This window comes from Myxocyprinus asiaticus, chromosome 3 (genome assembly GCF_019703515.2).
Source record: "Myxocyprinus asiaticus isolate MX2 ecotype Aquarium Trade chromosome 3, UBuf_Myxa_2, whole genome shotgun sequence".
NCBI classification, from domain to species: domain Eukaryota; kingdom Metazoa; phylum Chordata; class Actinopteri; order Cypriniformes; family Catostomidae; genus Myxocyprinus; species Myxocyprinus asiaticus.
The window spans coordinates 30,288,091-30,432,269 of NC_059346.1; the positions used below are offsets into that span (position 1 = coordinate 30,288,091).

General features: G+C 38.3%; 2 protein-coding genes across 5 annotated transcripts in view; one reads left to right on the forward strand and one right to left on the reverse strand.

The window, feature by feature from the left end:
• Nucleotides 1-21,162: 21,162 nt before the first annotated feature.
• LOC127417290 (rho guanine nucleotide exchange factor 28-like) lies at nucleotides 21,163-119,647 on the reverse strand. 3 transcript variants are annotated; one of them, XM_051657205.1, is made up of 36 exons: nucleotides 119,427-119,647; nucleotides 110,119-110,165; nucleotides 92,720-92,870; nucleotides 89,491-89,970; nucleotides 81,585-81,768; nucleotides 81,231-81,420; nucleotides 80,012-80,072; nucleotides 70,547-70,593; nucleotides 70,234-70,300; nucleotides 58,903-59,003; nucleotides 57,864-58,174; nucleotides 57,263-57,452; nucleotides 56,937-57,048; nucleotides 54,576-54,662; nucleotides 53,778-53,820; nucleotides 53,145-53,246; nucleotides 52,286-52,418; nucleotides 51,480-51,615; nucleotides 51,169-51,224; nucleotides 50,512-50,572; nucleotides 50,213-50,345; nucleotides 49,634-49,743; nucleotides 46,516-46,656; nucleotides 46,117-46,367; nucleotides 44,312-44,437; nucleotides 43,890-44,007; nucleotides 43,505-43,756; nucleotides 43,219-43,295; nucleotides 42,479-42,657; nucleotides 41,828-41,919; nucleotides 40,188-40,370; nucleotides 39,649-39,875; nucleotides 37,751-37,798; nucleotides 36,531-37,046; nucleotides 28,126-28,456; nucleotides 21,163-22,720 (listed from the first exon to the last, which is right to left on the reverse strand). In XM_051657205.1, the coding sequence occupies exons 2-36, from the start codon at nucleotides 110,149-110,151 to the stop codon at nucleotides 22,566-22,568; spliced, it is 5,484 nt and encodes a 1,827-aa protein (XP_051513165.1). In that variant the 5' UTR covers nucleotides 110,152-110,165; nucleotides 119,427-119,647; the 3' UTR covers nucleotides 21,163-22,565. The 3 variants fall into 3 exon arrangements, with proteins under 3 accessions (XP_051513165.1, XP_051513176.1, XP_051513182.1); XM_051657216.1 differs by having other exon boundaries at nucleotides 21,164-22,720; nucleotides 52,295-52,418; XM_051657222.1 differs by lacking the exon at nucleotides 53,145-53,246 and having other exon boundaries at nucleotides 21,164-22,720; nucleotides 46,516-46,686; nucleotides 52,295-52,418.
• A 20,180-nt stretch (nucleotides 119,648-139,827) lies between these two features.
• Nucleotides 139,828-144,179, forward strand: part of LOC127417361 (ankyrin repeat family A protein 2-like) — a 7,352-nt gene continuing 3,000 nt past the window's right edge. Inside the window, exons 1-5 of one of the 2 annotated variants that reach the window (XM_051657350.1) lie at nucleotides 139,828-140,056; nucleotides 141,918-142,275; nucleotides 142,384-142,542; nucleotides 142,760-142,825; nucleotides 142,981-143,078. In XM_051657350.1, coding sequence (XP_051513310.1) covers nucleotides 142,023-142,275; nucleotides 142,384-142,542; nucleotides 142,760-142,825; nucleotides 142,981-143,078 — 576 coding nt within the window. In that variant the 5' untranslated portion in view covers nucleotides 139,828-140,056; nucleotides 141,918-142,022. Of the gene's footprint in view, nucleotides 140,057-141,517; nucleotides 141,643-141,917; nucleotides 142,276-142,383; nucleotides 142,543-142,759; nucleotides 142,826-142,980; nucleotides 143,079-144,179 lie in introns of those variants that run through there. The other variant, XM_051657359.1, reaches the window with a different exon arrangement.

Consider the following 144,179-nt stretch of genomic DNA (forward strand, 5'->3'; position numbering starts at 1 on the left):
CTCAGCCAGGAGCCCTTCCTGGATTTGTTTGAGCGGACCGCCGAGATCTGGGGCTGGCCACTCGGCCAATGGGCGGCCCGACTGATCCCACTATTGTCCGGGGAAGCCCAGCTCGCGGCTCAACAACTGCCAGCAACGAGCCTCCTGGCCTACAGAGATTTGAAGAGAGCCATCTTGCAACGGGTTGGTCGCACTCCGGAGGAAAGTCGTCAACTCTTCCGGAGTTGGAAAGCTCCGACCGCCCGTTTGCCTTCGCCCAGCAGCTCCGTGACACCTGCCGAAGATGGCTGCTAGCGGGGGACCGCGACGTCGATGGAGTTATCGACCAGATGGTACTGGAGCAATTCACACATCAACTGCCAAAAGGGACGGCGGAGTGGGTCCAGTGCCACCGCCCGGCATCGTTGGAGGAAGCTGTCCGGCTTGCGGAGGACCACATGGTGGCGATCCCGAGGGCGGAAGAGCCCTGCTACATTTTTTCTCCTCCCTCTGTTTCTTCCCCCTCCCCTCTCTCCTCTCGTTCTGCTCTCTCTCCAGGTCCCGTTCCTGCCCCACGCAGACGAGGAGGACTTCAGCCCCTGAGACCAGTTCCCCGGGTGTGGGAGGCAACACCTACCCCTATCCCTATGCCCCGCCGCTCTCCCCCTAAGGGGGGGGCGCCCGCCGATGCAGGTGTGGGCGTAGCGCCTGGGCCGGCCTGCTGGAGGTGCGGAGACCCGAACCACTTCCGAGATCAATGCCCTCTGATGGAGCTGGGGATGGTGGTGTGGGTCTCTGACCTCCCACAGGCTGCCCCCGACCGGGCCAGAGCATACCGGATACCGGTAAGTGTCAAGGGGGGTACTCACCAAGCGTTGGTGGACACAGGGTGTAATCAAACCACTATCCACCAACGCCTTGTTCAACCCGAGGCATTGGTCACTACTAAAACGGTGAAGGTGAAATGTGTACACGGGGATATTCACAAGTATCCGGTTGTGACCCTGACAATTAAATTTCAGGGGAAAAAGCATAGAGTGGAGGCCGCGGTTAGTTCCCGCCTCACCCATCCGCTGATTTTGGGGACTGATTGGCCTGATTTTAGAGTTTTATTAAAGGGAATTTGCGCGGATGGGTCCTGTATGAAAATAGGGAGATGTGTGATGTGCGATGCTCTGGCAGGGGAGGCGGAGCCGGGGCCATCCTCGACAGCTCCACGTCATGATGACGAGAGAGGGGGAGAGGCTGCAGCCCCTCCCCTTTTCAGGGAATTCCCTGACGGGGATTTCCCTTTGGAGCAGTCGCGAGACGAAACCCTCAAACGCCTTTGACCAAGTGAGAGTCATCGATGGTCAATGACTCCAACCTGACATCGCCCTTTCATACCCCTATTTTTCAATTATAAATGAGCAGTTGTATCGAGTGACACAGGACACTCGGACCAAAGAGGATACAACCCAACTTTTGATTCCAAGGAGCCGTCGGGAAATGGTATTCCAGGTGGCTCATTATAATCCCATGGCAGGTCACCTAGGAGAAAGGAAAACACTGAACCGTCTAATAGCCCATTTCTATTGGCCGGGCATTGGCGGCGATGTCCGCAGGTGGTGTGCGGCATACCGCGAATGCCAGTTGGTTAACCCACCGGCCACTCCAAAAGCGCCATTGCGCCCGCTCCCTCTGATCGAGGTTCCCTTTGCAAGAATTGGAATGGACCTCGTCGGGCCATTAGAACGGTCAGCACGCGGACATCGCTTTATATTGGTCCTAGTGGACTATGCAACGCGATATCCGGAAGCAGTGCTTCTTCGCAACATCTCAGCACGCAGTGTTGCGGAGGCACTCTTCAAAATAATCTCCCAGGTGGGGATTCCGAAAGAAATCCTCACCGATCAGGGCACAACATTTATGTCAAGGACACTACGCGAACTGTACGAGTTGTTAAATATTAAATCGATTCGCACCAGTGTATACCATCCTCAAACGGATGGCCTGGTGGAACGATTTAATAAAACCCTCAAAAACATGATTCGTAAGTTCGTGCACGATGATTCTAGAAATTGGGATAAATGGCTCGACCCCCTGTTATTTGCAGTACGAGAGGTCCCGCAAGCATCCACTGGCTTCTCCCCATTCGAGCTGCTGTATGGGCGATGCCCATGTGGCGTGCTTGATGTATTACGAGAGGCTGGGAGGTGGGACCTTCAAACAGTAAAAATGAAATTCAGTACGTTCTTGATCTTCGGGCAAAACTCCACACTTTGGGGCAACTAACACAGGAGAATTTGCTCCAAGCTCAAGAATGACAGCGCCGACTGTATGACAGGGGAACTCAGCTAAGGGAATTTGCACCGGGAGATAAAGTACTTGTATTGCTTCCCACATCGAGCTCTAAATTACTCGCCAAGTGGATGCAAGCCGCATGCAGCTTACGCCGCTGCCTATTTAGATGACATCATCATTTATAGCAATGATTGGCAGCGGCATATGCAACATCTGAGGGCAGTTCTGAGATCGCTGCGCCGAGCGGGACTCACAGCGAATCCGAAGAAGTGCGCGATTGGGCGGGTGGAGGTACGGTATCTGGGGTTCCACTTGGGCCACCGGCAGGTGCGTCCCCAAATTGACAAGACAGCGGCGATTGCGACCTGCCCGAGACCTAAGACCAAAAAGGGGGTGAGACAGTTCCTGGGGCTGGCTGGCTATTATAGAAGGTTTGTACCTAATTATTCGGACGTCACCAGCCCGCTGACTGATCTCACTAAAAAGGGAGCTCCAGATCCGGTCCAGTGGACGGAGCAGTGTCAACGGGCGTTCACGCAGGTTAAAGCTGCACTTTGCGGGGGGCCGCTTTTACATTCACCTGACTTCTCTCTCCCTTTTATTTTACAGACAGATGCTTCAGACAGGGGGCTGGGGGCCATACTCTCACAGGTGGTGGAGGGGGAGGAGCGCCCGGTGCTGTACATTAGCTGTAAGCTCTCATTAAGGGAAACTAAGTACAGCACCGTGGAAAAGGAGTGTCTCGCCATCAAGTGGGCGGTCCTCACTCTCTGATACTACCTGCTGGGGCGGGCCTTCACCCTCTGCTCGGATCATGCCCCACTCCAGTGGCTCCACCGCATGAAAGATACTAACGCCCGGATCACCCGTTGGTATCTAGCTCTTCAGCCGTTTAAGTTCAAGGTGGTCCACAGGCCGGGGGCGCAGATGGCTGTCGCCGACTTCCTTTCCAGGAATGGGGGGGGAGTGGTAGGCAGGCCGGATGCCGCCCCGGCCTGAGTCGGGCGGTGGGGATATGTGGCAGCGGGGGCATGGTCAAGCATCTCTCCGGAGAGAGAGAAAGAGGTAAGGGTGCTTACACCTGAGCTAAATTATGTTTTACACCTGTCTCTAATTTCAGTGAGCATGGGGAGAGCGGCATAAATAGAGCCATACAGCGCTCAGTCAGAGAGAGAGCCTGGGCACAACAGACCCGAATAAGAAGCAAAGAGTTTTTATTACAAATGATGAGAGTTTATTTTGTGGAACGGTGTGTGATTGTGGGTTAACTTAGTGCATGACACCAAGACTGTGAGACTGTAATTTGTGCTACAGAGAGAGAAAATAAATACCTGAACCAGGAAAGCTGCTTCTCGCCTCCTCTTTACAGTTACTTCCTAAAAACCTACAGAAAAAGAACAAATGGCTTTACATATATATATATATATATATATATATATATATATATATATATATATATATATATATATAGTTGTGCTCAAAAGATTACATAAACTGGCAGAAATTGTGAAATTTTGGCATTGATTTTGAAAATATGACTGATCATGCAAAAAAAAACCTGTCTTTTATTTAAGGATAGTGATCATATGAAGCCATTTATTATCACATAGTTGTTTGGCTCCTTTTTAAATCATAATGATAACAGAAATCATCCAAATTACCCTGATCTTTTATTTAAGGATAGTGATCATACACTGTAAACACTAATAGTAATCTCAAATTATAAAAAATAGTTTACTCAGCTTAATCTTAAGTTTTTACTATTCTTACTAGTTTAAATTAAGTTACAGTTACTCTCTAAATCCTAAAGTTGTCATTAATAAAAACATTTAAGTGGTCCTAATTAAACATAACTTGAAATGTCACATTAGAATCATAATTCAAATACATAAGTTCTTTAAAATTTGGCTTCGAGTACTACTAACTTAAAATTACCAAGTAAAAAATTGCGGCAAAATACCCATAAACCCTTGTGCTTGAATAAATTATGTTTGTTTTGTCAAAACAAGGGAACTTATGTAGTAAAATAATAGTTTTTCATTTAAAAATGTATTTAGTTTTAATTCTTATGACTATAGTTGTTGTTTTGTTGTAGCTGGTTGATAATTGAGATTTTTGTGAAGTCACCATTAGGGTGATTAGTTTTACCTCTGGTGAAATTGGAGCCTGTTTAGTTTAAGTCATTCTTCTTTACTCAATTGTACTTTACAAAGGGCAGATTTATGTGCATTATGAACTGCTGAGTAGAATCCAGTGTGCCACATGGTTAACTTAGAGTCTAGTCATAATTTCCCTTATTCCTCAAATCTTTCCGTATAAGACATGTTATAACACAATTTAAATAATTAAATCAAAGCAACGATACTTTAATCATAGATGAGTTAAGCTTACTTGTAACTAGCTAACATTACTTAAATTTTTTTTTTTAAAGTTTACTTGAGCCAAATAAGTATGTTTACTTAGAAAAAGCATGCAAACCGATTGCCTTGAAAAATCTAAGTAAGGTCAACTAATTAGATTTTACAGTGTATGAAGCCATTTATCATCACATAGTTGTTTGGCTCCTTTTTAAATCATAATGATAACAGAAATCACCCAAATGGCCCTGATCAAAAGTTTACATACCCTTAAATGTTTGGCTTTGTTACAGACACACAAGGTGACACACACAGGTTTAAATGGCAATTAAAGGTTAATTTCCCACACCTGTGGCTTTTTAAATTGCAATTAGTGCCTGTGTATAAATAGTCAATGAGTTTGTTAGCTCTCACATGGATGCACTGAGCAGGCTAGATACTGAGCCATGGGGAGCAGAAAAGAACTGTCAAAAGACCTGCGTAACAAGGTAATGGAACTTTATAAAGATGGAAAAGGATATAAAAAGATATCCAAAGCCTTGAAAATCCCAGTCAGTACTGTTCAATCACTTATTAAGAAGTGGAAAATTTGGGGTTCTCTTGATACCAAGCCAAGGTCAGGTAGACCAAGAAAGATTTCAGCCACAACTGCCAGAAGAATTGTTCGGAATACAAAGAAAAACCCACAGGTAACCTCAGGAGAAATACAGGCTGCTCTGGAAAAAGATGGTGTGGTTGTTTCAAGGAGCACAATATGACGATACTTTAACAAAAATTAGCTGCATGGTCAAGTTGCCAGAAAGAAGCCTATAATATGCCCGACAACACCTTGACACGCCTCACAGCATCTAGCACACTGTAATTTGGAGTGAGAAGACCAAAATAGAGCTTTATGGTCACAACCATAAGCGCTATGTTTGGAGAGGGGTCAACAAGGCCAATAGTGAAAAGAATACCATCCCCACTGTGAAGCATGTAGGTGGTTCACTAATGTTTTGGGGGTGCGTGAGCTCTAAATGCATGGGGAATCTTGTGAAAATTGATGGCAAGATGAATGCAGCATGTTATCAGAAAATACTGGCAGACAATTTGCATTCTTCTGCACGAAAGCTGCGCATGGGACGCTCTTGGACTTTCCAGCATGACAAAGACCCTAAGCACAAGGCCAAGTTGACCCTCCAGTGGTTACAGCAGTTAAAGGTGAAGGTTCTGGAGTGGCCATCTGGAGAGCCACTCTGAGAAGATCTCAAACGTGCGGTTCATGCAAGACGACCAAAGATTTTGCATGACCTGGAGGCATTTTGTCAAGACGAACGGGCAGCTATACCACCTGCAAGAATTTGGGGCCTCATAGACAACTATTACAAAAGACCGCATGCTGTCATTGATGCTAAAGGGGGCAATACACAGTATTAAGAACTAAGGGTATGCAGACTTTTGAACAGGGGTCATTTAATTTTTTTCTTTGTTGCCATGTTTTGTTTTATGATTGTGCCAATCTGTTATAACCTACAGTTGGCCCTGGCCACCCCTAGAACTTGATAGGCCACCCCCGGCCAGGTGGCACCCCAAATTCTAAACTATGATTGGTTATTTCCTAAGTCAGAGACAGACTCAGGGGAAACATGTTGTACAGTCATCTGAAATTAAATATGGCTTGAACGAGCACAGTAGATTGCGCTGCATGTCACATCCGAGAGACTGCGACACTGAAGCGCACCCGTGAAGCGGGCTAGATTAAATTAGGTGTGAGACCATTTTACTATAAACAACAATTTCATTTACTGTAAACACCATACAACATGACAACAAGCACTATGATCATCCGTCCCGTCACTAGTGCTTGAAGTGAACAGGCCAATACTCTCTTCTATCCTAACTAGACAAAAACTGTAATGCTGTAATCTTCTGCATATTTTGTCATCTTCTTCTGGCGAAGAACCTTTCATTCAGATGTGAAAGGTATGACTAACATGTTAAACTGATTACACTTCAATTTCTTATGTGATGTTTTGTGTGTATAACATCGGTGTGCATCATAGTTTGTAGTTTGTCAAACACGCAGGGATATCTCGTTTACTCAAAACTATCTGCCTTAAAACGCAACTGTTGAAATTCCTGAAAATGTACATATCTTATTATTGAGTGTGTCCACGAGAGAGGCAATGAAAGCATATCATAGTTCAGATGCTAACAACTATTTCCGGAAAGGTCAGGAATATTTGATCGCTCCCAATATTATCATTGAAGCTCTTAACCCTGCAAGCGCATGACTTGTGGAGCTTCATTCATTTTAATGGGAGATTTGTAAGGTGAGTTTAGAGCTCATAAATACATACATAAGTTTGTCGGCAAAAATTGTGTTCTCTTACCAGAGATAAAATGTGTTCTACAGATCCTACAGATGTAAGTATCCAGCTATCTCGCTTCTCTGCATGCGTCCATTTGTGTTTTGTTTTTTTGGAAACCTAAATACTTTAATTTTCATTAGTTCCAGGCATCCAGGGAGCATCCAGATACCAAACAACATGATCCATATTTTAATGCTGACATTTTATGTCAAAGAAGTTAAAGTTACTGCTACAAGTCTCTATGAATGAAGCACTTCTAGCTGTTGTTTCAAATCTATTTGATAACTAACCAAAAATGTTCTAGGAATGTACTTCTCAAAGCAGTGAATATTCTTTAAAATGAGGTAAAGGAATATTTGGTTCAGTACAAGATAAGCTTAATTGACAGCATTTGTGCTATAATGTTGATTACTACAAAAAAAAAAAAGCAAAAGTCTAGGTTACAGTGAGACATTAACAATGATACAGCCAATCCGTTAATGTTAAAAACTCACTGTTTCAAAAGTAAAGCCACATGATGTAAACAATATGCATGAAACATGATTTTAGTTTGATTAAATTATTTAAATCGCAATAACCTGTTCCACTTTTACAGTTTAACTTTTTGACAATGTAACGCCGAAACCCTATAATACCAGTAAACAATTATATAAACAACTTTACAGCTCAAATAATACACGTTTTAACATAATTAATTTAAGTGCTTTTATAAAATTATTAAAAGCTTGACATTGCTGCCTCTAAAAACCCTCTCATTAACAATGCGTTTCCGTCCATAGAGCTACCGCTCAATGGATGTCTGTTGTTCATAAAAATCCCAGGAGATCAGCAGTTACAGAAACACTTAAACTAGCCCGTCTGGCATCAGCAATCATGCCATGGTCAAAATCACTGAGATCAAATTTTTTCCCCATTCTGATGGTTGTTGTGAACATTAACTGAAGCTCCTGACTCATATCTGCTTGATATGATGCATTGCACTGCTGCTGCACGATTGACTGATTAATCAAATAAATAAGTACAGTAGGTGTACAGGTGTTCATAATAAAGTGCTAAGTGTTAGTATAGTGATCTGAGTGATGAATGTGAAGTGAACATTGGATATTGTAAACATTTTCTCGCTCAGACTACTAGTGAACTTTGTAGAGATTTCCTATGACACAGTCCAAGCAGCATTTCATGCACTGCTTAATATAATCAACAGTGTTGAACATTCTATTATTTTAAGATGCATCTATGTTTTAATCATTTGATCAGTTAATATTAGTATATAAGATCTATATAAAATATATGTATTTGTTCAACACAATCATCAGTTTATCCTTTATAATTCTCATTTTATAGAATTGATTAGCAGCCATTCAATTTCTTTGATTGCATTCTTGTGATGTGTGTGTGTTTGTGTGGTTTATGAGGAAATTTTGTTTTAGGTTACAAACTGGTAATTACAAGGGTATTATGCTATAAATGTGGTTTATGAGGACATTTCTTGTGTCCCCATAATTCAAATAGCTTAAAAAACATACTAAACTATGTTTTTTGAACATGTAAAAATGCAGAAAGGTTTTTGTGAGGGTTAGGTTTAGGGGTAGGGGTAGCGTTAGGGGATAGAATCTATAGTTCGTACAGTATAAAAATTATTATGTCTATGGAGAGTCCTCATAAGGATAGCCACACTAACATGTGGGGGGGGGGGGGGGGGGTGTTGGTAAAGTATGGGTGTAATGTTTCATTACAGCAGTCTCTGTGGATGACTGGGTTCCTGAGATTTTAAGCATTTGCTTGGTGGTCACACAGAGGGATGTGACACTCAGTTTCAAAGCTGCCAGTCCCTCTTGCAGTGCAAGACAATAGTGATAGAAAGTGTCTATCCCCATAGACATGTTCTAAACTGAATGCTGGTTTAGCTAAATTATACATAATCACATATTTTTCTTTTCTTTCTCCAGCAGGCAGGAGTCTGTGGGTGTCTTTGATCATGTTATCCAGCAGTGGTCCATCTCTGATCAGTCATGAGAAGCTAATATTTCCAAGCTGCTGGGATGCTTTGGAGGTCTAAAGTACAGACTCTACCTCATTACAAATTTACAAGTTATGTTAACCTATAATGCTTTTAGGAGACTGTATCAGTGAGTGTGTGTGTATATATATATTATGTATATATGTATATACACTCACAGATACAGTACGCACACATTTTCAGTACAGTTGAATCCAAACTGAAGACCTAAATGAAAATATTGCAACATATATTCTATAGAGCAGCATGGGTCGCATGGGTTGCAGATCATTGTCTGCTGGGTCGCGAGATCTTTTCTGTCATGAGTACAAATTACCAATTAGAAGGATAGAACTGTACATTTGCAATGTCTGTGGCAACAGTGACCTCTATTGTCAAATCGTCTTAATATCTCCAGGTTTGCGTAAATGACTGTAAGTCAGAGGTTGCATTTCTCTGATGACAATTTGTAGCCGTCCAATCGCAGTAATCCATAAATGCTACGAATCGTTCTTTTTGGACAAGGTCTCTTTATATAGCATTGCATGCGTTAGCAGCACTACTCAACACACAGAACGCGGGCTGCATGTGGCCCTTGAGCCATCTTTTGTGGCCCGCGTTATGATTTCATCTTAAAAAATATATATTTATCAATAGCCTATCAAATCTGCATGAATTCAGTTGAGGTATTCCTATATCAGAGGGTTTACGGTAGCTCTCTGAATGGCTGAAGCACAGCACAGTTAGAGAGGGAAATAAACTGCAAAAGAATGTAACAAATTAAACAAACAACAAAGAATATCTGAGCACAGCTGATGTTAAATGAGAGCGGCGGTCCATCAGCATGCGCGTTCATAGAAACAGTATGTGCACACATGCATTGTCTGTCAATCAAGAATGCGTGCTCTCAGTCTCACCTGAGAGCAGTGTTGGGTGTAATGCATTACTAAGTAATTAATTACTGTTTTTAAATTACTTTTTCATTTAAAAAAGTAAAGTAAGGGATTACTCTTAATTTTTCAATAATTTAATTACAGTTACTTCTGATGTAATTGTGTTAAATACTGCATAGACTATAGAACAATTCTATATAAAACAATAGTGAATTTAAGCAAATTGTAACATCTAATGTTAAAATATATGTTTTCTAATTTAACGCTGCCCCCTTAAATTATTTGGCCAGTTCATGAATAATTTATTTGATTTTATATGATTTATCTGAAAAAATTAAAAGAACAGTTTCATGTCTATCCTTGTATTTTTCACCTTGTCGAGGTTGATAAGGTTTTTAGAAAGAATTTAGTAATCAGTAATGCAATTACTTCTCAGACAGAGTAATTAGTACAGTAATCTAATTGAGCTGTAGAAGATGTAATTAGTAGTTAGTAATTAATTACTTTTTTAGAGTAACTTACCCAACACTGCCTGAGAGTCACTCATCAGCGCAAATCTGTCTAGCCTGTTTGAATAGCTTAACAGAGATATTTGCTTGTCATGAAAACAGTCACAACAGGAAAAAATAATGGTTTATCCTGCAATAACAGAGTTGCGGTGCCTTCACGCAAATGCTAATTAGTGATATGCGTTACTTCACTGCAAAACACTAAAGAGGGTGAACAAATCTTATGACTTCTCTTGGAGTAGTTTTGGAATTAATAGTGGATATATCTCTCTTGTTTTGAAACCTAGGTCAGGTGAGTGTGATGTTGAACACTCATGGAGTTATAAGTTGACAGTGTCTTTGACAGTGACAACGGAACTGATCTTATCTTTTTTCTTTATTGCAATGGGAGAAAGTGGCTCTTTGAAAAATTAAAGCCAAACCATTAAAAAACTGAACTGTTACATCCCTAATTTAGGCTTTTAATATAGGCTTGTATGATATTATATTATATTATATTATAAAATTAAAAATTCTTAATATAAAACATTTTCACTTTAAAAATTGTATATACAGTATATATATATATACACACACACACACACACACACACACACACACACACACACTGTATATATTCTTCATTGTGTGTTTAATGTTTGAAAATGTATTAAATTACTTGGGCTAAAGATATCGAGCTATAGATTTTAGGCCGCTATATTTTAAGGTGGGTCATAGATGACTGGCATTCAAAAAAAGTGGGTCGCAGTGGGCAAAAAGGTTGAGAAACCCTGCTATAGAGCACAACAGTGCCTGCCCACTTTTTCAGCCATCTTGGTTCTGGAAGAATTTTCCATAAGGATTTCAGAAAATCCTTCATAAAAGAGTTCTAAGCCATGAACCAAACCAACCAGCTCTGAAGTGAAAAACCACTGTGTATTGTTCAAAATGGTCGTTTGGTGTGTGTATCCTGGATGCTTCAACCTTCAGAAACCCCAAAGCAAATGCACGCTGGGAAAAATATAAACTTTTCATCGATTGCCTATACATGATCATGAGCGATAGAAGCTCTGGTTTATTGTGCTGAACCTGGATATCAGCACACCCCTACATTCTCTCAAATATTGGAGGGTGTGCAGTGAACATTTTACCCCTGAGGATTTCAGACCATCAAAAGAAACAAAGGGTCGATATCTGAATTCATTGGCTGTGCCCATGGTGTTTTTCCAGCGAACTCAGGTATGTGTGAAAACTTTGTCATTGTCACGCCTCCCTCGGGCTCTGCACCTCCCACAGCGCTCCGCTCCTCATCACCTAATTTCTAATTCACCGCACCTACACTCAATTCACTCACTTATCACTGCCTGCAAAAATAACTCACCTTCACGCCACTTCACTGTCAAGTCTCACACAATGGACACACCTGTCTGTATTTGCTCTTGATCTTCATCGATATCTGTTTAGTGCTTACTCTGCTGTTTTGCCTGCTACCTTGTCTTCAGTTTGTGAAGCTTCTCTTCTGTGATATCACCTGTACCATTAATCTCACTGTGTAAACCCTGTGAATCTCAGTAAACGCTCTCGCACTTGGTTTCACTAACTACAACTTGTGTGGCTTGAATTCCTGACAGTCATATAGCCTATATATTTCTGCTAAAGAAAAAGCACAAGTAGATAACGCAAAGGCATTGCTCTGAAATAAAGGATATTTATTTACTGCAGTAATGTTTTTTTTTTTTTTTAAATGAATTTTATTTTATATTGTTCTGAAATTGTTTTGGACTGTTTTGGTTTGTGAACAGCGTTTGGTCTGTGGTCTGTGCAAGTTTCTCTTGTAAACAATGACGCACTTCCTGCCTCCTCCTCCACGTGACGCGTGACCTTACCAACAAGCTTACGCCATCCCTCTCATAAGCGCGTCACAGAGATGTACGGAAGTGAACATTTGTAGTTAAAAAGTATATAAGTATTGTTTTGTTTCTAAAAATAATCAATCACTTGCATTAAGAAGAACTTAATTTGTTGACTGGAGTCGTGTGGATTATTTTGATGCACCCTAAATGCATTTTGGACCATCAAAAAATGGAGTACATTCGCTTGAATTGTTTAAAGGAGGAGGCCTGAAATGAAATCCTAAAAATCTTAAATTCTGTTTTGATGAAGAAAGAAACTCAGATACATCTTGGATGGCCTGAGTGTGAGTAAATTATCAGCAAATTTTCATTTTTGGGTGAACTATTCCTTTAAGTAAATTTTTGCTAGAAATTCTTCTCCCTTCCCAGTAGGGGGCGTATGCAAGAATGTGAATCACCAAAAACACAAGAAGAGTCTGAAAGTGAAAGTTAAAGTGGAGATTGACTGAGCAGGGATGAGAATTTATAGTTAAGACTTAAATATTCATCTGTTTCTCACCCACACCTATCATATAGATTCTGTAGACATTGATTTAACCACTGGAGTCATTTTATGCTGACTTATGTCATTTTTGGAGCTTCAAAATTTTGGCACTTATTCACTTGCATTGTATGGACCAAAAAAGCTGAGATTTTCTTCTAAATATCTTCATTTGCATTCTGCTGAAGAAAGAAAGTCATACACATCTGGGAACGCGTGAGTAAATGATAAGAGAATTTTCCTTTTTGGGTGAACTATTCCTTAAAAATGCAAGTGGATGGTGATCCCACCTTTGAAGCTCCAAAAATTAGAAACAGTCAGCATAAACATCATCCATATGACTCCACTGGTTAAATAAATGTCTTTTTAAGCTAAACGATCGCTTTGGTGCGAAAATGATCAGTATTTAAGTACGTTTTAATTGTAAATCGTCACTTCCGGTCAGCAGCAGTACGCACATTCACGAGAAGGCAGAGTTCACGTGGTCTCTCACGTGACGTATTCGCGTTGGCTTGTTATGGACGTAATCTCACGTTTTTCTCTCAGTTAAGACATCCAGAATGAGCACACAAATGCACCATTGTGAGTAAACAAACAGATACAAATACAGATCCAAGAAGCTTCTGTACAGCGTTGCTCCTACTCAGTTGTAAACAGCACTGCTCTTCTGGGTGTGTCGCACGGGCGTCTGTTCTCACGCACCAAAAGCAATCGTTTTGCTTTTGAAGACATTAATGTAACCAGCGGAGTCGTATGGATGACGTTTATGCTGACTGTCTGTTGTCTTTGGAGCTTCAAAGGTTGGATCACCATCCACTTGCATTTTAAGGACCTCCTGAGCTAATATATTTTTTCTATTTTTCTTCAAATGTGTTCTGGGGAAGAAAGAAAGTCATACACATCTGGGATGGCATGAGGGTGAGCAATGATGAGAAAATTTCCATTTTTGGGTGAATTATCCCTTTAATGAGAGCATGAACTACAATACCTTTAGGCATTGCGAATTACTTGAAAATATCAAATATTGATTTTAAGATGCTGATTATAAGTATAGAAACAATACATTTTAATTTTATTCCAAAATATTTTGATATAGACTGAACAAATACTGGCTCAATTCCGTCATTCACAGTACATCATGCGAGTGGGGGGTCGCTGCATCATTTGTTTGGCATGCTTTGTTGCGATTCTCTGATTGGTGGAGATTAACAACCTCGGAGCTCATGGTAGGTCTGTTTTTAAAGGTTTATAAGTTATCATTAAAAAAGCCATGCTTTTATACAACAGTCCTATAAACAAGAAGTAAATATCGAGTAACTTATGTTTTAGACACAAAATGGCCAGTTAATTTGTTTATTTTTTCTTCTTGCCAACAAATGTAGTTCCAAGAGAAACCAAAGACAGCCTGTCTTGAATGCTGCGTGTACAGACGCTGCTTGTCTAATCAAATTAGAAGACCAGAACTAACTGTTGTAAAATGAAAAACAAACTTCTGCATGTATACAGAATGACCTGTCAGCATTATTATGTTGAGAAAAGTATTTGCAACAATATGAAAAACCATTAGTCGTATTGGAGAAGATTCAAACATACTTGGAAATACAAAAAGTTTCACTTGGTTATCTCAGCTTAGTTACTTTCTACATAGTTCCTGAAAGATGAGGCACAAGAACACAAAATGTATACATTGCACTGCAAGGACAGGGTGGTAAACTATGAAATGTGGTATCAGTAACCCTCAGGATGTATGAGGATATCTTTATGAGGGTTGCTGGTGTTAATGAAGATGTTGGTGTGTGATGTCTAATAAGCTGGGATGGGTCCTGATGACAGGCCAATCAGAACAGCCATTATCTGCTGCCCTTGTGACTGCCTGAATAAAAAAAGAGCTTGTCAGTATGTGAGCGTGAGACACACAAAAATGAACTCACACACACAAATCCTTACTGAGACGCTTGTTCACAATAGGCATGGTGCAGGATGGATGTCAACATACAACACTCACACAGTGGGGTAATTTTAGGGAACAACGGCACCTCCACAAGCTCACTGCTGAGAGAGCAGGTGGGTTGACTTGGATGGTAATTACTGTAGTCAGCTGAACTTACAAAATTCTTATAAGCCACCCCACACACTTTAGCCTCCAACTACACGCACACATATTATTAAAACATCCCTTCAACATGGCTCTCTCTTACACACACACACACTCTCTCTCTCTCTCTCTCTCTCTCTCTCTACACACACACACACACACACACACACACACACACACACACACACACAGACACACACATATAAACACAGACCATTTGCCCCTGAAACAGACTCCCTTTTTGAAGGACCCCCCAGCCTCCCCCACACACAAACAGCTCTGCATGTTCTTACTGAGGTCACACTGCTCCTGTAGACACACACACACACATACACACACACACACCATCATACAAAGCCAATAATACTCCTCTGTCTTTATATCTCCCTTTCGCTCTCTTTCATGAACAGCTGAGTCTGGCTGCAGTGAGCCACTGAAAAAGCGCCATTAGTGACACACACAAAGTGATGACAGGTGTGCTATTGTGTGTGTTTGTTATTGTCCACAGTAATGACATGTTGAAAGGTTGAGTATGTGTGAGTGTATTCACCCACACAAGCCTTTTCCTTTAGTGAGAGCAAATAAAATCTATCTGCCTGCCTGCCTGCCTGCCTGCCCGCCCGCCCTAATCTTTTGTACTGACACATTTAATCAAATAAACCCTCTTCAGTTAGAATCTCTGAAGGTGTTTTTAAAGATTTCTTGTTTCAGTGGCATACTCAAAATTAAAGGCTTATAACTCGATAAAAAACAAAACAAGCAAAATAAATAAATAAATAAATAAATAAATAAATAAACGAACAAGGAGGGTCCATTGTTTAGTATCATTGTAAAGAAAACTTTTCAAATGTTTTAATGATATAGATTATGATACAGTTGTGCTCAAAAGTTTGCATACCCTGGCAGAAATTGTGAAATTTTGGCATTGATTTTGAAAATATGACTGTTCATGCTAAAAAACTGTCTTTTATTTAAGGACAGTGATCATATGAAGCCATTTATTATCACATAGTTGTTTGGCTCCTTTTTAAATCATAATGATGGCCCTGATCAAATGTTTACATACCCTTGAATGTTTGGCCTTGTTACAGACACACAAGGTGACACACACAGGTTTAAATGGCAATTAAAGGTTAATTACCCACACCTGTGGCTTTTTAAATTGCAATTAGTGTCTGTGTATAAATAGTCAATGAGTTTGTTAGCTCTCATGTGGATGCACTGAGCAGGCTAGATACTGAGCCATGGGGAGCAGAAAAGAACTGTCAAAAGACCTGCGTAACAAGGTAATGGAACTTTATAAAGATGGAAAAGGATATAAAAAGATATCCAAAGCCTTGAAAATGCCAGTCACTACTGTTCAATCACTTATTAAGAAGTGGAAAATTTGGGGTTCTCTTGATACCAAGCCAAGGTCAGGTAGACCAAGAAAGATTTCAGCCACAACTGCCAGAAGAATTGTTCGGAATACAAAGAAAAACCCACAGGTAACCTCAGGAGAAATACAGGCTGCTCTGGAATAAGATGGTGTGGTTGTTTCAAGGAGCATAATACGACGATACTTTAACAAAAATTAGCTGCATGGTCAAGTTGCCAGAAAGAAGCCTATAATATGCCCGACAACACCTTGACACGCCTCACAGCATCTAGCACACTGTAATTTGGAGTGAGAAGACCAAAATAGAGCTTTATGGTCACAACCATAAGCGCTATGTTTGGAGAGGGGTCAACAAGGCCAATAGTGAAAAGAATACCATCCCCACTGTGAAGCATGTAGGTGGTTCACTAATGTTTTGGGGGTGTGAGAGCTCTAAAGGCATGGGGAATCTTGTGAAAATTGACGGCAAGATGAATGCAGCATGTTATCAGAAAATACTGGCAGACAATTTGCATTCTTCTGCACGAAAGCTGCGCATGGGACGCTCTTGAACTTTCCAGCACGACAATGACCCTAAGCACAATCCAAGTTGACCCTCCAGTGGTTAGAGCAGAAAAAGGTGAAGGTTCTGAAGTGGCCATCACAGTCTCCTGACCTTAATATCATCGAGCCACTCTGGGGAGATCTCAAACGTGCGGTTCATGTAAGACAACCAAAGACTTTGCATGACCTGGAGGCATTTTGCCAAGACGAATGGGCAGCTATACCACCTGCAAGAATTTGGGGCCTCATAGACAACTATTACAAAAGACTGCTCACTGTCATTGATGCTAAAGGGGGCAATACACAGTATTAAGAACTAAAGGTATGCAGACATTTGAACAGGGGTCATTCTGTTATAACGTACAGTTGAATATGAATCCCATAAGAAATAAAAGAAATGTGTTTTGCCTGCTCACTCATGTTTTCTTGAAAAATGTTACATATATTACCAATTCTCCAAGGGTATGCAAACTTTTGCACACAACTGTATATTCTGAGACTCTCAGCCTAAGAAACTGCTGGAAGACCACAAAACAAATTGAGCCAAAAATGTACATTTTTTTTTCTTTTTCTTATTTTTCTTATTTGAAATTATATATCTCTGGGTGTAAATAAGGTGGCTCAGAAAAACTGCTTTTGTTTTGTTCCCAATCCTGTCTTCTGTATCTGAGAAAATGTATTTGTTGATACAATAAAGCAATCAAAAGTTATAGCATTACAAAAATAATTTATCATAGTGTCCAAAAACATCTCCGCATGTCCAAAAGCCTCTCCAAACAAATAAAACATAATAATTGTTTATAAGAACTAATTGCACATGCAAACACAACAATGACTAAGGGTTTGCATAGCATGCAGACATGATTTTAGTAATGAGATTTCACAGAATGAGTGCCATTTGACTCAGTGAGTCTGCATCATTGAATCTGTGTCATTTACTTGGCACCATCTCCTGGTGACCATATGTAACATTGTGCTTCATGTGGATTATCTAATGATCTGTTGCTGAGTTCAGAATTGCATACTTCCCAAACTACTTGTACTACTTCTGCCATTTCTGTCTATGGCAGAAATAGTAAGAGTAGGATGGTAGGATGCAATTCTGAACTCAGCCCATGCATCTGACTATTTTGTGTGTGGGCTCGTTTGAAATATAATCACCTCCTTTAAGTAATGGTATGTGATATTTTATGTTCCGTTTATTTTTTGTGAAGTTATAAGCAAAAACGCAGCATATAAGCAACAACAGCATACAGTAATTGTCAAAGACATATACCTGTACTTAGCTATTACTCGCTTTATTTTTGTCTGTGAGTAAGACTGGTTGTATTTTACTCTTTGAGGACTTTCCAACAACATATGACACATGGCTATTTGATGAGTTTGATGTTTTTACTGATAGCAAAAATATGTACAGTAGTTTTTTTTTTTTTTTTTTTTTTAATTATCAAAACGGAACACTTCTGATTTGCAAATTTCAAAGCACTTGTTCAGTTTTGGTCATAATGCGTGCATGCATTGGAAAGTAGAGCTTCTAAGCTTTCAAAGATACCTATTTTGTGTTGGTCAAGACTGTGGTTTTTAATATTTTGACAATTTTATTTTTCTCGTGGGCCCATTTGAGCGTAAAAGCACAAATTGAAGTTATAATGAGGCACTTACAATGGAAGTTAATGGGGCCAATTTTTGGAGGGGTTAAAGGCAGAAATGTGAACCATATCATTTTATAAAATCTCTTACATTACATGTATTATTTGAGCAGTAAAGTTGTTTAAATCATAATTTTTACAGTAATTTTAGAGTTTTAGGGTTTGTTGACATTACATTGTCATGGCAACAAAGTTGTAAAATTTTATATACTGTACTTTACACAGAAAATGTTAGAAACTGATTTTTTTATCACACTAAAATCATGTTAACACATATATTGTGTACGTCTTTTGAAGTGAGTATTTTAATGTTTACGGACTGGCCGCATTCACTTCCATTGTAAGTGCCTTACTGTAAGATTTGTGCTTTTTTTAAAGAAAAGGTGCAGTCGAAATTAATTTTGGTGGTAATCATCAATATTATGCCACAAATGCTTTCGACTGAGACTAACTTGTATTGGATCCAGAATATTCCTTTAAATTAAGTTTTAATTTTTTTTTAATTATTATATATTTATTTCTGTTTCTTCTTTTTGTGATCATTTTTTTGTTGATCTATTAAGGTAAAAATTAGGGAGGATCCCTATTCTAAACTGGCAGAGAAAGACAGTAATCCAGAGACACTTCAAGTTAATCAAGGTATGCTGCACACACCCTTCAATGCTAAAGACTCATTTAAAAGCTTTTATCTGACAGATACACAGCCCCATTTCTCTCTCTTTCTACTCTCTTACTGACATGATAGTTCCTTGGCTGGCATTCCCTCAGAATTATTTAAATACATGGAATGTATTTTGATGAAAAGAATATGCTCAATGTGTGTGTATTTGTGCTGACAGCTCAAGAATAGAGGCTTCATTCTGACTGAAAGGTGTGTGTTTTTGCGGATTGTCACTGTAGCACTTTTGACGGATTCAGGCCTTTAGATTGATACAGTGAATGAGTGTCTTGTTGACTCAGGGGCTTTAGGGATTGGAGAATGTTACTCAAGTGACACTCTTTAAGATACCTACTTCAGCATGCCCTCCAGATAAAAATCTGTGTACAGTATGTGCGTGCATAAGTGCTTCGCAGACCCATGTTAAAACACACTCCTTAAGCTCTTTCCACAGTTTCACTCACATCACAGGTTTTGACCCTGGCAGCAGAATTATTGAGACTTTTCGTGGTTCACATGGGACAAAAGACTTAAGCTGGAGCTATCGCTATCAGTCACATACAAAGTTATTGCCGCTTAGTCAAACCTAAATCCTCTAATTACCATCGCAGGTGATGTAACCCATGACATATCGGCTTGTTTTTGTGTGTGTTTGGGAGGGCTTATATGAGGACAAATTGGGATGTACTTTTTTATTCTGTCAGGTAATGAAAGAGAGTGATGTCCCTCTCAGAGGAAGACAGAACTGAGGAATGGAGGGATTAGTAAGAAATTGAAGAGTGCAAGAGCACTAAACAGTCGATGGTACGTGATCGCTGCAGGGCTCTACCCTTCATCAAAGCTCAGTAATGTGCGTTTGTAATTACTATGTGTTTAGTAAACAGGGATGTGCCTATCCTTTGTAGCAGAAGACAGGGGTGTGTGCATGTGCGTATGTGATGAGACCGAAAAGGAGCTATGTATAATGACTCAGTGTCTTTTAATCATAGTTGTCTACACAGGTTATCAAGCATGGTGATAGGAGCTATTCAGTTGTTGGATGACAAGAAAGACAATAATTAATATCTTTCCAAACCAATCTTTCTGAATCAAAAGGGTTAGGGTAAGATCCATCAAGAATATGTAGAGTGAATCAGTGTCTCTTATTCACAGTTGCCTGTGAATAAGGCAAGTATGGTGAGAGGAGCTTCCATTGATGGTAAAAGAGAATGAACTGTTTATAGCTTCACTGTTTGCTGATTTTATATACACTAATGTTATTATATTTGTTGTAACTAAGTTATTTGTCATTTGGTGGTTATTCAGAGCTCATCTTATTCTTAATATGTTTTTTCTTTTTGGTTATCACCATCATTGTGTTTTGTATGTTAAATTATGAGGTCCATGCACGTTGATTGCAACTAATGTGTGAACAATGGAATACTTAAAGCTACAAGGATTTTCAAACTTGGAGTCGCCAATTTCTCTCAGTATTATAATGAAACAATCATTGACTATGCACGGGTCTCCACAGGCTCGCCCTTGCTGCCTGTAGGACGGGACGGCCCTGGAGATACTAGAGTTTCTCTTAATTTCGCATAAATATTTTGCATCTTATTTAAGATTTGCTTGGAGGAGAATCTTTGGGAGTCTGCACATCTTTATTAGCCCATAGAGCGCTCTTGTTGTGGATGCTAAAACGTTCTATATATGTTAACAAACATATGCCATTTAACAAGCAAACGATTTATGCAAAATGAAGAGTAACTTTTGTCATCCAAGATGGATAATGTAGGAACCAGACACTGGCTATGAATTCAAAGGGGCACCCCTCAACAAGTTTTTATTCCTTCACATTTTCCTCAGCCATTGTGTTTTTGAGCATTTTAGTGAAATGCATGGATTCCATTCCATCCTTAACATACGATCAGCTTCAGTGACATCCCCTCACATTGGTATTACGGTGATTTGGTGACGCAAGGAATTTCCATAATTTTTTTTTTTTTTTTACACCCACGCAATGGTCCATACTTAAAAAGCCCAGTTTAGCCTTGTTGAACCCCCCCATCCCCCATAATCAAAACAAGCAAGTATTATAACAGTACGTTCAAAATAAAAATTCTCTCTTAAAAGTCTTACATAAAACATTTATTATCCTTTCTAAACTAAATCGGTTGTCTGTACTCTAAGAATCATCACAAGTCTTTATCTCAATTTAATGTCAGATTTCATGGTGTTAACATGTAGATGAAAATTTACAACAAACAGGAAAACACAAAAGTCGATGTATGAACAGGTTCCAACATGTTTACTACATTTAACTTCTCGATACACCAGTCAAACTGTCTACATACAACAATTGTACAAAAACAATCTCTATGTAGATAAAAATTGTTCCTCAAAACATACAAACAATAAATTAGGTCTATGCATTGGGGAAAAAAATAAAAAATAAAATAAAACAAGATAGCAAGTGTTCTCATGCACAGTGAAAAAGCTGTTGTTGTTTTTTTTTCTCAGTACAATGAATCATTTAAAAGGAAAAGCAAACAAGAAATATACATTGAATTCTTGTCAGTTTTTTTTTTTTTAAGTATTGTTTTCTATTATGATAGTCACAGCTACAGTTTTTTGTGTGCTTGAAATTACAATAGGCCAGGATTTATGCTATTTTCTCAAATATGTGTTCACACCAAAAGTAATGACTTTATACACATAAAACAAAACAATGAAACAGCTATATTGGAATATGTGAATGTGTATTATGGACAATTTACAGTGTGCATTAAAAACGCTTTAGGCCAATATGACAACATTTTCAAAGATCAATTTAGATGTCATGTAAGAATCAAGAGATAAATTTGGCAATGATGAATGCCAGTGTGAAATCTCAATTCTTATGAGACTTTTCAGATATTCACTGCACAAGTGACAAGATAGGCAAAGGCTGTATGATGAGCAGCATATGATCTTATATTTTAGAGGTGTTAGGCAGGACACATATTACACATTCTCCTTCATATGGACATGTGAAACCAATTTGCAAATGTGAGAAATTGAATTATGAAAGTAGTGACTGTGATTCTTTACCCTTACATGTGTGCAGAAAGGTGCTGCAGGCGGTGAATGCTTTTATAAATCAAGGCATCTTTCATCTTCTGCAAGAAAAGGGTCAGCATTTTAGTATCCTGATGCAAACAGACATGGACATTTTGAGAAAACATTTTTTTGCAGCAATGTGGGTGGTAGTTGGGTTTGTGTGTGTGTGTGACTAAAAGTGTGCTGAAACTGTCTAACCTGATTCTGTCATTGCACACTCAAGGCAACAAAGCAAAATACAGCCACTCAGACAAGCCCTATCTCACAAACAGACTCAAAGAGAAGAGAATGTCACAGAAGGCCTAAGATTAAAAAAAACAAAAAACTAAAGAGTGGAATCAGATCCTGGTCCAAATCTCCAAATGCAGATCCAAGTTCAAATATCTTTTATAAAAATCAACTAAAGCTTGTTTGGTCATTTCAGAGATACACAATATTCTCTTCTCCATCAGCATCTCTGTTCTCTGTCTCCATGGTAACAAAGGGCTGGTGGACGAGCAGGACATCGGCTTGATAAAGCCCTGCCCCTGTTACTCCTGCTGACCAAGATTCTCGGACATGGAGCTGACCCACATCTGTGAAGACAAAAACAGAATGCTATTATTCATTTACTATTTCACCAATACAGTGAATGGTTAATGTATTTTTTCAAAAAAATAAATAAATAAATCATAATAATAATAATAATAATAATAAACTAAAAAAAAAAAACTAAAATCAAATAAATATTTTAACCCACACAATGGTAAGCATTTAAGTGTTGACTTGCCACTTTATCATGTATGTTTGAGAGAGGTGTGAACTATCAAGTGTTCTTTACATTCATGATATGTTGTGAATTAAATTCATGAATCACTCTCACATTACCTGCTTCTCAATGGGGACTACAACCATGACCCAGTTTCATTGTTTTCAATTCAAAGCATGTGAGCTAATGTTGTTAGCTTAGCCCTGTTTGAACAGTATAGGTCAAACAATGAATACTGTAAGTTTGCAGTCTTGATATCTGAATAAATAATTAAACCAGTGCTGTGTACTGTTCATTTAACAGCACTTCAATCAAAGCATTCATAATCTGGACAGATAATCTGAAAGACAGCTAATTTTAAAATGTATGTGCATTAGGATTCAAGTGGACTGTAAGGAGATCTTTTACAGATTCCAGCGACTAGAGCCAACAGTCAACAACAGCACAATCAGCTTGTTTTATGAATTGTGGACCATTGTGGACACATGTGTTTATTTAATTATTGCCTTCACCTGTGTTAGGCTCTATTTAAGTTCCACTCCTTTGTTTGTTCATTGCTTGAGCCTTGAGTTTGTACCTCTAAGGTTAAGCCTCTGTTTTTTCAAGAAAGGTATTCAGGTCAAGCTTCTGTTTTTTAAAGACTCTTAGTAATGCATCTAAATTAACGGTTTATTGAAGTAAAAATATTATTTAATGACTAAATCAACCTGAATGCATTAGGTTACACCAACAAAATTATTATTTAAGGGTCAGAACAAGTAGAAATAGCACCTTAATGTTATAACTTGATGTAACCACTTTTTACAGTAAAATCATCATGACCTCACTATGTAATTGAGCTGCTGGTATTTTAAATAATACTGGGTCTGGCAGCTCAAAATCCTCTTCATAAGTGTTAACTCTCTCTTAAATTAACTGCTTTGGAAGTCCTATAAAGATTCACTAAATCAGACTACAGTTCCATCTCCTCCATTTCAGAGCTTCAGTTGATTCTTTGTTAATGTTGGTTGCTACACAACCCCCAAATGAACCGGTCTAGAAACAGTTTAGTACACAGCAGAGTTCAAGCAGGGCATTTCTGGTAAACATCACAACAAATGTGCTAATTATGTATTGTGGATGTTTGTCATGCTAACCCTATAAATCCTGAAAATGAATTAAGAGTTTTTATATATACATATAAAATGGAGCTGTTTACACACAAAATAAAAAAAATGATTTTTTAAAATCATATTTGATATATAAGGCTTTAAAGATCATTATTCTCCTGATACCCAGCAATTTATTTTTGTAAAGGACTTATATTATTTAAGTTTCTTGTAGCCCATACATGCCTCTTCTCTTAACCCGTACAAGTAAATCTTGGGGTATGGTAAGAGGACTCCATGGGCGGGCTTTTCAGAGATACCAATATGTTTGGGAGTTTGGAGATGACAACTTCCTCTCCTTGGTCTATAGAACTGTACAAAATTACAATTTAGCACATCAAATACAATGTGAATAAAAAAAATAAACAATTATATATATATATATATATATATATATATATATATATATATATATATATATACTGATGTTTCTGTTTATATATATATATATATATATAAATCTCTAGATCTCAGGAGATTATTAGTTTATTAGTTTGTAATGTAAAACAATGAGATGTTTATAATTACAGAACAGACTGCATATATATATATATATATATATATATATATATATATATATATATATATATATATATATATCAGGTGCATCTCAATAAATTAGAATGTCGTGGAAAAGTTCATTTATTTCAGTAATTCAACTCAAATTGTGAAACTCGTGTATTAAATAAATTCAATGCACACAGACTGAAGTAGTTTAAGTCTTTGGTTCTTTTAATTGTGATGATTTTGGCTCACATTTAACAAAAACTCACCAATTCACTATCTCAAAAAATTAGAATATGGTGACATGCCAATCAGCTAATCAACTCAAAACACCTGCAAAGGTTTCCTGAGCCTTCAAAATGGTCTCTCAGTTTGGTTCACTAGGCTACACAATCATCTGACAGTTGTCCAGAAGACAATCATTGACACCCTTCACAAAGAGGGTAAGCCACAAACATTCATTGCCAAAGAAGCTGGCTGTTCACAGAGTGCTGTATCCAAGCATTTGAACAGAAAGTTGAGTGGAAGGAAAAAGTGTGGAGGAAAAAGATGCACAACCAACCAAGAGAACCGCAGCCTTATGATTGTCAAGCAAAATCGATTCAAGAATTTGCGTGAACTTCACAAGGAATGGACTGAGGCTGGGGTCAAGGCATCAAGAGCCACCACACACAGCCATGTCAAGGAATTTGGCTACAGTTGTCGTATTCCTCTTGTTAAGCCACTCCTGAACCACAGACAACGTCAGAGGCGTTTTACCTGGGCTAAGGAGAAGAAGAACTGGACTGTTGCCCAGTGGTCCAAAGTCCTCTTTTCAGATGAGAGCAAGTTTTGTATTTCATTTGGAAACCAAGGTCCTAGAGTCTGGAGGAAGGGTGGAGAAGCTCATAGCCCAAGTTGCTTGAAGTCCAGTGTTAAGTTTCCACAGTCTGTGATGATTTGGGGTGCAATGTCATCTGCTGGTGTTGGTCCATTGTGTTTTTTGAAAACCAAAGTCACTGCACCCGTTTACCAAGAAATTTTGGAGCACTTCATGCTTCCTTCTGCTGACCAGCTTTTTAAAGATGCTGATTTCATTTTCCAGCAGGATTTGGCACCTGCCCACACTGCCAAAAGCACCAAAAGTTGGTCAAATGACCATGGTGTTGGTGTGCTTGACTGGCCAGCAAACTCACCAGACCTGAACCCCATAGAGAATCTATGGGGTATTGTCAAGAGGAAAATGAGAAACAAGAGACCAAAAAATGCAGATGAGCTGAAGGCCACTGTCAAAGAAACCTGGGCTTCCATACCACCTCAGCAGTGCGACAAACTGATCACATCCATGCCACGCCGAATTGAGGCAGTAATTAAAGCAAAAGGAGCCCCTACCAAGTATTGAGTACATATACAGTAAATGAACATACTTTCCAGAAGGCCAACAATTCACTAAAAATGTTTTTTTTATTGGTCTTATGATGTATTCTAATTTTTTGAGATAGTGAATTGGTGGGTTTTTGTTAAATGTGAGCCAAAATCATCACAATTAAAAGAACAAAAGACTTAAACTACTTCAGTCTGTGTGCATTGAATTTATTAAATTTATTTAACTTTTCCATGACATTCTAATTTATTGAGATGCACCTGTGTGTGTGTGTATATATATATATATATATAGAAACATCAGTTACCACTTAAATATATTTTATAAAAATTATATGACAGTATTTTCAAAGCTCTGTGTTTTTTTGCTCTGATGGGCATGAATGGAATATAATGATAATTCAGAGATGTACCTCAAAAGCCTGTTGTATCATTTTTGATACATGCATTTCAACATGATTTTTCTATAAAACAATTATCGAAATTTTAAGCAAGGACACGTTGCTTCAATTCTGCAAATACTCATATTGAAAAATCAGTATCAATATAAACGTTATTGTCACTTTATCAAAATCAGCAAAGATTTCGGAGCAAAAATAATTTGCCTCCCCCTTCACATCTGGCACAACAGTTTTAATTCATGTTTCACCTTTGCAGTTCAAATTAACCATAATTGTTACAAATTTCTAAACTGCATCTTGAATTATTATGATTTATTATGACTATATTAATTAGTCAAGTTACAACCACATAACAAAAGGCACTCCAATGTAATGCAGCTATACAAAGACGGCGCTCTGAAGTGATGCTCGAATAAGCAAGGACATTTAATTTAACAAATACATCTTTCTTTGATTCCTCTGTCTTTGTTTTCTTTTCCTCACATCCTTTTCTTGTTTTTTTAAGAGGGTGGAGCTAGGACGCAAGGAATGGAAGTATAAGGAAAGGAAACGAGGATGCACAATTTCAGAAATGAGATCTTAATGAGGTCTTCCATTCTAGAAGAGCACAGAAACTTTCACCAGGAAGCAGCAGACATATAGTAAATTGCAAACAACAGGTTTTTCATAAAATAATTCATGCTGATGATGTAAAGGCTTTAGTAAATCATGAATCAAATATGATTCAGCACAGCTTTATAGGGTTCAATAAGATACTATAGGCAATAAGGCTAGGAAGTGGGGCCCTAATCTAGCCATAAACCCATCTGCACTAAGAATTTATGGCCTGTCAATAACGAGAGAGGGTTAATAAGGTGATCAATACACAGAGAGGATACAACCTTTAGCAGCGACAGCTAAATCAAGTAAATAAGACGTATTTCCTTTTTTTTTTTTTTTTTTTTTTTTTTTTTTTTTAAGTGTGCATTTCACCTCTGCATTCAGCAAGTATTCACCTTTATCCATTACAGAGATTAAGTGTTTTTATGTGGGTGTTTGTACAGTATATGTGACAGAAAGAGACAATTTATAATGTTAAACAGACAACTTTGATAGCTCATGTGGAAAAATCTGATTAATAAGTTTCTCTCCCTCGCTCTCTCTCTTGTAAGATGACAGGTCACTCTGTAATGAGTTTGGAAAAGATTTTTTAAATCAATATTTCAATCAGTCTCCCATAGCTGGCGGCTCTTGATTCACACGCCACTGTCATGCCGGCAGTCAATAAACAGAGGTGCAATTGATTGCTGAGACAGAAGTGTGTCTGTGTGTGTTTGTACCTGTGTGTGATAGAGTAGGGATAGGTTTTTGTTTTTAAACACAGATTAACAACACAAAGAGAACAAATCGAACTTCACTGCTGCACCACATGTGGAGATATTGTGGATAAGACTACAAGTGGATGAAATCAATCACTTGTTTTACTCCAGAACTATTGAATACTGTAGTTTATTTAGGGCAAATGAGGAAAACAAAACAAAGGAACAAAAGAAAACTATTTTTTTCATACATTTTAATTTGCATTTGTGGCATGCCCAGCTGAAAACACCATATTAGACCAGCATGAATGTCCATGCTGGTCCAGGCTGTTTTTTTTTTTTTATCTGACTAGTGCTGGTCTAGCTGGTGGACCAGTATAGACAAGCTTTTCAAGGTAGTTAAGAGGCCTATTGGGGGACACCGGCAAGCCAGCATCCCAAGCCTACAAAACACAACTAATGCTGGTCTTTTCAGCAGGGTATTGTCAACACAAAAAGTGACTTGGATGAAAATGTTACCATTGTTTGGGCTCCCTGTTCCTTGATTTCTCTGAGGGGCTGAGAACATTGTGCCCCCAGACCAGCTCTCATGCCTTGTAGGAGCATCTGACACTCCAGCTGAGCTCTGTCTGTGGTTAGATCGTGCCAGTAGTGAATTGAGACTGTTCTGAGCATTTGGAGAGTCCGAGTATCCTAGAGATCCTGAGTGCAAGTGGGCAATCTGTTGATGATGGTGTGGATGATGAAGGTGGACATGTCTGTTGTTTAGAGAGGGAGACCAAAACGCTGCCTCATTAACAAAAATTGATCCATGCTCATCCTGGCCTCCCAAATGACCGTGACTGGCATCCTGCAAGACAGGGATGTAGAGGTGCATCACTCACATACGAAACACTACAATATCTAAACAACACAACTTATGTTTAAGCTACACAATCACTGTACCTAATTCTCATTAAAACACCCAAGTAATGACAACCTCACCACACCATTTTAATCCATCATAATGACTAGAAAAGTAAAGTATTAGAAATTAGACAAAAACATTAAGGCATGATTTCCTATAAATATGTTCACTGGGGGCTTTTAGACATTTAAAACATTAAATATGATTTTTTGTAAAGCTGCTTTGAAACAATGTGTTTTGTGACAAGCACTATACAAATAATAATGACCTCACAACACAAAGCCTCCTTCCTAGTCCAACCAATCTGTTGTAACACAACCTGCAAAAACAGGTTGTTAAGAAATCTTAATGGATATGATGTCACAACCACAACCCAAAAATGAACATTTTCTCATCATTTACTCATCCTCATGCCATCACAGATATGTACGACTTTCTTTCTTCTGCAAAACACAAACATTTATTGAAGAATATCTCAGCTCTGTAGGTCAATACAATGCAAGTGAATTGTCAAGCTCTAGGAAGTGTAATAGAGCTTGAAATCATGATCCTGCCTTGACTGCAATGGCAAAATGTACAATGAAAAAGGAGTTACACTGGTGACCAAAAGTTTGGAATAATGTACAGATTTAGCTGTTTCGGAAGGAAACTGGTACTTTAATTCACAAAGGGTCATTCAACTGATCACAAAGTATAGTCAGGACATTACTGATGTAATAAACAGCACCAACACTATTTGAAAAAAGTATTTTTTATCAAATCTAGACAGGCCCCCATTTGAATTATAAGGACAAAATTATTTATATATTAATAGTTGTTTTATCTCTATTTAGTGGTTCTAATAATGTTTTGCTGTAAAAGGTGTGTTTTGGTAGAAGTCACCATTAGGGTGCTTAGTGTTGGTATTGATATAGTTTCTTCACTTTTAAAATTTATTCAACATTCTAAGTGTAGAGTGGTGAATATTTTTACCACTTATTAAATTAGAGAAACTAATGGACTAACTTGATCTGACAGAAAATCTATAGTTGAAGTGAAGCTATGCATACTAAATATGTAGATCCAATAAGTTTACACAAAGAATAATGAAATTTATGGTCAGAATAATACTGTATGTCCAATATATTTAATTTGTGATCACAATAATAAATGTTTTAATTTGGGAAATTGATAACAGAGCGTATGATAATGTTTTGTTTTGCCAACAGACCTCAACTCTTCTCTACTCTTCTCCTAACCATTCCCTTGTTCATTCAGTTTTTTACGTATATGTGTTAAAGGCCAGGCTGAATCATCATCATTGAACCTCTTTAAAAAAAACTCAAAACTTCCATTCTGTGTTAATCAGCCCCCGCACACAATAACACAAATAAACAGACTTTTGCCTGAAGCAGATCCAATGTGTATGGTTCATGTGTGTGGGAGAGTCTTAAAGGCAGACATAGACATGTATTCCTCCAAAGGTCAAAGCTTAGATGGAGGATACAGACTGAGAGTAGCTACAATATTTTAGTCATTACTTCATGAATGCCATTCTGAGGGGAATCCACGTAACAGCAATAACAGAAAAAGGTTTTGAAAAAGGATTTCATCAAATAAAGCAATCAAATTCAAATAAAGCACTATGGCTCTATTTAAAGAGGCACTGGACATGGATTTCACCTTTCAAAATTAAATAAAACACTGTGGCTGTATTCACAACATTTCCAAGAGCAGGAGTGTTGATTTACAGCCACTCTCCAAAAAGCACTGTGATCTGGTAATATGAAGTTTTAAAAGAACATTTCACCCAAAAATGAAAATTCTGTCATCATTTACTCACCCTCATGTCATTTTTTTTTACATGGAACACAAAAATAAATATTAATGAATATCGCAGTCTGTCTTTTCAATGCAATGGCAGCGAGAAGTGCCTCACTTTAAAGTTTTAAAAAGGACCCACAAGAAAATGTTGCATGTTCATGAGAAGTGCATGAGAGAAGTTTGTTCAGTGGCATACGTTAACACAGGGACTTGCATTGTTTTTAAAGATAAACAGCACAAGTTCTCGTGTGAAAACACAACCCACTGTGAATGAGCTTCTCTCATAGTGCTCATGAATGAAAATAAATGAAAAATAAATAAAATACTGATATATGCAAATACTTGTGATTAATTTGAGTAATCAGCATATCATGTAATTAATTTGATTGCAATTTTTAATCGACTGACAGCCCTAGTTTTAATACAAAACAAATCATCCTGATGCAATTGATCTTTGACAAGTGATGTCATATAACAAAATACAGCATTCCTAGAAACCCATTAAAAAAACACTGGTTTAAACGTCTGTTTTTTAGATACCTCATAAATGCTAGTCTTTGTCTAACAAGAACTTTAAAGGTTTACTAATGTCTGTACAGCAAGCGTTTAAGCAGTTTGCTCCATGAACAGAGAGTTTAACAGAAAGTTTCTGTATGCAGTGAAGACGCAACAGAGCAGTTAATCATCAGATGAACACTATTGCCCTACATCTCGCCCTTGCACTTCCATTTTTAAACCATCCTTTCATACGACACATCCTAATGAAACATCAATTTCCTGACCTGCAAAATGGAGTACACAGAGTTGTTTTTAATTATTTTGCTTTGGAAGGGGCTTTTCAATGATCATTAATCATTAGGTTGTTTATTAGCACACAGTCAAAAGGCAGAGGCTATGACCACCTCACAAGGCAGAAGACTGATGAGCCATGAATTTCTCTCATTATACAAGGTAATGAATCAGAGGCTTGACTGTTTATGAGTGTTTGAGAAACAGACGTTTGACCGCAATTGAATCCTCTGTACAAGAGGCAGGCAAAGGAAATGTTTTCCTCCTTGCTGGCTTACCACACCTGATTTTTCTGGGCTTAAAAAGGCAACATTGGCTTTGGACCTGATAAAAATCACTGTGTTTGGGTTTCTGCCATTTTTTTAATTATTTGTTGAGGCGTGTTGTGAGGACTGTTCACTGGGTTTAATCCAATCAGCCCAAAAACTTAACTTCAAGGACATGGAGAGAGGGAGGGAGAGAGAGAGAGAGAGAGAGAGAGAGAGAGAAAGAGAGGGAGGTTGGGGAGTGAGAGAGAGAAAGCACACATAGAAACAAAGGCTTTAAAAGACAGGCAGCAAAGATTTTTTTGGCATTTCCAACTAACATCTGTTTAGTTGTTGGTAGTCTGAACAGCAAAAAACCACACAGAATACGATGTTTACAAACACGATCCAAACCACATCCAAATGTTGTTTTAAAGGGTCATGAAAATTTTTTTGAGATGTTAACAGATATTGCACAGGTTGCACACTACTGAAAACAATGATAGCACTGATCATGTTTATTGTTAAGGGAAAAGTGTTTTTTTTTTTGTTTTGTTTTATTGAGCCATTTAGTTTTTTCCAGTTTAAAAACTAAAGTTGAAGCAACGTCACAAAAATGAGGTATATGCATAAACTCCGAGTTAAGATTGGTAAGACAGTGCACATGTATGTCACTAGATTCTGAGCGTTTCTCCACATTATTCAAGAGGAGTAACGCTTCCACCCAATCCCAGCCCTGCCTCATGGATGAGCTCATTACAGTGGAGAATTAAAATTCAAGGACATAACCTCTGTTGCGGGCAGGCGTGAGACTTTAACAGCAATAAGCACTCGGGGAAAAGACATTAGAGCAGATTTTTACACTAAACACCATGGTTAGATCGAAATCATTCCACAAAATGGACCAAAGTCCATAACTGGACCAGCGTGAGAGTTTCTTGGCTGCAGTTCTGCTACTCGTGCTCCAAACATGATGTTTATAAGGGAGAGCTGTTAGACGGAGTGCTGATTCCATCAATTATTCTCTGTATATGATAATGGAATGGATAAATAGAAATCACTTATCAGAATGAACCACAGTCAATAACTGCACCGAAGTGAGCATGTTTGTTGGCCAGCTACTGTCGTGCTTTAAACATGAAGCAGCTGTGTATTCCAAGTGTATTTGGAAGTAGTTCTTGACCCCCTCCCGTCCTCCCTCTTCCAGTCCACAATACATTTTTACATATTTGCCCACCCATTTTGAGTCTTTTTTCAGTCTGAGGTGTGAACGATTGGCACTGAACAAGGGGGGTTTCATGACACTTTAAATCAGATTTAAATCAGATTTTTTTGGAATGTGTCAACCTGAATGGTCAGTTCATATTATTATTATTTATTTATTTATTTTCATCATTTAGGACACAACATGTATGTAAGATCATACGAAGTGCACAATATTGCCTGGAGCTGTGCATTGCTGAATTACACTCATTTTTGCTCACTCTTTCACCATACAGCGACTTAAGTGAACAAGTCAGCAGTTTGGACACACTGCATTAATGTGGAATATGCCTCTCTTATATTCTCTCATGTGTCTTGTGAGTTCAACACCACAGCAAGATATCATGATAGACATACAGTGCATCCGGAAAGTATTCACAGCACTTCACTTTTTCCACATTTTGTTATGTTACAGCCTTATTCCAAAATTTATTAAATTCATTATTTTCCTCAAAATTCTACAAACAATACCCCATAATGACAATGTGAAAGAAATTTGTTTGAAATCTTTGCAAATTTATTTAAAAAAAAAGAAAAAAAAAAAAAAATCACATGTACATAAGTATTCACAGCCTTTGCTCAATACTTTGTTGAAGCACCTTTGGCACCAATTACAGCCTCAAGTCTTTTTGAGTATGATGCTACAAGCTTGGCACACCTATTTTTGGGCAGTTTCTCCCATTCTTCTTTGCAGGACCTCTGAAGCTCCATCAGGTTGGATGGGGAGCGTCGGTGCACATCCATTTTCAGATCTCTCCAGAGATGTTCAATCGGGTTCAAGTCTGGGCTCTGGCTGGGCCACTCAAGGACATTCACAGAGTTGTCCCATAGCCACTCCTTTGTTATCTTGGCTGTGTGCTTAGGGTCGTTGTCCTGTTGGAAGATGAACCTTCGCCCCAGTCTGAGGTCCAGAGCAGGTTTTCATCAAGGATGTCTCTGTACATTGCTGCATTCATCTTTCCCTCGCTCCTGACTAGTCTCCCAGTTCCTGCCACTGAAACACATCCCCACAGCATGATGCTGCCACCACCATGCTTCACTGTAGGGATGGCATTGGCCAGGTGATGAGCGGTGCCTGGTTTCCTCCAGACATGACGCTTGCCATTCAGGCCAAAGAGTTCAATCTTTGTTTCTCATGGTCTGAGAGTCCTTCAGGTGCCTTTTGGCAAACTCCAGGCAGGCTGTCATGTGCCGTTTACTGAGGAGTGGCTTCCGTCTGGCCACTCTACCATACAGGCCTGATTGGTGGAGTGCTGCAGAGATGGTTGTTCTTCTGGAAGGTTCTCCTCTCTCCACAGAGAAACACTGGAGCTCTGTCAGAGTGACCATCGGGTTCTTGGTCACCTCCCTGACTAAGGCCCTTCTCCCTCGATCGCTCAGTTTTGCCTGGGTGGCCAGCTCTAGGAAGAGTCCTGGTGGTTCCAAACTTCTTCCATTTACAGATGATGGAGGCCACTGTGCTCATTGGGACCTTCAATGCTGCAGAAATGTTTCTGTACCCTTCCCCAGATCTGTGCCTCGATACAATCCTGTCTCGGAGGTCTACAGACAATTCCTTGGACTTCATGGCTTGGTTTGTGCTCTGACATGCACTGTTAACTGTGGGACCCTATATAGACAGGCGTGTGCCTTTCCAAATCATGTATCACAAGTTGTAGAAACATCTCAAGGATGATCAGTGGAAACAGGATGCCCCTGAGCTCAATTTTGAGTGTCATGGCAAAGGCTGTGAATACTTATGTACATGTGATTTTTTTCATTTTTTATTTTTAATAAATTTGCAAAGATTTCAAACAAACTTCTTTCACGTTGTCATTATGGGGTATTGTTTGAAGAATTTTGAGGAAAATAATGAATTTAATCCATATTGGAATAAGGCTGTAACATAACAAAATGTGGAAAAAGTGAAGCACTGTGAATACTTTCCGGATGCACTGTAAGAAGTGGCTCATCATTGAAACTGACAGCAACTCTCATTTGTTGTATGAAAGTCTCTTTGCATTGTTGACGCTTACATCAATAATATTGCAACATGTTGACAACATGGTCTAAATAAACGGATCAGATTTCATCACTTTTAAAATGACACAGCAGACACTCAGTCCTAAAGACTGAATTTGAAAACCAAATCAGATTTGTGTACAGCATGAACAAAGCCAAAGAGAACGACCTACAAGAGGGATACAGAGAGAACGTGAAGAGAGCTGAGAATGTTGAACAGTAAGTAACAGAAAAAGAGTGACAGAAGAGAATTAAAAGACCAACAAAGAAAGTAAACAGGGTCTTGAGAAAAAGAGAAAAATATAGCTTCTCTGCCCTGAATTCATAACTGACAGTTTTGTTACATCTTCAAAGAAAGATTTGGGAGAGCTTTCCTCTGACATCACTACCTCTGTGTTTTGGCAACAGAGTAAAGGAGGGATGAGAAGCAAAGAGATATTTCAACGTTCAGAAGACAGCGGCGTCTCCAGTCTCACGCTGTGCACAAACGCTTTAATGAATTGCCTGCAGCTCATAGCTACATGTTAAGGGAATATTTCAAACATCCACAAAGAGATCCGTGAACATGCATCCTGTACACATGCATATGCACAAATGGTCACCAAAGACCCCACAAGTTATGCACAGACTCAGAACACATTCACTCATAGTGCAGTGGCACCAGTGATGATCCAACATAGGAGGCAAGAGAGGTTCAGCTTAAAAAATGTATTCTAAATAAACATAACAACTTAAGCATTGTTTTAATCAGTCTCTTACTAATGTACATAACTCTGATGCATATAATCCAATAAAGGAATAGTTCAACCAAAAACATCATCTCTCATCATTTACTCACCCTCATACCATCCAAAAATGTTATAACTTTCTTTCTTCTGTAGAACACAAACAAAGTTATTTTGAAGAATGTATAAGGTGTTTTTGTCCATACAATGTAAGTCAATGAGGTCTAAAACTTTCAAGCTCCAAAAATTACATAGAGGCAGCAAAAATGTCTTTAGAAGTAATACGATTGCCTTGGGCTATGAACCAGACCAAAATTTAAGTCCTCATTCACTATAAATCTTGATATTCTCAGTATCCTTGGCTCGTTCATGAGAGAAGCTTGTTCACAGTTCCTCATGCTTAATGCATGTGCAGAGCACTTTGCCAGGTTTGTGGTTTTCACACGCAGTTCGGCTATTTCAAAAATGCAGATGAGAGTTAAAATCACCGTTTTTTTTGGGATACATTTAAAATGTATCGCATTGGCCATCATGTTGATGGTAAACAGTAGAAAATGAAAATGCAACATCTCATTGATGTACAATGATTCTAAGATTGAAGACCTGGCAACTGTGTCAAAGAGCAGGATGTGAAGATTTATAGTGAATAAAGAATTTAATTATTTTTGGACCATATTGACTTATATTGTATGGACAAAAAAAAAAAACATCATACATCCTTCAAAATATAATTTTTTTGTGTTCTGAAAAAGAAAGTAATCTGAGTTTGGAACGGCACTAGGATGAGTAAATGATGAGAGAATTTTCATTTTTGGGTGAACTATCCCTTTAAGTTAACAGGCCAATGACAGTGTCTGCCACTGATTAGAGGGAAGGATACTATTAATGTAATGAACTTCACAAATTTTAACGACTGGTAAGGGGAGGATATAGAAATAACCTAAGATAGTTTACAACTGCAGCCACTCTTTTCAGCAAATGTGATGAGATCTTTTAACCAAGGTGGCAAACAGCTAAATTAACTGAAGATTTTTAAGGGGGCTATCATGAAAAACAGGGCGTAGTTAAGCTAAATAGGGTCTAGCAATGCCTATGATTAATAATAATCTTTATAAAAGCCTCTTTGGAAAATTCCTTTGCAGACCACAACTGAGTAGCCCACATTCCCACCGACACACAGAATTTCTTCACCTGTGTCTGCTGTCCATCCAGTGGTATGACCATGGCGGGCAGATTCTGCTGGCATCTCTGCTTGAAACTCTCAAGCAGCCTACGCTGAGTGTCCAGTCTCTCCTTCTCCTTCTCCACATTCATCTGCCCTTCTCTCAGCCTCTCCAGGCTTTGCTGGTACTCCTGCAGCTGGTCTTGGAGCTCCTGTCGCTCGCTCTGCAGCCTCCGTTCCTCTAGGTGGCACAACAATTCCCTCTCCTCCAGCGAAGTCTCCATCTTCCAATGCTGGAGTTCCCGCGCCTGGCTTTCCCGCTCCCACTGCTGCCGTTCCCGCGCCAGGGCACCCCGCAGACGGGCCACATCCGCCGACTCCTCCCGACGTCGCTCCACCTCTCGCTGGCGCTCCTGCTCCTGCAGGGCTTGGTTGCTGCGAACCATGGGTAGTGGGCGGGAGTGTGGGTGAGGGGAGGGGCTTGATAACAGAAGAAGGAGGAGCCTCTGGACCTCATAGCAACTGTCTTGTATGGTTACTGCAGCCTATTCAAAGTAAGTAAGGACAATAGCAAGTCGGATCAAAGGTGAGATATCTTTCATGTTAGCAAACAATGGATTTTATTCTCTGTAATTAGCTAACAATCTGTTGTGTGGTTAACATTCCTGGCTTAATCGTTGCTAGGTGACTGCTCTATCACAATTCATCTGCCCTGTATCATCAAAAGATGCCATTCTTTTTGCCAAAAATGCATGCCTCAACATACACAAGCTCTCTACACAAACTGCGAAAGAGATTTGTGGTTTTGAATTCTTATCTCAGATTATCTTTAGTGAAATAAATTAGTTTGTTGTCTCTAAAAACAAAACAAACAAAATTGTCCATTGTCCTTCTAACAATGTTCTGTAAAGTCGCTTGCAAATAGCACAACATTTTAAAAGTGTTCCTAAAGGAAGGCCGAACTCTGCAAAGAGCATTTTGAGGGTTCAATTTACTGCATGTCTACGCCCCACAATACTTGCATTACAATACCTTTTATTATACATCAAAACCACAGTACGTTACCCAAGATATAAGACCACACAGTCAGTAGGACATGCTAAAGGCGATGTGAAATTTAAGGTTTGGACAGAACTACTACAAGTGAGTCACATCGCATGTTTATATGTGTCTGACGTAAACAGACAGGGGCCTGTCCACTATTATTATTCTTTCAGTTGGTATGTGATTGTGTGATGGGTGCGCTCACCTGTAGACTGTACAACAGCTGAGTTAAGCTCTGCACACTCTGACTAACCTGCATTGGGTCAACAAACAAACAAACAAACAATGAGCAACAAAAACTAAACAAAAGCTTCAAAGCCTTGTTTTTGTTCATGTAAAATGAAATATGGCACCAACTTGGACCTATTCCTCCTGGGAAGATAATGGTAAAGCTGTATGCAGCAAAGCAGTATGTTCCTTATCTATAGCGAGGAACAGCACAATATATATATATAAAAAGGTATGTTTTTGGCAGACATTTGCTTCCTGTAGCACTTCCTTTACTGTAAAAGTGCATACACTATGTTTACTGCAGCAGACTCCAAAGGATAAATCAAAATGTTTAGCATCTGTTGACTGTTGACCATGTGTTTTTTCATCTACAAAGTCAACAGACAGCACAGGAAACAGATGACGGTGACATAAATTAACCCCAGTCAAGTGGGTTTATAAATGAGTAAGGTAAACGATTCTCCCAGGGATGTAAAAAATAATGTGTGTGATTGTGTTTGCATGCTTTTGTGGCAACCATTATGCCAGCTATAACGGTTGCAATGCTCCTGCACTAAACTTATCTGAAGTTGGGCAGATTCCTCAGCTCATTAAAGGGATTATTTCACCCAAAAATGAAAATTCTCTCATCATTTACTCACCCTCATGCCATCCCAGATGTGTATGACTTTTTTTCTTCTGCTGAACACAAACAAAGTTTACTTTTATGTGGCCTTTATGTGATTTTTGGAGCTTCAAAGTTCTGGTCACCATTCACTTGCATTGTAAGGACCAACAGAGCTGAGATATTCTTTAAAAAATCTGTTTATGTTCTGCAGAAGAAAGTAAGTCATACACATCTGGGATGGCATGAGGGTGAGTATATGAGAGAATTTAAATTTTTTGGGTGAACAATTCATTTAAGTGTTGATTTGGACCGAAAAGTATTCTTAATAGAGGATCAATATTAGTGGTACAGTTTAACATCTGAATGTTGGTCTGTAATGTTGAAGAGCTAATGGGAAGACAGTTGTGATAAGTGCATTCTTTTGTGTCAAAATCAGTACAAAGCAAGTCTGCCCTCTTAAGGCAAGATTTATGTCCCCTCTGTTTCAATATCAAGTATATAGCACCACCAAGTGGACGCACAACTATATTTAGTTTGTTGTTGTTCTAAGGAATTGGTTATGTGCAACAGGTCAATTTCCCATAATTTACATGATGAAACTGAACCGAACACAAGATGTAACTAAATATAAATGGTAATAAGCTTAAAACTAAAATGAAATGTCCAAAATTCTTTTGAAAGGTATGTAGCTATTAGGTTTTAAGCAATAAAATGTGTGTGGGGGGGGGGGGGGGGGGGGGGATAAGGGATTGTTCCTTTTAAATATTGACAATACCCTTCCATGAACTTGTGCCCATGTCAGCAGCACAAAAAACCCTTATCAGCATGACAAATCATGCAGTGCACCACAAGACACCAACGACAGCAGAAAAGAGATCCAAGGAAATGTTCTTGGCCTAGTTCTTGGCTTTTATTTTTAATGAAACAGGACCCTTGAGGCAGTGAAGTGGACTCCTCTTATTTCAAGCTCATTACTACTTAGCAACATAAAGAATGAGATGTGATAGTGGTGGAAGAATCTGAATTATTCATGTAGGGAGTGGAGACTATAGCTCTAGTGCTGAACACAGACTATTTGGTAAGGCTCCAATTTAAATCACTAATACAAAAAAAGCATGAAATATTTCTTACCCATATTAGTATATTTCTATTAATAATCATGTTGTAAAATTATATTACCAAAATCCCCTGAGGTATTACATTATGTTAAGCCAAGATGTAAATGCTGCATGGCCATTTAAACTCAGGATTCAAGACACATTTACCTTCAGGTGTATGTTGTCATTATCAGTGTCTGTGCTGTGATTGAGGGCCTGTGTTTCCAAGCCTTCCTCTCCTCTCCCCTCCTTCTCCTCGCTCTGGGTGGTGTCAGCTGGTGGGCTCTGGCCCTCAGAAGGTAGAGGGGAGGGGGGAGTGCAGGGTTCAAGCTGGGTCTCCTCTTGAACAACAGGGGATGCACAGTGAAACGAGAGAGCTGCTTTCAGAGATTCGGCTAATAGAGAGAGAGAGAGAGAGAGAGAGAGAGATTAATAAGAGGCATTAATGATTGCAAAGATTACTATACATACAGTTGTGTGCATTATTGTGCAACAACAGGATTAAACTAAAAAAAAAAAACACATGGCAGTGTTATACAAAAGTTGACACAAGGTCAAATTTAAGCCATTAATACCTCATGAAGTAAAGTTTATATTGTGCATATAAAGTTTAGGATGTGCATATATTGGTGTGCATGTACAGTACATATTTGTGCAGGTGTGTATATTTGCTTATGCAGTATAAGTGTCATATCTCTGATTCTCACTCTCTTTAAGAGCAGCACTGAGCAGCACAGCGGCCTGGGGAATGTCTTCAGTGCTGGGCCGTACCAGCAGCCTGGGCTCTGGTCCTGCCTCACGTTGTCCTGTCATGACTGACAACTTGGCATAGATATGAAGTTTCTCCTCCAGATTGGCACAGATCAGATTATCATGGCCACACAGAGACTCTGCGAAAGAAGGTGGTTGGTTGTCATGTTCGAAGAGAAGACACATTTAAAGGAAGAGTTCACCCAAAAATTAAAATTCTCTCCTCATTACTTACCCTCATAACATCCCAGATGTGCATGACTTTCTTTTTCTGCTGAACACAAACCAACATTTTTAGAAGAATATCTCAGCTTTGTAAGTCCATACGATGCAAGTGAATGGTGACCACACCTTTGAAACTCCAAAAATCACATAACTGCAGCATGAAAGTAATCCATTCGACTCCAGTGGTTTAATATGTCTTTTGAAGCGATGCAATCACTTTGGGCGAGAAACCGATCAATATTTCAATCCTTTTATACCATGAGTCTCCACTTTCACTTTCAGAATGTGAAAGAATGTGAAAATGGAGATTTAAAAAAGGACTTAAATATTGATCTATTTCTCACCCACACCTATTATATCGCTTCTGAAGACATGGAGTCATATGGATTACTTTTATGCTGCCTTTATGTGATTTCACCATTCACTTGCATTGTTTGCACCTACAGAGCCGATGATGGCATGAGGGTGAGTAAATGAAGAGAGAATTTTCATTTTTGGGTGAACTATTCCTTTAAAATCTTGCTGTAGGACACAGTAATAAAATAGGATAGATTCTGACTTTCATTTCATCAGCAATGCGACATCTCAGTATGCCTGGTTTTTCTCACCAGGCTTCTTTTTTTTTTTTTTTTTTTTCTTTTCAATTTGGAATGCCCAATTCCCAATGCACTCTAAGTCCTCGTGGTGGTGTAGTGACTCGCCTCAATCCAGGTGGCGGAGAATTAATCTCAGTTCTGAGACCACGTCTAAGACTGCCAATCCGCGCATCTCATTACGTGGCTTGTTGAGCGCGTTACCGTGGAGACATAGTGCATGTGGAGGCTTCACGCCATCCACCACGGCATCCACGCGCAACTCACTACGTGCCCCGCTGAGAGCAAACCACACATTATAGCGAACACTAGGAGGTTACCCCATGTGACTCTACCCTCCCTAGCAACTGGGCCAATTTGGCTGCTTAGGAGACCTGGCTGGAGTCACTCAGCACACCCTGGGATTCGAACTCACGAACTCCAGGGGTGATAGTCAGCGTCTTTACTCACTGAGCTACCCAGACTCCCTCTCACCAGGCTTCTTAACCAGCTTAACCAACAAAACTTCCTTGGTCAACCAACTTTACTAGCTACATTTTGCTGGTGAACAGCATGGCTATGCTGGTCCACTTGCTAGACCTGCACCAAACTAGCACTAAGCAGCATAAACCAGTATTTTTCAGGTCTCATCTGGTTTTTTTTGGCAGCTCTCCTAAAGACACTTTGGTTTGGTGGACTTTATCAGTGCCTACTAGACTACTGTCACCTTGAGATATGTTCTGATCTGATACATTAAACAGTTTTGTATGTTTTTCAGCACGGCTGGTTGGCTGTATCACCTTGTAGCCTGTGGATCTTTTGGACCTTTGCTTCAGCCACTCTCCTTTCTTCTTCTGACTCACTCGAAGTTTCATCTTCTTCTTCAGGGCAACTTAACAAAACAAACACAAGCCAGAGTTAGATCAATCACACAATAAATCAAATGTTGCATACAGAACAGAAAGTTTGCTAATTTTAATAACTTAGCTGTCCTTGTAGAGAAATAAAATCAATATTTATAAACACAAGCATCCTTACAATGTGGTTTACATACAGTGGATCAACATCTTCGGTTGTTCTGTAGAACAACATTCCTATGAACTAACCATAGCCCTAACCCCAACCTTACCCCTAAATTCAGGGGACAGTGTTTGGTTGATAAAAGTGTTGCTTCAGGAACATTGCAAAAAAAAAAAAAAAAAAAAAATTTATTCAAAAGGAAAACAAGTTTATTTTTCTTACCCCATTGGCAAATAGTTTTTTCTTGTTTCAAGCATAGACTTGAAAACAAAACTCATTTTGCTTCTTAAGTACATTTATTATGTTTAAAGGGTGTTTAGATATTATTACTGGAAAACAAGACAAACATTTTTAGACAAAATGTCTTATTTATGCAAATAATTTTAAGCACAAGCATTCTACCCAGCACACATACACCCAGACCAACACACCTTTCCACAGCCTCCCTGATGAGTCTCATCCAGGCATTGCGTTCATCTTTAGAAGCAGCGTGCACCTCATACATCTCAGGCCCAGCTGAAGAGGCGCTGATCAGAAACATACCTCTCTCCTCGTTGGCTACCTCTCGCACAATCAACTTCTGCAAAGAGATCACTGGTGGCTTCTGGTCCTGACAGAAATGATTTTGGGTATGTGATGGTCAGTTTCAGAATACTACATGATTAATTAAAATATTCTTTAGGCTAAAATATAATTTATCACACACAAACACACACACACACACGTTGGTGCAGCTATCATTATGAGGACTCTCCATAGACATAATGATTTTTATACTGTACGAACTATAGATTCTATCCCCTAACCCTAACCCTACCCCTAAACCTAACCCTCACAAAAAACGTTCTGCATTTTTACATTTTCAATAAAACATTGTTTAGTATGTTTTTTAAGTGATTTGAATTATGGGGACACTAGAAATGTCCTCATAAACCACATTTATAGCATAATACCCTTGTAATTACCAGTTTATAACCTAAAAAAAAGTCCTCGTAAACCACTTAAACCTGCCCACACACACACACACACACACACACACACAACAAAATTTGTCCTACAATTAGTATGAAATTAAAATAAAAAAACTACATTTAGACTAAATCAAATTTGTTCCCCTCAAAGAAATACATTTGCTTATGAAGTTGGAATCATGTAATAATTAGACACTAACCACAGCAGCAAAGATGTACTTCTGATCTTTTTCCTGAAGAAATACCAATGAATCTGACAGCAAAAGTGCCAGCACATCTGTGGATAATAAATATTGTCATCAGATCCTTGAATAGCCCATATAGCAACTGTCCCTATCTTCAGAAGGGCCAGATAAGGATTAAGTACAAATGACTGTTAATATGTCTTTCATGTTGACAAATTGTGTAATCCTCTGAGACTGTTTCTATTGCACCCTTCAAATGCTGAAATAGAAACATGCAGTGTCAATGTGCTCATATACTCACCTTTGAGTCTGCCAGTGGCCGTCTTCCAGAGCAGTGGGCCCTGGTGCAGCAGAAATCTGCCACTGATGATGTCCTGCTTGCGGAAGGTGTGCCCACTCTTCAGCTTGGTTGAGCACTTGTTCTCCATACGTCCCAGGACCTCGCTCAGCCTCTGGTTCTGCTCGTACTGACTAACACTCTGGTCCACAGCAGAAACCAGCTCTCGGATCAGAACTAGTGCTCGAGACAGGTCTGAATGCTCCTCTATGCCCTCTGATAGAGAGAAAGAGAGAGAGAATGACTTGCTTGAGTTACTGTATGTATATAGTATGTGCCACTGTATGTTTGTTAGATTGTGTTGTTTTGTGTGTGTGGGGGGGGGTGGTTGTTGTGAAAGTAAAAATACCCTCTGTGTACTGCAGTATTCTTTCCAGGAGCACAGGGTACTTTGTGATGCGTTGCGTCACTAACAAAATGCATTCTGGGATCTCTCGCCTCTTTACCAATGAGTTGCTACTCTGTTGCTATGGAACCAAAAAATAAAACTGGTTAACTACTGAAATCCAGCGTTTCAAAAACCTTGAGGAAATGCATCAGTATACAACTGACATCTACCCTGTTGAAAAGACCTGCATTAAGGGTCAGCAGCATATGTTGTGTTTTGCCTTGCCGGTGAAATCCATGGCTTTGCTAGTCCACCAGCAAGACCAGCACCAAACCAGCATAAACCAGCTTGGATGAACATCAAATTCATAAAATTCTTACTGTTTTTTATTTTTGTTGTTGTTTTTTTTCAGCAGGGTAGTCACTGTGTGATTTGATTCTCACTTTGATGAAGAGCTGAAATCTTTTGTTCTGTTGCTGAAGTTCTTTGAAGATGCTGACCGCTTCCGTGTGGTGACTGCAAAACTCGCCATACACCTGCTTCATCTTTTCTGCATTCTCCTGGGAGAACTATGGTGGACACACAATCACTCACCATGTTTATTTTGTTTTACTGTTGAAATTTATTGCAAGTATAACTGATTAAGTTGACCAGGTACTTCGAATTTGCATTCTGGACTCTCACTCAGATCAGAAAATCTTTAGACAACTACAGTTCAGTCATGACCATTTCGGAGAAATGGTTTAGCATGTCAATTGACATATTGATAGGATTTAGTCATGGTGGACTAGATCTCCTATACTACTGCTGCTGCGGAGCAAGTACAAAGACTTGCTACTGCTAAAACATACACAGACATACTGTGTTGTTAGCATGTGGACATGCTGCTACTGCTCAATTAGACAAACAAGCAATCCCCACATGTATCAAGTAGAGCTGGTGAAGAGGAGGGTTTCAGAAAAACAAAAAAACTCTTGTAGCGCGCTGCACTGAAACTGTCTTATCTGCAAAACTGAGCAATTTAAATGTTAGACAAAAGCCATATTCGGACAGGATTAGCTTTCCGGACATAATACCTATTCGGAAGGGATTCATTTTCCTGGCATTTTTCTGTAAAGTAATTATTACTGTGGACGTCTGTAATATTTACAGTTGAATCATACGGGATAGGCGATGTCGCAGACATGGATGCGTCTACAGCATTTTCACACTGCCGCCACATAACTGACCTATCAGAAAATGTATAGCTGTGCTGATTAATTATGCAAGAAATATTAAATTATGCAGCAAATTAATCATATACTGTATCCAGGATTATTAGAAGAAATAGATTGGAACATCTGGCAAAATACAACAGAATGGGTGACATTAGCAAACTTGTAATCCTATATTACACTCTTGAATTAAAAATATGGCCAATCCATTCACATTATGCAAAAAAAATGTCCCCCTCTGGAAAACGTTCTGAAACAGGAGGTGCAGTGTCCGAACAACATACTAAACCTCAACACAATTTCTCCCCTTCACTCTGCTCAAATCACAAAATTACATGCTTGGGTACTTTTCTCATTTACTCACTTACTTATGCTTGTTTCTTTCTCTTTTACATGGGTAAATAAACACTTGACAGAATAAAATGCTTGAGAAAAACATGCATCAGACCATACGCAACAGCCAGCGTTATATGAATTTAAAAGTGCACCTTACATTTTCTGGTGTATTCTTATTGGCCAATATCCACTTCAGACACTTGGATAACTTGAGAAACAGTGATAATTAAAAGGCTTACGAGCTGGAAAGTGCAGATTCACTGGCTTTTTACCAGCATGTCAACTCGCAAAGGAATAGTATAACCAGGGGTTAACATTATCAGGTGTTTTAAAGAAGGAAAAAGATGCTGTAATTTCTTTCTGGCACAGGAACACAAAGTCCTTAAAAAGTCTGGAAAAATGACTGACATGACTGATTCGCAAGGGATAAAATCACAGAGAAGCTCAGGTAATTATTACATTACCCAGCGTCTCCATGTAAAACTAATCTCGTCCAAATAAGGCTAAAGAAAATGTCTGCAAGTTGATTGGCTAACTGATTCCATGTCATAGGACCTATCAGCTTACACCATGCAAGCCAACTGGCTTAACACATCACATGTGAGTGAGTCTCTTGGCTAACAGATAACAAGTTCAAAGAACCTATCAGCTTGCGCAGTGTAGAGTTTCATGACTGAACTTCAAGTCATTTTACATACCTGCTGCATGAAAATGTCACCCACACGATGGATGAGGTAGTTCTTGTTGCTGTTGTGCTGAATGCAGCTTTGCCGCCGCTCCATCATCACTGACAGGAAGTCTCGGTGGAGGACGAGTAGTTCATCTAAACAAGGGAAAATTCGACCAATAGTTTCCAGATCCAGCCCGACTTCCTCCCGCATGCCCCGCCTGAAGACCTCCGCCATTATCATGAGTGTTTGTACATGATGGAGCTCTGTCTGCATGAACTCTGAAGAACAAGAGAACAAAAACACTTTTATATGATCAAGACCAGCTATAAACAGGAAAAGGGTACTGGCACAACATTTCTTCATTATTCATTATTCTTTTGGCAAAAATACAAATACAAAATATAGAGTATAATTTAAACTGCTGACCATAAATGACATCCTGTCTTTTGATGATGTGTTTTTCTTGCATCTTGCAGAACTGGGGCTCCACCGCCAAGCTCCATGACTCTGCCTCCAAATCTATGGCATTCATCACCAATTCATTCTGCAGAGGGGCATCTATGGAGTCTATTGTGAAATAGGACACACAGGAAAATACTATAGACTTCAATGTTCTTAATGTCCACTCCTCTCTTTTTTATGAAGGTAAATCGGTTGCAAAACTCAGGAGCTTCTAGATTTGAATTTGAGAACTTGTACAATAAATATTTGTATTCGTAAGTTGAAATTTACATTCACAGCAACGATGTGAATACTTGTAAATTAAAAATCTGAAGTTGAATGTTGCAGTCTGCTCTCACAGACAATAATCAAAAACTTGTGTTTTGAATTCAAAGTTGTAGACAAACAGTCACAAATGTGTAAAATGACGTTCACATAAATTCAACGTATTACCTATTTACTTTTGTACTTTATTCACTTTCGCAATACAACCACAAATCGGCAGTTACAACCTCTCAAATCTGGCACTGCAACTTCAAATTTTCCCCCCATGACCTTTGCAACTACTTTAGCGATAAACCTGTAGCAAAATTCACTTGTGCACTAAATCAAGATGTGAGAGAACAGACTACCGGTGTTCGGCGGGGGCAGAGACAATGAAGTTGTGACCAATCACAAGAGCTGGAACGACTGATGCCAGACCAATCAAAACGGATCATCTTAAAACGCGATGACATCACACATCTGCGCAAGCACCGTTTTTTTGTAGCAAAACAAGTCCAATGGCTGGTTGATGCAGTGGCAGGATAACTTAAGTACTGTAGCTTGACTATTAAATGATTTAGAGTGAGTTTATCATGTAACAAATCAAATGAGACGATTTTATCAAGTTGATCAATGCAGAATTCGGCACTGACTGACCACACGTTATGTCTGTGGATGGCAATGAGAAATTCTCTGAAGAAATGTTTCTGCAGGATGTTTGTAATCGTTAAAACAACATGGGATGCGACAACCCAGTCAGCTGCATATGGCATGAGTTCCATATTTCCATGAAAATATTAAATAGAGGTTAGTCACCAATAGGTATACAAGTGAAGAAAGAATCTCAATTATCACCAGAGAACTGTTCCTAGTTTTTTTTTATCTTTTCCAGATAAAATTTGATGAATTACTGATGACAACAGAGACAGCTTACAAATCCTTAAATTGTCAAATTGCAGCATTCTGCTATATTTCAGTCATTTTCTGACATTTATTTATCTGCTGTATTATTTAATTTGTTTATTAAGATGTTTAAACTGAACAAAGTCTGGTATCATGTTGTTGCTTAAGTGCTTGGATGGAAACATTTTTGATTGTTTTGAAGTGTAAAACACACAACAACATGAGTGTTATTCTTTCCAAAAAAATCTAATAATTTTCACGTGAATGGATAACTATATTAATCATGCTTGCTGACTATCTATAGAAGAAAAATCATGCCTTTATTATATCATTATTATTATTTCAGTTAGTTGTTTCTCTTATACATATATTTCTACTTCAATGCTGTAATACTGCATTGTTGCAAATTAGCAAGCAAAGGTTAAATCTAAATAAGCCATACTGTACTTGCTTAGATGAACTGTAATGGTACTGTAATTACTGTAAGAAACCCACTTGTGAAATAAAAATAATATTGTACACAGTGTGCATTCTGTTTGAAATGAGACTCTGTTCGAATATGTATCCATTCAGAATAAAACTAAGGTAATTTTTTTCTGTTTTGTCTTTTCTCCCCAATTTGGAATGCCCAATTCCCAATTCACTCTAAGTCCTCGTGATGGCGTAGTGACTCGCCTCAATCTGGGTGGTGGAGGACGAATCTCAGTTGCCTCCGCATCTGAGACCGTCAATCCGCGCATCTTATCATGTGGCTTGTTGAGCACGTTACCGCAGAGACATAGCGTGTATGGAGGCTTCATTCTATTCTCTGCAGCATCCACGCACAACTCACCACGTGCCCCACTGAGAGCGAGAACCACATTATAACGACCACGAGGTTACCCCATGTGACTCTACCCTCCCTAGCAACCGGGCCAATTTGGTTGCTTAGGAGACCTGGCTGGAGTCATTCAGCATGCCCTGGATTCAAAATTCACGACCCCAGGGGTGGTAGTCAGCATCTTTACTCGCTGAGCTACCCAAGCCCCCAACTAAGGTAATTTTTAAATGTCTTTTACATGACAGTAATTCATTTCTTAGTTCTAGTTAAAAGTCTGTTTAAACTGTTTTATCAGCCCGTCCATGCTAATCCTTAAAATCAAGCAGTAAGAAAGTACACCTTGATGTCTTAAGAATAAGATAATCTATGATGTACTATGATCTGTTTTGATTGGTCCGGCATCAGCTGTTCCAGCTCTTGTTATTGGTCACAACTTCATTGGCCCCACCCCCGCCCAACACTGGTAGCTTTCTCTCTCACATCTTGATTTACAAGTGCACAAGTGAATTTTGCTACAGGTTTATCACAAAAGTAGTTGCAAAATTCAAGGCGGGAAGATTTGAAGTTGCAGTGCCAGATCTGAGAGGTTGTAATTGGCGATTTGTGGTCATACTGCAAAAGTGAATTAAAGAACAAAAGTAAATAGGTAATACAAGTTTGTGTCTGTCATTGTATTTATGTGAACATTATTTTACACATTTGTGACTATTTGTCAACAACTTTTAATTCAAAACAGGTTTTTGATTATTGTCTGTGAGTGCAGATTGCAACACTCAACGTCAGATTTTAATTTTACAAGTATTCACATCGTTGCTGTGTGTAAATTTCAATTCACAAATACAAATATTTATTGTACAAGTTCTCAAATTCAAATCTACAAGCTCTCGAGCCTTCATATATTTTTAACTGTTTAAGTGAATGCAAAATTGTAGAAGCTCTATACCTATAAAGCTCTGACATCTTTAGAACATTTGAATATGAGCTCAATGATAGAACAAAAACTGAACAAAATCGAAGGGGCTTTCTAAGAGTACCATGTGCCCATTCAGTATGCTGAGCCTGGGGTAGGAACACAAACTGTTTCAGCTCTTATTTCCTCCAATGGGCAGCTGTTACCTTCAATGAGAGAGGAGTCAGTGGATGTTGAAGATTCCATGGTTTGGAGGAGCTCCTCTGATTGGATGTGGTTCCTCCAGTCATTATCTGCTTCCGGACTCTCACTAAGCCTTATGGTAAAATGTGATAAATGTTTATTAAAACACTAAGGAAACTTGCACTCTCTCACTCATTGCAACAAATGCAAACTCTAAAAAGCTCCTGCTTTCTTGGGTTGGTGAAACCAAACATTGAAAAATGTAAAAGGTGAAAACAAGAGTTTTTTTAAGAGTCAAAAAGTAGCAGTTATACTGTATGTCATTTACAGGGGAAACAAAAAGATAAAAAGAGAGCTAGTCGACTTTTCTGTTCTTTAGAGCTTGTGTTTAGATTTCTGAAATTCACAAAAGATAGCAGTCATTTTTGGAAGTTTAAATACACGGGCTAAGAACGTCAATGTTAGCAGTTAAAATAAATAATGTAATTAATTAATTAATTTTTGTGGTATATTTAAAAAGATGAAGTTTTACAGCACATCACAGTATATGGTCCATTTACATTTAATGTGTTAAATATTATCACCCAGAAAGAGTGTCAGACCTTTCAGTGACTGCAGGCACACTTCTGGACAGAGGGCAAGGCAGAGGAGTAGAGTCTCGTGATGTCATAACGGGAAGAGAGGTAGAGGTGGCCATCTGAGAGGACGAGGAGGAACTTTCACGTACTGTAAAATCTACATGTGAAGTGGAGGCAGAAAAAAGTGAGACCAATACTATAATATATGTGCCTGCAAAACTAATAGAAGGTAATGACTCATGTAAATGAGATGCTTGCAAGTGTGGTATCGTTTCGCTTTGGGGATTTTCTTTCACGTGTTTGATAAAATGGGTCAAACTTACTTTGAGGGAGTGAGGCTGTCCTGCTCTTCACTGACGTCACAGAATATTTGTCATGAGGTTTCTGTAAAAGGGATCATTATTATTAATATAATGTTTTAAAATTAACATTACTTCATGCTAATTGCCTACCAGTGTTGGGAAGTAACAACTTAAAATAGTGATGTTGGGGAGTAACAACTTAAAGTAGTGATGTTAATAAATTAATAAAACTACATTTTTCAGTGGTGTGACAGTAGGTCCGCTGTTTTCAAAATATTGTATTTTGCACACAGCCTTACAATGTAATGCTGTCCCCCATAATTCAAATTACCCACTTGAGCTTATTCTTTTAAAAAACCCTCATTGTTCTGGTGCCAAAAAAGTACAGCTTTGATTAAATAAATAAAAAACTATATAATTATAGTTATATATTTAAAAAATATAGTACCCACTTAAATAGCTTCTATTTGCTTTTTGATATTAGATTATAGTGCAGCTAGCTAATTTTTTTAGTTTTTTTCAAAAGAGGAGCTAGACAGTAGTTTGTCAGTGTCTGACCAAACATGGGCAAAGTGCCTGTGAGTTTAACTATTAATAGGTCAAATTGGTCAGACTTAGATTTAGTTCAAGAGAGAGAAAAAATAAAAAAAAACTTGTGCAAACACAAGCGTAGTCCACCTTCAGGCATGGCGTAGTTGTGTCTTTACAGCCCTTATGGACACTCACTGCACAGTCTAGGATGACAATAAGGAAAAACAACAAGAAAACAAATAAAAAACAAAAATAAACAATATGGATATAAAACACATAAAAAAATAACCGAATCAACAGGCAGATTCCCAAAATATTTTTAAAGTCAAAACATAGACTCATCACAAATCACAAGTTGACAGAAACATGTATTTTCTACAATGAAAATAGATAATTTCAGTATTTTTATACTATATTTGTTATAGTAGAATACTTGTTCTTAATTAAAATGAACTCACATGTGCAGTGGAGGACCTCCTTCCCAGAGGCTGGCTTGCTGCAGATCTCACAACGTGTCGACCCCAGGACAGCTCCTGCTGAGAACTGGTGTCCATTGACTTGCCAGTCTTTGGTCTCTCTCTCCTTCCCTTTCCCCTTACAGAACCAAGGGAAAGCCATTTGATCACTGACTAAGGTTCCCATTGTCATGACTGTACATGAAACTCAACATTTTCACCTCAGAAAGTTTTCTGCTTGTGAAGTTAGCTTAAGTCTGACATGCTTGTGTGGCAAAAAAAGGCCACTGGAGAGTTTAGGGCTGGTAAAAGAGTTACAGGCAAAAGGAGGTTTAATGATTAAAAGGAAGACCTCTGGTTGTTTTTGGGCCTAATTTTCAGTCTTTACCCCCTTCTCTTTGTTCTCCTTCCTCGTTTGATGGCTATTAAAGGGACACAGTGAGCAAGAACTTGTACAGAACTGTTAACTTTACCAGTTATTTCGTGATTACTGGATTTTTAAGATATTTTATAGAGATTTCATTTAAAGAAATCAAATAAATTGTGGCCGATTAAATATTTTAGAGCTGAGAATAAGGTTTTAAATTTATTATTAAAAAATTTAAGATTTTAATCATTTTCATGGGTTTTTCAGGTCTGGAAATCACAATTTGTAAAATTCCCTGGTAAGTTTACATTTTCTATGACCATGGGAACCCTGAGTATTGTTTTTATGTATGATTGTATAGCTAAACTGAATCTGTACTGGCGTAAAAATCTTTAAATCTTTAAACTGGCAGTTCAGGATGTGTGCTAAGCATTAAACTCACTGTGTTTACCTTGTTCTTGTTGCGAGTGCTATACATTCGGCTCTTGATGAAACTGAACGTGCGACTGACTTTGTATTTTTCAGACTCCGTCTTGGAAGGGATGATATATTTATCCCATTCCTCTTCCTCGATCCTGCAACACACGAGCCCACTTTAATTAATCACATGGTTCACATCATAATCACAAACACATGCCCTGTACCGTACCAGCAGACCATGATACAGAGGGTGGGTAGTTTCATTATTGTAACTGATTCAGGTTAAGTCATGCAGTCTTTTCCTAGCTACAGGAAAATTAATAATTAGTCATCATCAACCTCCGTTCCATAACTAGGGCATACCACCTGAGCAGTGGGAACATTCTCTGCATTTCATACATACCTGATTACAAATTTTGCTTGGTGGGAGGTGTTTTTAAACAAGGACCGAAAAACACAGTTAGGGCACAAACACACAGGCTTTCCTGCTGAAAAGACCAGTATTACTTTCCATGGTGGTGTAGGCTTATTTATGCTAGGTAGTTCTGGTTTGGTGGTGGTCTAATTGGTGGACCAGCATAGCCAAGCTGTCCACCATCAAACCGTGGTTAAACCTTGGTGCTCTGTGACCAGCATCCAAAACACAGAATAAACAATTGACCAGCTATGCTGATCTTTACAGCAGGGTTTAAGAGTTATAACATATTGTAGTGTCGACACAGTGAAGCAACAGCACCATTTGGATTTAATTGACAAAAGTTAAAAAGCATTAGACGCGACTTCATGCCAGTGGAGGAACTATGTAAAGGTTAGGTTATTAAAAGGGACATGCCAAGGGTGTGGTTGTTGTTTAAGGGCTAGGGGATGCTGTATTGACATACTCTTTGAGGAATTCGGAGAGCGTGAGGTGTTGCAGGGAGTCGGCCAACTCTTCACTTGTCTCATCATCAGCCGACTGAGCACGCCTACGGAACCTTAACTCCCTAAAGAGGTACAGTACAGCACTCTGAGAGTTCATAGGGTGCGCGCACACACATACACACACACACACACACACACACACACACACACAGCAGTCAATCTGCATTTCTGCTCTATTTTGTCTACAGACAGTCCCTAGATGGCGGTATTGTGCTGTGAGAGAATGGGGGAGCTCTTCAAACACCATCTTAAAATAAGTTGACAGATATGGCTAATATGATGATAAAGAAAGTCTATAACAACAGACAAGGTGCTCTGATCACAGAATTTGAACCTGCACACAAACATACACACTCGTCCATTCACATTCATGTTTTTTTTTTCCTCCATCAAAAAAGTTCTCCCACTGCAGACATTTACATGAAAAGGTTAACACCTTAAAAAAGGCACCATGTCCTTCAAATCAACAGGAAACACTCTGTCGCCTGGTAACCTCGTCGTCAGAGACACTGTTCAGAATTGGTTTATTCTCTGGTTAATAACTAATGAACGAATCAGGGGACATGACCCTTGTTTTTGGAGGTCTGCATTACCTTTTCTCTTGAGGCTGCTCAGACATGCTGCAGGCACGGTGTTCTGTGGAGGAGAGAATACTGATGTTGATAAAAAGATTTTACACTAATATGTCTTTGTGGATTGATAATTTAAATCCCATCTGTTAAAGGTATAGTTCATATAAAAATTAAAATGCTGTCATCATTTACTCACCCTCATGCTGTTCAAACCTGCATGACTTTCTTTTTTTCCATGGAACACAAAAGATGAAAGGCATAATGTGTCTCATAACAAGTCATACAGGTTTGATCCACAGTCATGAGGGTGAGTAAATGATCACAGAATTATAATTTTGGGGAGAACTATCCCTTTTAAGGCCACTTATTTGTGGCTTTTTCAAGAATCATAAAGAGACATTTTTACATTGAGGGAACAATTCCTCTTGTTGAGTCTATAAAAACATTTAGTCCACCAATTGATGACATCACCCTTACTTTACAACAACATCTTATCATGTAATGATGAAACCCCTTGAGGATAAAGGCAGATGTGCTGCAATTAGGCTTCCACAACCAGTGAGCAGAGCAAAGCCATGGGGAATAGCAACCACAAGCAAACACAGTGTTCACACATACTGTACACACGTACACAGACACTTAGACAGTACACCACAGAGTTACTATATTATACAAACACACTTATCCCTTTTTCAATTATACACTTTCTCTCGCATAAACAGTATTAGGAGCAGTGATGTGCTTTGCTGTTAGTAGCATGCGGTGTAACTGGTGAGCAGGCAAGCGAGCGAGCAGGCAAGCTGCCATGGCTGTACTTACTAACAGGGTTGAGCAGAGATAGAGATTTAGACAGAGACAGTGCCTGTAGGAGAGACCTGCTGCCACTGCTACTGGAGAGGGCACCATCTACAGGACACAGCGGACATTACACTCACTACAGCCCGGCACTACTCTACATACAAATACTTGCATAGAGAGGGGAGTTTGTGCTGGATTTAGTTGGAAAGCTTTGAATAAAATATCAAATGAGATATGAATGAGCCAATATGCTGATGATTTTATACTCTATTCATAAAGTTGTTTCATCCCAAGAATAAACAAGCAGCACACATGGGTTATATCTCAAAACCAAATTTCCAAACATGTCCAAATTGATGCACAAAAATGCTGACTAGATTGGGCAGTTCACTTGGTTTTGAGACACAGTCGTCCTCTCTCCAGATATCGGTTAGTAGTGTGTGCATCTTCACTACAGGTTTGTTAGTGACTACCAAACATGCTTTTAATAACCTATGATCACGTGTAACGGCTGTTACCTATGCTGGTTTCCATAAACTATTTAACGACCATAAAGAAATATCAGATATTTCTCAAAAACCTTAATAATCAATAAATGTGGTGTTGGATGGACAGGTGCACAAGAAATCGAATAATTGAGTAATCGTTCTTCACCAGATAGTCGGCTACTAAAAACACTACTCGAATGTCACAAATTGATTTTCCTTTGTGCATTTGCCTGCTGTGGGCAATGCGGAATTATGCTGTACTTTCCCTTTGGATCTCTCACCGAATTTTGCCAGTGCCCCTCAGTCCACTGTGTCGGTGTGTGTTGTCAAGGTATTGGATAAGTGAAGGAGACATGATGGTGTCTTTGTGTGCTTTCAAGCAAAGCCAAGTGTGGCAATATTAGTAATATGTTGATTCTCAATTAATTTTACTCTATTGGTATTCGGTTCTTGTTGGAATCATACATAGCAGGAAATAAGGATCTGTTTTTATGGTGGAAAGGAAATGTGAAGCAGTACGAGAACCTCAGAAGCTTATCAGACCGCTATGTGTGTTAAATATCTGAAGAAGGGGAAGAGCGCATTTTATAAAAAGCCAACTTTCACCACTTATTTTAATGAAGAATAACATGTGGAATGATAAAAACGTGATAGCCTAGATTACCCTATACTGCCGTCAGCACTGGTTTCTATGTAAGCTCCAGGTGAGTGCAAATGTTTTTTACATTTACATTTATTCATTTGGCAGATGCTTTTATCCAAAGCGACATACAAAAGAGGAAAACATAAGCGAATCATCTTAAGGAGGCAGTGGTACGAAAAGTGCCGTATTACAAAGTTTCACTAGCATCAGAACAGTAGTATTCAGTGTAGATTAAAGTGCAACAATAATTATTTTTTTTTGTTTGTTTTGTTTTTTTACTGTTATTTTTCAATCTTTTTATTTTATTAATGCATATTGTTCATTACATTTTTCTTCCCCAGAAGAAATGCATATTTAGTTGAAGTTAGCTTATTTTGAAACCGGTCTTAGTAACATTTGTGAATAAAACAAGATATATGTTTCATGTATGTGTCATGTTATTTTTAACGACATTTTAATTTACAAGTAATCGATTACTAATTTTTTTGTGGGTTAGAGTACTCAACTACAAAATTACTTGAAAATGCCCATCCCTAAAATTAACAGAACAGAACAGAACAAGATTAATGATACATTCTTATGTCATTTAGAGGCAGAATCTGTTAGATACTCAATGAATGACTCAAGAGATGGCGGATGTAAAGAGCATTCCATATATATAGTAAGTAATTTTTTGTAAGTAATATTCACCCTTTAAAAAACATAACACAAAAGATCTCACAAAAGATCCAAAGAGATCACATGGTAAAGGTGAATTTGCTTAATTACCATGTGCCACAAAAATAAATTATATAAATAAATGCTCAGATACTGCTGTAATAATTAAACTGAGAAATTCATGATATTTTAATTGGGTTACAAATCAATCCTTCCTATAATCTCCCCAAATCTTATCAGTGCTTAATACAGACTAGACAGTAAATAAAAGAGGTGTTATATCTTACTATATTAACCTCACTTGTTTACATCTGTGATTATGTTAAAATCATAATCTGTTGGTTAAAGATGACCAAAATGCAGTCACTAAACATTTAGTAAAAACTGAGATATACACAAAATCTGGTCTGAATCATTTAGCTACACAATAAATAAAAAAAACTGAAGCCATTTTTCTCATTTTCAGTATTGGTGTAGTTACTGTGTTTTGGCTTTGCATGGTAGTACAGTACTTTGCTGTTCTTGGTTGTCATTCAGGTCCTAATCTACACAGGTAAGGTGAGAGGTGAAAGGAGAAAGTTTAGAGGATCTGACCCTGATTGAGGTCGGTGGGTGAAGGGTGGGCGTCCCTACAGAATCGCGGAGGCAGCAGGCTGATTTTGGGTGAGGTGTACGAATATGAACGCAGGCGGATGCCCTGCTCATCCTGAAAAGAAAGATAATAAACAATTTCACTCATGAACTCTGGTATCCTCACAATGCTAACAAATTTAGTAATGATGATGAAAGCAACATTGTTCATGGAAGGTCATCAGTTACTCTGTATATTCTGTTTCACTGTAAGGATGTGTATTGTTAAAGAAAGGTGAAATGCCTGTACAACTACAGGTTCTGTGGTTATGTTAAAGTGGGTGTGGTACCTTTGCAGGGGTGGGGTTACAGGCAGAGGAGGCGGAGTGTGAGCGGGTGCAGGTAAGGTCAGGGGCGGGGTTAAACTTAACATCTCTGCTGTTTTTGACCTCAGGATGTGGCTGGGGTAGGGGTTTCTTCATTAAAATGACGTCATCATCATCCTCTTCACTGTCCATTTCCAAGGCCACCAGACTCGGGCTTAGAGAGAAGATTTGACTTCTAAAAATTCTTAACAACCACTGAGAGTAAGATGAGCACCACTTAAACTTTCTAAATATAACATTTTGTGTGGCATGCATGCTCCACCATGCTCCACAAAAACCCACGTTTTTGTACAAAATTGATTTTCAAATCATGCAAGCTTTTTCAAATTGACATTTATTTATATGATCCCTGTCTGGGCTTACACATTACTACTGGGAAGCAGAGAATAGCTAAATGTCCTGCTTTATAGGGCATCTGTATACGGCAAATCAGGCCAGGTAACTTGTCTTTTTGCCCTGGGTTGGTTTTTTGTTTAATTGTCTTTTTTACAGGCCTTGCACAGAATGTTCAAGGCCTGGACACAACACATCAGGATTAAAGACACATCAACTTCATCAGTCTTACCTTAGGTCACATGACTCTGTAGGTGAGCTTGAACTGTTATAGGCCAATTCAGCAGGTCGGGAGACACGCATGAGTCTATCCAGCACCAGACCCGCTGCAGATGTGGGAGGGAATGGCGTAAGTGGTGGAGAGAAAGAACGAGAGGCAGGATGCCTTCCCCTCCAACCTTCTTCATCTTTAATTGATGTGGGCATATCTATTGCCCCTGTTGGCAAGACCCCCGAATCTGACATTTGCCACACCCCACTATCTGTCCCAGAACTGTCCTCTGTGACACCAGAAACAGAGTACTTCATATTGAGGTCATCGTCCTACATCAGAAGAGAACACAAACATAAATTTTCATGTCCTAGCAAACTGGCAGTATATAATGGATGATGTACAGTCAGCCGGTCATTACTGCAAAATAAACCCAGTCTGATTGTACATTATCCCACTATTTCCATTTCTACTTAACAAATAATAAATAAATTGACATGAAGTATTGATTTTAGTTGAAATAATTTTATTATGTGAGAAGAAACAGACAGTGCTCCTAGAGACATGAAGCTAGCACAGATTGGTTGCATACAGTTTAGCAGTCATACAAAAGTATTTGACTGCAAAATGCTATGATTGACCAATCAGAACCATGCATTCTAAAGAGCTGTGTAATAAAGTGATTTAATATAATCAAACTCGCTAAAGCCAATGTTCTTTTGTTACTGGGTCTGAGAACTTAAATGCAAAGCCTGATGTTTCATAAATTCTACTGGGTACAATCATTGTAGCACGTCTTTAATAATGTCAAACCACAGAGTTTTGTTTTGACAAAAACGTGGCAGTAAAAGAGTTGTGACTGAGGAGCCTGGCTACAGTGTACAAATGCCCAGACCAAATAAAGACTTTCCCTAAGACTTTCACAGAGATCAATCAAAAGATAAGGGTGCTCAATGAAAGGATGTTAAAGAGAGGAGGTGGGATTTAGATGAAAAATGTAATAGCTGAGTGTCTCTAGATCTGGCATACTGAGCAGGCAGCGATATGTGTTGTGTCTGACCTTAGTGGAGCCTCTGAGCGTAGCTGTGAGCCTGACGGCAGCTGCCTCTGAGGAATTAAGTTGAAATGGGGTGCAGGAGCCAGGAGAGGTACACAACTTTTCTGTCAAAATAAAACACACTCAAATCAGTGTGTATGTGTGTGTGTGTTAATAAAACTGGTGGAATTTTGATATTTACAACAAAACGTGTGTAATTAGAAATAGAGTGTCATCAATGATATTTCAAAGAAAGCTACAATAAAAACAATGAGCTGATGTAAAGAACAGCTGTCACCTCATATGCTGTTGCTTACTTTGTTCTGTTCTCTGGAAAAAATATGTGTCTGTGTGTGCGCATGTTATGACAATCAATGCCAGAATGGCAGAAGAAGCCAGTAAAATAGAAAATAGCACTACTGCATGGTCTCTTTATGACCATTACATTTCTGTTTTATTATTTTTTTTTAATTATTTATTTATTTATTTATTTATTTTTGCTGTTTTAATGCTTTTGCGTTAACTCTGTATTTCCCTATTTATAATTTAGTGATATCCAAAAATTCACTCATTATAGTCCTACATTGTTGCCTAGACAGTGTAATTTGACATTTGCTGACATACAGTAGATGCAACTTGAGCTTTATAAAATTTGCTGGTGTGTGAAATATTTTGTGAAATATTTGAATCTTTTCACAAAACAACACAACATCCCATGCCATAAGTGTATTTATTATGTGTGGAAAATGTACTAGACATCTAAATAGTTTGTAGGTGGTTTTTGACATTTAAAACAGTGTCCGATTTCAAAACACACATGCTCTTTCACTCACTCTCAGTCTGAAGCCTGGCTGGCAATTGTATCAGAAATCCTGTCTATCAAAAGGGTGTATATATATATATATATATATATATATATATATATATATATATATATATATATATATAGATAGATAGATAGATAGATAGATAGATAGTGTCACAGACTGTATCCCTCATTTCTTCAAGGACTCTTATTTTGAAGTTTCCCTCCGGACTACATCTCCCATGTTTCACTGCCCTCATCACTTCCATCTGTTTCTTATTGTCCTCACCTGTATTCCATTCCCTCATTAGTTCCTTTTGTATAAATATCCTCTTGTTTTGCCCATTCATTGGTCAGTCCTTGAAGTGTTACATTGTGTTAAGTTTTGATGTTAAGATTTACAGTTTGTTCCACTCCTGCGTTTACTATTAAAAGATTGAAAGGTATCAACTCCTGCGGCTCCTCTCTTCCTCTCCAAGAACCCAACGTTACAGAAGGACAGACCTACAAAGAATATGGATTTACTTACCTGTTCCTCCCAACATCCTAATCACAAGACTCTCTGCGATTCCTCTAATCCTCCTCTCCTACAAGCCCAGACTGACAAAAGTCATGGAGCTGACCGGTCCTTTAATGGAATTATTCCAACAAGACCTTCCTCTCCTGGATTACACCGTCAAATTCTGTCAACTCGTCTCTTTCTCCACTGTCTCGGACCCCTACCTCTGTGCCATTTATGGAATGGGCCTAAACTAAGCAAGTGGAAAATCTTCCTTTTTAGAATTTGTCCGAGCCACGCTGTCCCTACATCTCTTCTCAGCACTAAGACCCTCCTTCCAAGCTGTCCACGACTCCTCCCAAGCCATCCACGACTCCTCCTTCCACGCCTGCAACAGTCAACGAGCCAGAGCCAGTGCCTGTAGCCTCGACCGTCCCAGAGCCAGTGCCTGTAGCCTCGACCGTCCCAGAGCCAGTGCCTGTTGCCTCGACCGTCCCAGAGCCAGTGCCTGTAGCCTCGACCGTCCCAGAGCCAGTGCCTGTAGCCTCGACCGTCCCAGAGCCAGTGCCTGTAGCCTCGACCGTCCCAGAGCCAGTGCCTGTTGCCTCGACCGTCCCAGAGCCAGTGCCTGTAGCCTCGACCGTCCCAGAGCCAGTGCCTGTAGCCTCGACCGTCCCAGAGCCAGTGCCTGTAGCCTCGACCGTCCCAGAGCCAGTGCCTGTTGCCTCGACCGTCCCAGAGCCAGTGCCTGTTGCCTCGACCGTCCCAGAGCCAGTGCCTGTTGCCTCGACCGTCCCAGAGCCAGTGCCTGTTGCCTCGACCGTCCCAGAGCCAGTGCCTGTTGCCTCGACCGTCCCAGAGCCAGTGCCTGTTGCCTCGACCGTCCCAGAGCCAGTGCCTGTAGCCTCGACCATCCCAGTGACGATGCCTGTTGCCTCGACCGCCCCTGAGCCAGCTCTCACCAAGCTAATAGACCTGGATTGCTCCCTGCCCTAGTTCCCACCCTAACTACCCTTCATCCACGGCTGGTTCCAGCCAGCTTAATGGACACTCTGGTTCCGTCCAGTACCCTGACCCTTCCTCCTCCACTGGCTCCACTCAGGACACTTCCTACTCCTCCTGGTCAGCCGGCTACTCCCACGTCACCGGCTCGACCTTCGCTCCCTAAGAAACCACAAGCAAGGGGATCTGTCGACCCTCTGACTCCGCCTTGGCCCTCTGAGCCCTGGACTCCACCTTGGCCCTCCGATCCCTCATCAACACCTCGGTTCTACGTCCCCTCATCTCCACCATGGGCCGTCAGCCTATCGGGGTCCCTCATCCCTCCAGCTCCGCCTTGGTCCGTCGGTCACCTGGCTCCGCCTTTGGCTCCACCAGGGATCTTCTCCCCTCCAGCTCCACCTCGGTCCTCCAATCCCCCGCTCCACCATGGTCCTTCGGCTACGCTCCAGGCATCAAGTTCCCTGGCTCCGCCCCTCGGGTCTCTCACGGCTCCGCCTTCCATAGCTCCACCCCTCGAGCCACTCACAGCTCTGCCTTCCATGGCTCCGCCTGCCTTCGTCGAGCCTCTCCTGGCTCCGCTCCTTGAGCCTCCCGTGGCTCTGCCTTCCACGGCTCCACCTGCTTTCGTCGAGCCTCTCCTAGCTCTGCCCTCAGACTCTTCCACAGCTCTGCCCTCTTCCCCAGAGTCTCCTCCTCCTGCGGTTCTGCCTCCTGACCCAGTCCCAGCCCTGAAGCCGCCCCCAGGCCCCCGGATCGTCCTCCCTGGATTCTTCTTCACCTTCTGCATCACCCTACCCTCCTCATCCGTCTTTGGGCACCAGGAGTCACCCTTTGGGGGGGGGGGGGGGTAGTAATGTCACAGTCTGTCTCCCTCATTTCTTCAAGGACTCTTATTTTTTTTCTTCTGGACTACATCTCCCATGTTTCACTGCCCTCATCACTTCCATCTGTTTCTTATTATCCTCACCTGTATTCCATTCCCTCATTAGTTCGTTTATGTATAAATATCCTCTTGTTTTGCCCATTCATTGGTCAGTCCTTGAAGTGTTACGTTGTGTCTCCTAAACCTAAACCTCACAGAAAACTTTAATTTGAATTATGGGGACACTAGAAATGTCCTCAAACCACATTTATAGCATAATACCCTTGTAATTACCAGTTTTTAACCTAAACAAATGTCCTCAAACCACCCAAACCCACCCACACACACATAAATTAGATCCTTTAAATATCTAATTTGCTTCACCTAGATAGTAATGAGATTAAATTGAAAGAAAATGTAGATTTTTGCTTAATTTTCTTGCTTCTTAGATATTTCTCAGAAAAAAGACCCTAGTAATCTTGCATGTGTCTGTTTCATTTGTGATCTCAACAATGTCACAAACTGTGCTCAAATTTGCCAAGATACCAAAGTCAGAGATTTTAATATGAACTCATATGAACTTCAATTCTTCCAAGACCAAATTACGCCATGCTATTTACATAAATTTGTTTGTGCCATACTAATCATTTGTTCAGGTTCATTTGTGTCTATCTATATTTCTCAAAAGTTGATACTTAAAGCATACCTGAGAACTTCACTAAGTCTCCTGAAGTATGAAAGAGCAACCTCTGGGCACACACACACACACACTAAACATTTTGGTCCCAAATCAGCCAATGTGGTGCAGTGTGTAGAAAAAAACTGAAGAAAAAGATATTAATTGTTTCTCACACACTTTCCAAATTATATTTATGTGCATTAATTTGAACACAAAAACCTGTCCATTCACCTGAATAAAACTTCTTTATATTCAGTCATGCCAACATAAACATGCTAAGATTAAACTTCAAGGAAAAAATCTGTATATGTTGGCACATGATGAGCAGTGTGTGCCTTGGCAAGTGATGAGTATGTATATTTAAGTAAAACAGAGATTCCGATAACTTGGAGGGGGCACCCCATACACTGACATGAAGGACACATGTGAAGGCCTTCCAACAACAATGGAAAAATCTGATCCTGACATCAATTTCATTTCTCTCCACACATACGCACACAGACTTGACTCACTTAGATAATTTGGTGAATCACAAATCTGCGCGAAACACAAACACAGCTCATGTGTACATAAAACACCTCTGAATTAGATTTACTGCTACTGCATTTTTAATTCTAATGACCACAAAAACTTTGATTCAGTCAGTTTTTCAAAAGCTGGATGATGCAGTTTTGCTTGACAATGACACATGCTGGGATTTGAAATTTCTCCCACCTGTGACAGGCAATGATCACTCATCACAAGTGTTAATTTAATATATTCAAAAAACACTGAACCCTCAAGGAAAAATGTCCTTCTTCTGCCCTCATGAGATGCCTCTGACAATGATCCCAAATCACATAACACCATTTTTGGTTATGATGACAATATACACATTTTTGAGGTGATAAATGTTCAGACTAGCACCATTAGAATGATCATAATAATGTCCTATTACCATATCAAAAAAACATCTCACTACAAACCTGGATGGAAACTCACATTTTAAATGAGTACCAGCTTCTTGAGCACTGACTCATTGCTGAATTAAGCCTGTGATGCTCTACTGCCCTGCACAACAAACTCAAACAGTATTTTAGGCAAGCATTTGGAACAAAAACAACTGAAACAATTGAGTCACTGAGACAAAAACATATAAACTGAAATCATTTGAGACAACCAAAGACTTTTAGGTTGTATAGAGTGCAAAAAATAAAACATTTCTTATTCAGTATTTTCATTTGGTTTTCCAGTAAAATATCTAAAGATTCCTAAAACAATGACACATCTTGTTTCTGGAGAAATCTAACCAAATCTAACCAAATTAGTAATGTTTATATTTAAACAAGAAAAACCAATTGCAAATGCTATAAGAAAAATACACTTAATTCAAGGGAAAGTTATTTCATTTTTCTTAACCCATTGACAAATGTATCTTGTTTTAAGGATCTTTAAAAAAAATTACAGGAAAACGAGACAAGTTGAGTAAGAAAATGACTTTGCAGTGTATGTAATGCTTCATTTGTACAAACAGTGGTTAAAACTGTCTGTCTCTCTGTCTCTCTATCTCTCACTGACTCTCGTTACCTGCTTTTGATGTCCGTCTCCGGATTCTCATCTTTGGAAAGGATGGCCATGAGTAGTTAAATGGAGAGTCTGAGTCGGAGTCCATGTTTTTAATCGTCCTCAACTGATCCGTTTCGAGAGCACATAATAAGATATCAAAGGCGTTAAATGAATGAGCTTGAGAATACCTTTCCAAAAACCGAGATTCCACAGATAAGCATTCAGGAGATAGTATTGACGAGTCTACTTGTGTTCGTGTGTGTGCAAGAGAAGGTGGGCTCAGTCTCAACACTCTATACTCCCACTTTTTTGTTGCAGGCAGAGTCAGGACTGGACCTGGGAGAACACGACAGAGGGATTTTCAAACTAAGGTGTCTGTAAGAATCTAGAAGGTCAGCCAAGGTTTAGGAATCATTAACTATACACGCTAATAAAAACCCCATGAGGTCCTGGGATGCAAAAAGAGGGGCAGAATGACACACACACCTCCCTTCACTCTTTATAAACAAATAATAGAGCAAACTGCTAAATTCAAATCTTTAATACATTCATGATGCATATTCTAAATTCATCTTTTTCAGACAATTCACAAACTTCTCACTGGCAGGAATTAGTCACGTACCACCTCAGTTTAAATAAACTGTTCAAGTGTGGCTCGAAAAGACATGCAACATCCATTCATTCACATTTTAACAACAATCCCTAATCAATTACCAAGTGTTTCACCACAACATAATCCAGAACATGCTCTCAAATATAATAACAACTGTACAAGTCAAAGTCTAATTCAGTACTGTGTGTTTGTCAGAATTTTCCGTTTGACATTTAGACTGGGAACTGAAATCTGTACTGTAAGCCAGCCAAAAAGTCTCAGAACATTATTATTGCCTGAGAAGCCTTCAATTTGACAAACAGAAGCAACATCTAATATTGATCTGATGCAATTGTGATAACACAGTGTGTAACATGAAAATTAGATTGAGAGCATGTGTGCATGTCCACGCAATACAAAAAAAAAACTGAACCCATTACAAACACAACTCTACACCAAATCGACCCACACAGGCTCAGCCCTATACAGAATCAACCCCACAAATTCAACCCTAGACTCATCACTACACAATCCAATAAAAAACAGACTAAACGCCACAGAGACTGAAACCTAAACAGACTCAACCCCATACAGACTAAACCCTTCTCAGACTCAACCCTAAAAAACCCAACCCAACACAGACTGAACCCCACAGAGACTCAACCCAACAAAACCCAACCCAACACAGACTGAACCCCACAGAGACTCAACCCAACAAAACCCAACCCAACACAGACTAAACCCAACAGAGACAAAACCCTACAAATCCCAACCCAACACAGATTAAACCCAACAAAGACTCAAACCTAAAAAGACTGAACCCCATACAGACTAAACCCTTCTCAGACTCAACTTTACACAGACTAAACCCCACAGAGACTCAACCCTACAAAACCCAACACAGACTACATCCAACAGAGACTCAACTCTACAAAACACAACCCAACACAGACTAAACCCCACAGAGACTCAGCCCTACAAAACCCAGCCCAACACAGGCTAAACCCAACAAAGACTCAAACCTAAACAGACTCAACCCCATACAGACTAAACCCCACACTGTATCAACCCCACACTGAATCAACCCTACACAGACTGAACCCCAAACAAACTCAACCCCACATTGAATTAACTCCCCACACACTTAAACTCACAAATTCAACCCTAAACTGACAAGGAATGCACTGGTACCACTTTTCCTCTCCTGATCACATTCCGATTCGATACCATTTTTTACTTTATCATTTTAGAATTTCTATACCACATTGTGTAGAATTGTTTGGGGGTACTATTTTATATGAAAAGAAACACAAACCTCTAACTACACCTTATTTCAATATAAATGTGTAGCCTATTAAGAAAAACTTATTTTTTCATGTTAACTAGTCTACTGGATACTGCAGCAGCAAAACTGACATTGATTTCAGTGAAAGTTTTCAGTAGAAAAGATCTTTGCACATTTTGTTTTCCAACTTGTACAGTATATGAACTAAAGGATTCACATCCCTTTTTTGTTTACTTTTGATGTAATCAGATTTAAGTCCACTTTTCATTCAACCAATATTTTTTGTAACCCAGTCAACATAAATATTTATTAAATAATAATAATAATAATAATAATTATTATTATTATATGTATTAACTTTTAGAACTTTATTATACAATTGTAATATACTGTATATTCAGTCATGCCTTCTTAATTTTAAAACCCTTTGGCTTTTGGCGGAACACTCCAAGAAGTCCTTTGAGTGTGTATATGTAGCCACACAAACTCAACCCCACAAACTCAACCCTACACAGACTCAGTTCTACACAGACTTAGCCCCACAAACTTAACCTTATACAGACTCAACCCCACAAACTCAACCCTACACAGACTAAACCCCACAAACTCAACCCAACACAGATTCAGCCCTACAGAGACTCAGGCCCACAAACTCAACCCTACAAACTCAACTCTACAACAACTAAACCCTACACAGACTCAGTCAAACCCAGACTCAACCCTACACCCAATCAACCCTAAACAGACTCACCTCCACATAGACTCATCCCTACGCAGACTCAGCCCCACAAACTTAACTCTACACACTCAGCCCCACAAACTTAACTCTAAAAACTCAGCCCCACAAACTCAACTATACACCAAATCAATCCCACACAGACTTAACACTATACAGACTCAACCATACACAAGTGCAAATCTACACCCAATCAACCCCACTCAAACTCAACCTTATACAGACTTAACCCAAAAAACTCAACTCGACATCAAATCAACCCCACACAGAATCAACAAAACACTCAAGCCCCTTTAATAAATCCAAGTCATCTAGCTAATATCCCAAAAAGATAATGCGTGTGTGTCCTCCAGCAGTAACATGTGCTCCAGTAATCCAAACAGCAGACTCGCTCAGTGCACCAAAAGTCTCAAAAGGCAGCAAGGAATTTCATCTGAGAAAACACAGGACAGAACTTCTGTAAATGAAACGATGAGAGTGCTGCAACCAAGTGAATGTTTGTACTTATGGGTGTCTGTGTCTAGCCCTCTATAGAAAACTTTTTGTGAAAACAGAATTCCTGATAGGTGAGTGAAGGCAAGCAAACTTTTTCTTTTTCTTATATCCTCGTTATCAATTCCATTTAAAGAGAGTCCTTTAAAAGGGTTTGCTTCTAGTTGGCCTGATCTTTTCTTTGGAGTGTGACTGTTTTAGTCTCTCACGAAATCTGGGCTCCATCCCCAACTCTCTCCACCCTCAGCTGTCTCCAGATTTTTTAGTGGCTAACTGTCAGTGTGTGAGAGTGTGTAAGTTTAAATGAGAAATGGGGGAGTGATGGTTCAGTAAAGAAAAAATATAATGAAATGGATTGCACATGAGAGTGGGTGAATGGTTTGAATGATGAATGATGAACAGATTAATAAATCTTTTGTATTAAAGGGGCCATATTATATAATCTTAATGAGTAAGCAGCAAGTAATTATTTAGCAGACACTTTTGTCCAAAGCGGCTTACAGTACACATATTGCAGGTTTTCCTTGCCAGTTTGTTTGTGCTACTGAACCTTTAAGATTGATATATGCAAATTACCTCTATTGTGACTATGGCTATCCTCTTCGTAAGTGAAATAAGTAGCTGTTTGGCTGTTTTAATAAATGTTCAGGGTGGACTGAGGAGGAAGTGTTTTGCATTGTGAACATTAGGGTGCATAATCAGTACGTTCTTATTATAGAAAAGTAGAACCTAGTCCATGTGTGGGAGAACTCAGCTCAGATATTGCCGAAATCTGCTACATGAACAAGGTAACTGGAAGAAATCAGTGGGGGTATTTGATTTAGAATGTGGAACACGTTCTTTGGGATGGGCTGAATTTTAAAGCATCATCTTAAATGTCAGCTTTTGTGCAAGTTCAAAAATCTAAGCTTGTTAACATTCCTGCCTCCACTTTACAGTTGAAATTGTGAATATGTGTGTGTGTGTATGTGTGTGTGTGGTTGGGTTGAAGGGGCCAGTTGCATTTAAAAAGAAAAAAGCCCCATCGTCTTTTCTCTTGCTGAACCATAAATCTCTCTCTCCTCCTCTAAAAGGAAAAAACGAAATTGCTGCATTGCTATTGCTATGTTGACAAAGCCCTCATTTTCTATTTAAAAGAGCAATAACAGTGTCTGAAAATCAAAAGGCATTAACTACTCCATCACATTTTTCCCCTTGAGTACCAAAATGATAATGAATGATTTTGTCAACACTGAACAGAAATTCTGCACTTTTTCATTCAGATGGACAGTGAGTTCAGTTGCCAGTGCCTGCTCCTATTGAGTTTGCACTTGTAATGTAATGTACTGGTTGGACTGAGAGTTTTATTAAAAACAGAAGAGGTCTGTTTTGAATGAATATGGTTTTGCACTAACCTTAAATGAAACATAAACCCATCCATACTTTGTGCTTCTTTGGCCAAATTGATGCAACTGCATTAAAATGTAAAATATTATTATTTTAATTTTTATCATTTAAATTAGGCTAATGTCAGTCCAAAAAGAAACCACAATAAGAACGTTCATGACGTCTATACAATGCGCCTCAAGCGGAGACACAACATCAACAATGTTTACTTATGAGGAGCTGCATAGCTCATTAAAGACTCTTATTGAAGGACAGCAAACAACAGCAGCTTGAAAGCACAGCAAAGCACTTTCACCAGGATATGAAATTAGCAACCTCCACCCGCCAAATACGGGTAGGAATAGGTAATTTTGCCTACTCATCTACTGTAAGATGTCTTGGAATGACATACGACATGAAACGACAAAAGAAATGTCGTCAATGCACCACTCTGATTGTGTATTCAGAGGGTCACTGGCGCTTTGGTGAGCTTGACTATTTATTTTTATTTTTTTGTTAGTTAGTAGCCACAGGACTAAATTGTCTCCATTTATAGACAATTTGTCTAACTGTTGACTGATGAATATCTAAGCTCTTCAAGATAACTTTGTAACCCTTTCCAGGTTTATGCAAAGCAACAATTCTTGATCGTGAGTCTTCTGGGATATCTCTTTTGCGATGCATGGTCCACATCAGCAGATGCTTCTTGTGAATAGCAAACTCAAAATGTTTGAGTGATTTTTTATAAGTCAAAGTAGCTTTATTAACTGGATGCTAGGTTTGCCAACTCCTGACTCTAATTAGCTTTTCTTGTCATTAGTCTAGGGGTTTTCATACTTTTTCCAACCTACACTGTGAATATTTGAATGATGTATTCAAAACAGTATGTACAAGAACAATACAATTATTTGTGTGTTATTAGTTAAAACAGGTTGTGTTTGTTCATTGCTGTAACTTAGATGAGGATCAAACCAGGTTTTTTGAAAAATGTATACATAAATGCAGGTAATTCCAAAGTGTTCACATACTTTTTCTTGCCACTATATATATATATATATATATATATATATAGTAACAAAGTGGCTGGTAAAATTGGGAATTCACCCGCCACTGTGGCTGGTGGAAAAAAAAAGTTTATTTCATACCATGACTGTCAAACATTTCATATTCAAAGAGGGCATTTACATTTTAGACACAACAGCAAAAAACAACCGGTTTAATACTAAGGGTCAGAGAGAAGCTGGAAAATGGTCATGAAAATTTAATTCTGATTGTTTTTGCTCCAAGAGAACTTAAATAACATTATAAGTGAACCTTTGAGAGAGGAAAAAAAGATGCATATGATCTGATCCCTTCAAAAGATCCCCCACCATATTTCATCAATCTTGTATTTACATAAACTATTATGGCAAAAAACAAAAAACAAAAAAAAAAACCCTCACACGATAGCTGGATGAATAAACACGTGAGTAAATGGACGGATATATGTGTACCTGAGTTAAATGTGTTTAAATCCTCTTCCTCTTCATCCAGACTAAGAACAAGCTGTTCTTCAAAGACCTGAACAACAAGATGAGAAAAACACACTCACACACCACAATTCAACCATTTTCAAGAACAAAAACAGACCAATATAAGAACCCAGGCATGAACATCTGACCATTAGCAAGCTGAAAAAACACAAGCATGAGACATCACTTATGGCAGTTCTGAAAAAGACCATTGCTGATGTTCTGATTTCAAGAACTGATTCATACACACACACATCCACACAAAAGCACAAGCAAATAAAATAACTCCACTTACATTATCCACCAGGATATGGTCCTCAATTCTCAGCAGGCCGTTCAGATCTGAGGAGCAGAAATACAATATGAAAATTAACTTCCACTTGTAAACAAAGGCCAAACTTGTGTAAATCACAAATGGACACATGTTCTCAACAGATTAAAGAAAAAAACACTGGGTCTCATTCACTAATAATTGCATGGATTTTGCGTACTTATACACACAGGAAAAGTTCTCATGAAAAATTTCCAGCAGATTCACAGCAGATGCATATGCATGTAAGTTTGTTCTTACTCTCCTTCTAATGTAAATTAATTTGGATTATTAAAAATGAAGGAGTGCATGCCTGAAGTTAGTAATTTGAGTAAAACACGCCCAAACTATATCCATATAAGGGCTTTCAGCACTACCGCACCTGTACAGTTGCAAATATTTAGGGAAAGTTCAAAAGGTGGGCCTACAGGACAGACAAGGCAGGCAATTGCCTGGGGCCCCAAGTTGGGAAAGGGGCCCCACGGGCAGCAATTACAGTAGGCTAGTTCACAGCAACGACACTTGAAACCAATGATTGGCAATGCTTAGTAGACTAGAATGACATTTTTGAAAACCCCCCTAGAGGGCTCCCATCCCTTTAGCTATGATCGAATTCAAGTAAGAGTGGGATGCAGGCATCATGAAGAGGACATCTGACGTACTAATCTGGGAATCAGAAGAGGGAAAAAGAAAGCGGAGAAGCAGCAGCATGACAGTGCTGACTGGTACAGATTCTGTAATGATTACTGAATTATCCCTTCTCACGAAAAGATTGCCAACGGCCGCGCGAGTTGCGATGGGTATTGTTTACATTCACTGCATGTTATTCTCCATACAATTCTTATTTAATCTCAACAAAATTTAGCTACATCATTAGAAAGGCGAAATCTCCAGCTTTGATATTTCACCACAGTTTTATGATAGAAATGTTACAGTGAGAGTAATTCCTTAATGTACATCAGAAGTACACATCTGACATGCAAAATCAAAACAAGAGTTATGGACATAAACATGTAATAAAGACACACATGTCCATTAATGCGAGTAAGCTCTCATCTTTTTGTCATTGCGAGGCTTCAATAAACAATGTCCACTAGCAGCGAGTACTGACGCTGACTACCACCCCTGGAGTCCTGAGTTTGAATCCAGGGCATGCTGAGTGACTCCAGCCAGGTCTCCTAAGCAACCAAATTGTCCCGGTTGCTAGGGAGGGTAGAGTCATATGGGGTAATCTCCTCGTGGTCGCGATTAGTGGTTCTCGATCTCAGTGGGGCGCGTGGTAAGTTGTGCGTGGATTGCGGAGAGTAGCTTGAGCCTGCACATGCTGGGAGTCTCCATGGTGTCATGCACAACGAGCCACGTGATAAGATGTCTCAGAAGCAGAGGCAAGTAACCGCGCCACCACGAGGATCTACTAAGTAATTGGGCATTCCAAAATTGGGAGAAAAGGGGATAAAAAAATAAATAAAAATAATTAAAAAAATAAATAAATAAATAAAATAAAAAAACAACATCCATTAGAAGTTGTAGTCCAAATATGTGTGCATTTAGAGACAATTTTATGGATTCTCATGTTTACTTCAAATTTCTTTAGAAAAGATTGGATTGTCATTCAGGGGCAGATTCACTAAGAATGAATTGCGGCCAGTAAAAGCGCTGTTTTTTTACACACGCTCTCTGCGCTTGTTTAGCACCCAATTTACAAAACAAATTATGCTGATCAGGCAATGGTGCAAACGCGCCCACAAAATCGCTCCTGAACGCAATTTGCGTGCGCAAATCTGGTCTTGCGGGCCGATTCTGAGTGCTATATAGCGGAGGATGCCTCTAACCCACTCTGCCAGGACTGTACATCATCACTGTGATCCAGACAGCTAAATGCAGAAGGGCCCACTTTTTTTTGCCTAGGACCCCCAGAGTCCCTAGAATCGCCTCACCTTATCGGTGTCTCATCGTCCACAGATTCCTGTGTTCCATAAGCCAGTGCTCGAGGTGTAAATAAATTATTTGCATGCCTGCTGCCTTCCTTGGATGTGGATTTTGTTTATCTGGCTCCCTCTCCGGAATCGAACACTGATTCCCCGTAACCCGTGGTCACCAAGACAGGCGCCTAAAGAACCATTGAAAATTAAAGTACCTACACCTGGATGGGTTTTAGGTCTGATAAATGCATGCATCCCACTAGTACCACTGGGAGTCACAGTGTTAAATCTGCACGACAGGTGCTTAATCCGTTCACGCGCTCCATCACTGAGTGCACACGGACAGAAAATGTCCCTGCTCGAGCTATAATGCACATCATTTTTGTTTCTTTATAATAAGACTAAATATAATAAGACTGTTTTATACGGGAGAGTCATGTGACGCCATACGGGGATCGGATGTGTGAACGGTGAGCTCTGCGCACTTTGCTAGTTTTAATACCTTTTATGACATAAACCAGTGAGATTTGATACAATCTGCTCCATAATTGTTCTAGGAGGACAATATGTCAAAGAATTCAAAATCCGGGGCCTGGGTAGCTCAGCGAGTAAAGATGCTGACTACCACCCCTGGAGTCGCAAGTTCGAATCCAACCAAATAAGCAACCAAATTGGCCCGGTTGCTAGGGAGGGTAGAGTCACATGGGTTAGCCTCCTCCTAGCCGCTATAATGTGGTTCTTGCTCTCGGTGGGGCATGTGGTGAGTTGTGTGAGGATGCCGCGGAGAATAGCGTGAAGCCTCTACATGCGCTATGTCTCCACAGTAACACGCTCAACAAGCCACGTGATAAGATGCGCGGATTGACAGTCTCAGATGCAGAGGCAACTGAGATTGGTCCTCTGCCACCCGGATTGAGGCGAGTCACAACACCACCATGAGGTCTTAGAGCGCATTGGGAATTGGGCATTCCAAATTGGAGAGAAACATTTTTAATGCTCTGGAGACATTAAAAGACATTTACGTGCTCAAGCTGACACCCCTGGGCAGGCCGTGGACCAGGGAGTCGATTTGGTCGGAGAGATGCGGGAAATGTGGCAAGAGATGTTGAACATGTCAGCAATGTGACGAAGGTCATTGCTGACTTGGAGGATCTTGCTGTGATACATCGAACGATCACTGCCATGGAGGCTAAATTTACTGATATGGTCACAAGAGTGGGGGATGTCGAGAAACGGATTGATTATCTGGAGTCATCGGAGAGGGAATTAACTGCTAATCCACTAGCGACCAAGGTGGATTTGGAGCATGTCTGGGAGAAGTTGGAGGACATGGAAAACCGTAGCCGGCGGAAAAACATCCATATCATAGGAATCCCTGAGGAAGCAGAGGGACAAAATATGGTGGAATTCCTGGACGGGCTCTTTCCGAGTCTGCTCGACATAACAGGCCATAAACTGGAAATCCAGCGAGCTCACAGGGTTCCGGCTCGGCAATCCTCTTAGGGAGACATTTCTGAGATCATACGATAAAGATATTGTGTTACGTGAGGCGAGGAGTAAAGGAAGGCTTTCTTGGAAGAACCACAGCATTTTCTTGTTCCCAGACTTTGCGAACTCGACAAGAGAGAAACGTGATCGATTCAAGGAATTCAAGAAACGTTTACATCAACGGAAGGTCGCTTTTGCACTGATATTCCCGGCCAAATTGAGAATAGATGCTAAGGATGGCCTTAAAACATGCACATGCCCCCAGCAGGCGATGTCCTTCATAAAGTCATTGGAGTAAGTCATTTGCTTACACTCAGTGTTGAAGCCGAGAGGGCTGGCTCACTGAACATCCGCTTGACAGTTTGAGGAACCTGCACATTTTTTTTTTGTGCTAGTGCTGCCTATCGGCTGGAGTTTAATTTGTGGAGTATTTCTTGCAAAGTCATTGAAGTAAGTAATTTGCTTGTACTCATATTGCAGCCGACTGGATCAGCTCACTGAACATTCATTTGACTATTTGAAGAATCTGCACATTCTTTTTGTGCTGTTTCCGCCTAGCGGCTGGAGTATATTTTGTAGAATAACACACCTCCAGGACAGTTTTATGGATGAATCTACATGCTCTTTGTGTTTATTCTGCCTATTGGCTGGAGTTTGTTTTATAGATTATCTTTTGCTGTGTAATTCTGTCTCACAAAATGTGTATAGAAATACCGGATTTGAGCACTCCCACGGCAACATTGTTGCGGGGGCTGTCGTAGGCATACATGGACTGTTTGAGTTTGGAGGGAAGGACTTTAATCATTTGATGGACTCAGTCATTGATCATAGTGAAGCAAAAGTGTGCAAGCCCCCTAGAGCAACATTGACGCTTCAGAGGATGTGTAAAAATCTGGTAGGGACTATACATTTTTTCAACAGTCCATAAGATTTACACTAGAATTGATTTTTTTTTTATATCTAAGTCCCTCATTTCATCTGTTGATTGCTCAATTGGAAACATTTTAGTCTCAGATCATGCCCTGGTGTGTTTAGAGGTGTTGCCACATATGAAGAAAAGGAAATCATATAGTTGGCATTTTAATGTATCCCACTTGCAAAATCTTGAATTCCAACAAAAGCTAAAGGCTGAAATCAATGTCTATATGGAGACCAACTGGTCCTCAGTATCCTCTGTGGGAGTGGCTTGGGAGGCACTTAAGGCGGTTCTTAGGGGCCGGATTATACAGTATGCCGCTTTCACCAAAAAATCCAAAGCACAAGAACTCATGGAATTGGAAGGGAATATTAAAAGTGCCGAGGCAGAGCTGAAGCCCCGAATGCCATCTAATGGCCTCAGAGAATTGACCCGACTGAAATACAGATATAATACTATTTTGTTGCAGAAGGTGGAGTTTTGGCTATTCAGGGCAAGACAGTCATCCTTTGAGTCGGGGTACAAAGCAGGAAAACTCCTGGCTAGATATATAAAACAGAGAGAGTCTTTTTCTACCATTTCCTCAGTGAAATCTGCTAGTGGTGAAATATTTACCTCGGCCACATCTTTATAGTTCCACATCTTCGTCTACTGAAGAGGATATTAGAAACTTTGTGGAACCATTAGAACTTCCCAAACAGTCGGCTGAGCAGAAAATTGTCTTGATTCTGAGATAACCTTGGAGGAGCTTGGCGAGGTAATTAAGGCCTTGCCTACAGGCAAGGCTCCGGGGCCAGAAAGCTTTGCCGCTGAAAATTTTAGATCTTAAGCTACAGAACTAGCTCCACTCTTGCTAGAAGTTTATCCAGAATCATTAAAGAATGGAAAGCTTCCGCCAACCATGACACAAGCCCGGATCAGTCTGATTCTTAAAAAGGACAAAGATCCAAGTGAGTGTAAGAGTTATCGTCCAATTTCCCTGATCCAGCTAGATGTTAAAATATTGTCAAAAATGTTGGCTAACCGATTAAGTTATGACAGCCCTTATTCATATAGATCAGGTGGGGTTTATTAGGGGCCATAGCTCTTCTGGTAACATTAGGCGTTTCATCAATATGATGTGGTCAGTGGTGAATGATCAGACTCCGGTCGCTGCCATCTCACTTGACACCGAAAAGGCATTTGATATGGTAGAACAGGATTATCTTTTTAAGGTTTTGGAAATGTACGGGTTCGGGAATACTTTTATTGGATGGATTAAGTTACTTTATAGACACCCGGTAGCGGCGGTACAAACAAATGGATTAATTTCAGGTTATTTTACTCTGGATTGGGGCACCCGGCAGGGTTGCCCTCTTTCCCCATTATTGTTCTGTCTTGCCCTGGAACCATTAGCAGCCGCGATAAAAAAAGGAGGATTTTCCAGGGGTGATGGCAGGAGGTGTGGCGCATAAGCTTTTGCTTTACGCAGATGATATTTTATTATTCGTCTCCGACCCCACTAGATCTATGCCTTGCCTCCACATAATTATTCGTTCCATTTCTAAGTTCTCAGGATACAGAGTTAACTGGTCTAAACCCGAAGCTTTGGCTCTGAGAGCATACTGCCCGGTAACGGCTTTTCAGCCGGGTGCTTACCAGTAACCCAAACAGGGCATTAAGTATTTAGGTATTTTATTCCCAGCAAATTTGTGTGATTTATTTAGAGTTAATTTTGACCCTTTAATAAAAAGGTTTTCGAGCGATGTGGGCAGGTGGGCTTCATTACATTTATCTATGATTGGGAAGGTTAATGTTATTAAAATTAATTCTATTCCAAAATTCAACTACCTGCTACAATCACTAGCAGATGTAGATGTAGACATAAACAGATGTCCCCCTCTCTTATTTCAAGCAATTTGATAGCATAGTTAAGTCCTTCATTTGGAATGGTAAACGTCCCAGATTACATTTCAGTAAGTTGCATAGGTCGACTGACAAAGGTGGGCTAGGCCTTCCTAAGATTTTGTTTTATTATTATGCATTCAGTCTCAGATATTTGGCTCATTGGTCGCTTCCACCTGAGAGAGCCCTGCCCTGGTTTTGTATTGAACAGGAAGTTCTTGCCCCTATTTCGCCACTGCAAAGCCATTCTTATCAAACTAACCGGAGAAGTTAAGTTACACCCCGCTATATCGCATTTGCATTCAGTATGGACAAAAGTGTCCAGAGTGTTTAATTCGGACATTTATATAAATGTAGCTTTGAGCATATGGCTGAACCCAGAATTATGTATTAATAAGTCCCCTTTCTGCTGGACAGAGTGGATTGAGAGGGAGGTTAATACGCTCGGTGACCTATATGAGAGTGGAGTGTTGAGATCCTTTGAAAATATGGTTCAACATTTTGGGATTCCCAGGTCTCAGTTCTTTAGGTATTTACAGCTGCGCCACCTGCTCTGTACTATTTTTGGGAGTAGCATACACCCCCCTAAAGTGGCAGATACTGTGGGAGTGGTGATTACTGCTTTTGGAAAAGGTCACGAGGCATCAGTGTATTACTCCCTGCTAATTCAGAGTCTGGGGATGGAGCTTTGGCTTCTCTCAAGAGATTATGGGAGAAAGATCTAAACTTGGTATTGGAGGAGGTAGTGTGGGCTAGGATTCTAAAAAATGACAAGTCTACATCTAGAGATGCAAGGGTGCGACTTACGCAATTTAAGATTTTACATCGATTCTATTAGACCCCCTCTAGATTGTATAGGCTTGGTCTGAAAGACATACCCACCTTCTGGCAATTCCAATCAGAAGATAGAAACACAACCCATATTTTATGGTGGTGTGTTAAGATCTAAGAATTTTGGTTGAGGGTTCAGAGTTTTATGTGTGACATATTGAAAATCTGTTTTTTCTTTGTCATTATGGGGTATGGAGTATAGAATGATGTGAAAATAAAATAAAGCATTTTAGCATAAGGCTGCAACATAACAAAATGTCTGAAATTATATATATATATATATATAGACAGACATATATATATATATATATATATATATATATATATATATAGACAGATATGTATATGTATAGATAGATATGTATATATATATATATATATATATATATATATATATATATATATATATATATATATATATATATATATATATATATATATATATATAAAGAGAGAGACAGAGAGAGAAAGACAGATTGAGAGAGAGATATTTCACGCACAAATATGTGTGTATGCATGGTTAGTTAATGAGACCCACCAAGTTGAAAAGGAAAAAAGTCACCAACAAGCACAAACACACCTTTCGGTTCAAAACCAAGGCATCAATCTCCATAGTGAGCAATGACAGGAAGTGTCTGTACATTAAGGTCATGGGGTCACAGACGCTAAACCTGCCAGGGCTCCTGCTGTCAACACATCAAGCTGGCAATCTCTCTGTCGGCTCCAAAACCTAGTGTGCTACCTACGTAGGCAACATTTTAAGGCAACACAGGTGCACTCCTGACATGAAGGCTGTTCTAATAGGTAGGCATCGTAATTACACTCCCTCTTAAGATATCTTGTTTTGGCCAAATTCTAAGGCAGTGTCCTTCACAGAGAAGGCAACCACAGAAAGCATTACAACAAGTGTGGCATGCAAAGTTGCTGTTCCAACTCGGTCACTTAAGAGGCTCCATGACAGTTAGGATGTTGCCTTAAAGAAGGTAGCTGCTTATGTAAGCATTAGGCAGCAAGGCTGCTTACTAGGTTTTGGAACCAGACTGATCTCACAGTAAATTCGGAAACAGTAGGTTGACTTTTCTCGAGATAAACTCTGTGTGTGCTTACCAAAATTAAAATCACTGCTCCCAGGGTCCAAAGCAGGAAGTGTTTTTGAATATAAAGGCACGTGTGAGTTGCAGTTTCCATGTGAAATTCTCACGGGGGGTGACAAAAGCGAGTTATATACCGAGTTGTTTTTAGCTGTAAATGATTTAATACAGTGAAGAGGAATGCATATTGTATTAAATCTATCCCCATACCCAAATCCCAACCCTAAACCTAACCATCAGTGGAGTAGAAATGCAATCTTAGAGGGAAAAAAAACCTCCGAATTGCGCTTGTAACCGATTTGTAAACGCAATTACTTCCTGGTTTCAATGAACCTGGTTCTCCTACGTTGCTGGCGCTTTCAGTCGTGCCACAAAAGAAGGTAAACACACTTGAACCTAGGCAAAAATGCCTAATGGGAGATAGTGCTTAATGGCATAATGGGACCGACATTTGGAAGTAACATGCCGACTTCCCATGTGGTCATGTTGTTGGAAAAGAATATACACTGTACATAACTTAAATCTTCTGTGTAACTCTTTATAAAAGTTCAACTGTAGGCTGATTATTTCACTACCACTCCCAAACATATAGTGTCTCTCTCTCCAGCCCACCCAGGAGAAATTTTTTCCTCATACTGGACATGTTTGGGAAACCAGCCGGAGGTCCCTCACAAAGAGCACTCTGTGTGTGTGTGTGTGTGTGTGTGTGTGTGTGTGTGTGGAGAGAGAGAGAGAGAGAGAGAGAGAGAGAGAGAGAGAGTGTGTGTACATTTGAGTATGTGTACACATCCCACATTCTATCTCAATGTCCTCCTGAGTGAGCCAAATTCATCTAATGTACTCTAACAACTCTGCCAGACCTAACTCACAGTGACAGACAGACAGACAGAGAGACAGAGAGACAGAGAGAGTTGGGGTCAAGAAGAGGGAAGCAATCAAGAATAACAGGAGGAGTGCAGAGGTTAAGTGAAAGCCAAAAGAGAAGAACATTAATCACATCTGCATGATGAAATGTGAAAAGACCTTGGAGAGAGAAAAATATAGAAACTAGTAATAAAATAAACACAAGACAGAAGGAATAAAACCACGTGAAAAATACTGAAGTGAACATTATGGCCAAGGTTGATCTTATGTTTATTTGCCCAGTGTTGCTTCTCACCACAAGGCTTGCATCTAATTTCCAGAAACCCACAAATATCATTTGAAACCACATACTGCAGTTGCATTTTTCAGCTTAATAACTGGATTTAGTTCATTTTTGCTAACAAGGGCAAAAAATGTTGACACAGATATTCAGACATCTTATTTAAGTACTCACCTACGTCACATAAATCAGGTCTGTTGGTGCTCCCCTCAGAAGGCTCTCTCAGTTGCCTCACCTGTAATACACGTGTCAGACTCAGAGGGCTGATATAGAATCAGATTTGTGTTTTGGCATTAGAGGGAAAACGGTTTTTCTCTTCAAAAAGAGAAAGCTGATTCCAAATTAGCCCCACTGTGTTTAGATTCCACACATTATCTTGTTCCATCTGTCAACAGTGAATGTGAAATACTAGTCTGCTTCTCATGCAATAAAAACTGCTGTTAACTGTAATAAAGGATTCCAACTTTATGAATAAAGTAACTTACAATCTTAAAAACACTTTTTCACACATTGTTCTCCTGTAACTTGCTCTATACTGCTTATAACTGGGCATAATTTTACCAGGAATCCTAAAGGTAATGTGTAAAATTTTTCAGTGTTAAATATTTCTCCTATCTTAGCTTAAAGTGCATACAAAACTATAAGTAGACTTTTGTTGATTGATTTTGCCCAAAGAATGTAAACACTGTCGGTCTGTGGTGCTTTCAACATTACTCCGTTTGTTTCAGGAGCTGACACAGCAATAGGTCAACCAATGGCGTGAGTATTGGGTGGGATGACCTGTTTGGCTGCACAAGTGATGATGGAGGGAGTCCTTGAGTAACCAATTTATAAAATAACTTTTCCTCCATTTTCTAATTATTTTTACAATTCTGTTTGGAACCGCTAGTGGCACCGAAATTACATGCTTCACCTGACTGATTACAAACACTTCTGTGGTTCCAAAAAAATGACTGTTTCTAATAACATCATAAATGTTATTGTTAAATTTACTGTCATAAATAGTACTTATTATACAGTACTTTGATTAATCTATGTCTCTGTTTTAGCCCGAAAAACCAAAGTCCAAGGTTTTGAAAAGAGAACCAATCAATGTGATACCAGCCTTTAGGCTTACAAATCTTAGTGTAATTTAGTAGTCAATATTTCTGGCATTACAGCTCGAAGATAATATCTAAATATTAGTTAAATAAGTCATTTGTTCCTGTTTCTTTTTTCTTTTTGTTTATTGGTATTGTTGTGTTTTATCACTCCTTCCCTTCATAAACAACAATCATAAGCTTTTTACATACTTTAGAGAGCTGAGAAGACACAAAACAAAGAAATATTTTCCTAAAATGTGTGTGCTCATAACGCTATAAGCTTGCGTCAATGTATGCAAATATAAACTCACCTGTATGAGTGTATCCGGCTCTCTGCTCTTCTTTCTGTATAGCTGGATGCTGCCTGGTGCATCTGTTTGTGTGTTATGTCTCACAGTCAGGCTAATAGAGTCAGTGACAGTGCAGAAACGGAGCTGGTGGGAGCCATCAGCCCAGATCTGACACATCCACAAGGGCCTCCACGCACTGCAACTCGAGGGGCTGATCATTACATTATGATAAGTTAGTCACAAGACACATAAAACTCAGCTGTTACTGTACACTGGATCAATAGCATCACTGAGGTGACACATCAGTGGTTAATGGATCTTTACTGAACTGATTTAATAATAGTGTGTTGTGTAAGGCTGGAGGAAGTGACTCACTCTGTTAAAGTACTGATTAGTGCTGGGTCTCCATGCTTTTGAGCCAGTGTGAGAGGACTCTCTCCTTCCTCTTTGGGTATGGGAACCATCCTCTGACCTTCAGACGCCTGGAGGAGGAAGTGACTGAGGTGGGGGAACCCCAAACGGATGGCAACATGTAGAGGAGTTCCTCTGTGAAGGAGATCTGGAAAAAAAGAGAATGCAAAGGGATAAGAGCTGGGAACTCCTGTACTACAAGACATAATAAAATGAAGTATCAAAAGACACGAGTATATGCAAGAAACAAAAAGATTAAAGTGTGTGATTTTGGCTAGTAAAATCATTTATTTCAGACGGACGGGATAATAAAGATGCTGGAGAAGCTCTGCAACGCGTCACCAATAGAACGGGGCATGCATTCACTGTTGGCGCTCCTGGACGGCACGTGGCACGCCACAACAGGCGCTTCCAGTGTAGACATCTTAATTGATTATAATTGGATCTATTTGCTTTTGACACCTGGTGTAGACAGGGTGCTTCACTATCCGCCTATGGCAGCACCCATAGCTGATCGTTATTTTTACTGCATAGCAACAGCGGAAGGATAGCATTTAATGATTTTACTCATATATATTTAAAAAAATGTAATAAACATTTGTGTCATTAATGTTTTAATAATTTTTTATCATGTGGTAAATGTGGTCACTCGAGGCTGTGCCATACTGTGAATAAAGCCACAGCTTAGCATCATACCTAACAGCGGCCTTCAGTCATGTCTATATTCAAAAAATAGCATGGCCTCTCATTCATTTCTGTTTAAATATTTACACTGAGAAATCACACTTGTCACATTTTGGCCTATCAGAATAATTGGAGGTGGCTCACTGCCAACTTTACACAATGGTGTGAGTTTAAGGCATATTTACCTGCTTGTCTGAGCAATGGATACCGAGGGAGTGTTTGGGATTATTATTTTTGCAATTTCATTTGGTATTGCTAGTCCCGCAGAAATCATATACAGGAGCTTTAAACCCAATCCACAGATTCAAGATCAGTTAATAACTTGTATCCACTCACTGGGCACTTTATTAGGAACACCTGTACACCTACTTATTCATGCGATTATTTAATCAGCCAATCGTGTGGCAGCAGTGCAATGCATCAAATCATTTGATAGGGGTCAGGAGCTTCAGTTAATGTTCGCATTAACCATCAGAATGGGGAAAAATTTTGATTTCAGTGATTTTGACCGTGGCATGATTGTTGGTGCCAGATGGGATGGTTTAAGTATTTCTGTAACTGCTGATCTCCTGGAATTTTCACGCACAACAGCCTCTAAAGTTTACTCAGAATGGTGCCAAAAACAAAAACTAACAAAAAAATCAGTGAGCGGCAGTTCTGCAAATAGAAATGCCTTGTTGATGAGAGAGGTCAACGGAGAATGGCTAGAATGGTTTGAGCTGACAGAAAGGCTACGGTAACTCAGATAACCACTCTGTACAATTGTAGTGAGCAGAATATCATCTCAGAATGCACAACACATCGAACCTTGAGGCGGATGGGCTACAACTAGTGCCCGACCGATATATCGGTTGGCTGATATTATCGGCCGATATTAGCCTTTCACCAATATATTGGCGTATATTTTATGGATATGCGCCGATATGAAAAAAAAAATTCAGAACATATAATGCAAAAAACAATGCTTTAGAATTGCTGTCATAGCGTAGTTTGTCCAGCAGAGCGCGCTCCGACTCCATTGTTTACAGAGCTGAGCAGACGGTGGCTCTGTTGACAGGGCGGAGTTGAGCGGTGTCTCGGTAAGTTAACTTACTGGAAACTTAATAAACAATGACCCCATCATTTTCCCCTTTCAATATTACTAATATAACATTAACCTTGTCCCTGACAACCATGTCACTCATGTCTGTTTGCTGTTAGCCAGCTATACTTTGTCAGTGCAGTCAGTAATGTAGCAGATTAGCAGAAAGGTAAACATCAGAGCATCTTTTTGCAGCTCAGCAGACAATGGTGCAGTGGTGGATTGTGCCGGATGAGTGTTGATTTCATACTATGTTGTTACCTAGTTGGTGAGACACAGTGCTGGAAAGTAAAATAAACAATGTCCATCTTTTACTCTCCGTGACAACAAGCTTATAGCTAACTAGCTAAGCACGTAGCTATTTTCATTGTTGTCAGCTGAGTGGAAGCTAATGAGTAAACATGTATTCACCAAACTGTTTTGTTCAGGATTCACAGTTTGGTACCCCCTTCAACTGAACAATTCCAATCGTTGCATTTATAAAATGTAATATTTAGAAGTCTGGTTTTCCACCGTTGAAAGTTTCCCCTGAACTTGTATAGCAGAATACAGTGTAACACCGCTGCTTATCTGTTTATCTTGACTTGGCAGTATTAATATAATCAGCCTTTGACTGATACTAAACAGTACTGATGTTTATTTAGCTATTTATTTTATTTTTATTTATTCTTTATTTAAACGGTCAGCATTTGACTGATACTAAACAGTACTGATGTTTATTTAGCTATTTGTTTTATTTTTATTTATTCTTTATTTAAATGGTCAGAAATTGACATACTAAACATACAGTACTGATGTTTAAGCTATTTATTGTATTTTTATTTATTCTTTATTTTCTCAGTGTTCTTTTCTAGAATTTGTTGACATTGTATAATAATAATGTCAAATATTCTTTGATAAAAATATTTGTTTGAGAAAGCAGCCTTCTGAGTACCTATGCATAGTCATATCTGTGCAAAATCGGTGAAAAATCCACATAGAAAAGGTCTGTTTTCATTCCAGCTCAAAAATTAAATATATCGGCCACCATATCGGTAATCGGTGAATTTTTCCTCTCTAAAATCGGTATCGGTCTCAAAAATCCAATATCAGTCGGGCTCTAGCGACAACAGCAGAAGACCACGTCGGGCTTAAATTGTTACATTTACATTGTATAATATAATGTTTTACACTATTCTAGTACATCACTGCACAGTGCAGTCGGCACCCAAAAAAACACTATAGTCTACAGTCTGCCATTGCACTTCAAAAATACCACCGAACATCACTACAATACAAAAACAAAGTACAAAAGCCACAAAGACACAATTACTGCCTCTACAACACTATTACATATTATTGTAGCATATAACACAGCAAACTAGAACTTGGCACTAATCAGGTGATAAAACGCTAGAGAAAAACTCACATTACAGTTAGGGGTTCCACACAAATAAACTTGCTTCATATGTCTCAAGTAGGAGTAGGAGTCAGTTACCAAGTTGGCACACCAAAACAAAAATCTAATATTGTATATTAACAGTCAGATACAAACAAAATGTTGTTTGCCATTTGTGTGAACACATCAGTGCTTTGTCTCTAAGCAGTGGTAATCAGGTGTAACCCTGTAAAAAATATAGACCTTTCACCATTGAAAGTTCAATCACATAGCTAATCTGCACCTTCAACATCAGGTGATAAACATGCAGTAGAGAGACAAACACAAATGACGAGCACTTTGCACATGTTCTCTCTTCACTGCACTATGTAAGGCATGATATCTTATTTCTAAGTGCTTAGTAATGTTTCAGTGTGCGTTTGTGCATGAGTTGCAAATAAGCCTATAATGGAAACATGAGGAGAACTGACGTCAAAACCTGCCTGTAAGGTCATCACACTACCTTCTCTCACACAAAAAAAAATCTAAATGATTTCTAACAAACTGACTCAGCATAGACAATTATCTCATCTTCATATGAATGAAATTCAGGATATTCAGGATAAAAAGAATCCAGCAGATGAAGTTTTTTTTACAGGTGTGGGATCATTTTCTTTGTCCTTACTCAGTCAAACTTAGGACACCTTGCAAGGTGTTGACAGACAAACTTTAGCAAACAGACAGTAAAATCGACAGACAAAGAGGGGACTTTAGTAAACCGGAGTGGTGTGTTCGTAAAACACAATACACAAAGAAACAGATTGAACAGATGTCTGTGATTCTTCGCTCATATTGACTATGGGTAGTTTAACATGCATGATACTGTTTTGATCGAAAAGAGGAGTGTCAGCTAGGTGAGGCAGCATTTTCACAACAAGATCCAACTGCTCTTTTATGATATCTTTACTTATATATTTTGCGAGAACTTGCAGAAACCTGACTCGCTTGGTTCGCTTTCTTGGTGAAATTTAGATATTGGTACATTTAGCTAAAACTGTTCATCTAAGCACAATACCAAAAGAGAAAAGAGGAATTTTAAATTTTTAACATTAGATAAACAAATAAATATAAAATTGTCCCAGTGGTTTTGATACATTCAGAGTAGTAATAATAACACATTGTGCATCACTTTTGGGAAAAATGGCTTTCCCTAAGAGTACCAAGAATGTTGCTAAAAAGTCCAGTCATTAATTGAAGCTGACACGCCGTTCTACAGACAAAGCAATGAAATGAACGCTAATTCGGCCATGCAATTTACCACAGACAATCGTTAGTGTTATGTAAGGGGCCCTGTGTGCACTACAGACATTCTTTAAATCGTTCTCTCTTCTCACTGTTTAAGAAATTAGTTAAATGTCCCATGATGGAATGGGCACAGTATCCATTCCAGCTCCCACAGTGCTCCAGAACATAGCGACAGCTACGCTACAGTGACAGCACTGTATTTCACAAAAAAACAAGAAAATCCATGAACAAATAAAAATATATATAGTAGGGCTGTTTTTTTTATCAAATTAATTACAGGGTATGCCGATTAATTAATATAATTATTTGAAATTAATCGCATACATATTTACTGAGAAAGCCCCTCAAATATCAATAATTCAATATACTGTATAATGATTAAATAATTATATTTAAATAATTCTTAATACAATTTATATTATAATATAAAAAAAAATACAGATAATAAAAATGCATTACATTATTTTGGCACACAAGTGAAGCATTAAAAAAAAAAAAGAAAAATACAAAATGTGGCTTTATAATGCAATATATTTTTTATTTCCATATTATTGAACATAAGTCTATTATTGGCCTAAAGTTCACAGCAATCCAGTTTTTGCAATTGAATTCGTCAATCAGTCCGAGATATATTATAACTGCTTGTCTAAGGACGTGTCAATGTACACCTGTGTCAGACGGATGCTTTTGGAGCATCTCTGTTGCATTGTCAAAAACATACCGTTTTTAGGTCACTGTGTCAAGTTAAAGTTTTAAACTTAGAAAAACACGTCTTGAGATCCCTGCCTTTGGATTTGCGCTCCATCAAGCTGTGTTCTCATCTTGTGTTGTCTGCTCTCAGTAAGAGAGGTTTGTTCTCTGTCTGTTTAAGCTGCGCGTTGCCTATACAGTGAGTTTTTTCTTACTTCCCCTAGAGAAAACTAGTTTATCTTCATGCTTGAATTGCTCATATAGAAGGAATATTCCTTCGGGGACTCCTATGGTGGACATGATTAAATTTGTAAAAACAAATTACACATTATTTTTTATATAATGAATCGCACTGAATTAATACGTTAAATTGACAGCCCTAATATACAGATATACCTGTATACACAATTTCTTTATATATAAAATATTTCAATCTACAGTCTTTATTAAAGACTGAAAGTTATATCTAAGAGCAGCATCAGAATTTCTGTATTTTCAATGTTCTGTACGTGGGTTTTTTTTTTTTTTTTTTCTATTATACATGTGAGGATCAATCGGAATTATATTTACTCTGTGTATGTCTTCCAAATTCAGATGAATAATCGTACTGTAATTAAATATGGCTAAGCAAAAAGTAAATCAAATTATGCTTCTGAATACACACAAAGGTGCTCCCATACAAATCTGAACACATCCCAAAAAGCACATAAAAACAATTGTTTACTAACTACAATGAAATAAATGTAATGAAATACTGTGTTCCATAAGCAATATTCCAGCTGTTGCTGAAACTCGTGACTCTGAAGACATAAGAAAGAAGGAAAATAAACTCTCATGTCTGATGTGGACATCAGACACACAAACTATATTACTGTTTACTATTTTAGTCTATATCACTGTTTTTGACTGTTCATCACATGAGAAGCATGCTGCTGTTTGCTCCAAGCACTCTTCTTGATTGACTTCTCTGATGCAATATCAGTTTCCTCATGAGGTTGAGCAGGAAATCCCCAATGGAACCATGAATCCGAAAAATTAGGTTAAAAAATAGCAGATTGTTTTGGTTGAAAATCTTAAACTATTTAATTAAATCACAGTTTATTGATCCACCCTCTCCAGTTTTAACTACACTGATCCAAGACAGTTTCTGCACACAAACCTTTTCAAAGTCAGAATTCAAGGTCAGTTTTTGCTTTTCATATGTAACAAATGAGATTATATACAGTGCCATTCTCATGTCTTACTCTCAAGGTTAGTGTTCTTGTGTTAAAAACATCTGGACAGAGTGCAACATAATGCAGGGGTCTTGAGACATGTTATTTAAAAGTTGAATTTCTTAATGTGATGGCGTCTGAACAATTTGGCACTTATGGCATGAATAGCTGAAAAAACAGACACAAGGAGTGTTGTTTGAACAGCCCTTTTAGACTCATGGCCAGGGTTGGGAGGGTTACTTTTGAAATGTATTCCACTACAGATTACAGAATACATTCTTCCGTATTCTGTTAGATTACTCAAGGTCAGTAACATATTCTAAATACTCTGGATTACTTCTTCAGCACTGGTAGATTTTTTCACTTGTTTTGACTATAAAAACTCTGCCAGTACAGTAAGACAAAATACACATGTTAAAAATGCATTCTCTGAAAAACCTAAATATCTTATGTAGTGTTGTTTCTAAAACAAGATAAATCAAATTGATCTTGTTTTAAGGATTTTTAGATATTTTTACAGGAAAACAGTACAAAAATGTTTATCAAGAATATTATTTTTGCCCTAATATCAAAGGACTTAATAGAAATTATGATCCAATGTGAATATTCTTGATAAAAAAAATATGATCATGCCTGGTAACACGTGCATGTAAAATGGCTAGAAATAGCATTTTAGCTTAGCATACAGCTGACAATTTACACAAGGTTTATTTCTATTTCTTGTACTCCAAACTTACTTCAAACTTACTTCTCTGTCTGCTCGTATGAATGTAACACATCATAAGAAAGTGTCTCACCGCTGTTCAAATGCACTTTGGATCGCATCATTTATATGTATAAATGTTTTCCATCTGAAAGGACTAAATATTAAATGAAAAAAATGACAATAAAATACAAAGTAATCTCTTCAGTAATCAAAATACGTTTTGAATGTAACTGTACTCTAATTACCAATGATTTAAATTGTAACTGTAGTGGAATACAGTTACTTATATTTTGTATTTTAAATACGTATTCCCGTTACATGTATTTCGTTACTCCCCAACCCTGCTCATGGCAGTGCAAATTGGCCCACGGATTCAGAACCACTAACCTTCACGAGTCCATCTTCAAAGTGAATACAAAACACGATTACTTAGAGTAACTCAGTTGTAACTAAAGGGTTGTAGAATTGTGCCCTATTCCACTACAAAGCCATTACAATTATAGTGCAGAGCTCCAGATGTTTAAACCCCTCACAAAAAAACAAATTAGTTACAAAACATTTCTGCATGTTCTGAATGTAATTTGTATAACAAAGCCATATCTGATTTGTAAAATTTGTTAGGTGTCATGAAAGGTCACAAGAATCTGTTTCAGAAAGCTAATATATTTTTACAAAATACAAGTCACATGAATATTATGACAGTCTAGGTTATGGTGCTTTGAAGTGCTCTTTGTTCTGAGAACTAATTTGTTGAAAGATTTTGCCAAATTGAGTACATAATGATCAGAATCAGGTGAAAAAAAAAAAAAAAAAAAAGAGCAAAACTGACTGACCTTGCTTCTCCTGTCTAGCTTGGCTGTCCCAACCCAATAAGTGCAAGTTAGCCATGGCCTGTGTAATCTTCACATCAATAGAACTGTGATTTCCAACTGTGCAATTGTGCTCTGAATCAAACTCCGAGGCTGCTGAATCTTCTTTCAGGCTGTAAATCCCCTGCTCGCAAATATTGAGTCCCTGTTTTGTTTCTGCTAGTCTTTTAAATTGAAATAATTCCTTTGGATCACAAATCCCATCTGTCCCGAGCTGGCCAGTCTTATCTAAATGATTGTGCTCTTTCTCTAGGCAGAATTTCCTTAGGATGTCCTGATGACTGCTGGATGTCAAGGGTTCAATGGTCATTAGCATGTCTGCTGCCTCTTGAGCCTCGTCCCGTTTGTATTCCAGAAAGAGTTCTCCTGTATGTGAGAGTGGGCTGATATTGTCCTCCACACAGCAGAACACCTCCACAGATACTTTCTCTGGAACATCGTGACCTTGATGGAGGAAAAAGGTTTGGGCTAGTCGAACAATACTTTGTTTAATATACAGTATGTACACTATATAATTTGTTTATTGGTGATTAAAGTTAGGTAAGACAGCTCATCAAACATGGCAAATTATAAAGACTGGTTAATAAGAATTGAATACATATATCTAAGTACATGTATATTTTTTTATTAGCTATTTATTTACTATTAAACGTGACAGATTAAAGTAGTTCACCAAACATGAAAATACTCAATTACTCACACTCATGACATCCCAGATGTGTATGACTTTCTTTCTTCTGCAGAACATAAACACTGATTTTTAAAAGAATATTTCAGCTCTGTCAACTCGATCTCATGAAAAATCGTACATAATTTACGAGTTGACTATTTCGTATGGTCTCACACCATGTTGTTTATATAAACTCGTACGACTTCATCATGTGCAAATTCCCCGATGTCTAATGCGGACGTAAGCACGAGTTCCGCACATGAGGCGTTAAGGACATACTTATTAATATTATGCCCTTACCCAAGCCCCTTATCTAAACTTAACCATTCAGTAGAGTGTGTAAACATGACAAGAAGCTGTTGTGTGTGACAGAAGCAAGTAACTGTCATGTATTAGATGGAAACGATGTCCAGCGACGTCACTGGCTGTAGTGAAAGTCGTAGGAATTCAAACGAGTGCAGTTGCACAATATCATTCGAATTAGCCTAATTTAGAAAAATCGTACGTATCCTGACGGTTTCGCCGTAAGAGTGTGTTGGCTCTGTAGGTCCTCACAATGCAAGTGAATAGTGACCAAACCTCTGAAGCTCCAAGAGCACATACACGCAGCATAAAAGTAATTAATAAGACTCCAGTGGTAAATCTATATCTTCTGAAGCTATATGATAAGTGTGGGTGAGAAACAGATTTAACCACTGGAGTCTTATGGATTACTTTTATGCTGCCTTTATATGCTTTTTAGACATTCACATTTTTGGTAACCATTCACTTGCATTGTATGGACCTAAAGAGCTGAAATATTCTTCTAAAAATCTTCATTTGTGTTGAGCAGAAGAAAGAAAGTTATACACATCTGGGATGGCATTATGGTAAGTAAATGAAGAGAAATGTTTGGGTGAACTAACCCTTTAACTAAAGAATTGAGAAGGTGAGCCACTGTGAACTGTGGTTGTACAATATGAAGACTTCTTGTTTTAATATTTAAAATTCCCTTTAAAAGGACCATAATATCATATATTTTCTACAATTGTTGACATTCTATTGTTTAAATACCCCATTAAAATTGAGTTTGGGGGAAAAAAGGGGGGAAAAATGTTTAGCAGATATAGACATTTAAAATTTACAGTCTCTCCATGGGGAAAATATATCAAAAATATTGATGACACCATCCCCTGCGATGTGTCTTCAACTAGAGGCCACTGGCTATTTTAAAAAGGACAATAGCTTTTCTTATGGGTTTTTATAATGGTGTTTTTGAACTTATGAGTAAAATGAGGTCTGTGGTAAACATTACTTGACGAAACGTGGATGTTTTGTTCTACAACATAAATTACACAGTCATACCTTAAACGTGAATTTGAAGCCCTATTGAATTATATACTTTTTTTTTTAAACACACGGCGGCTTCAAAATTCATGTTTGAGGTATGACTGTGTGTAATTTATGTTGTAGAACAAAACGTCCACGCTTTGTCAAGTAATGTTTACAACAGACCTTATATTATTCATAAGTCCAAAAACTCCATTACAAAACCCATAGGAAAATCCAGAGGGAACCCATGGTGAATTCTCTTCCGGGTTTTTGGACTACAAGCTGAACAGCTCTATTCCATCTAAATGCCCTGCTTGAACTTCCTTTTGCAATAGGACATACACAGAGAGAAAATTGTGTTCAAACCATTTTTTGAAATCTTAAAAAAAAAAAAAAAAAAAAAAGATTCAAAATTGCTGCACAATTGCTGGCAGTAAGGTTAGGAAAATATTTGTACATCACAATACTCTCTTGGGTTAATGTCGTGCTTAACGTCACATGGCAAGTCACAATACAAAAACAGGATGTTATCAGCACACTGGAAATGCATATTGCAGGAAAAAATCCTTTTCCCACTGACTGATTTTTATCTTCACCGACACTTAAAACCGTCAAGTAACATCAGCGCATATACAGCTCTGAAAAAATTAAGAGACCACTGCAAAATTATCAGTTTCTCTGGATTTACTATTTATAGGTATGTGCTTGAGTAAAATTAATGTTTGTGTTTTATTCCATAAAGTACTGACAAAATTTCTCCCCAATTCCAAATAAAAATATTGTCATTTAGAGAATTTATTTGCAGAAAATTATAACTGGTCAAAATAACAAAAAAGATGCAGTGTTTTCAGACCTCAAATAATGCAAAGAAAACAGGTTCATATAACAACACAGTACTAATGTTTTTTTTTATTTATATATTATTTTTATTTTTTTGTTTCTAATTTGCAGTGGTCTCTTAATTTTTTCCAGAGATGTATGTTTCAGTACAGTTATTTCAGGTATCTGTTCTAATTATTTGTTTCCTTAATAATACATATTCCTTTACCACCTGACCGTAACAGAAGCAAGCCAGTGATATTCCGGTTTACCTGTCAGGAATCTCCTTGCAAGTGTCAAAAGATCTTTTTGAGACTGACACATTCAGTCAAAGAAAGAGGCCCTTTTGATATTATGCACCTATAACAACATGTGACTTGTTCAGTGTCTCACCAGGCACAGTGAATCTAAGTGAGCCATGGTCCTCAGTTCTGTAAGCTGTGGTTACATGGTGAAGGGATGAGCCCACTAGAACCACGTAGTAGTCAGCCTCTTCCTGAACACACTGAGACACCTGCAGCTTCACAAAGACTTTCACCTGACCCTGAAAGAGAGAGAGAGAGAGAGAGAAAGAGAGTAATTCAGTAATTATTTCAAAATTCTACGACAAATACTATGGAAATTATGCTTAATATTCATGAAGTTCTCTGAAATTGAATTATTAGTCAAAATGAAAATGAAGCTAAAGAGAGAAAGAGAAACAATGACAGACAGGATAAAGTTTGAGAGAGAGAAAAGAGAGAGAGAGAGAGAGACTTTCTTGTTATTGCAGGTAATAGTACAGAGTGCTGGAACACACTGTATCTCAGTATCTGAAACTTAAGTTGGCAACACAAACAGTGTTTCAGAGTTATTGTTGGTTTAGACCTGAAACTTAAGTTATATTAGGACATGACATGTACTCAGGGTTGGGAGGGTTACTTTTTAAATGTAATCCATTACAAATACAGATTACTTAGTACAAAAATGTATTCAGTAACTTAATCCAGTTACCTCAATAAGAAAATAAGGTAATCATATTACTTTTAGTTACTTTTTGGTTACCACAAGATCGCACATGTGAAAGTCAAGAGAAAAGCAATATTTTTTCAAATACTTTTAATCATGCCTTCTGAATGCAAACAACCCATATTTGAATAATGTTATGAGTGATGTAGCTATTATTATATACAGTATAAGAAAAAAACATGAAAAACAGGAACTCTGTTTCCTTAACAAGAAAACCGAATATGTTCAAAACTCCAAATTTTTAACCAAATCAGGTGATCTGTTACAGAAAATAGTTATTTTCTCCTCAAGCAAATACAGTTAGAACAGATGCACTGAATTATGTCTTGGTTAACATTAAACAAAATATTACAGGATATACCTCAAATTCAAAAACACTACAAAGTTTAATTCTGCCATGTCTTGCAGTTAGCATGTAGACTAATTGGCACTGACCATTCTTTAACTTCTGACTGCAATAGGTGGATCACAGGCTATCTTCTACATTATTATTATTATTATTATTATTATTCTTAATGCAGTGCCTCCAGTGCCTGTCCTCTGCTTGCTCATGATCCACAGTCAAACATCACCAGCTAACATTTATGGGTGATTCTATGTTTATGTTTAAGGAGGATTTTAATGACAAAAAATAAATAAAATAAAAACAAAAATATAAATCTTGTTTTAAAGAATAGATCAAAATAGATTTAAACTTTGATTTACTTATTCCTACTTTCTATGAGTTTTCAAATGTTACATTTGCCAGTATTTCTCCATCACCCATGCTTATGAACTCCTTTACAATACATTTACATTAAGTATCAAAATCAGATAAATTATCCATTGCACTTTCCCATAAGAACATCACCTAAGGTAACCATGTGTACAATTTGGATTTTTTTCAACAAAGAAAAAAAGAAATACTGTTCCAAATGTAGTTGTCATTACAACATGAACTCATTTCAGAGAACAATTTTAGAGTTTCAACTGAAGTTAAGATGGAAATGAGAAGTCACACTAAAGTTTCGACAGAAGGTGTCCGGTGCACCGGAATACGGGCCGTTTGCTGATGGAGTGGTCGTTTCTCTGCTTGTATTCCTGCTTCCGCGAAAACAATTGAAAGACAGTCTGACGGTGAAATTAGGGAACACTTATGTCTAATTTTAGCAATCCTAGCTAACAAGACTTTCGTATGGGTCTTACCTTTAAATGCTTCTATAAATTATGTATCGGTTCCTTGGAAAATCACTGCATCTTCACAGCTGGAAGGTATAAATTGCACTGAACTGTAATGTTGTTTCCATTTTCTCCATTGAAGTGACAAGAATGTTGGAATTTCCACAAAAATTATAATATTTCTCCAGTGGCCATTGCGATGAAACAGCCCTTTTAATGGTTTGACCTCATTTGGAGAGTACAGTGTTGATGTGAGACAGGTGTTATTTGTGCAAGCGACAGTAAGTGGCACCAGATTCACGTGAGTCACAAGAGAGAACCAGAAGAGATCTCCAGCATGCATCTGATCATATCTGTACCACTCTAAAGCAAGCAGCGGTCTTTATCATTTTATGTCAGGAGGATCTTTTGTTTATTTTTTATATACTGAAAATTTTAATCCTGCTAGTAATCCAAATTTTTACCAAATGTAACTGCAATCTGAATACATTGAGTTTTTATGTAACTGTAATGGATTACATTTACACATTTTTTGTATCCTGATTACGTAACGCCTTTACAAGTATTCCGTTCCTCCCCAAGCCTGCATGTACTTCATAGGTATGTTCCAGGTATCTCCAAATTCACTTGTTTACTGAAATAGGGGCTCCTCCTGTACAGAGTTGTTTGCATAGTAATTTGGATAAACCACAACAAGGGACATCTAAATCCGAATGTAAATTTAAAGCAAAAACTCTAAAGAGAAACAAACCTTTAAACCAGCCCACTCCTTTACTGCTAAAATGTCTTAGATTTAACCAGGATTTTAACAGACAATCAAACAACACTACTTTTGACACATTTTGCAGAGCTAAATGGCTTTCCCATCTAAAAAGATGTGTAGATAGTAAATTATTCCTGCAAAAAATATGTTAGTAGGTGTGTTTTCATTTTAAAGTTCACCTTTCTATTAAGTAAACCCAGAACCAATGCATTGAATGGAGAGGTGTGCATTTAGCAAATTTTGCATTAAGGGGTGGTTTAACAGGCACAAATTAAGCCACATCTTAAATCGCATCTGTATGAAAAGTAAATCTCTTTTTTTTTTTTTTTAAGTGCTATTAAATCTAGGTTAAGAATAAATGCTTGCATAAATTTAATGTCTTTCTGGTCTCAGATGCAGCAGTCACAGATCAGCAGTACTGAGAGACAAATGAATTGTCAGTGCTGGTAATAAGCAGAGTTCTGAAACACATCGGTTTTACTGCAGATGTTTTGTACTTGCCCATGAATTATGATTCATAGGAAGACTGGAACAAAGTCAGCACAGTTATTGTAGTGGTTTGGTTCAAATGTTCAAGTTTAAATGTGGGAAATGTAGCAATGCTCCTAAAGCACTGAATAAAATGTTGTTAATATCATAGTTCCTACAACTGCTATTTGTTAGATTGATTAACCAGTAACTGGTCTCATTATTAAAGCATAAGGCCATACATCTTGATTATTATTTTGTTGCTATTTTGGCCGTATTGTTTTAGGACAAACTATGAATACCCAAACTTTCATGTTCCATTCAAAATACACACTTACACCACTGCACACTCATTCTGACAATCGCTTCTGACAAATCGCTTCTTTTCATGTACAGTGAAATATGGAAATATATTAATCAAAGTTTCAAAATAAAGCCTATATAATGATTGAAATGCACATTATACACTTAAAAAATATTTTAGCCTATTTTTAAGATTTATGCATTTCAATTTCATATCAAATCCATCAAATTGAATTGAATTGAATTTTTTTTTTTTTATCAAGGTTGCTCAATTAATTTTAATAGAATTTTGTTATGAAATTGAAATGTGTAAATCTTAAAATAATGTTTTGAGTGCACAATGCGTAAGTTTTTAATGTAATTATTATGAAGATTTATACACAATATTGAGTACTAAAATATGTACTTTAATGTACACAGAATACAAGTATGAACTCAATAAGACACAAAATGAAGAGACACAAAATCTCACTAACAAAAAAGCATGAAAAGTTATGCCACACCAATAGACCCGCTATGTGCAGCAACACATATACGCACACATTCACACACTAAGAATAACAAATCCAAATGCACAGCCATCTATCATGAATGCAGGCATTCAGAGCCTCCTACCAACACACACACAGCCCATAGAGATCTACCCATAATTCCATGCCCTGATTTCATTAAACAGACCCTGGATCAAAGAAACACCACATAAAAGAGGGAGGTGAACAGTAAAGTCAGTCTCGCCTGGGGCATGTGTGTGACAGGGCACTTTTCACATTCTCCCTCCCTTCGATATAAAGCCCCCATTTGATTGTTTGCCTTCCTTCACCAGACGTCTCCCTCACTTCCTGCCATTTAAGGGGCCCTGCAGAAATAGTGATGGAGGGAAAGCTGGTTTGGTGTGGGAATGAGGGAAAGGTAAGGTAAAGATGAATGATGAGCGTGGGACTCTCTCCATCTCTCTGTTTCGCAACCGTTTTCTTTCCTCACTCTGTCACACAACAGCACATATCCTCATCATTCCTCTTCTCTTCTCACACAATCTCATTTCATAGCTCTAAAACTTTTAAAATCCTTAATCTAACAAATGTTTCATCCTATCTCTACTTGCTAACCTTAAGATGACAAACTCACAATATATTGAAAAGGTAAACAATTTCAGACTCTGTAACATAGAAAATGAGACACATACACTTAGAAAAAATGCCACAAAAATACAACAGTCTTTCAATATCTCTATTGTCTAGTTAGGAACAGAGGAGAAAGAGAAAAATAATCAGGAGCAACATACACATACACACATTATTACATGGCTACTTGCCAAATAAGTAAATAAATGGAAATTATATATTGATTTGAGTTGAAATTATTTTATTATTTGAGATAAAAGACACTGCAGATTTCCACAGTAAATATGAAACTAGCACAGTGTAGGAAATGATTGGTTGCAAGGGACAATGGTCAAATATAAAGAGGTCATTTTATAAAAATACTTGACCACAGAATGCTGCGATTAACTAATCAGAATCAAATATTCCAGACAGCCTTGTAATAGAACCCAACAGTGTCTTGGTTCCAGAAGTTGTTGTTTTTTTCATTCATTTTTTATTATAGGGATTTCATAAAACTCTTTATAAAGCCATGAACCAAACCAACCAGCTCTGAGTTTAATCACAAGATTACAAGCTGTAATTTGAAGTAAAAAGTATTTGAAAATCAGACAAAAAGACAGTGGAAATATAGAAAACTAATGATTTTAGGTTGTTGATTATCAGTATACAAACAATACATTTACATTTTATTGCAAAATATTCAGATATATTCAAATATATAAGTAGTTGGAGAGTGCAAAGAGACTGGGAGTGGCAGTCAATGTGGAGCTTTTTTGCCACGGTTTGTTTGCCACGACTTTCTGATTGCTGGAGTTTTCTCTTCAGGATTCATGGGAATTGTAGTTCTTCAACAGGAATTCCACTAAATTGTTTTTAAATGAAGTGGAAATAGCATGAACTGATGGCTTCAACATAATCATAGACCATCGAATAACAACTTTGGAGCTCACTGCATGTCTTAAAGGGATATCTCACCAAAAAATTAATCAGTGGAGAAAATGAATGGGATTTTTACTTCAGGAACCCAACTGTTGTGCTCTATAAGCTCTATTTGAGCGTTTTGATACATTTCCGGCGATGTGATGCTGTATGTGTGTATGCGTCTAGTTCACAGCGTGCTTTGGACTATGTGTGCGCGTCATGTGGATGTGTCTTCAGCGTATTTCAGCATGGATTGTATGTTTTTTCGGCTCATGTAAGTATGGATTGCTTGTGAACCGTCATAATACAAAGCAACTATTATTGAAGGATGGGACAGTTAAAAACACTTTGACCCGATGCAGTAAGTAAACCATTTCATACATGAATATTTCAGATGTCATGACTGTTTGATAGTTTATAGTACTGAGTGTTAACAGTTGTGCATGAGATGAACAGTTTAATATATTCGGATGTAATGTGTTGGATGTGCATTATGTGTAAACCCTGAAATGTAGTTTTATAATATTGTGGGGTTGTTCATTCTCTTCTGATTGAGTTTCAAATATGGCTGATTTTGAGGGGCTGCATGCTGTTAGTCAATCATAACAGTGGCCGTTTATGATTGATATGAAGTTTTAAGGAGGCGTTAGGCCAAAACCGAGTGTTTCAGACAGAGGGCCTGAGACAGGGTGGAAAATGATCATATATTAATAAATTATGCCTGTTTTGGTGCAAAAAAAAAAAAAAAAAAAATTTGTATTGTTATCAGTGAACCTCAGGGAAGATAATAAAACTATAAAAATAGCATTTCATGACCCCTTTAACTGAACTGTGTGTAGAGAATTGGCTTAAGCACTCAGAAGAGGAGTGAAAACTGATTTTGTGGCAGTGTGCATGTGGTCAGAGTCAAGAGAGAAAAATGTCAGATCAGATGAAGCCCAGATGATCTTAAATTTTGCAGTGATGGATACAAGCTGTTATAGTGTGGCTTATTTTACACTCTTACACACAAACACAAACACATCGACCAAATATTTATTAATGTTTGAAGAGCTCAAGGAAACAGATATTCTGATGCTGCAGTAGCATAAACAATATATACACAAGCCCATGATGAAATTCCAAATAATGTATGCAGTAAATGAGGAACAGAGCAGTAAGCAAGTGCACATTTTGTCCTATGTTTAGCTGGCTCCTACTTGGAATAGATGAGGAGAACTAAATTACTGCTATTACTCCTCCGATCAACTGAGGGATGTTATTGTCTCTAGCACCTGCTTACAGACTAGATCCAGGAAGAAAAACAATCTACTAATACACACTGCCGCTCCCAGTGGACAGCATGCGTAGGTGTGTGTTCCCTTACCAATGACATAACCACTGCCATCTGAGAAGGGTGTGTACGAGTTTCTCGTGTTCTAACAGGAATTATATTCAAATGCATGTTCAGGTGAGCAATCCTATTCAACGTAATGATTTCATTTTTTTGCAACCTGTGAGACTTATGTGCATCATGCATATTATATCATCTAGTCAGTCACAGGACAATATACAGCACATTTTAAAACAATGATGATTTAGCTCTGGTTAAAAAGACATTGAGAAATACACATTGGCCAAAAGTATGTGGACACCCCATTCTAATTAATGAGTTTGACTATTACAGTCATTTTGTGATGGCATTTTTAAATGCTACACAATACAATAATATTCTAGAGAATTCCAGCATGACAATGCCCCTGTGCACAAAGCGAAGTTCGTGAAGAAATTATTTACTAAGTCATGTGTAAGAACTTGACTGGGCTGGAAACAAAGGGTAGCAAAGGGTGGGATTAATGCCTATGCTTTTAAAATTAAATATTCAACAAGACATAAGAGCATCAGCGAGTTCAGGCACTGATGTTGGGCGCTGAGGCCTGGCTCGCTGTCCAATTCATCCCAAAGATGTTTAATAAGGGTTCAGGTCTTGGTATTGAGCAAGCCAGTAATGTTCTTTCACGCCAGACACAATAGATTGTTTCTTTATGGACCTCGCTTTGTGCACAAGGGCACTGTCATGCTGGAACAGAAGTGACCCTCCCCAAATGTTCTAGATTTCTCTATAATGTCACTGCATGGTGTACTGTAGCATTTTACTTTGTTTGCACTGGATTTATTGAAATAGGCAAAACCATTATTTAGAAGGGGGTGTCCATATACTTTTGGTCATATAGTGTAGGTGCAACACTAAGTGATAAATGTCTAGCCAACTTTGTTTTATTATTCCTAATTTAAACCAGCAGAGCAAGTTTTAGAACAATGTTGTTAAAGCTGTATGATCACAAACCAGAATATGCCAATGGTAATTTATTTATGGAGGGTTGAGTCAATTATGTGACTCACAGTTTTGCTGTAAGTTGATGTATTGTATAGATCCTACATTACAATTAAATTACAAATCAACATGATTGAGCGTTCACATGTAAATTGTGCTTTAGTTCTGATGTTTAAAAAATCTGTTACAATAAATATTGCATTGGCATCAAGTCATCAACCATCAAATGTACTAACAGACTTTAAAAAGACAAGCTAAGTCTGTGCACAGCATAATCTACTTAGGAAACTGAAATAGTATTGCTACAAATGTCCCCTCTATTAAAGATAATCACTTGTTGGATTTTCTTTGATCATGGTGATCTTGTCCAAACGAATCAGATCAAGGGATTTCAAAGACGTGCGATAACGTTAGAATTTCTTTGTGGGAGTGAGTGTGAGTAACCTGGAATGACTGCTTCAAAATGTGTGTAAAAAATTGATAGAAGGACTTTAACCAATGTAATAAACAGTCTTTATTTGATTACATAATATGATAAAGTAACCCCAGAGGAGTATGGTAATATAGGCTAGTTGATATGTCTTTAAGAGATAAACAGGATCCTAACTCAGGTGTATGCTGAAATGGTAGTTTAATAGTCCACATGTGTTCCTGCACCAATGGTAACACTTTACAATTAGCTTCCATTCGTTAACATTAGTTAATGCATTAGGTATCATGAACTTACAATGAACATTGTATATTTTTTACAGCATTTATTCATCTTTGTTAACATTAGTTAATAAAATATCATTGTTCATTGTTAGTTTATGTTAGTTCATAGTGCATTAACTAATGTTAACATATAAAATTTAATTTTATAAATGTATTACTATATGTTGAAATGAACATTAACTGAGATTACTTAATGCTGTAAAAGTGTTAGTTCATGTTAACTAATGTTGTTAAAGTAATATTCCAGGTTCAATACAAGATAAGCTCAATCGACAGCTTTTGTGGCATAATATTGATTACCTCAAATTAATTTTGACTTGCCCCTCTGTGTAAAGTTATAGCCAATTTTACAACTTCATTGCCATTAAGATATGTCAACAAACCCTTAAACCTTAAAATAACTTTAAAAATGAGGAATAAACAGCTTTACAGCTCAAATAATGCATGAGTTTTAAATGAAGAATTAATGTAAGTACTTTTATAAAATTATAAGCTTAATATTTCTGCCTTTAAACCCTCCAAAAATTGGTCCCATTCACTTCCATTGTAAGTGCCTCCCTGTAACCTCGACTTTTGCTTTTTTTAAAGAAAAGGGGGGCAAGTCTAAATAATTTTTTGTGGTAATCAACATTATGCCACAAATGCTGTTGTTTGAGTTTAACTTGTATTGCACCCGGAATATTCCTTTAACTAATGTTAACAAATGGAACATTATTGTACAGTGTTACCACACCATTTAGTCCTACCTCGATAAACAAGCTACAAGGATATAAAGAGCAAATGCCTCAGTGACCATCACATACACAGAGTCACTAAAAAACAAGTCAATACAAGACTGTCACAGGTACACACAGCTGATCGCTATACCAACCTAATTGAGCCCTGCCTAGCATCATTTGGTCAGCAAGCAACTGCTGGATATTGATGATGGTCCTATTAAGATATAAATAGCCAGTCATGGGAAGGAAATATGGATATTCTCTCAGATATGGTACATATAAAACTTAACAGATTTATTTACATTCAAATAAGCACAGCACAAAAGCACTCTCCTTTTATTTGAGCCCTGCTATCCAATGCATCTGCATGATATGTAGAAAAATTTCACAAAGTTTGTAGGTTAGCGTTTAACCAGGAAAGAGTGGTATGTGTCTATTGAGGAAATGATTACAACCTGATTCCGTCTGATATCCAAAGCAGTACACATCAATAGGAAGTACACAGTACAGAGGAATAAAGCTTTCAGAGCTCACAGTGACCCGTGAGAGGATTGTCTTTATATTCCCCTAAGGATTCCACAAGTCACAAGATTTCAAGTTTCCAAACACATCAAAGAACAAAGTTCTACATGTCAAATTACATAATTCCTAAGGGAGATATGGGTGTCCAGAAGGTATTGCATTCATGACCCACTTCACATAACTTCACTCAGAATACACCTGATGCAGAGCCCAAAAATCTAAACAACAAATTGCTAATATATTCAGTATTTTCCTGTGCATTCATATAATAAAAATAAAAACATGAAAAAGACTATTGCTAGTGTAATTTTTTGGGTTACTTGAAAGTGGAGTAATGAAAGTTCAAAGTTATAAAAGCATTCATTAACACAGCAAACATTAACACATTCAGTTTCCCTTCTAAGGTTCAAACTTGCAGACTTTTGGTTAACAGCCAAGATCTTTACAAGGATACACTACCACCCCAACATGTGAATTTGCAGTAATCACAATCCAAGCTCCCTCTGTTTTGTCATATACTCAGCACTCTGTGGTTCCCTAGCTGAAGTTTACTCAGTGTTATCAGACAAAATACTGACATAGCGGCTTTTACCTAAATGCTGTTTGTTTCAGTCAAATATCAGCTTGTCATTCCTCACTCACTTCAACAGATGAAACTGGACACAGTCTCAGAAAGAGACTTCATAGCTCTGTAATGAAGTTTGGGAAACAAAACATTTCAAACATGCCCCCATATCTCTGCTGCGTGTAACATAAGTACTCTAATCATTAACCACTAGTGAAGATTTGTTCAAATCGACTCTTGTACTAAGCCTATGGGTTTTATTTCTAAGCATTATGGTAGGATGAGGTACTATATGCACTGTTAAGAGATAACCTTAAACTGTATGATAGAATGGAGATTATAAGAGCAACCGGCTTTCCATGTAAATCAAAATTCAGCATCATTTACAAATGAGTATATTTCATAGTCAATATAAAATAAAAGCACAAATGGAAAGGGGAAAAAAGTTCAAATTGAATTAACGAGAACTTGTTTTATTTGTAGAGCTAAACAACACAAGTGAACACAACCCACTGTAAACTACCTCTCTCATAGTGCTCATGAACATGCAACAGATGTCAAGATTTTCACTAAAAAATAACTTACATTTTGTGTTATTTCACAACAAAATCTATCGTATGCCTTCAGAAGACTTGGAACATGATGCAGAAGATTGATACTTTTGGGTCCTTTTTAAGATTTAAAGTCAGCATCAACTGCTATTGTATTGAAAAGATGGGCCATGATATTAATTAACTCTGAGGATGTTTTTAAAGATTTCCTGTTTCAGTGGCATACCCAAAATTAAAGGCATATAACTTGACAAAAAACAAGGAGGGTCAAATGTTGGGTATCACTTTAAAGAAAATGTTTCAAATTTTTTAATGAAATAGATTATGATAAATTCTGATACTCGCAGCCTAAGAAACTGCAGAAAAATCAGAAAAAACTTCAGCCAAAAAAACTTTCTGATTTGACATCATATATCTTGGGGTGAAAATAAGGTAGCTCTGAAAAACTGCTTTTGTTTTGTTACCAATCATGTCACCTGTAACAGAGTAAAAACTGAGTTTGTGTTGTCACAGCAAAGCAATCAAAAGTAGCATTACAAAAATAATATATCCTAGTGTCCAAAAATGTCTCCAAGTATCCATAAGCCTCTCTAAACAAATAAAACATAATAATTGTTCATAAAAACTAATAACACATGCAAACACAACAATGACTAAAGGTTTGCAGAGCATGCAGACATGATTTTGGTAATGAGATTTCACAGAATGAGTTTCATTCTGTGCCATTTGAGTCATCACTGAATCTGTGTCATGTACTTGGTGCCATCTCCTGATGGCCATATGTAATTAGAGTGATTGATCACATGACTCTCTGCCCAAATATGGAGGACTATCACCACTGGTTGTTGCAATCTGAACCCAATCCGATTGGTTTAGTGTACCATGACGTTACAGCATTTCCGATGATGTCATCTAATCCAGGAAAGCTAGCGTGTTTGTAGCCAGTTAGCACATTATGAGGGGTGTGCACATTGTGCTTCATGTGAATTATCTAATGATCTATGCATCCGATTACTTTGTGTATGGGCTCGTTTTAAAGATAATCGCCTCCTCTAAGTAATGGTGATATTTTATGATCTGATTATTTTTCGTGAAGTTATAAGTGAAAACGCGGCATATGAGCAACACCTGTTCACATGAAACATGTTTGTCAAAGGCATATACTTGGCTATTACTCGATATATTTTTGTCTGGGAGTACAACAAATAGGCTGGTTGTATTCTACTCTTTGAGAGCTTTCTAACAACATATGACATATGGCTATTTGATAAGTTTGATGTTTTTACAGATTACAATAATGATTGTAACATTTTTAATAAATTATCAAAACGGAATACTTCTGATTTGTCTACAAATGTCAAAGCACTTGTACTGTTTTGGTCATGCATTGTAAAGTAGAGCATAGTAAAGCTTTAAAATTATACCTATTTTGTGTTGGTCAAGACTGTAGTTATTACAGTTTTTCTGAATTGCTAAAACACTAAACCCCATTCTCTGAACCAAATGCTCAGTGGCCTAGACTCATTTGACAAATCAATCACTCTTTTGGCAAAACCTTAAACAAGTTTAGGTAGTTAGACACTATTTGAAAATCTCATCCACTCTTTTTGCAAAACTCTAAACACATTCTCACTTAATAAAACACATTTCACACAGTGATGTACTTGTGTTGCAAAATGGTAAACACAAGCGGCAAAAGTTAAATATAACTACAACACAGTTGTCATCGTTTACACACAACGACTCAAAATTGTTCATATTTGTTTCTAATGTGATCAAACCAATTGTACAAAATAAACAAAGCACAAAGACGTGATGCTGAGGCAGAATGAATCTTTCATTGACTTTGATTTTGCAGGTGCAAAACATTTTTGAATGCACTGTAATGTGCTTTTCATTTAGTTCTTTGGGCTTTTGCAGTTGCACTACTGTATTTTTACAGTATGCAAGTGCTGAATATACAGACACTCAATACTGTATTACTTGCAGTACTTACAGTATACAATATATTCACTGTACTAAGTTGTGATTATTAAAATGCGTTTACTATATACAATTTTTTTTAAAAAATTCCGTAACTACATGCCCTGGACACTGTGTTCTCCATTTTTTAAATGTAGTGTCTATTGAATACTCTGTAGTGTTTATATATTAACTGGCTGAGTGTATGATCTGAAATCATTGTTTGATTTTGAGCACAGATTAAATTGTTTTGAGGCAATTTTTTGATTTTGCCAGAAGAGTCAGGGGTCTTATGAATGTAGTTTGAAGATTTGGTTTTGTGTTTAAAGTTGTGTGAAAATGGGTGAAGGTTTCAAGAAATGTGTCTTAGCAATTGTGAAAAACAGTAATTATATACCAATCAGCCACAACATTAAAACCACCTGCCTAATATTGTGTAGGTCCCTCTCGTGCCGCCAAAACAGTGCCAACCAGCATCTTAGAATAGCATTCTGAGATGCTATTCTTCTCACCACAATTGTACAGAGCGGTTATCTGAGTTACCGTAGACTTTGTCAGTTCGAACCAGTCTGACCATTCTCTGTTGACCTCTCTCATCAACAATGCGTTTCTGTCTGCAGAACTGCCACTCAAATGTATGTTTTTTTTGTTTTTGGCACCATTCTGAGTAAATTCTAAAGACTGTTGTGTGTGAAAATCCAAAGAGATCAGCAGTTACAGAAATGCTCAAACCAGTCCAACTGGCACCAACAATCATCCATGCGATTATCTAATCAGCCAATTTTTTGCTGCTGTGCAGTGCATAAAATCATGCAGATATGTGTCATGACCTTCAGTTAATGTTCACATTGAAAATCAGAATGGGAAAAAATGTGATCTCAATTATTTGGACCGTGGCATGATTGTTGGTGTCAGATGGGATGAGATGCTATTCTGAGATGCGGGTTGGTGCTGTTTTGGCGGCACGAGAGGGACCTACACAATATTAAGCAGGTAGTTTTAATGTTGTGGCTGAATTGTGTAAATGCTGATTGTTAATATGTCTCTGGTTGCTAATATTTATTTTATCAAAAATAGCCATGATCCAACAGATCAAACTGTTGGCCACCATGCTTCTTGTTTACCATCACACGGCACCAAAATGTTGCTGTGGTTATCACTGTCAACCATCGGGAGAGACTCCTGTATATATACATGGAAAATGAAACAATCTATGACCTAAGTGCTTCAAAGAATTTCAGTACATTAGTATACTTGAAAAGTAAAGTATAGATATTAATATCACATATTTCAAATAGTGTCATTTTAACAAATTCTAACGAAAAATTACTATAGAAGTAATCTGGGAGGAAAATAAAGTCTGCCACACCAAAGCCATTTTTTCTTACTGACATTAAGGGCTTTACAGAGAGAATTTAAACTTGCTCTTCTTGACAGTGATTCATTATTCATTCCTTTCATTTTACAACAGTGCACACCAAGTGAGAATACTCTGACACACCCTGCATCACAGAGCCATGCTAATCCATGTTCTAAAAAGTGAGTTGTCTCAAAACTGTTGAGGCAGCACAAAGAGGCTGTAATTAATAACGTACCTCACCCACTAGCCTCAACTTAAAGGTTATGGCAACTGTGGAGCAGTGAGAGGTGACTCAATGCAACTTGATATTTGTAGGGGATGACACACCTACCAAGACTTTTTGCAGAAATCTAACTCTCTCGTCACTGGCAAGGCCACGTCTGCCTCACAGACTGAGCGATAATATCAAACAAATTGGATGTTGTAAGAATGTGCAGGGTCATTATCTCAGCAGGTCGTTGATTTGCTGAGGCCGTTAACGTCCACCAGCTGAGAGACGTAGCAGCATGCACCAAATCCCTCTGATTCTCAAACATCTGTCTGATTCTCGAACAAATGCAAATGTAAAACAAAACACACAAAAAAAACAATATCAGCTGGAAAATCAACTAGTGTGTCACCAGGCTAGGGCTGCAATTTACTCAATTTCCCCATATCCCCAGAGTCAGGATAAAGGCCTATTCATTCCAAGTCTGATTGTTTGGCTTGAGGCTTAACTTTATTAAACAATGTATCTCTATGAAATAATTTGCATTAAATCTTAAATATTGTACTTCAATGTTGTTTTTGTGCAAGGGCTAGGTCAGTTTTTTTTATCATTCAGGTATCCAAAATCCAGCATTCGACTTTGAATATTTTTGTTTGCAAAAATTTGTTGGCAAATATTTTGTGCATTTGTGTTGTTCAGTTTAATGTGTGTGAACTGGCCAATGTAACATGACAGCATTGCTGTGCAACTGTTGTACTATTCCTCAGTAAAGACAAAACAGCAGTAATCCAACCACTAAGCAAATAATGGTGTTGGTTACAGTTCAAGCAATACCTGTTTGGTTGTTCTCTGGATGAATGTATTCACTGATACACTGAGCAACTAAAATATATAAATCTCTACATTTAATGCAATGGTTCTGAAACATATATACACCCTTTGTTTGGACTGACTGAATAACTAAAATAGCACAGCTTTGAAAGTGAAAAACCACACTCTCTCAACCACACTAGGTCCCACTTACCTACCAAGGGCCAGGAACACCTGAAAGCATTTAACACACATACATACACACACACTTATTGCTTTTAGCTCTGAGTGAATGAGACTGTTTGTCTACAGTGCTGTACTGGGAGTTAAGAGTTGACACTATGCAAGACTGCCATAAACTCTCAACATATCCTGTTACAATAACACATTATCCCCATCACAGTCACACACACCTTAAACCCTCACACACCTAACACATAGTGCCCCTCTTTCATAATGAGGTCACAGAGAAGGATTGTGCATCTCTCTTGTTCACTTCACACTGTGTATACAGCTGAGCCAGCACCAAATTACGAAGTGGTATTCAGAATTCAGAATGACCTCCAGTCCAGGGAACAACACCATTTATAGATCTACTATAGTGGAGGAAGTATAGCTTGTTGGTTAAAATTTGGGCTGGTAACCAAGAGGTTGCAGGTTTGAACCCTGCAAGGAATGATCTGTTAACCTAGCATTTTATTGTGCTATACTGCTGCTAAATCTCCACCAGTCCATCTTCATCTTTAGTGGGGACCTGTAGCTCAGCTGGTAGTGCACAACACTAGTAATGCCAAGATCATGGGTTCAATTCAGTTAGAACACACTAACTGGAAAAATGTATTCACTGAATGCACTGTAAGTCGCTTTGGATAAATGTATCTGCAAAATGCATAAATGTAAATGTATGTACGATTGCACTACTATAATATATGTATAACATTGTATGCTATCGAATCCCATCTACATATGACAATGCAAAGCTTTTTACATTCTGACTCAGTATGGGCCATGTCAGAAATATCTTTCCTTAAAAAAATTGTCTGTATATTTATTTTTTACATTTTATTTTATACTGTTATATGCACATACCTTTGTGCCTGTGTTGTCTGTGTGTAATTATTCTGCAGTCTCTTATGTTTCTGTGTTCTGAGTCTTGCCATAAGCATTTTAATGCCCAGTATACCCTGTGTAAGTTGTGCAAATGACAAATACACCAACTTAACTTGACCTGACCATTGTGTCCTTGAGCAAAGCCTCAGATTGTTCCAGTGGCATTGTTCCTGTAATAAAGGCACTGCAAATCACTTTGGATAAAAGTGTCAGGTCAATGACATGGTGTAAAAGAGACTATATAGGGAAGAATCTGGGTTTTGGCTAAATGGTTTTAATGATAATTCTAATGAACATTGAATTGTTCCTAAATATGTTCTTGTAGCTCAACTCGACTGGTAGAGGATAATGCTAGCAATGCACATACTGATAAAATGTATCGCCTGAATGCATTGTAAGTTGCTTAGGATAGAAGTGTCTGCCAAATGCATAAATGTAATTGAAGCTGGGTAATGTCACTCGAAGTTCAGACTGACCGGACTGTAAATAATTGCACAAGAGGTGGAAAAATACCATTACAGTGGTGTAATGTTCTCTAATGAAAAATCTTTATCCACTTCATTAAAAAGTTAATGAAGTGGATAAACCTACCATATCATAGAGAGAAGTTTGGGACCAATTACAAAATTTAACAGCCAGTTAACCTGCCATTTTATTACAAATCAAATTCATGTTTTGAGAAGTGCTTTCTTTCTGTCTCAGTCAAAGTAACTAGTCATAATAAATAAAAGCCCAAAAGGGCTGGTAGTAAAGCTTTGGACACCCAGACATCTGAATCAGGGAAAAGATTGTTATTTAGGAAAAAATAGCTCTACCTACAAAATACTAAGGTAACACATATGTTTGCATTTTATGGCACACCGAGTTAGACTTTGGTGAACTTTCCTTTTCTTCCCCATCTTTTAAATTGTATGCAAACGTATCCAAATGCAGTTTGAAAGACATGATCCATAAAAAGCCGAACCAAAGAGAGCACAGTACGTTCCAGAGTAGTCTCTCTCTCTCTCTCTCTCATGCACAGCCATATGTACATGCACAGGTAGAGTCTTTTCTAAATGAGTTTGGTCATCTGGCAATCAGACAGAATGAAAGGACAGATCCCAAAGGAACAAGTAAACAAAGGAATGAAAGGGTAGAATTACACAAATGGGAGAGGAAAGATAAAAAAATCAGGGGGGAAAACAGAGTGAGAAAATGAATAATTGGAATAAACATGAAAATCGTTACACTCACATAAAGTGGAACCTCTCCCCTGCTAAGCTCCATTATAGCACCAGCACCTGAAAGGAGAAACAACACACTTTTAAAACAGAGTAAAGACAAACACACACATACAGTAAACAACCACAAAAAAGCACATAAGAACAGAACAGACCCCCACATTTGTGTGCACCAACGTGCTACACAAAAAACTGAAATCAGATGAAAAACTCTGATTGAGAGAGAAAGAGAGCAAACAGTTCACAATACACAAAAAGTTGAACATGTGATTTAAAAAAAAAAAAAAATCCTCCCATTTTTCTCCCCAATTTGGAATGTCAAACTCCCAATGTGCTCTAGGTCCTTGTGGTGGCATAGTGACTTGCCTCAGTCCAGTTGGCAGAGGACAAATCTCAGTTGCCTCCACATCTGTGACTGTCAATCCATGCATCTTATCATGTGGCTTGTTTAGCACAATGCCATGGAGACATAGTGCATGTGGAGGCTTCACGCTATTCTCCGCGGCATCCATGCACAACTCACCATACACCCCACCGAGAGTGAACCACATTATAACGACCATGAGGAGGTTACCCCATGTGACTCTACCCTCCCTAGCAACTGGGCCAATTTGGTTGCTTAGGAGACCTGGCTGGAGTCACTCAGCATGCCCTGGATTTGAACTCACGACTCTAGGTGTGGTAGTCAGCGCATTTACTCCCTGAGCTACCCAGGCCCCCGTGATTTTCATTTTTAATGTACACATTACAGTATTTGATGCTGACCTTTTCCAGTCACCCAGACTATTAACAACCTTATTGAAATCAGTTTTGCTGACTCATAGAATCACCTGACTTCCCTTTTAATTAGGCCAAATCCGCAGAGAGGGAGGAGAACAAAAACCTTGCCTTTTAATTGGAACATGTTCACATGGCTGTATGGACAACAGAGGACTTAATCTTTTGATCCTCCAAATGTCAGAACACAGTGTCCATCAGAACACAACCCTCTCTGTCTAACTAGCACTGTGCCTGAACACCACTGCAATGTTCTCTATTTCAGTCAGTGGGTGGGAGAGGTAGGTCTGATAATTGATATGGATGTGCTTTAGCTAGAAATAGGAAAAATCAATCTTGTATTACTTGAGTCCTTAATTAAGTAACATGTTACAGTGCACTCATAAAAATAAAGTGTCCTTAATGGCTCTCTGTAGCATTTTAAATTCAGCAAAGAACGCTCTTCTTATTGGGAACCATTTTTCACTGTATGGGTTTACCGAGTTAGCTATATGTTTCTTTGGTGCCAAGAAAATCTAAATTAAAACACTCCATGAAATCACTTGATGAATGCAGTTGTCTTATTAGTGTTGATGTACAGTTGCAAGCAAAATTATTCAACCCCCCTGACCAGCAATACATTCTGGTGATGTGAATTAAAACACATCAACTAAAACCTCAGCAAACAGTCAAAGTAAGTTTTTAATACACATTTGGGTGATTTTGAGAACAAAGAGTTCAGTTTACCCAAATTTTAAAATAAAAAAATAACTAATTCTCTCCACAAATGTCATGTCAAAAATATTCAACCCCCAAAGTGAGTCATTTGTGGAGCATCCTTTATCCTAAATAACAACAAATAAATGTTTCAGGTACGTGTTCTCAGGCTTCGGACACCTCTCTATTAGAATTTTTACACATTTCTCATGAGCAAAAGCTTCCAGCTCATTGACATTCTTTGGTTTCTGTGCTGCCACTGCTTCCTTGAAATCCCAACAAAGGTTTGCAATGGGATTTTAATGATGGACTGAAAGGGCCATTTAAGGACATTCCACGACCTATCCCTGAACCAGATTTTGGACAACTTGGATGTATCCTTGGTGTTATTGTCTTGCTGGAAAGTCCAGTGATCACCGAGCTTCAATTTACATACTGAAGGCATCATATTTTTCATGCAAAAATGGCCTGATACCTGAAAGAATCCATGGTGTCAGTCACATAGTCAGGATAGCTGTTTCCTATAGCCACAAAACACCCCCATAACAGGACTGACCCACCTCCATGCTTTACTGTGGGGATGGTGTCGTTCTTGTTATCACACTCCAGACGTACTGCTGACCCATGGGTCTAAAACTCATTTTCAGTTTAGTGTCATACGTCTATAAAACCTTCTTCCAGGACTCCACAGGTCTTTCCTACTTCTTTCCTGTTACTTCTTGAATATTCAAGTCAACATTACCTTTGGTGAAGTTTTGCTTTCTTCCACACCCCAAGAAGGTTGCTGTTGTACCATATTTAAAAATTTATGAATGGTGCTGCCAACTTTGTCTATTGGAAATCGAAGTGCCTTGGAAACGTACTTTTAGCCATGACCTTTCTTGTGTAATGAAATAATCTCCTCTATTAGCTTTTGAGACCTTTATTTTTAATTGCATTTTCTGCACTGAAATATATTTTTGCACACAACGCTAAACTTACATTTTAAAACTTAAATAAGTGCCATTGCAGACTGATGACTTAATTTTGTTTAAAACAATTACTTGTGTAGCCTTACATATTTAAGAAACAGCTACATGCAATAGGGGTTGAATAATTATGACATGGCTGTATTTTTAAAAAATCCTGCTATTTACAAATATTAGGTTATATATTCACACTATGACATTGAATGTGTCACTCAACTGATATAGATGTAAAGTTTAAAAAGGGGGGGGGGGGTTTGAATAATTTCGATTGCAACTGTATTTCCTATAGAGTGCAACAGTTTTTCAGCTGTCTTGGTCCATAAGTGTTTTTCCTATTCACTTTGTACTGCAATATATTCAGATATATACAAATATATAAGTAGTTTGAGAGTGTGTGGAGATCGACTCCATTGTGCCATTCACAGTGCATCATAGAAGTGGGCAATTGGTGCCGCCACAATGGCTTGTTTGCCATGGTTGGGTTGCCGTGACTCTGTGATTGGTGAATCTTTCTCTTCAGTATTCACGGGAAGTGTAGTTCACCAGTAACGGTGCTATATTTTTTTTTTTTTTTTTTTTGAAATAACGCAAACTGATGGCTTCAATAGGAGTATACAGCCATAGTACCATAGTACTATTTATTAACAACTTTGGAGCTCACTGTATCTGTCTTTAAAGCTGAAGTATGTCATTTATGCGCCACTGCCATCAAACAGAATTGCATAAGTAAACATTGTTTTCAAAACAGTTTTCTGAAAAAGCCCCCATCTGCCTTTGATCAAACAGATAGTCCCACCCCCAACTCACGCCACTGGTCAAGTCAGTGTTGATGTCTCTCTTGAGATGGTGCCACAGAGACACCGTGTTTACAGTTTTCAAGAAAAATAATCTATGAATGGTTTACTTATAGTTGTCTCTGCATATTAGGCTTTAAAGGTTTATAAGCTATTGTTAAAAATCCATTCCCCTATAGAAAAATGAAAGGGATTTTTACTTCAGAACCAGTCTGTTACACTCTATTATAAAGAAGTTGTGGTGGGACATAGGGAAGGGCTTGTCCCATTTTTATTTATTTTTTAAATATCCAACAGTCCTCATTCTTTAGTCTACAGTATTAGTCAACAATCATTAATCGTGATTTGCTACTTACTATTGGTAACTGGAAGTCAGTGGTATCGGGGGTGGGACATTCACGTCAGTAAATGCAGCTAGAGTCATCATTATTTTGGTCTATCTGCAATAGCACAGATGGCTTCAAAGCTAATAAAAAATGTTATGCCACATTATACAACAGTTAGTTCTGATCCATTAATTTGGTTGGACAAGCACTTAGGGTAGGGATAGGGTTAGTTCAAAGACTGATATTTTTTGTAACACTGCTTATATCACTTACCTGTCTAACTTCTTGTTTATAGAACTGTTACAAGTAATACCACACTCACAATTGTTCTGTTGTACTGAATCGGCATTATGGTGATAAACAGAGCTCTTGCATGTGTTATGTTGCTTAATTTTTGGATTCTTTAAAACACCAGGAAATAGATAATTAAAACTATTAGAACTTTTGTGCAATGTAAAAATGTTCTTCAGTGGCATCAGGCTTGGTTCTAAGTGGAACCTTTATTGTTAAAAGTAGGTTTTGGTCAAGGTCAGGAGTTACTACTCTATTTCTTAGAGTGAAGTGTGTTCCTTCTAATTCAGGTTAACAGAGGTGTGAATCATGAGAGAATTTTTAAATATGTGTTAGAAATAAAACATAGAAGGGGACTGCTGAAATACAACAGGCAGGTGTGTTTTAATGAGTAGGACTCCTGTTTGTTGTTTTCACACAAATGCATCAGTGACTTTTCATGGGACTCTTATGACGTCACCTGTAACACAATACACCCTACAGATCCAATAACGCATACGCACACACACAAACACACTGAGGCAGCTGAGAAATAAACCATGAATACTTCATAGTTAGATGCAGACCTACATCACTGGTGAACATATAGCCTTCCAAATATATGCTCTACAATAAATGTACATTTGTGAAAGAATTAATGAGTAAATGAGGGAAACGTGAGATCAAGAGATAAACAGAGGCTAAGAGAGAGTGATTGTCCAATGTTTTAGCCTGGAGCTCACAGACTTATCAGTTCTGATCAACCCTTAGATAAAGACTATGCCAGTGCTACACAATCCCAACTAGTCAGGCCTACTAGTCAGGCCTACAACACTGGGAATCTTTTCTATGTAACGTTATTTTAGAACATTCTGTACATCTCCCATCTAACCCATCACATTATTCTAGCAGGTGTTCTGTATTCCAGTCACGAAATGAAAATAATCTAGTCTTTGAGGCTTTGTTAGTTACTCTGGGCATATTTCTTGTTTTTATAGCAGTAAGCAATGATACTCAATGTCATACTCTCTATCTCTTTACAAAAACACACTGGCACATTCAGTTGTACCTGGAAGGCATTAAATGGGTCTAAAGTGTTATCAGGGTTTTTATGGTGTAATTGCCACACCCTGCTGTTTCAAAAACAAATATTCATGGCTTAAAGGTGGAATATGGTACCAGTTGAACAGACAACACTTAAAACAAACACACAGACACGCACTTTCTAAAAAAAGATAATACAGAGAGGTAAAGGGAAAGAACAAGGCAGAGCAAGAGACAGCCAAAGAAAAACACAAAGGGAGGGAAGTGAGCTACAGAGCAAAAGAGAGAGAGAGGTGCCCTGAGTGACCCGTGTCTGCTTCAGTTTCTCTGGGTGAAAGCAACCTGACTTTGGCCAGACAGGCTCAAATTCCACCTGCAATCTACTGGCACATGCCAGATGTCTTCTGTATCACTCTGCAAATGTTAGAATCCATCACAATCACATGCTGCACATCTGAAGGTCCTCTATCAGGTCAAAATGATAGCAAACTAACAATTAAAGGATTAGTTCACCAAAAAAATGAAAATAATGTCATAATCTCCTCAGTCTCATGTCATTTTAAACTGTATGACTTTCTTCTGAAGAAAACAAAAGACGGATTTTTTTATATTTTTTGTGCAGAAGTTTTAGGCACTTGTGAAAAATGATGCATAATGTGGATGTCTTCAAAAATAATGCCATAAATAGTTTTCACAAGGGATGCACCGATACCACTTTTTTCTCTTCCAATCCGATTCCAATATCTGAAATCTCAGTATCGGCTGATACTGATCTCGATCCGATACCAGTGTTGTTTTGTTTTTTGTATAATCAATTTAGAATATCTTTACATTATTGTGTGGAACTAACTGGGGGTAATCTGTAATACATAAAGAAACACAAACCTTTAACTACACATTATTTCAATGTAAATGTATAGCTAATTAAGAAACACTTTATTGTTAATTCGTCTACTGGATAGTGTAGCAGCAAAATTAACAGTAATTCCAGTCCATGTCTTCAGTAGAAAAGAAGGCAGTTGTAGTTTTTGTTTGTTTGTTTGTTTTTGCAAAAGAAAATTCAATTGTATCTGGATTTTAAAGTATTCAGATACATTTTTTGTTCAATTCATTTATAAGATATCAGTTCACTTTTCATTCACAGTTATTTTTTGGAACACATTCAACTTTAACATTATTATAATTTGTAAACAAATAATAATAATAATAATAATAATAATAAATTATTATTACTATTATTATTGACCTTTAGAATTTTAAATACAACAGTAATATTTCTCATTCGTGCACCTTTAACTTTAAAACCCTCTGGCTTTTATTTTGACATTCTGAACTCTCCAGGAAGTCCTGTATGTGTCTGTTTGTAGGTAAGTTCACAGTAGTTTAATTCGCTTCTTATTCAAATTCTGGTAAAATGCAGCTCCGGTGCCATTCTAAATGCATATTATAAATGAACCGAGCATCTACATCTGAGATGTTGTTCGTGAGTGTGCTCTGCATGAAGGCTAAAAATAGCTGCGAGTGTGTGTGTCAACAGAGTAGCGCCGTTCACTAACGCGCTGGTGCTGCGCGTGCATTTTATATAATAACTTATTAAACACAGCCTTTTGTGATTCACAGAGCTGTCGCATATCTTCAGGTGGCTTTGAATAAAATGCACGAGTCATATGAACTACTTTAATGCTGTTTTTATTGTTCTTTTATGTCATTTTTGGAGCTTGACAGTAACGAACATGACTAACACACAGTATCGGATTTGGATCGGGCTCGTCGGACCGATACCCGATCCGTCTAAAAACGTCAGTATCGGAGCCGATACCGATCAAGGTATTGGTGCCATCCCTACACCAAATGCGGTGTCTCATGTAAGTCCAAGATGACACAAAGACAAAAGTTTCTGAGTGCACCTTTAAAATAAGTGATGACTAACCAATTTCTTGCAAGTTCTTTGAGACAAAGTATAAAGTACATATATTTATGATTATATTTTTGTAATGTTTGTTGCAATGTATCATGTACCATGATTAATCGTGATTAATCACAAAAAACTGTGCGATTAATTAGTTTAAACAATTGAATTGATTCACAGCCCTTATATATATATGTTTATACATTTTTTGAGTTTGAATTTCTACATATGTCACATAAAGTATGTAACAATTTTTTAAGGTTAGATTCCAAGCACAAATAAGAAAATAAGAGGCATTTTGGGTTGGAATGTTTAGAGAACCAGTTTAGAATGACAATGACTCACATGTTCCAGAAAAACTTTTATTCAAGAGAAATAACAAAACAGTCTAATCGAAAGCAACATTTTCTGTTAAACAGCCTAAAATGTGATTCAAAGGCTAATGTTAGTCTTGTGGGATTTTCAGGCTACCCTGTAGGCCTGTCGAGCATTCTTTTGTTGCCTCTGTTTGCTCAGTATTCAATAGAGCAAAGAAGAGAGACAACGACTGATGAGGAGCGCACTTCAAAGTGCCTTTCATGCCAGACTCTCCTCTTTCTCTGGCCTGAGAGTGAGGGCAGAGACTCTCTCAGGCCACGCTGTTCATGCAACATACAACTGCAGATTCAAGGAAGGAAGTCAAAATAACTCCTGATTAGGAGGACACAATGTCCTCTGACCCTCTCTGTGTTTTAAGACATACTCCAGTTTGGCTCTGATACAGCCACTAGCCTAAAGTGTGTTTCTGGATATCTGTAAACATATAGCTAACCCAACATTATATGACTGGTCAGAGTAAATGCAGTGAATGAATGGGGTGATTGAAACACTTCTACACGGTCACAATCAAACTAAAGTAAACTAACACAACTGATTTAGTCTAACTAAAAGGAGTGATAAAGTGCTGTTCACACGATGTTATACCACCATAAAACATATTCCCATTCCTTCTTAGTGAGACTAGCAAGACTGTAGGTTACCTGATATAATTCATTTTCACCATACTGACTACACTACAGCAATTTGGATTGCTCTGGTAAGAAGCACACAGAAACTCAGTATCAGTAAGAGGGGTCATTGGCTGGCTCAGCTTGAAATGAGACCAATGCCTTGATGCTACAGTTCATTCTGTTTGTTCCAACCTCACAAATCTGTTTTTGCATCACTCTTTGTTTATGCATCTTATGTACTTAAGTAACTTTCAGAAAAATGCCCTTTGTTATCAACATATGTAACCAATCAGTGCTTATGAGTGTAACCCATTGACTATTTGTGCTTTTGTCAAATAGCAACACAAGTCATGTGGCTTACTCCCAAATATTCATAAAAGTTGACTGACATTCTTATTATCCAAGCTTAAAATAAAATTATTATAAATTATTATTTTTTTTTAATCCCCTTTTTCCCCAATTTGGAGTGCCCAATTCCCACTACTTAGTAGGTCCTTGTGGTGGCGCGGTTACTCACATCAATCCGGGTGGCAGAGGACAAGTCTCAGTTGCCTCCGCTTCTGAGACCATCAATCCACGCATCTTATCACGTGGCTCATTGTGCATGACACCGCGGATACTCCCAGCATGTGGAGACTCAAGCTACTCTCCACGATCCACGCACAACTTACCACGCACCCCACTGAGAGTGAAAACCCCTAATCGCGACCACAAGTAGGTTACCCTATGTGACTCTACCCTCCCTAGCAACTGGGCCAATTTGGTTGCTTAAGAGACCTGGTTGGAGTCACTCAGCATGCCCTGGATTCGATCTCGCGACTCCAGGGGTGGTAGTCAGCGTCAATACTCGCTGAGCCAACCAGGCCCCTAAAATAAAACTATTAATTAAAATGTCAAAATTAAAGTAGGACACATTTTACGTTACAGTGTAATTGCATGAGTACTGAGTAATACTAATAAACAATGTACTTACTTTAATTTGTTACCGTTTTAACAGCTTGTAAATACACATTGTGGTTGTACATTTTGTAAAAAAAATGTTAATTATAGTAATGTGTAAGCTAATATAAATACAGTGAAACTATTCTGTAAAGTGTTGCCTTAAAAGTTAATTTGATGGTCTTGTAGATTCAACAGCAGCTCTAATGGATATATGTTCTTATATAGACCAAACAAAACGCATCCTCGTTGAACCCAGAACTAGCTTCACTGTGTATAATTGTACCGCGGGCACTATGCGAGTGGCACAAACAGCGGGCACCCGCTCCAGTTCCCATAGCTGCGACTGTCAACTCACTGCCAAACAATGACAGCTTTCACTGGCATTTGTGTAGATGCTTCCTTATTTCTCCCAGCACAAACTTCACAGCAATTTCACAAATCCAAAACATCTACAACATTATACGCATCGAACAACGTTTATTGTTATTAACAATAACATTAACAACAACGTTTATTATTATTAACATTAGAAGATACATTTTAAAAGCACCGTGAAATAACTACTCAGTGCGTCCGCACCTGTGAAAGACATGCGAGAACACTTACCTCACTCCATACGAGTGTATTCTCCTCAACTTCACAATTTAAAGTTTTCAAACTGCTTGCGCAAAGTATCCTCTGTCACTTTCTCTGACTGACTATCGGCCGGGGTACGTCCGTGTGTAAACTTGGTTTGTCTTGCACCTGTAAAACGCGGATATTTTGAGTGAACATAGTTGTGGATGTGCCACTGGTGCGGATTTCAGATGAACGCTGTCTTCAGCGGCGTGTGTGAGGATGACCCTGTCCCCTACCGAGCGCATTAACCAATCATACTACGGTGAAGGCCTGGCTCGTGAATATTAAGTAAGCTACTTCACTGAACGCCTCAGGAAGATAACCTGGAACGTCAGCGACATAATGAATATTCATGAGGTAGGACTGATAGAAAACTACAACAGAACAGTCATGTGCTTAGGGGCCACGCAGTGTCTCGGACTGGTTTAACTAGAGGTCTTCTTTAAGCCTTATTAATCATCTTCATGTTCAGGCACGTGCAGTGATCTGCCTGTAAAATTACAGTGTACTATATTTACGCAATATGTCATTATTCCTTTACAACCATATTCCAAAATAACACTGCCTAATAGATATCTTGCATTGGATTCTTCATACAAAAACACAAAAATAAGTAGAAAACATAGGCTACTGTATAAAGGTCTTGACATAAATAATTGAATTAAAAGGGATGTTCTTTATACATTAAACCGTTTTTGGTTATGAGGTACTTTATACACCGATCAGCCACAACAATAAAACCACTTGCCTAATATTGTGTTGGTCCCCCTCGTGCCACCAAAACAGCGCCAACCCGCATTTCAGAATAGCATTCTGAGATGCTATTCTTCTCCCCACAGTTGTAAAGAGCGGTTATCTGAGTTACCATAGACTTTGTCAGGTCGAACCAGTCTGGCCATTTTCCGTTGACCTCTCTCATCAATAAGGCATTTCCGTCCACAGAACTGCCACTCACTGGATGTTTCTTGTTTTTGGCACCATTCTGAGTAAATTCTAGAGACTGTTGTGTGTGAAAATCCCAGGAGATCAGCAGTTACAGAAATACTCAAACCTGCCCGTCTGACACCAACAAACATCCATGTGATTATCTAATCAGCCAATCGTGTGTCAGCAGTGCAGTGAATAAAATCATTCAGATATGGGTCAGGAGCTTCAGTTAATGTTCACATCAACCATCAGAATGGGGGAAAAATTTGGAGCATGGCATGATTGTTGGTGCCAGACTGGCTGGTTTGAGTATTTCTGTAACTGCTGATCTCCTGGGATTTTCACACACAGCAGTTTCTAGATTTACTCAGAATGGTGCCAAAAACAAAAAACATCCAGTGAGCAGCATTTCTGTGGATGGAAATGCCTTATTGATGAGAGGTCAACAATGAATGGCCAGACTGGATCGAATTGACAAAGTCTACGGTAACTCAGATAACCGCTCTGTACAATTGTGGTGAGAAGAATAGCATCTCAGTTCTCAGACCTACACAATATTAGTCAGGTGGTTTTAATGTTGTGGCTGATCGGTGTATGCCCAGACTATCTCTCTTCTTCTGCTTCTGGTGCTTTAAAGATTGTCTTACCCTGTATACATTCAGTATGTATGAATGGAATTAATTTTTAACAATCTACAGTACCTGCTATGTAAAAAAACAAAAACTAAAATAACATGAATAATAAACCAGTTGACAAAAAAGGTCAATATGTCGCACATAAAATAAATGTTCAGTATGTAGATCCTACATTCATTTTGTGGATGTTTCATCCCATAAAAGTAAACGACATACATGCTATTAGGTTCTGTGCTATTATATGCTATCTTAGATTCAGCCACTGTTAAAGGGTAAGTTCACCAAAAAATGAAAATTCTCTCATCATTTACTCGCCCTCATGCCATCCCAGATAAAAGGCACCATAACAGAAATCCATAAGACACCAGTGGTTAAATCTATATCTTCAGAAGCGAAATGATAAGTGTGGGTGAGAAACAAATAAATATTTATGTCTCTTTTCATTATAAATTTTCCTCCCTGTCCAGTTGGTGGCGATATGCGCAAAGAATGCGAATCACCAAAAACAAAAGTAGAAGAATGTGAAAGCGAAAGTGAAGATTTATAGTTAAAAAAGGACTTAAATATTGATCTGTTTCTTACCCACACCTATCATGTCACTTCTAAAGATATGGATTTAACCACTGGAGTCTTATGGATTACATTTATGCTGCGTTTATGTGCTTTTGGCACTTCAAAATTTTGGTACCCATTCACTTGCATTGTGAGGATTTACAGAGCTGAAATATTTTTCTAAATATCTATGTTTGTGTTCAGCAGAAAAAAGAAAGTCAGATACATCTGGGATGGCATGAGGGTGAATAAATGATGAGATAATTTTCATTTTTGGGTTAAGAATCCCTTTAAAGGAACAAGTGAAAGCCCTAAGTCTGTTCTCAGTCTTTGCTTTGATGAACAGTGGTGATCCAGATACACATATTATGTCAATAAAAAATCGTGTTAACACATTTGTGAAACAGGATGTACAGCAAAATCATTCCTGACCCTAAATCATTGAACAACCGTTCTGTCCAAAAGACACAAGTCAAGAGGTGTCACACCAAACTCCTAGGATCAGTTGAAGTGCCCCTGGCAATTGACCAGGAAATGGATAGGAAGTCAATCAGGGTTCCCACCCTTCCTGTCAGTTCTCCAGCAGGCTGGACTGAGTCCAAGGACCACAGACCAGAGTTTAGGAGTCGGTGGTTAAACCATACACTATAAGAATGCCATCTAGTGGTTAGTCAGTATCAAGGCAGGAGGAGATCTGAAATTACTTTGAATATAGTCTACTACAAACACTGTGCATTACTGTAAGTTGCATCATAACCATGCAAACGATTTTTACTTGGCATAATAATTAGACATTAAATACAATTGGTAATGACATTATTTCATGCCCCAATATGAACACACAACACATTCAAAGTACAGGTCCCACTGTATTTATAGAGAAAGGCTTCAAGTACTGTATGCTTTTTACAGTAAAAACTTGATGTTTCAGAATTTATTTGGTAATAAGAGAATATAAATTGTAAAATCCACCCTATTTATACCTTTAATTACAGTATTACAGCTATTTTATTATTATTATTATTATTATTATTATTATTATTCTTTCTGAATTTTCCTGCTTGAGTGAGGTGTTTTTATTTAAACCTCTGAATTTAGTGAACCTCTGAATTGATTTCTTAGTCTTAGTTATGTGATGTGATTCTTACTTAATGCTGTGATTCTTTCTAGGCAAACAAAAAGACAGAATAAAACAACAGAATGAGTAGACCATCATACAAAATGCCTGTTTATTTTGAGTATTGAAAAATGTTTGGTTTGTTTGTAAGATAGATTCTCTTCCGCCAGTTGTTATGGTCTCCAGGGCACAGTAACTAATTTGAGTTTTCACTGCTTCCTTCTGGACATCATTGTACACTGCATCCCTGCCACTAAGTGAGATCATCTGAGAAGAGAAGAGAAGAGAAGAGAAGAGAAGAGAAGAGAAGAGAAGTTACTGAAGTGTTTAGACTTAGTACATTGTGGTCTTTCATTAAAGGAATTCACTCAAAATTGAAAATCCTGTCATAATTTACTCACCTCATGTTGTTCCAAAACCGTATGACTGACTTTCTTCTATGGAACACAAAAGGAGTTGTTAGGCAGAATGTCAGGGACTGATTGCCCCATTCACTTTAAATGTATGGAAAAAAGATGCAATGAAAGACTATCAAACTGGCTAGTATCTTCTTTTGTGTCACAGATAAAAGAAAGTCATATGGGTTTGGAATGACAAGAGGGTGAGTAAATGGGTGAGTAGGGGATAACAAGGCTAGTTGTCACATGAGCAAGTTGTCACAAAGGCTATATCTCAGTAACAATATGACTTGAAATCAAAAGTCAAACTAGCAGGTTTTGTGTGTTGGTTTACAAAACAACTAGTTTAAATTAGAATAATTTTTTGTGCATTTAACCCTCCAAAGTAAATTTTCACTACCATTTATATTTTTGTTTTTGCTCTTGGGTGAACATAATCAAAACACACTGGCATATGCATTAAGGCAAGGGTCAACTACATTATGAAGGCAGATTTTTACTGAAAGGTTTACAGGAAAAAGGTATTTGTTGTGTCAAATTTCTATCAGGGCAGGTTGTCAGGAGTGTTTTTCCCCTTTTTCACCCAGTCTGGAATGCCCAATTCCCAATGCGCTTTTAAGTCCTTGTGGTCGCGTAGTGATTCGCCTCAATCTGGGTGGCGGAGGATGAATCCCAGCTGCCTCTGTGTCTGAGACTGCCAACCCGTACATCTTATCACGTGGCTTGTTGAGTGCGTTGCCACAGAGACATAGTGCATGTGGAGGCTTCACACCATCCACCACGGCATCCACGCTCAACTCACCACGTGCCCCACCGAGAACAAACCACATTATAGCGACCAGAGGAGGTTACCCCACGTGACTCTACCCTCCCTAGCAACCTGGGCCAAATTGGTTGCTTAGGAGACCTGGCTGGAGTCACTCAGCATGCCCTGGGATTTGAACTAGTGAACTCCAGGGGTGGTAGCCAGCGTCTTTTAACACTGAGCTACCCAGGCACCCATCAGGAGTGTTTTCAATTACATGCAATAAATGTATTAATACATTTATAAATTACAATAATTGTTGGCAATAATTGAATCATTTTGTCCCTCACAATTGTTTTATTTTTTTACATTTTGCTAAAAGGCTTATAAAAGCAGCAGACACTCTGGGAGTGGTGATTACTGCTTTTGGAAAAGGTCATGAGGCATCAGTGTATTACTCCCTGCTAATTCAGAGTCTGGGGGATGGAGCTTTAACTTCTATCAAGAGATTATGGGAGAAAGATTTAAACTTGATATTGGAGGAGGGAGTGTGGGCTACGATTCTAAAAAACATCAAGTCTGCCTCTAGAGATGCAAGGATGCGCTTTATGCAGTTTAAGATTTTACATCGATTCTGTTGGACCCCCTCTAGATTGTATAGGCTTGGTCTTAAAGATACACCCACCTGCTGGTGATGCCAATCAGAAGACGGGGATACAACCCATGTTTTTTGGTGGTGTGTTAAGATCCAAGAATTTTGGTTGAAGGTTCAGAGTTTTATGTGTTACGTATTGGGCACTCAAATTCAGTGGTGAATTCTCAGGGCCAGCAAACCTTCTCTGCTGGCCTAACATGCCAAATAAATAAATATTTTTCATCCTTTCATTCTCAATCACCTTTTTGTCTATGCATTTTTAATCACTTTCCACTCTTAATTAATCTACAAACAAATAGAGAAAAATGAAAAGTTAATCCAGTCAAAATTTATTCCTTGATGCTTACAAGAAAAGTGTGACAACTGTTTCACAAATCGCAAGCCCAAAGCCGAGCTCGTTAGCCGAAGCAGCACATGAGTTTGAGCTCCACCCAGTCAGGCCTTCAAAATTTCTTCAGAATACCTCAACAGTGCAAATTAATGAGCAACTAAAGTCAGATTGTCAGATTCATCAGCCAATCAGATTGATTTATTTGTTCTTGGTGGGTGTGATCTTTAGGATATGTCCCGGTCGAGGCCCTTTAGCTGGCCTTGAGTGATGCAATCATGCTTTAAGTGATGTACGTAATTTGAAAGCGAAGAGCGCGAGATCTTGCTGAGCAGTTGGCTGTCACTGCCACATCACCACTGAGAAAGAGATCCTTATGGATTTAAAAACAGGAGATGTTCTGCATGACCGTGTTATTGCTTAATTTATTAAACAGGAAAGGAGGACTGATTTTCACTTCAAGTAAATTGATAAGTGCTTTTTGCATTGTTATTAGCAACATCAGGAGTTTTCTAAGTGTAAATTAGGTTTGCTTGAGCATTCAGTGTCGGATCAAGTTTTGAAAAGTAGTGCTGCGTTCTATTCAACTCGGAAAGTCGGATTTTACAACTTCCTACTAGGAAAAGTGCAATGGAATGCATCTGTAAGCCAGAATTACAACTTGTAGGCTCGTGCAGAAATTCTCAACTCCGATTTCGCCAAGATGCAGGGGCATGATGTCACACAAACATGTTGACACTCAGGGAGATATACAAAGTAAGTGATAAACGTTCACTTTATTAAGTAATATCGATAAATTAGTTCGTTTCCACATTACATGATAATAAAGCTTGTTTAACAAACGCCTGCAGAAACAGGTGTATAAAACATTATAATATATTTTGATAATAGTACACCTGAAGCACAAATGCTAGTGCTGCAGCATTGTTTATCAGTTGGGTTACTAGGAGACATCTCTAATGAGACTCAAACCCCTGCTAAGCTAACAGAAGTGTTGCAGTTCTGAATATCAGGGAATGGAATGCATTTATGGTCGGAGAAATCAAGTAGGAATATCCCACATCCAACTTGAATGGAACGCAGCATAACCGTGTACCCTGATGAAACGAAATTTATTGCAAGCAACATTTAAATTGCAAATATTATTAGATAGATTTTTCCAGGTATTATAGACTTCCTTGGTAGATTCATATGAAAAATTATGATTTTTGAATGTCTGTTTGGGAGACGTTCATTTCACAAAACTGCAGTTAAATTAGGCTTGCCTGAGCATTAAGTGTCGTTTCAAGTTCTGGCATTCATGCGTGGACGTGTTTTTAAAATGTCAGTTGGTAATATTAGTTAGCTGCGACATAATGTATGATGCCCGAAGGCATAGGGTGTCTTATTCATTGTGAAACTGTGTTTTCTTAATGGCATGAATCTGTAGGGCTTTACTGGTTGTTTAGATCAGTGTTACTATCAGAAATAATTAATAATTATTTCTTTAGTTATTAATTAATATTTAAATTAATTAATTGAATCTAACTCATTAAAGCCTCACAAGGGGCACCAATTATTATGTAGGGCTTTACTGGTTGTTTAGATCAGTGTTACTACCAGAAATAATTAATAATTATTTATTTAGTTATTAATTAATATTTAAATTAATTAATTGAATCTAACTCATTAAAACCTCATATGGGGCTCCAGTAAATGTAGTGTGCTACGTTTAGGAGCAAGTTTGGTTATTAACAAGAATCAATGTTAGCTTTTTTAAATCCTTTAAATCAACAGTTATCAAAGATAATCGTTAATTGTTAACATCGATGAAACATTAATTAAAATTAACACTTGCTTATTGATCATTCAAATTCAATCATCAAAGATAATTATCAATTATCAAAAATCAATAGAATATAAATAAGTATTAACATTGATGGGGCACCACCCTGAAATCAGGGACTAATAACCAAATAGTAAAACAGTCTCAATATTAGATTGTTTTCTTAGGAAAATCGACATCCGAAAAATATGGATTTTCCAGAAAAAAAACAATGAATGAAGGTTTGAATCCGAGCACTGACATCCCGTCAGCATGACACAGGCGTATGCAAAACAAACCAAAACACTTCTCTTTGTAATATAAACAAAGTTTATTTATGCAGTAATTTCAATTAATAATTAATATTATGCAGTCAATAAACTTCCGACTTACAACTACAAACTGAACAGTGATATGATTAGATATGGAAATAAAAATAATTCTATAACACATAAGGTGTGTGTGTGACAGTGTGTGTGTGACAGTGTATGTGTGTAAGGAGGGAGACGCACAAAATGGCGGACGTGACTCTCGTGGAGAGTATGTCACGTGAGACTTCCGGCCAGGGAATATGACCGCGAATGGGGGCGGAGATGGCGTCTACCAGTTACCGCGTGTATCCGCTTGTACGATAGCTTAGAGACAAAGCTGGGCTTTAGCATTTAAGCTCTCTACGAGCCAAAATGTGTGCCAGAATGTTTGTGAGGGGTCACGTGCCTGCGTGTGTGTGTGTGTGTGGTTAGTACGAGAGAGAGAGAAGTGACAGCCCTAAAGCCGATTTCGCGATCGTGGGAGAGAAAGCAGCTGTTTAGTTCATCACTCAGAGACGCAGTGGATGCCTCGTAAACAGTTCCGCGTACTTTGACTATTTAATGGATGAACTCAGTTTACCTGTCTCACCCGCGATGGCGAAATTGCACAACAGTCCAATTTGGTTGGACCACAATACAGCAAAACAAAATCGTGATAATTAATACCCTGAGTATTAATAATGAGCGGACATGGCAGTCCGTAAACTGTACAAGCAAAAACCTTGAAACACAAGAATAGCACACTATAATATTCTATCTCTGCCCAGACGTAAACCTCTTGAATCGCATGAGGACACAGGTAGAATGTGTTTTCCTCCGTCCCGGTTCCTTGAGACTCGGGTGATGATGGGAGGCCGTTTCCTCGCTCTGTCGGCGGGCGGTATGGCTGTTGATTCTCGGTGGGCTGGCGGAGAACTCAGAAATGTCGACTTGATTGAAGATGGAAGAGAAATCTTTAATCTCTTCACTTCTGTAGGCAAACGGATGAAGATGCGAATTGCACGGCGGTCTCCTTCGGATCCGTTGTTCGGTTGAACACAGAGTAATCTCAACTCGTCCAGCGAGATGGAGATTGTATGGCTACAGTTTCAAGTCGGACGTTACTTCCTTGTGCCACGAGGTTGCACATGAGAGCAGCGTTGAACTGCGTTCGCACACTGCAAGCAAAGTCGCTGGAAGCAGATCCCGAAAGCATTTCAGAGGTATTTCAGCTCTTGATGATGTCATGTTTGAGGGACGTTCTGTTGTGTGCCTCATCCAATAGGAGTTGAGAGTTCGATCCTTTAGTGAGCAAGGCTTCATGGGATTTGCAGTCTTTTTTGGACTCCCTTTGTTTGATTTTGGCGCGATTTTTATCAGTATAATTTACGACTTGGAATGTGGGGGGCTTGAGTTAGGTTTTTACGACTGTGTTAGGCCTGCCTTTGTCTTCTATCTGAATACATGAGGCCCAACAAATCACACTGAAGGCCTAGACTTTAAATGCACGGCCTGCCACTGCTCAAATTTCATTTTGCCTCAGACTCTGTATTTTAGGTGATGGGGTGGTCATCAATATAGGGAATAAACACATAAAAAAAATTAGGTCCTAACCAGTGTCATGATCACCAGACAAATTGTTTTAAGGGGATGGAAGTTGGCTGGAGCGCCTCCATTTGAGGAGTATTGCTCGGAGATGGGGAGGGTGGTGGCTTTCGGATAAGGGTCATCTAGAAGACTGGGAAATTTGGACTCGTTTGTGGGGAAATGGGGCAAATATTTGCCGTTTTTAGAGGGCTCTCAGGGATGGGCAGTGGAGAGAGAGGTGTAGTTGTTAATGTGTGTGATTTTATATATATATATATATACACACACACACTACTGGTCAAAAGTTTTGAAACACGACTGAAATGTTTCTCATGATCTTAAAAATCTTTTGATCTGAAGGCGTATGCTTAAATGTTTGAAATTAGTTTTGTTGACAAAAGTATAATTGTGCCACCATATTAACTTATTTCATTATAAAACTAAAATTTAATTAAAAAAAATTAAAAAAAATTTTTTGAAATTGATGACTTGGACCAAATAATAAAGAAAAGCAGCCAATAAGTGCCCAACATAGATGGGAACTCCTTCAATACTGTTTAAAAAGCATCCCAGGGTGATACCTCAAGAAGTTGGTTGAGAAAATGTCAAGAGTACATGTCTGCAAATTCTAGGCAAAGGGTGACTACTTTGAAGATGCTAAAATATAACACAGTTTTGATTTATTTTGGATTTCGTTTAGTCACAACATAATTCCCATAGTTCCATTTATGTTATTCCATAGTTTTGATGACTTTACTATTATTCTAAAATGTGAAAAATAATTATAATAAAGAATGGGTGTTTCAAAATCTTTGACCGGTAGTGTATATAATTTATTTAAAAAATATATATATATATTTTTTTTTATATATACTCGTATGTGACCACAGGACTGTTTGTTGAGGGTCAGGGTGGGTTTGGGGATTGGGAGGGGGAGTTAATAGTGGGGGTTAAATATTGATTCTGTGTATATATGTTTTGCTTTACTTTGTTTAATGTATGAATCAATAATAAAATGTTAATCACAAAAAAGGCCTATAAAAGCAAGTGTTCACATGAAGCGTAAGCAACTGGTTTAGTGGCAAGTTTAACTGAGACAACTTTCCCCATGTAGGGTGACAATATGCCCTGCTGTTGGGGCATGTTGTCACAAAAGGAACTGTATCTTGTTATTCCTGGGTTGTGAAAATGTCAGATAGCTTTTTTGTAGTCCAGGCTTTAAGGTATGTGGCTTTGCAGATTAAACTATTAATTTAATACAGTCAGATTCTGCCAATTGTTGGCATAGGTTGAGCATTCCTGTGTTTATTTAAGCCCAAGTTATTGTAGTCAGTAAGACGTAAAATGGAATTATTTATGATTCTGGAAGATGCAGAAAGATGTTTTGTTAAAATTGCTGGTGACACCAGTTTTATCGAGTTCACAAAAGAAATGAGCAAAGAGGAGGGTGCAACAGTTTAGATGATTTATGGGTAGAATGACATATATAATGGGGTACACATTAATGAGATAAGCTGTGATCTGATTGGTGATACAATTGTGGGCTCACAGGAAAATTAAAAGCCAACAATAATGTAACTGGACAGTCGCTGCATGAGGTGGAATGGAGGAAATCTCCCACTGAGTTGACCACCATCCTTCATGTGGACTGAAGCTGGGCTGTGACCCAAAAAGTGCCTTTAACCCACCCTCTGATCTCTCTCATTAGCAAATGCACAAACAACTTCAACAAACAAACATAAACAAACAGTCCACCCACCATCACAATATATTTCTGTCCATCTCCCTCACTCTGTGTGAAAGGTGGGATCACGTCATGCTTTGCATCCTTGCAGTGTAGAACAGCAGGGAACCTGAGAAAAGACTGGCCACGAAAGCTACAGCACGAATTCTGAATTCCCGACCGCTCCGCTAAAGGAGAAATCCCATTGACCGGAAGAACACGCAGGGGTATCCAGTAGGGTCTCACGTTATCAGCCTATTCATCAGGCAACCCTCCCACTGCTGCCCCCTTTGGCTCCTGACTTAGTCACACCATCAACTGCTCTACATCAGCCTTGAATGACAGATCCCCAATCTCCCATCAGCCTCCAATCTGTTCTCAGATCCCAGAACATACCAAGCCAACTAATGGAAAGGAGTTAGCTTTTACAAGAAAATATATAGTGTGCAAGTCAATAATTTCTCAAACAGCATATTATCCAGTTATTTATTGTTAATATGGGTTAAAATGGCAATGTACCATAATGTGGTCAAATCAAATAATTACATTCAATTATAATATTAAAAAGGCCAAACTGGTAAAGTGCACAACCAAAACCTTGGTCAAATGAATCACTTTTTTCTTAATATAGTATATAAACCCTAACCTAACCCAGATGTGTATGACATTCTGTCTTCTGCTGAACACAAAGATTTTTAGAAGAATATTTCAGCTCTGTTGGTCCTTTTAATGCAAGTGAATGATGGCCAGAACTTTGAAGGTCCAAAAAGCACATACAGGCAGCATAAAAGTAAACCAAATGACTCCAGTGGTTAAATCCATATCTTCAGAAGCTATATGAATGAGAAACAATAATTAAGTCGAACTTTACTATAAATCTCCACTTTCACTTTCTTCTTCTTTTGTTTTTGTTGATTTGCATTCTTCGTGCATATCGCCACCTATTGGGCAGGGAGGAGAAATTTTGGTAAAAACTGACAAATATTGATCTGTTTCTCACCCACACCTAATCCCTTCTGAAGAATATATTTAACCACTGGAGTCTTAAGGATTACTTTTTTTTGCTGCCTTTAGTTGCATTTTGGAGCTTCAAAATGTTAGGACCCATTTACTTGAATTGTATGCACCTACAGAGCTGAAATATTCTTCTAAAAATCTTCATGTTCAGCAGAAGAAAGTCAGACACATATGGGATGGAATGTGGGTGAGCAGATGAGAGAATTTTCATTTTTGGGGGAATTAAAAATGATACTGCTAATCTCTTTTTATCCGTTGTCACTTTGTATTCTGTGGGTGTTGTGTTATTGTGTGTGTACTGTATCTGAAAGTTTTCTATGTGCGTTCAAGTCTGAGTTCCTACCTAAGTCCAAGTTTGACCCAGGTGTCCATCACAGCAAAAACACCATCAAACTCTGTTGGAACACAAGGGCCCTCTCATGCCATGTAACAACGGCTGCACACTCAGTGGCCTTCCAGTCAGGCAACGATCTCTTACTCTGGCTGGCCTGAGCCCTCCATTGGCACAGCAGTGAGCACATTTACATGAGCTACACTCAAAACTTTGTGGAAACTATTCCAAACTCCATCAGAAGCCTATAAACTGGAGAATAGTAAGATGAAGAGAATCTCTGGATCGGTGGTAAGAGGTAATTTGCATGATGACACATGCAATATCATTTAAAAAAAAAAAAAAAAAATTACTCTTTTTTTATTATTATTTTAGCACATTAAATATGCCACACCTTACATCTCACAACACTAGTAAAATAAAGGCCTACATTAAATGAGAATTCTATATTTTTCCCCCTTATTTAAAAAAAAAAAATATTCAAACTTTTTTTTTAAATGCGTGTACATAAGTCTCATGTAAGTTTTGCTTAAAACAACAAAACAAGATAACACGACTATCAAAAATAATTTGTTCATCAAAACAAACAAAAAACAACAACAGCAATTAATTACCAAAGGCAAAGAACAACAGTGCCTGCCCACTTTTCAGCAGTATGGGTTCCAGAATAATGTTTCCCATTTATTTTTTGCATAGGCTTCTCATAAAGTCCTCCATAAAAAAACTGAAAGCCATGAACCAAGCCAACGGACAAAAAGACAAAGGTACAAGACTGTGTACTTACAAGACATACAATCTTTCATAAGGGCACAAACTAAAATCCCATGAAGCATTGCGAATGATGTAGTTGAATAAAAAATTATGGGAATATATAAAAACATATTGATTTTAGTTTGTTGATTATAAGTATAGAAACAATATATTTTATGTTTATTGCTAAATATTCCATTAAGTACAAATATATAAGTAGTTGAAGGGTGAAGAGACACCGACTCATTTGCATCATTCACAGTGCATCATGGGAGTGGACGGTTGCGCCGAGACACGTTTAACGGGCTTGGTTGGCCACGCTTCTCTGATTGGTGAAGCTTTCTTTGCTGGAACATTGGTAATGTAGGCTAGCTATTTACCAGGATTTCTGCTATCAAACATGATTTTTAAACAATGAAGTTGAAATAACGTGGACTGGTGGCTTCAAGCATATAAAGCTTGTAGTCCAAAAACCCGGAAGAAAATTCGCCATGGGTTCCTTCGGGATTTTCCTATGGGTTTTTATAATAATGTATATAATATAACAAAAATTAATAATGAAAGATAAAAAGAGAAACACACACCAAAAAAAAAAAAAAAAAAAGGAGAAAAGTAATGTACACATAACAAAAAACGTAAGGTGGGATCTCACATAGCAACTAGAAGAACAAACCAGTCTGCTTTCTCTTGCACTCTGAAGTCAACAGAATTATGGAAAGGAAGAATAAAGAAACAAAAGTTACTGTTCCCCCAGACTTCCAGGGCTTCCATGTATCTGTGAACAGATTCATTTGAAGTCTTAGTAACTGTTGGTAGTTCTTAGAAATCTACTTTATTTTTATTTATTTTTTATTTATTTTTATATATATATATATAAATTTAATTAATTTTCACAGTAATGTCAGCATATAATACTAGATTTTTGATTGAATCAATAAAAAAAAATAAAAAAACTTTTTTCAGAGAACCAGATTGTGTCATTAGATAAATAACACTGATTTAAAGAAAAATAAAACCAACAAAAATTACGTTTTTTCTCTTTTGCAGGCAAAGCAGTTTTTGAAATACAGATGATATTGTCATGGTTTTCTTCCAATAATGAATCTTACCAAAGCCATTTCCACTAGTGTCCCTAAAATTGTAATTTGTGTTGGGAAATATATTTTTTAAAAAATAGATTTTGGAGTATGATTTTTAATCCTGCTCATAAAAATCATAACCTTATGGATACTTTAATTAAGAAGCTTTCATGGTGCTGAATATCTGAAGGCCACCCTCCTTTTTTGGTTAGCGACAAAATATATTTTTGTTTAAACTATTAATCTCCTCGAAGGTTCAGGAAATGTTTCCAACAAATACTTCTTTCTATGTGTTTGTGTTGGAACAGATTATACATGTTTATTTATTTATATTTTCTTGAATAAATCCATTTCTTCCAAATCACTTCTAATCCCACATGGCACAAAAAACAGTGTTTGATTATTCTGTTCAGTGCCAGCTTCACCCTTTGTATTGGTCCAAAATCATTAATCCCTAAGATTTAGTAATCCATTGGCTCAAATAGCATTATTATTTTATTCCCGGTAATTACAGCAACTGGTAAAATGTGTATAATTGTTGTGTACACTGTGGAATACCTTTGACTGTTATACAGAAGGAATACATACACAGTAGCATCAGCAAATGCATCTTTGTTTGACTTTTTGTTTTCTTCCAAAGACATAATGAAAGTATTCTCAAACAGAATATGGTTAATTAACTGAAAATGATTTTTTCACTGGTAATATCAAAATTTATATTGTTGAAACTTCTACTAATAACGACCAGCGGAGATTGCCATAAAAGGTGCTGTTTGTCAAAGCTGGCCTTCTAGTGCCAGAAAAAGAAAAAAAAAAGATTAGTGCAATATAAGCTGGTTAAGTTGAAAACAAGAGCTTAAAATGCTGTCTCATCCCGCAAAGTCCCTAATCACAGAGTTAGGAAATCTCTTTGCAGCTTTGGAAGCATGTGTGTGAATTAGTTTCACACAGTCAACTCAAAACAAACAATGAGGTAAAGCCATGAAACGCATGGGGCCAGAGTCAAGCAAGCACAGCAAGCAGCTGAAATAGATCCTTCAGATCCAGCCTCAACAGAAAACCTCTCTACACATAGTTCAAGTGCTTCTATTAGTCTGATGTGGTGTTATAAAACACCATGGAATTAAGCAGTCAGGTGTGGGGACATAAGCGCTGGTGGAATCTCTGAAGTAATGGAGTAATTTCTAAAAGTGGAATCTGGGGGTGACCAGGCTCCACTGTGCTAACTCTGGCCAAAGAGGTTTCACAGCTCTTATGAACGTGACCAAAGTCACCTATAATGGGTTTATGACTGCACTCTCCAATTTCATTTAAAGAAAGTGCACGGAAACAGTAAACATTAAATCCAGGACGATAAAAGGCGAGTGCAACTGCAAGGCCACTTTATGATTTATAATTTATCATTTAAAAATTGAAAGTACAAGCAATATGATGATTGCGTGACCCCAAAAGCAATTACATTTGCTGTATCTGCTTAAAGATTTGGGTTGGGATGGCGGTTAAATGTGCCACTGCTGTCCGTTTTAACCACTGCACAAAATTCCTTCATTTTGACAGGGTTCTGTGAAAACAGTGCACAAGAGAGCAAGTCAGAACACAAAAGTGAATGGGGCTTACAGCCTGCTAAAGCAGTGCTTCGACAGATTATGTAGAAATATTTGATATATCCCATATATCCCTAATCGGATTAGTGTGGTGCAATTTTGACTAGAAGAGGGAAAACCACAGGCCTGATAAATGCATGATTGCAGAGCCATTCAAGCGGAATAGGAAATCACATAGTGGTCATGATGTATGAGGTGTATCATGAACTGAACACAGGACTCTGAGACAGTATCACTATTAGAGGTTGCAGGATTGCAAGATCATTATTAAAAAAAATTAAAATAAAAAATTAAGAAGGAATGGTTTCTTAATGCAATAAATTAATGGTTCAAAACTCATTAATAAAGTAACAACATGATAAATGCTGCATTAACATTTAAGAACTTAAAAACATGTCTGGAGTTTAGATCATCTCTGATTTTCATCACAAGAAAGTTTTTCCAATCACCATTTCCATGTTGTCCTTACAGAGCAGTGACATCCCTCACATGAGAAATGCAGCTGTTTTTTCAAATTGTACTGAACATTTCAGCTGCAACCAAGCAGAGAATGGAAATGTTATTATCTGGATGTTTTCGCAGTGGCGATGTGGTTGGAAATTAGGGCCAGACTCTATTTTGTTTCCTTTTCACTCTGCTGTTTGGAACAGATTTTACATAAATATTTAGGCATTGCTCCACTAGGTTCTGAGAATGGCTTTGATAGAGGATTACATATCCACTGACCACTAATTCTAAAACTACACAAATATTTTGTAATAAACAAATGACGAGCTCATGAGCCCCCATACTGAGTGGAAGGGGTGAACATTTGATTATGATTATTACAGAATTTCTTGAACACGCAAAAGAATCACTGAGGATGTCATCCAAGATTTGCTTTAGGCTCGCACAAACAAACACATCATTCATGTTAGATCTCACTGACATACTAAAAATGTTAAAACTCACTCACTTTAACATAATCATAATAAACATAATAATAATGAATAATATGAAGAAAATATTTTACCATATTACCAAAGGCAAAGTACAACAGTGCCTGCCCACTTTTCAGCAGTATGGGTTCCAGAATAATGTTTCCCATTCATTCTTTGCATAGGCTTCTCATAAAGTCCTCCATAAAAGAATTGAAAGCCATGAACCAAGCCAACGGACAAAAAGACAAAGGTACAAGACTGTGTACTTACAAGACATACAATTTTTCACAAGGTCCAAACAAAAATCCCATGAAGCATTGCGAATGATGTAGTTGAATAAAAAAATATGGGAATATACCGTATAAAACATATTGATTTTAGTTTGTTGATTATAAGTATAGAAACAATATATGTTATGTTTATTGCTAAATATTCCAGTAAGTACAAATATATAAGTAGTTGAAGGGTGAAGAGACACCGACTCGTTTGCATCATTCACAGTGCATCATGGGAGTGGACGGTCGTGCCGAGACACGTTTAATGGGCTTGGTTGGCCACGCTTCTCTGATTGGTGAAGCTTTCTTTGCTGGAACATTAGTAATGTACGCTAGCTATTTACCAGGAATTCTGCAATCAATCATGATTTTTAAACAATGAAGTTTAAATAACGTGGACTGGTGGCTTCAAGCATATAGAGCTTGTAGTCCAAAAACCCAGAAGAGAATTTGCCATGGATTCCTTGGGATTTTCCTATGAGGTTTTTATAATGGGGTGTAGAGCTGAGGAAGGCGGGGCCGGGCTGGAATGACGCACGCCCGGTCCCCAATCAGCCTGATGGGGCGCGCGAGGGATAAAGGCGGCCGGGGACGACAGTTTGGGAGAGAGAGAATTGCAGGCAGCTGTACTGTGTGGTTTTTGGTTGTGTGTTTTTGGTTAAGTTTATTATTAAATTATTATTTAAGTTGTCAAGCCGGTTCTCACCGCCTCCTTTCCACTGAACCCCTTACACTGGTGCCGAAACCCGGGAAGGAGGAGGGATTCCCATCGCAGAGTCCTCGACACTGCCATCCACCCAGGGGAGCGCCACTGCCATCCGACGGGGGACGGAGTAGCCCGACCACCCGGACGTGGGGAACGGCCGCCGTCCGCGAGGCGAGTGGGGACGGGACTCCCCGACCGCCTGGAGCGAGGGAGCCGCTGCCGGGGGCGGAGGAGTGCCCTGCCATCCCCTGGGAATGCGGAGGGGTCGAGAGAAGACCGCCGTCCGCGGGGGGAGGAGGGAAGCGACTCCCCGACCGCCTGGAGTGGTAGGGCCGCTGCCAGGGGCGGAGGAGTGTCCCCACGGGATGCCGGGAATGCGGAGGGGCATTCTGTCCGCTGGGGGTCGGAGGTCTGACTCCGGTCTGCCCGGGGAGGAGCGGCTGCCGTCCGCCTGAGAGAGTGGAGGAGTGATCGTGGACCACGCGACGGCGCATCAGAGAACCGGTGAGTTTCTTTTTCTCTTTCTCCTCTCTCTCTCTCTCTCTGTCGCTCCGTGTTGGCCTTTCCCTCGCCTATTTTGTTTTGTTGTTTTTCCCCTCCTGTCTCCTCCCAGGTTGAGGAAGGCGGGGATGACCCGCCAGCAGTCGGGGCGCAAGGCACGCCCCCCCGGAGAGGAAGGGGGAGGATGTACATCATGCCGGGGGCTCCCCGGCCTGAGGCAACGCCGGGAGGAGTGTAGAGCCGAGGAGGGTGGGGCCGGGCTGGAATGACACATGCCTGGTCCCCAATCAGCCTGATGGGGCGCGCGAGGGATAAAGGCGGCCGGGGACGACAGTTAGAGAGAGAGAGAATTACAGGCAGCTGTACTGTGTGTTTATGATTGTGTGTTTTTGTTTAAGTTGTTTATTAAATTATTTAAGTTGTCAAGCCGGTTCTCGCCTCCTCCTTTCCACTGAACCCCCTTACATGGGGATTTTGAGCTTATGTGTAAAACAAGGTCTGTGGTAAACTTTACTTAACGATACGTGGACGTTTTGTTCTACAACATAAATTACACACAGTCATACATCAAACGGGAATTTTGAAGCCCATTATGAAGCCCTATTAAATTACATACTTTTTTTTTTTTTTTAACACACAACGGCTTCAAAATTCACATTTGAGGTATGACTGTGTGTAATTTATGTTGTAGAACAAAACATTCACTTATTGTCAACTAATGTTTACAACTGGAGAAAAAAAACATTATAAAAACCCATAGCAAAATCCCAAGGGAACCCATGGCGAATTAGGGTATGTTTACACAACGATGTACTAAAAATGGAAAAGTTTTTCCTTTGCGTTTTTGAAAGTTTACAGACAACAATGTTGTCAAAACGATCCCCGTTCACACGGATCTGCAAAAACGACTAAAAACGCTGTATTATGCATGCCAGGCCAGTAGTTGGCGATATTACTTTGTAAAGAAACACTACGCACCTGTGCACATAAGCATTCTTCCACAGAGTGGTGAATACAAACAATGAAGATGGCGATCGCTGGTTGTAGTAGTGATGCAGTAAATCTACACTGCTGGAGAAGCGTCAATAAACTCAAAATCTTGAGCAGCACAAACACAGTCCTGTAGTCCACCATTGTAGTTTTGAATGTCTCGCACATTGTTTTGAAGTACTTGCGTGCATGCCTATAGACTGAACACGTAATACGCGTGCGCATGACGTCATCGTTTTTGTATGTTTACACGGAGACGATAACGGCATCGTTTTCAAAAACTTGCACTTGAAAACCTGTTTTCAAAAGTTTGCATTTTCAGGCCCCAAAACGCTGTTGTCGTGTAAACGAACAGCCAAAACGCATTAAAAAGTTTTCCATTTTTAGTTGAAAACGTTGTCGTGTAAACGGCCCCTTAGACTTATGGGTTTGCCTACAAATTGACGGCCTGGCTGAACAGCTCTATACCATCGATCAACAACCTCGGAGCTCATGGTAATTCTGTCTTTAAAGGTTAATAAGTTATGGTTGAAAATCAATTAGTCTATGGAAAAAATGAATGAACTACATGAGCCTATTTTTTTCATCATGCAGAACAACCCAAATTTCTACGAAATACTCAAGTTACTGTAACAGTTACTGTTACTACTGTAAAATCGTAATAAAGTAATATGAGGTCTCCTTCAAACATTCTAAAAACTTTCTGAATCTTTCTGTCATGATGTTGAGCTAATATAATTTTTATGAATGTGGTGCCTGATTCCATTTACCACAGTTTGACTGTAGGTAAAACTATCAGCATAGGTCATTTTTGTGAGTGAACTTTAGGGTCTACGTACTAAAGTAAAAGCTTATGGACAAACATAAAGCATCAGTAAATAATTGAATAAATTAGTTATTCTGGGTATAATTTGTAGGGGTGGATTTAACAAATATATTTAACCAATTACAATTTAATTACAAGGTAAATGAACAATGTGCCACTAAAATGCAACCAAAATGCAACCATCACTGTGTCTCATTTGGAAGGCTGCGTTGTCTCATTTCAGAAAAGCAATTCTTTGCTTCAACGGAAATGTATGTGTACATATATATATTTGCGTTTGAACATCATATTTACGGGCAATTTATATATATATATAAATTGCCCGTAAATATGATGTTCAAACGCAAATAATGTTAATTCCCAAGTTGAAGTACCTCAGTAGATGGGTGCAGAGTATATAATACATATAATTATATTAATATATAATTAAAATAAAGTATTCGACTAAAAGTACACCTGTAAAATCTATTTTCTTTTCTCTTTACAGCATTATAACCCTCCTAAATTTTACATCATACATTCCCTTCTAAAGGGACTTTGTTCCATTCTCACTCAAAGTGCTCGCGCTTGTTAAATAGTGGCGTGCTGTCATAGCAACCATGTTACGTTCCGTTTCCGTTTGTCCTTCGAAGGCAGTTTCATTTAACCGAGGCTTGTTTAAAGGAGGACGCTCGTTATACTGCAGCCTTCTAAGGACGCGTCCTACCTAGCACACAGCCTTCGAAACGAGACGCATTGACATGTAGATGAACACGCTTGAGTCCACCCTCTTGGGCACGTGAGCGTTTGAATAAGCTTTATTTGCAATCACCACTAGAACAACCGTCATTTCAAAACACAAGATATTATTAAAACCGGGTAGGTATTATGATCACATTATTAAATGTAAACGAAGTCTACATTTGTTGAATAATTTTACATTCGATGTGGAGAATCTTATACGAGTGCTAAAATAATAAGATAGCAGCGTTAGCCCGTTAAATCTACATTAGAAAACAAGCTATGCTCAAATGAACCAACCCTATCACGGCTCTTATATGCTTACTGCATTTCCTTGCAGTCTCTGGGTTGCTCAAATTGACATTAAGCGTGTTCATTTGCCGATCATGTGAGATTATGTGTTGTTCTCGAAGATTAACGGCTGTTTCAAGCGTGCCGGCTTTAACTTGTTTTGAAAGTGTGCTGGATTTGTTAGAGATCAAGGTGCATTATACTGTTGCTTTGAATGCTGTGGTTTATTCTGAATGTGTGTTATAGTTTGAAAATCGGCCAATTCTGCACCTCATTCTGCAGAACGTTCTATGGAATTACAATTCGAGTTGGGTTTATTGTTATGAAATAACACTATAATTATATTTTAATAATAATCATCAGCTGTGGGTTGACAGTATCAGTATCAGAAATGAACTTTATTAGGCTAATGGGCAATATTTGCCCATTGAAATTGATTATCTGGGGCATTTTCTACATTTATGAGTGCACGTCTATACCATATAAAACACAATAATTTAAATGAACTCATTTCACAGTCTTAATTATTAATGTTACCTTTACACTTAAACACAAATCAGTGTCAAATACAACAAAAGCTAGCAATGAATAATGTACAAGATATCTTAATACAATAAAACACTGCTAAAGTACAATAGAAATAGTTGATTATACACAACATTGGTGTATGCAGAATGTACAGAATCCAGACTAAACCAATAACTAGATTATTACAATATACTGGAATATTATGAAAGATACAGTATAAAATGTTAGATAAGAAGTTTAAAACAAAGGAAATCTTTTTTTTTTTTTTTTTTTTGCCCCCACAATTTAAAGGGAAAGGTCACCCTATAATGAAAATTCTCTCATCATTTATTCACCTTCATACCATCCCAAATGTGTATGACTTTCTTTCTTCTGCAGAACACGTACAAAGATTTTTAGAAGAATATTTCAGCTCTATTAGTCCTTTTAATGCAAAGTGAATGGTGCCCAGAAATCTGAAGGTCCAAAAAGCAGCATAAAAGTAATCCATAAGACTTTAGTGGTTAAATCTATATCTTCAGAAGCTATATAATAAGTGTTGGCAAGAAACAGATCAATACTTAAGTGCTTTTGTACTATAAACATCCACTTTCACTTTTACTTTCACATCTGAAAGTAACATGTGGTGCCTGTTTAGTTTCACTTTCACATCTGAAAGTGAATGTGGAGATTGATAGTAAAGAATGACTTAAATATTTATCTGTTTCTCAGCCACACATCATATTTCTTCTGTAGACATGGATTTAACTACTGGAGTCATATGGGTTACTTTTATGCTGCTTTTTGGACCTTCAGATTTCTGGCCACCATTCACTTGCATTGAAAGAACCAACTGAAATATTCTTCTAAAAATCTTTGTTTTTGTTCTGTAGAAGAAAGTAATACACATCTGGGATTGCATGGCGGTGAGTAAATGATGAGAGAATTTTCATTTTTGGGTGAACTATCCCATTAAATATCTGGTGTATGTTTGTCATTTGAATTGATTACAGGTTTATACAGCACAGAATTCACCAACGAATAAGCCTTTATAGGCAATTGCTCACATTTTTTTTTTGACACACTGCTATTGCAGGCCTAAAAAGTAACCACCAGTGCTGCATTTTTTTAATGTGAGCTACAATGTGTTGAATCTGATCGATCATTTTTCACTAATATAAATCTTTCTCTCTATACAAAGCTTTATTTCGCATGGGAGCTAATCAAAAGGGGTTGGCTCAGTTTGAGGAACAAGCTCAACAGTTATTCATAGCTTCTGTGGCAAACCACTGATTCTGAGCAACCGATGGCATCGGAGGAGATGGAAGGCTTGTGCCCTTTGCCAGAGGTAACGGGCATCAAGATGGAGCCACCAGTCAGCGTGGGCTCAGCAGAGGATGCCAATTCACAGAACACCATGGGCATAAAGTTTATTTTACCTAATCGCTTTGACATGAATGTGTGCTCGCGCTTTGTGAAGTCATTAAACGAAGAAGACAGTAAAAACATCCAGGATCAGGTGAACTCTGATTTGGAGGTAGCCTCTGTGTTATTTAAAGGTAAAGCAAATGAATGGAGCAAAATCACCTTTCGTGTTATCTTTCTTTGAGTTTACTATAGGTTGTCCGAAAGGATGATGTCTTGCTCTGTCTTTTCTCTGTCAACAGCAGAGTGCAATATCCAGACATCTTCCTCACCTGGTATTCAGGTAAGGCATGTGTACACACCATCGACCACCAAACATTTCTCTCCAATAAAACAGTCCACCACACTCACCAACAAACACCGTGGCAATGAGGTCTCATCCACACCGTTGCTTGTTCACTGTAAGTCTCCATATTTCTCAAATCTGTTTTTCTCAGTATTACTCATGAGCACATTCACGAACAACTCCTCAAATATTTGTCAACCCACTCTTTAAAAGGATAACCAAGAATAGCTAAAGGGTAGAAGACAACTACAAATATATATCTTTAAAAAGATAGTGACAGAGATAGTGAGATTTCATCCTCTCTATCATTTATTTATTACACTTTTTTTTAGCACTGTCTATTCACCAGTTGGCAGCACAAGGAGAGATGGTGTTCTTAGCAAGTCGAATAGAACAAGGTTAGTTTTCTATGTAAATTATGTTTGAAAGCAGAACAGCAATGTGGTCTTACACAACTCTTAGGTCTTTCATGATTAAAGTTATGCTAAATGAGGAGCAGTGTGTTACATGATTGAAATATTGACACTTACCTTCCTGTTTCACTTTAAATTAGAGTCAGTGATAAACCTGCAGGATGAAGAGGGATTCACCCCATTGATGTGGGCTGCAGCTCATGGCCAGATTGCCGTGGTGGAGTTCCTGTTACAGAGTGTGAGTGCAACATGACAATTGCGTACACATTCACAATATCAGTCCTTCGGTGTTGTCTATGTACAACCCTTCACAAAGATTGCTGCAGCATTATTTGAATGAGCTTCTACTCTGATGCTTGCCAAACTATCATTGTGGTATCATACATTTTAAGTTTACCCACCCCTAAATATTGTGTAAAAATCAACGTCATGTTTATTTATAAAGCATTTAACAACTACAGCACAGACCAAAGTGCTATACAATTAAGATTAAATTAAACAAGACAAACTTAAAAACAAGAGCTCAAACAAACTGTAAAAACAAAATGAACTGTGGTTGGTCACTTTACATGTCATTAGATGGTAATTTCCTGTCTATGTGGTTGACTCTGATTGTGGTCCTGCACTAAAAAACAGTGAGTGTGACCAGTGAAGTCGTATTAACCAACAAATGACTCTATAAATGGATGAAACAATCTTGTTGTATCTGTACAATGACAATAAAGAGCTTGACTTTTTAATGAATCACAAAAAAAGACACATACTTAGTCTGTTTGAATCAGTCTAAAAAACATTCACTGAATGAATTCACTGAATGAGAGGGGATACTGAATTAATGAGACTTATGCTGCATCCGAAACCGCATACTGTCACAGTATGTACTATATTTGATGAAAGATGCACTTATCTGCCGGCAAAACAGTACGTTCTTTTAGGTATGCATGCGAGTAGTATGAATAGATTTCGGACATACTTCTTCTGGGGATGTTGGTATTGTCTTGTGACCCGAATATATGACGTAATAACAACAACCGCAAAATCTATCTGCTTGGTTTTGTTAAACAAGCACCATTCAAGCACAAGGAACTATTATCTTGGTATATATAGTACATACAGTTGAGAAAAGGTGATTCACCACCATTCGTTTAAATACAGTGTTTTGAACGTGACGTCTCCTCAGCTCCCGAGAGATTATGGGATCGTTAAGTGTCCAGTCGATCCACACTTCAAAGTCTTGCTGGAAATAGTAGGTCATCCGGGTATTTCTCGCTTACTGCTTCATGAATACTGTGGATTCGGACATACTACTCCATTGGCATACTGTTTTTGGCATACTATA

Excerpts from the sequence above, each read along its gene's own strand:
- LOC127417290 (XM_051657205.1), bottom strand. The coding sequence starts at position 110,151 with ATGGAGCTTAGCAGGGGAGAGGTTCCACTTTAT. Across the intron at positions 58,175-58,902 it reads CGCTCAGAGGCTCCACTAAG|GACGATGACCTCAATATGAA; the intron begins GTCAGACACAAC and ends CTTCTGATGTAG. Across the intron at positions 54,663-56,936 it reads ACCCACCGACCTCAATCAGG|ATGGTGCCCTCTCCAGTAGC; the intron begins GTCAGATCCTCT and ends TGTGTCCTGTAG.